The following is a 121,896-nucleotide window of genomic DNA, read 5'->3' as shown; positions in this document are numbered from 1 at the left end:
TAGACCGCTGTTACAGGAGGGGGTCGCAGTTCCGGAGCGACCCACTAGGTGTCATCCTCCGACAACCTTAGGCACCTCCTCACTCACAGTCTGTACTAATTATTATCCTATTGGAGTCACCTGTGTCTACCTGTTCACCTGTGTATGTATGCCCTCACTTCCATGTGTTCCCTTGCTCTGTTTTCTCTGCTAGTTTCTCGATGCCAAACAGTACTAATCAGTGTCTGATCGCGAGACGTATATGTTCTCCCTGTTTCATTGTTGTTTTCAGTCATAGTTAGTATTTCATATGTTTGCTGTCAGCCTTTTTTTGGAGACCAATTTGCTCCTCCTTTATTTTATCGTGACAAGTCCGTTATTTTGTTTCCTGGTTTTGGGACCACCAGTAAAGATCCTTGTTTCACCATCTCTGCCTACTGCCTACTGTCTATCCTGCACCGCACCTGGGTCACACCTCACACCAACCCTTACAGACCGCATGAGAGAGGAATGTACACAACACAACTAGGAGAGGGATAGAGACAGTTTGTGAAATTATACCTCTTCTACTTTGAATAACTAGTAAAATAATTTTGTCAGACAGCTCTGTAGCATATTTAGGCAGGTAAGCTAGCAACATTCTAAACAAAATCTAGGTTGTATGTAATGAATCATCATCTGTCTTTTTTCTCATCATCTGTCATTTTGTCTTTGATTGACATGCTTTGATTGACATGCTTCAGCTATATTTCAGGATTACATTTTAAAAGTTGCCCACAACTGAAATATTTTATTATTTCATAGTAATTTCCTATTTTTCTGTTGATGTCTACCCACTAACTGTAAGTCGCTCTGGATAAGAGTGTCTGCTAAATGACTAAAATGTAAATGTAAATGTACCCAATGTGGACCTGACAGAGACAATGGAATATTTTCAATGTTTTGGCAATTGAATGTTCACTATTTTTGGCTTTGGAACTTCCATTAAAAAGCTCTAAAGTCATTGTAACATCATTATTTCATAATGCATTTCATGTAAAAAAATCGAAAACCGTGATTATTTTTTGATAATCGAACCGAAACCGAACCAACCTCAAAAATCACTAATCTCTCAGCACTATTCCAGACAGATGCAGATGCTTATGAAGCGCTAACAGCCGCAGAGTGCTGTCTGAGTGCCCGTTTAGCTTGATTACAAGTCACCTCTGTGTTAAAAAGGGGCCAAATATGTCCATCAATTAGTCTGTGGCAGAGAGAGAATGAGGGGCTTACAGGATTGAGCACCACTACGTCTGTTCTCTCTCTGCAGCACACCTGGACTCACCACCGCTCCGACCGCATTGTATCACTCAAGTCTCTGCTCTCCAGTCAGACAGGCATACTTATAGACTGAAATCAAGGTTTATTGGTTGTGTACACAGATTTACAGGTGTTATAGCAGGTTTCACAAATACACAAATAATCAAAACAAGAAATCAGGAAATGACAGAACGAGTCCAATTAACAATCCAGAGTAGATATATTATAGTGTCAGAATCAAAAAATATAAATAAGTGCTGTGTATAGACAATATATCATTTGGAAGGAAAATGGTATGTACAGTTGTAGGTATATTATTCAGCATTTATAAACGCTCTACATGCCCTGGATGTTGGAGTACCATTTTAGCATGTTCAGCTATATGGTAATAATGTTAACAGAGAGTAGAAGTTACATGAAGTAAGTTCCACTGAACGTAGCGAGGTTTCTTCTAAAAGGTATTGCTGATGCTAAATGCTTTGTGAGAGAATCTGCCTCTAGTCTGTAATCCTGCTTAAATCAGCACCATTTTTTCTGTGTTAAGATAAGCAAACCGTTTATGGCCCTTATAGGCCCAGACTAATTAATATGCAGCAAATAAGTACTTGTCGGACAAAATTCATTTGACCTTCCGCTTTAAACTAAACTGCAGCAACACCAGTTCAGATGAAGTTGAGCCCGAGTCCTTCTATTGAGTTGTAGGGAGCTTCTGCCGGAACAAGCCGTTCTCTGTCTATTTCTCTGAGAGGTTTAATTTGTAAAGCCTCTACACTCAGATTGTCTGTTGACTTTCATTCTCTACATTTCTTAATTGTCTCTAATTGCTTCATTACAATTTCAAATGAACAATTCTCTAGGTCAAAGTGGGTTGTTAATGAAACAATCAATCACTGCTTCAGCCTCACAGTCCTGTCTGCCTGTGATTGACAGCGCATTAGGAGACTGTTATGCTGGCTCAGTTGACATTGTGGTCTGGATTGCACTTCACTGTATCATTGTACTTCCATTTTCCTTGACATTTTAGGGGGAATTACCACTTAGGGTCCAAAGTGATGTTTTGTTTGGAGACTGGGAGATGCTGTTGGAGATTCACTTTGGCTTCCCAGATTTAATCTTTTATATAATTCCAGAGCAAACTTCTGGAGCACGGACATTTAAGTGACCCAACGCTGTGCGACCATTTCATTTCGATTCTTAATTACATTGTTAACAGAAAAGAAAAAGTAGGCGAGCCAATCCAACTCCATTGTTGCAGGAGCTCTGCGCCAGCTCAAGTCGCACCATTACATACAGTACCCCATCATTCGAGCTGTGCTTTAACAAGGGGAAGGGTCGTTTTACGTGTGTGTAAATAATCCCACTGGGTGGTTCCCAACTACCTCCACCCTCCTCCCTTTAGCTTGGTGAGCGCTGCCGATTAGAGGGCCTTCTGCCTCTATTAGACCCTTGGAACTCCTTCAACTGCCTGATGGAGCTGCCTTAATGGCGGCTCCGTTTTGCTTTCTTTTTCTCTTTTTTTGTTGTTGTTTCTCCTTCTTCCGCTCGGGCTCCATCCATCAGGCTGCCAGAGCCTGCTGCCGGCCCACTCCCAGCCACAATATTTTACAGCTAGCCATCAGAGCAGCTGACAGCACCGCGCTCGCCAGGAAATTGCTTTGGCTGTGAGCAGAATTTCAAGCATCGCGTCGCCCTCTCCACCCTCCTCCTCCTCCTCTTCTCCCTCTTCTTCTCCATCCCTCCCCACCGCCTGACGACCCCCGGGAACTGAGGCGCGCTCTGGAATGGAATGTGGAGAGAGAGAGAGAGAGAGAGAGAGAGAGAGAGAGAGAGAGAGAGAGAGAGAGAGAGAGAGAGAGAGAGAGAGAGAGAGAGAGAGAGAGAGAGAGAGAGAGAGAGAGAGAGAGAGAGAGAGAGAGAGAGAGAGAGAGAGAGAGAGAGAGAGAGAGAGAGAGAGAGAGAGAGAGAGAGAGAGAGAGAGAGAGAGAGAGAGAGAGAGAGAGAGAGAGAGAGAGAGAGAGAGAGAGAGAGAGAGCTGTGCTGAAGAGTGAGGGGTCAAGGGGAGTGAGAGTGAGGGAGGGCCCATTACACCTGATTCACTGTGTCCAGGCCTAGAGAGAGCCTGAGCTTTATACACTGGCCACAGTAGCATGTGATTGGCCTTGAATCCTATTCTACAATTCTCAACTGGATAACGTATAACTGAACTGTGATTCCCAACTGTGTCACCCCTGCTATGCAGCCTTGTCAACTGAGAGATTTTCAGAAGACTGTCCCTAGAAGAATGTCTATCACCAAATTGCACTGCTATTATCTCTGTCTTTTAAAGCCAAACTTTTGAAGTAAAGCTTTAATAATACACAATACCCCATAATGACAAAGCGAAAACAGGTTTTTAGAAATGTTTGCAAATTTATTACAAATAAAAACAGAAATACCTTGTTTATATAAGGATTAAGACCCTTTGCTATGAGACTCGAAATTGAGCTCAGGTGCATCCTGTTTTCATTGATCATCCTTGAGATGTTTCTACAACTTGATTGGAGTCCACCTGTGGTAAATTCAATTGATTGGACATGATTTGGAAAGACACACACCTGTCTATATAAGGTCCCACAGTTGACAGTGCATGTCAGAGCAAAAACCAAGCCATGAGGTCGAAGGAATTGTCCATAGAGCTCCGAGACAGGATTGTGTCGAGGCACAGATCTGGGGAAGGGTACCAAAAAATGTCTGCAGCAAGAACACAGTGGCCTCCATCATTCTTAAAAGGAAGAAGTTTGGAACCACCAAGACTCTTCCTAGAGCTGGCCGCCCAGCCAAACTGAGCAATCGGGGGAGGGCCTTGGTCAGGGAGGTGACCAAGAACCCAATGGTCACTCTGACAGAGCTCCAGAGTTAATCTGTGGAGATGGGAGAACCTTCCAGAAGGACAACCATTTCTGCAGTACTCCACAAATCAGGCCTTTATGGTAGAGTGGCCAGACGGAAGCCACTCCTCAGTAAAAGGCACGACAGCCCACTTGGAGTTTGCCAAAAGGCACCTAAAGGACTCTCAGACCATGAGAAACAAGATTCTCTGGTCTGATGAAACCAAGATTGAACTCTTTGGCCTGAATGCCAAGCGTCATGTCTGGAGGAAACCTGGCACCATCCCTACGGTGAAGCATGGTTGTGGCAGCATCATGCTGTGCGGATGATTTTCAGCGGCAGGGACTGGGAGAATAGTCAGGATCGAGGGAAAGATGAATGGAGCAAAGTACAGAGAGATCCTTGATGAAAACCTACTCCAGAGCACTCAGGACCTCAGACTGGGGTGAAGGTTCACCTTCCAACAGGACAACAATCCTAAGCACACAGCCACGACAACGCAGGAGTGGCTTCAGGACAAGTCTCTGAATGTCCTTGAGTGGCCCAGCCAGAGCCCGGACTTGAACCCGATTGAACATCTCTAGAGAGACCTGAAAATTGCTGTGCAGCGACGCTCCCCATCCAACCTGACAAAGCTTGAGAGGATCTGCAGAGAATGGGAGAAACTCCCCAAATACAGGTGTGCCAAGCTTGTAGCAGCATACCCAAGAAGACCCGAGGCTGTAATCGCTGCCAAAGGTGCTTCAACAAAGTACTGAGTAAAGGGTCTGAATACTTATGTAAATAAGGTATTTCTGTTCTAGTTTTTTTCTAAATTTGCAAACATTTCTAAAAACCTGTTTTCGTTTTTGTCATTATGGGGTATTGTGTGTCGATTGATGAGGGGAAGAAATTATTTAATCCATTTTAGAATAAGGCTGTAACGTAACAAAATGTGGAAAACGTCAAGGAGTCTGAATACTTTCCGAATGCACTATATATATATATCTTTTAAAAATATATTTCCCTTTATTATTTTCCACTAACCCTACCACCCCTCCCCTAATTGGAGTAAACTAATGAACAACAACACTTAGGCTTCTACTTCCAGCTTATACAAACTATATACATTTTATGGACACAGTCTATTTTACAATAGTTATATTTTGTTTATTTTTAGTCCTGTCCTTCCTCTACCCTCATCCTCTCTCATCTATCTCTGATGTCCATCCAGTTTGATTTCTATTTGCTATATATTTTTAACTGTGCTGTTTCACAAACGTTCTGATCCTATATACATTTTACGGACACAGTATATTTGACATTCGTTATCATGTTGTTATTAGTCCCACCCTTCAGTTCCACTCAAACCCTCCCATCTATCTCTTAACACCATCCATATTGGATTTCTATTTGCCAATATTTTTCAACTGAGCTGTGATGTTTCACAAAAGTTCTGAACCTTTCTATTCTTGTAAGTAAACATTTTTTTTTGTTGCTAAAAGTATTATATTATTGATCGATTTACTCTGACTTTTCAAATCACCAAGTAGTGCTATCTGCAGAGTTAGTGCCAGGTAAATGTTGCAATTCTTCAGCCCTTCCTGGACCTGCGACCAAAAACAAGCTACATATGGACAGTACCAAAACAAATTATCTAATGATTCTGTCTCTTTGCAGCAACATCTGCAGAGCTGGGATGGTTGTATCCCCCATATATATAACAGTCTATTGGTTGCAAGAATGTTGCATAATAATTTAAATTGAAAAACTCTACATTTTGAATTCAGCGTCGTTTTGTGTATCATAAACCATGTGCCATGGAATCGGTACATTGAAAATCCTGTTTCAGCATGACAATGCCGCCATGCAGAAAGCGAGGTCCATACAGAAATGGTTTGTCGAGATTAGTGTGGAAGAACTTGACTGGCCTGCACAGAGCCCTGACCTCAACCCCATCGAACACCTTTGGGATGAATTGGAACGCCGACTGTGAGCCAAGCCTAATTGCCCAACATCAGTGCCCGACATCACTAATGCTCTTTTGGCTGAATGGAAGCAAGTTCCCACAGCAATGTTCCAACATCTAGTGGAAAGCCTTCCCAGAAGAGTGGAGGCTGTTATAGCAGCAAAGGGGGGACCAACTCCATATTAATATCCATGATTTTGGACGAGCAGGTGTCCACATACTTCTAGTCATGTAGTGTATGTGTGTGCGTGTGTGTCCTTGTGTGTGTGTGGCAGCTGGTTCTCATAGTGTTTTCCTCTCAGCTCCTCAGCCTGCTGTGTGTGAAGCAGTGGAGCTACAGTAACAGATAGTCTGAGTAAAGCCTGATTGTGTGTGGGCTGCTGTATTGTAGTCAGCTGTATCTGGAGGGCTCTCCCCAGCCAGTCTCAACATCTCATCTGTGTGGGGCCACCAAGCCAGTCTCATGGGCTCTCCGCTCCTCCCCTCAGCTCTGTCCCTGGGCTCTACAGGGGATAAAAATATGACTAGTATCATCATTCTCTCCCCCCTCCCCCCTCTCTCTTTATCCCTCCCTCTCCCCCGCTCGCTCTCTCTCTCTCTCTCTCTCTCTCTCTCACTCTCTGTCGCTGTGGGAGGTTTGCTAGCTCTTCTGTGATTCTCCTCTGGTGCTCTGCCACCTCTGAGAGTCGTCTTTCACCAGGAAGATGCCCTCCACAGCCAAACACAGCATTTGTGTGCACAGCTTGGTTGTTGTTGTTGTTCCCAATGTTTTTGTTCTCGGTAGAATACATGATGTGGGCATTTGAAAAAGATGTAGCCAAGGAGTCTCAAAATCTTTACATTTTGATGGAAATGGCAATGGCTATGAAATGTGGAAATGGTGTATATTCAGCAGGTTAGCACTCTATTTGTGACGCCCTGTGCCCCTGTCTGTCTGTCTGTGTGTGTGTGTCTGTCGCGTATTCAGAAGGTGGGGCTGGAGTTCTACATTGATGTTCATGCCCACTCCACCATGATGAATGGCTTCATGTACGGGAACGTGTTTGAGGAGGAGGAGAGAGTCCAGAGACAAGCCGTGTTCCCTCGCCTGCTCTGCCACAATGCCCCAGACTTCTCCTTCGTAAGTCCATCACATCAATCATACCAGGGACAGCTTTAGGGCCCAGAGTTTTCCCTGGTCAGGCCATATCAATCCTAACCCTTCTCATCTCACATATGTTCCACAGGAAATACACCCCACATATTAGCAGGTGCTAGTTGGCTATGCTACAGTAGTTACTGTATCACCCACAGGGTTGACTGAGATCTATCATACAGCTGGGTGTGGAAGCTATACTTAAAGTCTGTGTTCCCCTTCACCTCTCAGCCACAGTGACCTTTAGCGCTCAGCCAATGTGACATTTTGTAGCAGTGCCAGTTACATATAGCCAGAATAATAACCTTTTCTGTGCAGTGACACATTCACAGCGCTCATAGAACTTTCTTCACCAGTACACAAGGAAAGTCTTTCAACAGCCAAAATTATTTTAGCAACCCACCATACATAAAGAATGTCACAGTGTCCACCGGTTATTTATAATTCTGGCTCGATAAAGAGCTAACCTTTGGTGTGATTGTATACAGCAGTGTGTGTGCCTGCATGTGTAAAATAAAATAAAACGTTTTTTGTCACATGCTTCGTAAACAACAGGTGCAGACTAACAGTGAAATGCTTACTGACGGGCCGCGCAGAGAGAATAAAAGAGAAATAATAACACAACTAATAAATACACAATGAGTAACGATAACTTGGCTATATACACTGGGTACCAGTACCGAGTCGATGAGCAGGGGTACCAGGTAATTGAGGTAGATATGTACATATACTGTAGGTAGGGATAAAGTGACTAGGCAACAGGATAGATAATAGAGTTAGTGCAAAAGGGTCAATGCAGATAACCAATAGCTATCCGGACTAACTATTTAACTAACTATTTAGAAGTCTTATGGCTTAGGGGTAGAAGCTTTTCAGGGTCCTGTTGGTTCCAGACTTGGTGCATTGGTACCGCTTGCCATGCGGTAGCGGAGAGAACAGTCTATGACTTGGGTTGCTCGAGTCTTTGACCATTTTTAGGTCCTTCCTCTGACACCCCTGGTATAGAGGTCCTGGATGGCAGGGAGCTCGGCCCCAGTGAGGTACTGGGCTGTACGCACTACCCTCTGTAATGACTTGCGGTCATATGGCGAGGAATTGCCGTACCAAGCGGTGATGCAGCCAGTCAAGATGCTCTCAATGGTGCAACTGTAGAACATTTTGAGGATCTGAGGGCCCATGCCCTTTTCTGAGGGCCCTTTTCAGTCCCCTGAGGGGGAAGAGGCGTTGTTGTGCCCTCTCCACGACTGTGTTGGTGTGTGGACCATGATAATTCCTTTGTGATGTGGACACCGAGGAACTTGAAGCCCTCGACCCGCTCCACTACAGCCCCGTCCACGATCAGCTCCTTTGTCTTGCTGACGTTGAGGGAGAGGTTGTTGCAGATAAAATATACTTTTTGCAGATAAAAGGCTGTGCATGATGACGTAGTGCACATAAAATACCTTTTCATGTTAAGTTCCCGTGAACCGAATAAAAAGTTTAGTTAAATGGGTTTCCATTGCATTTTCAACTCTACTGATGTTTTTCTCACAAAAAATGTTGCGTTATATAGCAAGTGTCCTCTCTGGTATTGGCACGTGCGCTCTAGCCAACAACGCTATCTGCGCGCTATTGTTGGCTAGAGCGCACGTATAGCCCACATGATGAGATTATTATTATTATGGACAAAAGAGCAAGATTATTTTTATTTGTCAAACTGCAGCCAAGCATCGATTATCATGTCACCAGAATAAGTACCTCGATATTTATTGGAAAAGAGCATTAAGCTCATCACCTTGCACTTTCACCACCCTGTGAAGTTCACATTTTATTTCATCTGTAGCATAATAAACTGCATGCTTTCCCGACAAGTCATAGTGGGAGGACCACACAACATGTCAGCATGACTCCAAGTTTACTTCGATATGATGGTTATTATATCAATATTTGCCCATAAAAGCGTTTCCACCGACATTTCTCGCATTATACATTTTACCGACGCTAAAAGATCCCACCTTGTCTAGCGTATTTAGTTTTGTCGACATTTTGAAAGTTTACGAAAAATGTTCTGTTACCATCAGGCCTGTCATTATTTACTTTACTTGCATAAAAAGGTTGGATGGAAACCAGTTTATAGACTGACCAGGTGAATCCCGGTGAAAGGTATGATCCCTTATTGATGTCACCTGTTAAATCCGCTTCAATCAGTGTAGATGAAGGGGAGGAGAAAGGTTAGAGAATGGGTTTTTAAGCCTTGGGAAGCATTGGAGTCAACATGGGCCAGCATCCCTGTGGAACGCTTTCGACACCTTGTAGAGTCCATGCCCCGACGAATTGAGGCTGTTCTGAGGGGAAAGGGGGGGGTGCAACTCAATGTTAGGAAGGTGTTCCTAATGTTTTGTACACTCAGTGTATGTATATACTGTATCCTAGTCATGGCTCATCCTATATAACTACTGCTGTGCACACCTTTTCTATTCATACAGTGCCTTCGGAAAGTATTCAGACTCCTTGACTTTTTACAAATTGTGTTACGTTACAGCCTTATTCTAAAATCGATTAAATAGTTTTTTTCCCTCAATCTACACACAATACCCCATAATGACAAAGCAAAAACAGGTTTTTAGAAATGTTTGCTAATTTATAAAAAAAATGAAATAAAACATTTACATAAGTAATTCAGACCCTTTACTCAGTAATTTGTTGAAGCACCTTTGGCAGCAATTACAACATCGAGTCTTCTTGGGTATGATGCTACAAGCTTGGCACACCTGTATTTGGGGAGTTTCTCCCATTCTTCTCTGCAGATCCTCTCAAGCTCTGTCAGGTTGGATGGGGAGCGTTGCTGCACAGCTATTTTCTGGTCTCTCCAGAGATGTTCGATCGGGTTCAAGTCCGGGCTCTGGCTGGGCCACTCAAGGACATTCAGAGACTTGTCCCAAAGCCACTCCTGCATTATCTTGACTGTGTGCTTAGGGTCGTTGTCCTGTCGGAAGGTGAACCTTCACCCCAGTCTGAGGTCCTGGGCACTCTGGAGCAGGTTTTCATCGAGGATCTCTCTGTCCGTTTATCTTTCCCTCGATCCTGACTAGTCTCCCAGTCCCTGCCGCTGAAAAACATCCCCACAGCAGAAAAACATCCCCACAGCATGATGCTGCCACCATCATGCTTCACCGTAGGGATGGTGCCAGGTTTCCTCCAGCTTGGCATTCAGGCCAAAGAGTTCAATCCTGGTTTCATTAGACCAGAGAATCTTGTTTCTCATGGTCTGAGAGTCTTTAGGTGCCTTTTGACAAACTCCAAGGGGGCTGTCATGTGCCTTTTACTGAGGAATGGCTTCCGTCTGGCCACTCTATCATAAAGGCCTGATTGGTAGAGTTCTGTAGAGATGGTTGTCCTTCTGGAAGTTTCTCCCATCTCCACAGAGGAACTCTAGAGCTCTGTCAGAGTGACCATCGGGTTCTTGGGCACCTCCCTGACCAAGGGCCTTCTCCCCTGATTGCTCAGTTTGGCCGGGTGGCCAGCTCTAGGAAGAGTCTTGGTGGTTCCAAACTTCTTCCATTTAAGAATGATGGAGGCCACTGTGTTCTTGGGGACCTTCAATGCTGCAGACATTTTTTGGTACCCTTCCCCAGGTCTGTGCCTCGACACAATCCTGTCTCGGAGCTCTACGGACAATTCCTTCGACCTCATGGCTAGGTTTTTGCTCTGACATGCACTGTCAACTGTGGGACCTTATATAGACAGGTGTGTGCCTTTCCAAATCATGTCCAATCAATTGAATTTACCACAGGTGGACTCCAATCAAGTTGTAGAAACATCTCAAGGATGATCAATGGAAACAGGATGCACCTGAGCTCAATTTCAAGTCTCATAGCAAAGGTTCTGAATACTTTATTTTTAATACATTTGCAAAAATGTCTAAACCTGTTTTCGCTTTGTCATAATGGGGTATTGTGTGTAGATTGCTAAGGATTTTTATTCATTTAATCCATTTTAGGATAAGGCTGTAACGTAACAATGTGAAAAAAGTCAAGGGGTCTGAATACTTTCCGAAGGCACTGTATATGTCGTCTCCAATGTTTATTGAAAAGATAAATATACTGAACAAAAATATAAACGCAACTAATGAACAGTTACAGTTCATATATGGAAATCAGTCAATTGAAATAAATTCATTAGGCCCTAATCTATGGATTTCACATGACTGGGAATACAGATATGCATCTGTTGGTCACAGATACCTTGAAAAAACAAAATATGGGCGTGGATTAGAAAACCAGTCAGTATTTGGTATGACCACTGTTTGCCTCATGCAGCGCGACACTTCTTCTTCGCATAGAGTTGATCAGGCTGTTGATTTTGGCCTGTGAAATGTTGTCCCACTCCTCTTCAATGGCTGTGCAAAGTTGCTGGATATTGTGGGGAACTGGAACACGTTGTCGTACACGTCGATCCAGAGCATCCCAAACATGCTCAATGGGGACATGTCGGATGAGCATGCAGGCCATGGAAGAGCTGGGACATTTTCAGCTTCCAGGAATTGTGTACAGATCCTTGTGACATGGGGCCCTTGCATTGTCATGCTGAAACATTAGGTGATGGTGGGGGATGAATGACATGACAAGGGGCCTCAGGATCTCGTCACGGTATCGCTGTGCATTGAAATTGACATTGATAAAATGCAATTGTGTTCGTTGTCCGTAGCTTATGCCTGCCCATACCATAACCCCACCGCCACCATGTGGCACTCTGTTCACGACGTTGACATCAGTAAACCACTCGCCCACACGATGCCATGCACGTGGTCTGCGGTTGTGAGGCTGGTTGGATATACTGCCAAATTCTCTAAAACGACGTTGGAGGTGGCTTATGGTAGAGAAATTAACATTCAATTCTCTGGCAATAGCTCTGGTAGACATTCCTGTAGTCAGTATGCCAACTGCACACTCCCTCAACTTGAGACATCTGTGGCATAGAGTACCACAGTATGAGTCATAATACCCATAAAACCTTGTGGTCAAACAAGGAAAAGACTCCAATTGTTTTTCCATCGTTCATTTTTCCCATAGAGGATTTTAGAAATGCTTAAAATAAAAGCTGTGTTTCGTGTAGGCTTACCCTGGCATGGCATTTTGATAACCATGTCAATCTCTCTAGGACAAGTTGACTTTTATCAATATATTCATCTGTATTTACCCCCCCCAAAATGAAATGTTAATTAGCTGCTAATGTGGCTATCATAAAGAACTACAAATGCCATGATGATCTGGACGAGACTGCCGAATCAAGGCAAAGGTAAGAATCTCTGGATTAACTATCTAATGTCAGCTAAATGTAGTAATACATTGGTTAAATGTCTTTAAATTTACAATTCTGCGAACTGTCTTGTGCAAGTTTTAAATTGACACAATACCTGTTAGCAAAGGTGTCTGCTAGAGATGAAGTGCAGGAGCTTGCAGAGATTTGTAGTCTTGTATGATGTCTACTTTGATACTAATTAGCATTTTCGAATCTGTAAATAGAGACTAATATATTGATGAAAGTCACCTTGTCCGAGAGAGATTAACATGGTTATCATAACGCCACGCCAGGGTAAGCCTACACGAAACACAGCCCTTATTTTAAGTGTTTCTAAAATTCCATAGAATTTGAATGGTGGAAAAACGATTGGAACCATTTCCCTGTTTGACCGCTAGGTTTTATGGGTATTATGACACCGCCACTGTGGGGCTCTATTGTGTTGTCTGACAAAATTGCACATTTTAGATTGGCCTTTTATTGTCCCCAGCACAAGGTGCACCTGTGTAATGATCATGCTATTTAATCAGCTTCTTGATATGCCACACCTGTCAGTGGATGGATTATCTTGGCAAAGGAGAAATATTCACTAACAGAGATGTAAAAAAAAATTGTGCACAACATTTTAGAGAAATAAGCTTTTTGTACGTATGGAACATTTCTGGGATCTGTTATGTCAGCTCATGAAACATGGGACCAATGCTTTACATGTTGCATTTATATTTTTGTTCAGTGTACATTTGCACCAAGTCTGGAACCAACAGGAACCTGAACAGCTTCTACCCCCAAGCCATAAGACTGCTAAATAGTTAACCAAATACAGTGCCATGAAAAAGTATTTGCCCCCTTTCTGATTTTCTCTATTTTTACTAATTTTTTATACTGAATGTTATCAGATCTTCAACCAAAACCTAATATTAGATAAAGGGAACCTGAGGTTACAAATAACAAAACAAATGGAAACTTATTTTATTTATTTAATTAACAAAGTTATGCAACACCCAATTCCCATGTGTGAAAAAGTAATTGCCCCCTTTTATTTTATTTATTTATTTTACCTTTATTTAACCAGGAAGGGCTCATTGAGATTTAAAATCTCTTTTTCAAGAGCGTCCTGGCCAAGATAGGCAGCACCAAGTCATTACAAAAAATTACCTTACACTCAATAACTGGTTGTGCCACCTTGAGCTGCAATGACTGCAACCAAATGCTTCCTTTAGTTGTTGATCAGTCTCTCATATCGCTTTGGAGGAATTTTGGCCCACTCTTGAATGCAGAACTGCTTTAACCTCTACGGGATCGGTGTCCCTTATATGGGACAGTTGCTGCTCAATATGCGATATGTGACTGGAATGGTCTTATATGGGCAGAAAGCTTAAATTCTTGTTAATCTAACTGCAGTGTCCAATTTACAGTAGCTATTACAGCAACAACAAAAAAAGACAATGCTTTTGTTTGAGGATAGTGCACAACAACAAAACACTTTTATCACGGCAACTGGTTTGGTACATTCACCTCTGAAGGTAAGTAATGTACTTACATTCAGTAATCTTGCTCTGATTTGTCATCCTGAGGATCCCAGAGATAAAATGTAGTGTAGTTTTGTTTAAAAAATCTATTTTTATATTCAAATGTAGGAACTGGGTTCTACAGTTTGACGTCTGGCTCCACACCCACCCCGCCCGGCCATCTAGATGTGTGACGGTTAGTGTCTTTTCTGTAGGGAAGCTAATGATCCATGATGTATGACATTCCTGGGAGTGTGCAAACTAAAATTTTGTATTACCATAGCATTTTTATATGTTCTCTATAGTTATGTACTTGAAAACCAAATCGGCACATTTGGGAAAACTGCTGGCAGACTTGATACAAAATATTATGTAGTGATGTAATTCTTCCCTTGATCAGTCTGAAACTTTGCAAACACACTGCTGCCATCTAGTGGACAACATCTAAATTAAATCTAGAATCCTACGTCACTGTCTGTCCTTTCTCTTGCATTTCAAAGCTGATGAAAAATGTATGATCTTTTACCAGATCTAATGTGTTATATTCTCCTACATTAATTTGACATTTCCACAAACTTCAAAGTGTTTCCTTTCAAATGATATCAAGAATATGCATATGCTTGCTTCTGGTCCTGAGCTACAGGCAGTTAGATTTGGGTATGTCATTTTAGGCGGAAATTGAAAAAAAGGGTCCGATCCATAAGAGGGTATTAACTCAGCTTTAATATTAGGTTTTGGTTGAAATCTGATAACATTCAGTATAAAAAATATGAAAGGGGGCAAATTCTTTTTCAGAGCACTGTAGCTACCCGGACCATCTGCATTGACCCCCCTTTGCACTAACTGTTTTGACTCATCACATACGCTGCTGCTACTGCTTATTATCTATTATCTGTTGCGTAGTCACTTTACCCCTACCTATATGCACGTGGAGCCTTCTGAGTGGAAGACAGCTCATAATAATGGCTGGAATGGAGCAAATGGAATGGCATCAAATACTTGGAAACCATGTGTTTGATACCATTCCACTAATTCCACTCCAGCCATTACCACGAGCCCGTCTTCCTCAATGAAGGTGCCACCAACCTCCTTTACGAAGCTTGTGACAAATACAATTTGATTAGATTTTTGATTTGACAATGAGTAACGGTAGCTAACGCACTTTTGTACATCGCGCTGTTCCGTACATTTGACCTTATTTTAGCGCCCCCAAAACGTAATACTTCCAGGTCAACTGTAATATGAATACATTTACATTTTTGTCATTTAGCAGACGCTCTTATCCAGAGCGACTTACAGTTAGTGAGTGCATACATTTTCACACTGGCCCCCCGTGGGAAACGAACCCACAACCCTGGCGTTGCAAGCGCCATGCTCTTACAACCATTGTAAAGCACAATTTCTCCCCTTTCCAGCAAAGTCAATGACGAGACCTTCATGCTGCCCGTCTCTGCATGATTGAAGAAAGCAATGGAGCTCCGCCAGGTCTTTCTAAAAATGGCGGGTGGGGAAGCGAAAGCTACTGCATCATAGTGAAAGGGGGAGATATGTCGTGTGGGGAACCGGCTTTTTTCACCCAATTTGTCCAACTTATCACCTCTAAAATGTAAATAAAACACTATAAAGAGTTTATATAATGTCTCATTACATACCTATTTGAAGGTTTGTGTCGAATTTGAATAGGGTTTTTAGGGCGGCGCTACATTTATCTTCCCAATTAAACTGTGGGTGTCACGGTTTTTGAGAGTCATTATGGCTCGCATTGAAATGCGAAAAATTTACAATTGATTGAATTAACTATTGATTAACTCACAAGTAATTAACTTCACACTCACCATTGATCATTTCTTGTTTTTAATCTGCGAGAGAAGCGCTACACCTGGTGGAAATAGGCTGTACGGCACAGAATGAGTTGAATAATGACATGTCACACTTTAACGTACAGCGTCAGCAGGGTCAGTTTTTTCAACTTTTCTCCAATACTATTGGTCTATTACCATGTCAATCAACGCTGAATCGAAACTTAGTTCACACCCCTGATTTTGATGCCAACACAGTCGCTACAGTCCCAATAGTTTTCATTTCAGCCTCGTTTGAATGCAGCGGTTGCTCACATATGTACGGAATGGAGTTAGCTACCGTTACTTGTTGTCTCTCAAATACATCGTTACAGTTGTTGGTTAACTAGCTAGTGAATTTGAGCCATATTAGCATAGAAGTGACATCAGTAAAAACACCTCAAAACAAGACATGATATCAAGAACAAGATAAAACTAACTGAAATGAGCCACCTACAATTCTCCACATGGCAGCTTCGTGTCATTGTTGCGAGCATATCTGGCCATCCAGAATCACAACTGATTGGACTTCTGACCCTATTGAAGCAATGTGCGACTTTGTCAGCTAACCTGTCTATACAACAAACGAGCTCTGTTGACATGACGGTGCAGGTTTCTCGTAACTGTCAAAAGAACCGATGTGGATGTGGTGGAGGAGTCAGGCGCAGGACACAGAGGATTCGTCCAAAAAGACTTTACTAGTCCAAAGTGCAACAAAACAATACACGACCTCGAAAACAAACGGAGGCGAGGGAATTACGCAACATGCGTAAAACAATAAACAAAACTAACAGAGCGCAAACACGCAGCTCCGCACGACAGGCAAACAACAACACACAATCTAACTAATACAAAACAGGGAACTTATAGGACACGTAATCAGAACACAAACAGACACAGGTGTACAAGACAGACTAAAGCAATCACACCACGAAACATACAACGGTGGCAGCTAGTACTCCGGGGACGGCGAACGCCGAAGCCTGCCCGAACCAGGAGGAGGAGCAGTCTCGGCCGAAACCGTGACAGTACCCCCCCCCCCTTGACGCGCGGCTCCAGCCGTGCGCCGACCCCGGCCTCGGGGACGGCCAGGAGGACGCGGACCCGGGCGCGTGGGATGCCCACGGTGGAACTCAGTCAGGAGGGATGGATCGAGGATGTCCCTCCTAGGCACCCAGCACCGTTCCTCCGGACCGTACCCCTCCCACTCCACGAGATACTGGAGACCACTCATCCGGCGCCTCGAGTCCAAGATGGTCCGGACCCTGTACGCCGGGACCCCCTCGATGTCCAAAGGGGGCGGAGGGGTCTCTCCTATCTCATCTTCTTGGAGTGGGCCAGCTACCACCGGCCTGAGAAGAGACACATGGAACGAGGGGTTAATATTTTTGTATTCAATAGGCAGTTGTAACCTGTAACACACCTCGTTCAATCTTCTCAGGACTTTGAAGGGCCCCACAAACCGCCAACCCAGCTTCCGGCAGGGCAGGCGGAGGGGCAGGTTTCGAGTCGAGAGCCAGACTCGATCTCCCGGTGCGTACACCGGTCCCTCACTGCGGTGGCGATCGGCGCTCGCCTTTTGTTGACGGATGGCCCGCTGCAGATGGACATGGGCAGCGTCCCACGTCTCCTCCGAGCGCCGAATCCACTCGTCCACCGCAGGGGCCTCGATCTGGCTCTCGTGCCACGGTGCCAGGACCGGCTGATACCCTAAAACACACTGGAAAGGTGTTAAACCGGTGGAGGAGTGGCGGAGAGAGTTCTGGGCCATCTCGGCCCAGGGGATATACCTGGACCACTCCTCCGGCCGGTCCCGGCAATAGGACCTCAAAAACCTACCCACATCCTGGTTGACTCGTTCAACCTGCCCATTGCTCTCTGGGTGGTACCCCGAGGTAAGGCTCACCGAGACCCCCAATCGTTCCATGAACGCCCCCCAGACTCTGGAGGTAAACTGGGGACCTCGGTCAGACACAATATCCTCGGGGACCCCATAGTGCCGGAACACGTGGGTAAATAGGGCCTCGGCGGTCTGTAGGGCAGTAGGGAGACCCGGCATTGGGAGGAGACGACAGGCCTTGGAAAACCGATCCATAACGACCAAAATGGTGGTATTCCCCTGGGAAGGGGGTAGGTCGGTCACAAAATCCACCGAGAGGTGGGACCATGGTCGTTGTGGAACGGGCAGGGGATGTAACTTACCCCTGGGCAAATGTCTAGGCGCCTTACACTGGGCGCACACCGAGCAGGAGGAGACATAAACCCTCACATCCTTAGCTAACGTTGGCCACCAGTATTTCACGCTAAGGCAGTGCACTGTCCGGCCAATACCTGGATGTCCAGAGGAGGGTGATGTATGAGCCCAATAAATAAGACGATCACGAACCTCGAGCGGAACGTACTTCCGCCCCACAGGACACTCGGGGGGAGTAGGGTCGGCACGCAGTGCCCGCTCGATTTCCGTATCGACCTCCCATACCACCGGAGCCACCAGACAAGACTCCGGCAGTATGGAAGTGGGCTCAATGGACCTCTCCTCTGTGTCATACCGCCGGGACAGGGCGTCTGCCTTACCGTTCTGGGACCCTGGGATGTATGTGATCTTAAAAACAAACCGGGTCAGGAACATGTTCCACCTAGCCTGACGAGGGTTCAATCTCCTAGCTGCCCGGATGTACTCCAGGTTACGGTGATCGGTCAGAATGAGGAAAGGGTGTTGCCCCCTCAAGCCAATGCCTCCACACCTTTAGGGCCTGGACTACAGCTAACAGCTCCCTGTCCCCAACGTCATAATTGCGCTCCGCCGAGCTGAGTTTCTTAGAGTAGAACGCACAGGGGCGGAGCTTAGGTGGCGTGCCGGACCGTTGTGACAGGACTGCCCCAATACCGGTCTCGGACGCGTCTACCTCTACTTGGAATGGTAAAGAGGGATCCGGATGCGCCAGCACCGGGGCCGAGGTGAACAGGTTCTTCAGTTTGACAAATGCCCTGTCCGCCTCAGCTGACCACAGCAGACGAACCGGACCCCCCTTTAACAGGGACGTAATGGGCGCTGCAACCTGTCCAAAGCCCCGAATAAACCTCCGGTAGTAATTAGCAAAACCCAAGAACTGCTGCACCTCTTTTACAGTGGTTGGAGTTTGCCAATTACGCACGGCCAACACACGGTCTACCTCTATCTCCACACCAGACGCGGACAACCGATAACCCAAAAAGGAGACGGACTCCTGGAAGAACAGGCATTTCTCTGCCTTGACATACAAGTCATGCTCCAACAGTCTTCTCAACACTCGGCGCACCAGGGCTACATGCTCGGCTCGTGTAGAAGAGTACACTAGGATGTCGTCGATGTACACTACCACACCCTGCCCATGCATGTCCCGGAAAATCTCGTCAACAAAGGATTGGAAGACTGAAGGAGCATTCATTAGCCCGTATGGCATGACGAGATACTCGTAATGACCCGAGGTGGTGCTAAATGCCGTTTTCCATTCATCCCCCTCCCTAATGCGCACCAGATTGTACGCGCTCCTGAGATCCAACTTTGTGAAGAACTGCGCTCCGCGTAATGACTCCGTCATAGTCGCAATCAGTGGAAGAGGGTAACTGTACTTAACCGTGATCTGATTGAGACTACGGTAATCAATACACGGGCGCAAACCCCCGTCCTTCTTCTTCACAAAGAAGAAACTCGAGGAAACCGGGGAAGTGGAGGACCGTATGTATCCCTGTGCCAAGGACTCGGCTATGTAAGTCTCCATAGCCGCTGTCTCCTCTTGAGACAGGGGATACACACGGCTCCGCGGAAGAGCCGCTCCTGTTTGGAGATTTATCGCACAGTCCCCCTGTCTATGAGGTGGTAGCCGTGTTGCCCTCGTCTTGCTGAACACGAGTTCTAAGTCCTCATACTCAGGGGGAATGCGCATTGCGGGCACTTGGTTCGGACTCTCAACCGAGGTCGCCCCTAAGGAAACACCTAGACATCTGCCTACACACTGGGCAGACCACTCCATAAGAGCCCTCTGTTGCCACGCAATGGTAGGATCATGGGTGCTTAACCAGGGAAGCCCCAACACCACGGGGTACGCAGGAGAGTCAATCAGATAAAACTGAATGATCTCCTCATGACCCCCCTGCGTCGTCATAGTAAGTGGTGCTGTGACTTCTCTGATCAGCCCCGACCCCAACGGCCGGCTGTCTAAGGCGTGGACAGGAAATGGGGCTTCTACCGGCCGAAGGGGAATTCCAAACCTATAACAAAATGCCCGATCAATAAAATTCCCAGCTGCGCCTGAATCTACTAGCGCCTTATGCTGGGAATGAGGTGCCACCTGTGGAAATCTCACAGGAATACTCATGTGACCAACAGAAAGCTCTGGGTAAGTGGGGCGCCTACTCACCTGAAATGACTCCCCAGTGCGTGACCTGTTGTCCCCTCTCCCAGGAGACCCTCCCCAGCACCTGGCCGCGGTGTGTCCTCCACGGCCACAGTTGGTGCAGGGGGTGGCCTCCCTCGGGTTCTCTCTCCTCCTCTCTCTAGCGCCAGCACCCCCGAGCTCCATGGGAATCGGCTCGGAGGTGCTGGAGGGTGGAATGGTCGGCCCCCACTCGGGACGTCCGCGGGTAGCCAGCAGGGTGTCGAGACGTATGGAGATGTCCACCAACTGGTCGAATGATAGGTTGGTGTCCCTGCAGGCCAGCTCACGACGAACGTCCTCTCGTAGGCTGCACCGGTAATGGTCGATGAGGACCCTCTCATTCCACCCCGCATCCGCCGCTAGCGTCCGGAACTCCAGTGCGAACTCCTGTGCGCTCCTCTTCCCCTGTCGGAGGTGGAACAGACGCTCCCCCGCCGCTTTCCCTTCAGGTGGGTGATCGAAGACAGCCCTGAAGCGGCGGGAGAACTCCGCGTAGGTGATGGTAGCGGCGTCTATTCCCCTCCATTCGGCGTTGGCCCACTCCAACGCCTTGCCGGATAGACAGGAGATGAGGGCGGAGAAGCTCTCGTATCCCGAGGGCGCTGGGTGTATGGTAGCCAGGTAGAGTTCCACCTGCAGGAGGAACCCCTGACACCCGGCTGCAGAACCGTCATATGCCCTCGGGAGCGAGAGCCGAATGCCACTGGGTTCCGGTGCTGAGAGAGGAGGACTGGCCGTTGGAGATGGGATGGAGTAAGAAGGCGTAGGCACCTCTCCAGTCACCAACCGGCGCAGAGTGTTGGACACCTCGTCCATGGCGGCCCCAAGTTGCCGGATCATGGTGTCTTGATAGCTGATCCGCTCCTCCAGCGACTTGGGTGCCGCCGCTGCTCCTGCTGACTCCATAGTTTGGTGTGTTGTTCTGTCAAAAGAACCGATGTGGATGTGGTGGAGGAGTCAGGCGCAGGACACAGAGGATTCGTCCAAAAAGACTTTACTAGTCCAAAGTGCAACAAAACAATACACGACCTCGAAAACAAACGGAGGCGAGGGAATTACGCAACATGCGTAAAACAATAAACAAAACTAACAGAGCGCAAACACGCAGCTCCGCACGACAGGCAAACAACAACACACAATCTAACTAATACAAAACAGGGAACTTATAGGACACGTAATCAGAACACAAACAGACACAGGTGTACAAGACAGACTAAAGCAATCACACCACGAAACATACAACGGTGGCAGCTAGTACTCCGGGGACGGCGAACGCCGAAGCCTGCCCGAACCAGGAGGAGGAGCAGTCTCGGCCAAAACCGTGACAGTAACAACTTTTGATAATTTAACATTTTGTGGTCGTCGTCTTCAAAGTTGTTTCTGCGGGTTGCAAAACGCTAAATTAACATGATGTAAAAGGCTTTGAAAATATAAAGCTTGGTATACACTCAGTGCTCCGTTGACATTTCAGAGATACGCTTATTTTTGTGAGAAATCTTCGAAAAAGAACAGGAATTTCGAATTAATATGAAAGCGTATACTAAAATATGAAAATACTACATGTCATGTCTCAAAATCGATATCCATCTTACCTCTATATTGTTTTACTTCCTGCGGAGTCGAGAAGAAAGATAACGAGTTCAATGGGAAAGTGGACCTGTCAGGTAGCCAGTAGGCTTAATTCTTTTGACCACTTTTGTTCTCTGGCCTCCATTGATTTAGTCACCCTAATTCTGTCAATCCAAAAGTTTAAGAACTCCAATAACTTTTGAACGGATTATGGTAGAGACATGATGTTTGGACCATTGGTTTTCTTAGAAGTATACTACAAAAATGTCGTCCGTTGGTCAAAAATGCTTTTTTGATTGGACACCCTATCATATGCATTAAAACAAGACCACAATGAGTTGTGTGGGCATTATTAGAATGAAGCATTGAAATTCACCAACATACTTCTATACACCAAAAAGAAAGGAGGACCAAGGCACTCTTCATATAATTAATTAAAATGCCTTTATTTGTATGGCATGTTCAATGGAAACAAAGTTTAAAAACTCGTTTAGGCTTCTATACACATATGCTTTGTCACTTGTCTGACTAATGATTGATTAATGATATTAATGTTGGTATAGTAGAATATACTCTGTATTAACAGTGTGTTTCACTTCACAGTCCAACACGTCGTTTAACCGTGACGTGGTGAAGGCTGGCACCGGGAGGCGCTTCCTGGGTGGCCTGCTGGACGACACGTCCTACTGCTACACCCTGGAGGTGTCCTTCTACAGCTACATGGCAGCGGGGAGCACGTCGCCTGTTCCCTACACCGAGGACACCTGTATCCTTCTCTCTCATTGTCATTAGGGCTCCCTGGGAGCCTGGCCGGGCCCCTTCCTCCCATGCCTTCCCAGCCTCCCCCGCTGGCTGATGGAGGAGAAAGGAGAGGAGGCATCAGGGAGAGAGACAGAGATGGGGCTCACGACACGTGTACACGTGTATGTCTCCTCCCTCTCGCTCTTCCTCCCTCCACTAACTTCCCCAAACTTCAGAGCTTCACATCCAATAGAAAGCATGCTGTATTGGTGTCAGAGTTGATTGATAGTTACATCAATACACCCTGTCCATCCATGTAGGAGAAGAGATGCAACAGGAACAGAGGGGATTGTGTGTTGTGTTGCCTGGGACTAGGGTTGCAAAGGGAGGGTATATTACTGGTGCCTGGGACTTGTGGGATGCAGGCTGCAACACAGATTGGTTTAAAGGGAAATTGAGTGTGAGGTTCTGTTCCAGGAAGGTGTGTGGCAGAGTTCTGTGTAGATTGTTTGCTTGTTGCCTCGTGTATTGAAAGGCTCATGTCATTGAGCCAGCAAACCAGTGTACAAACACTAACAGTGTTTTGTGTTTTTGTGGACACCAAAACGTGTCGAAAACAGAATCCGTTTTCTCCCTGAGAGCCCAGCCTGTGCGCAGCGATTGGGCACTGTGGGCAGATTGAATTTGTGTCCTCTTGAGGGAGATAATCCGGACTACAAAAGGTCTGATTCTCCAAATCAATGCTGCTCCTGAGTAGACAAAAGCCAGCCCTGTGCAGCTGTCTTGGCCAGTGAAATGATCTGGGCAGTGTCTGTACACCAGGCAACAGAACAGCCGTCTGTAGAGCCTAGTAATGAGGGCTGACGGTGATAATGTCAGTCTATTGTACTGGTGCTCCATCCCCCAGCGTTTATCCACACGCTGCCTGCCCCTATAGTAACAACCTCATTTAGGGCCAGACGAGAGCCTATTGATTTCCTAGTCATTATTGGAGGCCTGGCTCGATTGACAGGCAGCACAGGGCTGAGATGTGGACGAGTCAGGTCAGCCCTTATCCACCTGAGCGCTGCCTTGCTCTTTTGTTCAACCAGATACGTAGTGACAGTGGGAAGGCAGCACCTGCCCCATTGATTTTGTTTACAAAAGAGGAAGAGAGCATGTGTGTTCTGCTTTTGTTGTGATGAAGAATAGAATACAGCAGGCCTGTTAATTGAACAGTCTTTTGTACGCTCCAAAGGGATTCAGGATTAAATAGACATTCTCTATAGATGAAAATGTTCCTTCAGATTAACTTGTTTTTAACCATTTTAACAAACTTTGTTGGAAAAGTGGAGACACATCTGAGATCCATGGGATAGAGAAGAGGCAGAAAACCAGAGTGGTGTGGAGTCAGCCTAAAGGCAGAAAAGTATACTGTACAATGCCCATATTCCCTGTTTTGAGATGAGAGGAGATGTTATGTGTAGCGTAAGTGCCCTCTAGTGCCAGGAGGGTGAGGTGTCTGTGTGTGGCTCAGCTCTGTGTGGCTCTGGCCCTGCCTGCCTTGTATCACTCTGTCACACTGTAGACAACCCACTGCCAGCTACCCTTATATACAGGGCATCCATTCACTTCTTTGTTTAATTATTTATTTATCTTGTGTTTATATCAAAAGGGCTATAAAGCCTTCTCATTTCACTCAGTGTTTTCCCCCTACCCAGTGCTCCGCTGAACTGTCAAGTCCAAGGCCTATAGTTGGCTGGCTCGGTATAATAAGAAACCCATCCATGTAGAATGACTCTGCCGCCAGGAGATTATTTTCCCTTCGTGTCGGAGAGGGGATGGAAACAAACAAAGAATGTTTTACTGTGTGTGGAAAGAGTAATAATTTACCCATGATGCCCCTCTCCTTGAAAATGTTCCTTTCTTTGTTTCCCACATAAAAAGCTGTGCTGTACAGAGGAGACAGTCAGACAGCAGAGAGGCTGCTGTAATATGTATGCACATAGCATAACCACGGTGATAGCCACACACTGCAAGTGCATAACAAGTCCCTTGATTATTTGTCGCTGTGCAGTGGGCTTAAAGAAAGAGATAAGAAAACAGAACAGAGCGGCTGTGGTCCGTCACACCCCCTTTATGTTTCTGGAACAGCAGTGTTTACTGGCAATCTTTGTTGGTCTCTCTGTGCTAAAGTATGCTGGCTGAAAACAAGGTGGATGAGGTGAGGTATTCATCTAAATGGCAGAACATTATATAGTAATTCCATGGCGGGCGAGTGTGGTGGGCGATGGGGATGTGGCGGGGGGACTGAGTCATGGTAGTGGGTGGGGGCCATGCTGAAGGTCAGGCAGGAACAGGCCTGGGGGATGCGTGTAGCTGGGCTTGGGGAGGGGGGAGTGTCAGCACTACGCGGGGAGAGGGCAGCGGGGACTTCGTGTAGAGCAAAGATTGGGGTCAGACAGGTTGAAGGAACCAGCCATGTCGCTTTTTACGCCCCGGTGATCTGGTCTATGGAGTGTGCAAATCATCAACAAAGACCTTTATGCTTTGCAACCCCCCTCCCGCTCTAAAAACGAATAAATAATTACCTGGACGCCCAAATGAATCCCACCTTCTCCTGTCTTCTGCTGAGACTGTTGTAGGGTCGTTCCACGAAATGAGTCCTTTTGCATCCCTTTGATATTTTAAGTAGAAATTGTGCACCAGTATTACTTTTTAAAAGCATGTTATATTAAATGAAGTGCCCTTTAATATGGACTGCGTAGAAAATTCCATATCAGATTTTTTATATAAATACACTTGCTAAAGTGCCAAAATACAGCATTTTGACTAGTCCCTCTGTGCACTCTCTGTGACTTCTATTTAGATTTAACACACATAACCCCAAAAAACATTTCTCCAAGTTTTCGCCATCATTGTAAAGCCCTAGTTATTTGGTTGCTTTGACAATGTCACTATTATTTATTTCATATGATTAGCGATTAATTTTAAGGTAAAGAAAAAAAAACTGTCCTTCTTACGTTGGCCAACATATTACGTGAACTGAATTCTCGTTTTAATATGAACATCTAATAGTCAAATCATAGTGTAAAAGCAGATGAGCTAGTTCTACTATTTCTGGCCATTTTCAGGTGTTTTGTGGTGGGTCAAACATAACACGTCAACTCTGTTACCCAGTTTTAACAATTATAATTTTTTTGTGTGAAGCCTGCATTCATTTGCCCCTCCCTGTTGCACACAACAGCTTCCATTCCCCCTGTCACAAGGGGATTTATGGCTGATTTAAGATGAAATCATCAACCCTGTTACTGTCAACCCTGTAACGGTCAATCCTTTTGCTTTATTTATTTGGCACTTAGTACAGTGGCTTGTGAAAGTATTCACCCCCCCCCCCTTGGCATTTTTCCTATTTTGTTGCCTTACAACCTGGAATTAAAATTGATTTTTAGGGGGTTTGTATCATTTGATTTACACAACATGCCTACCACTTTGAAGATGCAAAATATGTTTTGTTTGTTATACTAACAAAAAATAATACAAAAAAACAGAACTTGAGCATGCATAACTATTCACACCCCCAAAGTCAATACTTTGTAGAGCCACCTTTTGCAGCAAGTACAGCTGCAAGTCTCTTGGGGTATGTCTCTATAAGCTTGGCACATCTAGCCACTGGGATTTTTGCCCATTCTTCAAGGCAAAACTGCTCCAGCTCCTTCAAGTTGGATGGGTTCAGCTGGTGTACAGCAATCTTTAAGTCTTGCCACAGATTGTCAATTGGATTGAGGTCTGGGCTTTGACTAGACCATTCCAAGACATTTAAATGTTTCCCCTTAAACCACTCAAGTGTTGCTTTAGCAGTATGCTTAGGGCCATTGTCCTGCTGGAAGGTGAACCTCCGTCCCAGTCTCAAATCTCTGGAAGAATGAAACAGGTTTCCCTCAAGAATTTCCCTGTATTTAGCGCCATCCATCATTCCTTCAATTCTGACCAGTTTCCCAGTCCCTGCCAATGAAAAACATCCTCACAGCATGATGCTGCCACCACCATGCTTCACTGTGGGGATGGTGTTCTCGGGGTGATGAGAGGTTTTGGGTTTGCGCCAGACATAGCATTTTCCTTGATGGCCAAAAAGCTCAATTTTAGTCTCATCTGACCAGAGTACCTTCTTCCATATGTTTGGGGAGTCTCCCACATGGCTTTTGGCGAACACCAAACGTGTTTGCTTATTTTTTTCTTTAAGCAATGGCTTTTTTCTGGCCACTCTTCCGTAAAGCCCAGCTCTGTAGAGTGTACGGCTTAAAGTGGTCCTATGGACAGATACTCCAATCTCCGCTGTGGAGCTTTGCAGCTCCTTCAGGGTTATCTTTGGTCTCTTTGTTGCCTCTCTGATTAATGCCCTCCTTGCCTGGTCTGTGAGTTTTGGTGGGCAGCCCTCTCTTGGCAGGTTTGTTGTGGTGACATATTCTTTCCAATTTTTAATAATGGATTTAATGGTGCTCTGTGGGATGTTCAAAGTCTCTGATATTTTTTTATAACCCAACCCTGATCTGTACTTCTCCGCAACTTTGTCCCTGACCTGTTTGTAGAGCTCCATGGTCTTCATGGTGCTGATTGCTTGCTGGTGCCCCTTGCTTAGTGGTGTTGCAGACTCTGGGGCCTTTTATAACAGGTGTATATATACTGAGATCATGTGACACTTAAATTACGCACAGGTGGACTTTATTTAACTAATTATGTGACTTCTGAATTTAGGAGCTTCATAGCAAAGGGGGTGAATAAATATGCACACATCACTTTTCCGTTATTTATTTTTTTAGAATTTTTTGAAAAAAGTTATATTTTTCATTTCACTTCACCAATTTGGACTATTTTGTGTATGTCCATTACATGAAATTCAAATAAAAATCAGTTTAAATTACAGGTTGTAATGCAACAAAATAGGAAAAATGGCAAGGGGGATGAATACTTTTGCAAGGCACTGTAGGAACTTACTATAGTCCTTTTTTATTTATTTAACCTGAACATGTGCTCTTCATGACAGAATGTAAAAATTTGGTGAAATCAAAAAAGAAAATTCACCAAGTTACACTACCCAAAAGGGACTAATTTAGTGGAAGGATCCTGTAGTCACCAGAATTGAAATCTTAAAGGTTAATTCCACCACTTTTCAACCTCATATTCATTATCTCCAGCACAATACCAGTGTCTGGTTAAAAAGATAAGAAGAAAGGTCCTAAAAAATGCTTCTCTGTGACATCACAGGGTAGGATCAAAAGTAAGGAAAACTGTGATTTTCAAAACCTGCAACAAGTTTCTAGCCAGAGAGAGGGTATTTTCTTGCTCCCCACGTCAATGCGAATTTAATATTTTTCAATCTCACAGATTTGTCCTCGCTTTCCTTCCACCATCTGTGGTCACCCAGGTCTAAAAGGCTCATTATATTGGATGAGCAAGCTGTGAATGTTCCCCGCCAGAGCAGTTGGAATATTCTCTGTCGTTTAATGATTTAGCACCACCTGTAATCTCGCACGAAATGGAGAGAAACAATGTTTCATGCTGAGAATTCACTGAGGCATTTGCTTTGTTCTTAGACTGGTGTCCTGTTGGGAAGATTCCACTGTGGCTTCATAGGACTGGTGTCCCTCTGAGTCTAGAGTCTCTGTGTGCTGGTCTGTTATGGCTCTCTATAAATGAGGATGGGCAACATTGTGAAGAGATGCGCACTCAAACAGAGGAAGGTACAATACCAACCTCTTGCTCAAAGACTTTGTGGTGGAGCTGTTTTCTTAAAATAACTTTTAAAAAGTTATTTCTTAAAATGTTATGTGTTACTTCAAGTATGTCATTTGTAATATCTCTGAAGCAGGACAGAGCAGACACATTTGGTCTACCTTTCTGTCGAGGTTATTCTATTTTCTCCATCAAACTTTATCTTTTTGATGTGGTATCACACTGTAATGTCAGAGCATCATTAACAGAGATACCAGCCAGTGTGAAGGTTGAGAGAATCTGGGACCTTATTCAAAACCCAGCTTGACGCTTTGACTGGGAGAGCAAGTAATCTGTGACTTTCAAATCGTCCCACTTTTTTTTATTTGTATAAAACTTTACGCAATGCCTTCCATCTATTTAAAGTAAGATGATGAGGGTTGATTGGACGATGGACTCTAGCGCTAGCTGTGTCATGTGACCAGACAGACCAGTGGTGAGAGGCAGCTACGCGTTGCCCTTTTTACTCTTGAGTTAACAAGTCCAGTGCTGGGCTGTGATCCACTGAACAGAGACAGATCCATGTTCCGGCGGTGTGCCATTTCCCCCTGTCCTTTAGGTTCCAGTCCAGATGGCTAACTGAAATACCTATTATCCCCGGGTCTCACCATAAAAGTCTCACTCAATCAAGCACGTCCATTTTGTCAACCCCTTAGTTTGGTATCACTGCCTCACTTAAGTGTTGTGCTGTCCTGAAGACGTTCCATACACATAAATTGATATAGCACGAGGAGCACAATGTGGAACCGGACAGCTCGGTGGTTCCTCGTGTCTTCAACATCAATCACCAGCCCACTGAAGACGGCATGGCCTGACAGCTAGCTGCAGTCTGGGAGATCACTCTGACATCAGCATTAAATTGGCACACGCAAGTATGGGAGCGTGACTCACACAGGAACATTTGAATACCATACCTGCCAATTGAACATTTCAGGCTTCGCTAATCATGGCACTTAATTGATGGACAGTGACAAGTATGCAAATGATAGCTATCAGGCAAATATTCTCCCCCAGTTGCAAATAATATGCTCCTCAGATCATGGTTAGACGTGGGAGGATTCCTTCTATTGTTATCTTCTTTTCATTATTATTTACTCCCGTTAAATCACAGTGTAGGCTGACTTTTATCCTCAAACAAATATAATTATGAATTTCGTTCCATTCCAAACCCCATTAGTTGACTTGCGTGACAGTATACATGGAGACTTGAGACTTGTGACGCAGTTTCATTAAATGAAGTTTCCTTCACCATCCCTACTGGCTTTTAGACAGACAGATTAGATAGAGGTCATCTGATGCTACTCAGCCAGTGGCTCTGAGAGCTTTATGGCATGAGATGTACATCATTGTGTACGTACTTACCAATCTACCCACTGGACATATCTTCTGCCTGCCCTCTGTACCTCTTAAGTGACGGACACTGGACAGACCCCAGACCTGCAGCACTCAGGGCTACTCCTTATCACTGCTGTCAGTCCCCATTAGTAGTCTGCTGAAGATGGGGCCCTATCTGATGTGTGTGTGTGTGTGTGTGTGTGTGTGTGTGTGTGTGTGTGTGTGTGTGTGTGTGTGTGTGTGTGTGTGTGTGTGTGTGTGTGTGTGTGTGTGTGTGTGTGTGTGTGTGTGTGTGTGTGTGTGTGTGTGTGTGTGTGTGTGTGTGTGTGTGTGTGTGTGTGTGTGTGTGTGCAGCGTGCGTGTGCTTCCGTGTGTGCATGTCTTTGTTACTGCATGGATGCCTGTATTTTGTGTCTGGATGTCTTTAAAGGGGAGAACAGGTGTTGGATGTCTAATGAATGAAGCATTACACATTAGCTACAAAGTTTCCTATAGGAAAAGGACACAAGGTCTTTGAACATAGTTTAGCTGCGGGGGGAAAACATGCTCCCTTTGTGCACCGCTGTTTACTGTTTTAATTAGCATTGTTAATTGGCTCTTTGTATCACCCTGGTGACAGGCCTGTCACTTGATGGTATTGATGGCGCTGATGTCCCTAATTTGTCTTCTTGTTAGGGATGGTCTACTGTGGACGCTGGTGTTTTGTTCCTTGTCATTGGGGCATCATTGTCCGTCTGTCTGTTTAGACTGGGCACATGACACTGAAAGCAGATAAACAGCTTGGTAAACAAATCATCTGTCGTATCTGCTGTGGAGTGTCCATTTTCCCGTTGTATTGTCACCTCATCAGCCCCATGGTGGCTTGTCCTTGAGTCACAACAAAGGCCTTTATCGATCCTACAAGAGGGTAGAGGAGATATTAAAGCCCCTCATGCTCCAATGACAGAGAGACGCTCCTTCCTTCCAACGCTGCAGCAGCATCCTCTCTGCCCCATTGTAGATCTGTCTGGCCAGAGCACCCAGCACAACTCTACTCTTCTCATTGACCTGACATTCCAATGTCCCAAAAGTTGAGTTTCCATCACCTTATCCAACAAGCAGCACAAAGAGGTCCTCTCTGAGCTTTACTGTAGTCTACCTCCCCTGTCCTGTTCTCCAGCTGATAACACAATGAAGCACACCCTAATTTACCACCCAATTTCTTGCCATGTTTCCTGAGGACATCCTGTATTCCCTGGCCTGTCCTCTCTGTGAGTTACAGTAGAATGGACTGCTATTGAGTTCAGAGCCAGCTGTCTAGTGTCCAGTCATTTAGCCTGATGTCCTGCATTTGTCTCCAGGCAGGGAGATTTAGTATAGAAATTAGCCTGAGAGGAAGATATTGTCCATCTTGGCAGGGAAGGTCCTTCAGGGAAGGGTAATTCTCTGCCTGACTGTGCCGATGGGCCTACTTATATTGGGCAGCCTTGTTTTCTATGGAGACAAGGAATTGGAAGGAACTTTGATAGTAATAGAGAAATTCTGATGTGCGCCTTCATTCTGAAAGGGAAAATGTACTGTCTAGGTGTTCTAAGTGGAATGTGACATTTTGTGTCAGTAAAATACTTACTTATTGCCAACTGCATACATTTTTTGCTTTATGCACCGTTGCAGGAAGGGATGCTAAACTTCAACCCCCCTTGATTATGCAACACCTTTTCCTCCTGCCTGGTGTATTGAGTTGATGTTTTGGAACTTTCCGCCCTCCTTCGCGGGTTGCGCTCAGGCTGTGCTTTGGCAGAGTCCTCACTTCCTGCCGCTAGCAGCTCATCCCGACCGCTCTGGTTTCCCTTGGCAACGGGTCAGCAGCCAATCAGGGTGTTGGAGTGTCCCGCCCGCAGCTGTGATGCAGATGAAGTCTTTTCCTTCCGAAGCGGCCGTCCATCACCAACTTCCTGTAATAGATGTGAGATGTGACATCACAAGCTGAGAGGCCATCTGCACTCCACGGGTTCCTGGGCTATTTCTGTCATTGCTCAGAGCATGCGTTCGCGCTGGCGCCAGTTCTGTTGATCAAGGGGTAACACAAAACTTTCCCAAGGTCAAAATGAAGATGTCAGGGATACATGAGGGATGGTGATCTCTCAGTGGCTGGAGTGGCTGGTGTAGGATAACCTCCTGGAGAGCACTCTGGGTTAAAACAGATCTCTATTGGATTGTAACAGTCATTGTGTATGGAGGACAAGTATGTTGTACTGCATCATGTCTTCAGAAGAATCCTCAAAATTATAGCGCTCACTTCAGAGGATGGTCAACATGACATAAGGCTAGAATTAAGATACTGCATGTTACCTTTCTAACATAACTAGAGAAGAAGGTTATTTTAACTATAGATGCATAGCAGGTTATGAGCCTAAAATAGTTAATGGCATGATGCAGAGGTTGTAGCCCCAGACAGATGGGGTGTAAATACAAGAGCTGGAGCCGTGCGGAGAGTGCCCATCAACCTGCTGAGTGACAAATGGAGGCCCACAGAGACACCACCTTTTCAGGCTAAGGTGACAGAGTAGCAACAGTGGGGTATGGAAGGGGGATGAGGAAGGTGCTAGCACTCAAAGCCAAAATGGGGCAAATGGGAGGCACCCTACATGCCTTCTCTGTTAATCTAGGGCATGTTAGCTTCCATACAGTGTGTGTGGTGTGTGTGTGTTCATGCGTGTGTTCACTGAAAAGACACAAAGGCATGGACCTCTACCCAGACACTCCATTCAGCCCAAGGATGGATTGTTTATGAGTTAACAGCTTTGGATAATAGGATTTCACCTATAGGGCCTAGGATTTATGTTTCCTAGGTAATTTCTGAGCGTTGAAAGGAATTGGAAAAATACAAATAAAAAACCACTGAATCACTTTCTTTATATATTTTTTCACGGGCACTTGTTTCAATCACAGAGGTGTGACAGATAGACAGGTCATACCTGAACATCAACAAGGAAATGACAAGAGGTGAACGATTATGTCTCTGTGTCATTTAATCATTTTGGTCTGTCTGGTAAAGAATACGTTCATAACAGCAAAGCAATATGGATTATTGGTTGTTGTCACTCATTCTTTTCTTGTTCTGGCCCTATGAATTATAATCATACATGAGGGAATTTTTTTCTCTCATTGCTTTCCCTATTGGCTTAACAGTATTTATGTGTACTGATTCATCCAGATTGACCACAATTTTGCTGTTGATGTTGTCTACATTTTGCCCTAATCTAAATCCTCTTGTTATTATCTGTGTTTGCGATCTAATGTAGCTCGGCGTCATGGCAACAGCATGCAGAGTGGCCACACAGTTTTATGATCAAGTGTCTCAAGTTATTGATGCCCTCCATAATATGGTGGGGGCTGGGGGCTAGACTTACGAATGTTTAAAAAGCCTAGGCAGTAAGTAATTGCCACTGGGATGCCTTCCACCTTCGCGTTTTTGGCTGATGCAGTTGATTTACCCTCACTTAGTGCGGAACACAGTGTTTTGTACCCTGGTAATTTATACGCCACATTTCTCTACTGGTTATTGCTTAGTTATTTACTGCAAATGGTTCTATTTGTTCTGTGAGGGAAAAACTAGGGCTTTATTTATTTATTTTTTCAATTAATAGTAGAGTGTCGGAGGCAGGATTTAGAGGCTTTGTGAGATGAAACAGTGTAACTCCAGTAAAGACCTCCCAGCCAGGGAGAAATGGCCTTGTTGTTGACTATACTAAAGGCTAACAGCGCCATATGTTCATGTTATAGGAAAGAGCATTAACACAGTCCCCTCAGACATGAAGCTGGGAAGAAATGTTGCCCGCACCTTCCTCGACTACTACAGGCACAACAACTTCATTGATGACAAACCACAAATCCCAAATCACATCAACAGGTAGTGTTTCTAATGACACATTTCTATAACTTGTCCAGTTTACATCCTATTTGTTTAACTTGATAATATTCACTCATGTTTGTGTTTTTGTGTCCTCAGTATGGAGGTATTGTCCCAGGGTCGACAGGGGAATGGAAATTGGAACGGGAGGACCTCGGGGGGTGAGAGAGGAGCAGAGAGGAAGAACCAGAGTATCATAGGAGAGTACTAGTCACCTGGCAATAACATACTGGAGAGACCAGTCCAGTCTGACCACTGTATAGGGATCCTGACTCACAGGCCTACACTATCTCCACACAGCCCTCATGAAAATTAGATGCACCAGCCCAAGATAAAGGATGCAATTTCACAAACGGATTACTTTTGGATAGCATGTTAATTGGAGGGTATTTACCCATGTGACTTCATTAGAGCAAGTTGCTCTGACTTTATATGAAATGTATGGGATGGATCAAGCTGACACATGTATATCTCATGTTCCATTTGAGGCCTTCATACGTCATTCATATATTTTACCACAACGTGCTTTTTCCATTTTAGGTATTGTTTTTTATTAAGATATATTCATTCATGCATGTCATTGAAAATAAGTGCATGTGTTTTCAGTTATACATAACTTATTTTGTGTTTATCTTGCCTCTCTCTATTCTACATTACTTGGAGGGGTTTAATGGGAGGGGTAACCCATTTTTGTTTAGTCATGACATCAGTATCTAAGTATTCTGTTGTTAAAACCTATGAAATTTAACACACATTTGTACGTTTTTCAAATTGATGTTCAGTCATTGTCAGTGCATTAGTTTACACCGGTGTTTGCGATTAAAGGAAACAGACTTAGGGTCAATTTGATTTCAACTGAAGTGATTTCATGGATTATAATATAGATTTGAAATCCCTATAGAAAATTATGGGTATCTCTCAAGTATGAACTTGCCCTGAATTGACTGATATCCATTAATTTCCCTATCTTACTGCAATGTAAACATCTATTCAACTTATCTGTTTAGAGCACTGAGTGCTTTTTCACTGCATTATGTAAAACACGATCCATGGGATTTGCTCAACACAAAGGCATAAGTAGGAGAGTGAGAGAGAATGGTACATTAGTCAAGTGTGGCGTGAAGAACAACATGTATTTTTCAGACCAGTCATTTGGAATAAGTGAGGCAATCTGTCAGCATAACAGCATACACAAATGACTTTTACATGGTTGACGAGAAGATGGAGAGGCTGAATGAGAATGACGAAAGACATTTGTCTTTTGATGCTTTCACTGAATATGTGTCAGACCTGGACCTGTCCAACACTAAAGTGTATGTTAGCGCAACTCTCTCTCTCTCTCTCTCTCTCTCTCTCTCGCTCTCTCTCTCTCTCTCTCTCTCTCTCTCTCTCTCTCTCTCTCTCTCTCTCTCTCTCTCTCTCTCTCACTCTCTCACTCTCTCACTCTCTCACTCTCTCACTCACTCACTCACTCTCATAAACACACACAATCTGCACACACACACACAAGAAAATGCTTCCTTCTATTCAAAGTGCATGGTCCCCACTGTGCCGCTATCATTTTAAGCTTTATCTAGAGCCATTATTCTCTATTGCGTTCTCCATGAGACTGGGCACATTACTTTCTAATTAATTGTACACGGCTATGCATGTGAGAAAGCGAGAATTGTTAATACATTTTCTCTTCAATAGTCAAGGAAATTATATTTCATATTAGCCTCCCTTACATTTGTTATGCATTATTTAGCCCCTTACCAACTCCCAGTGGCTCTTGTTTATCTAAGAGGATGGTTAATTGCAGCTGCAGGTAGCCTAGCGGTTAAGAGCAGTGGGTCAGTATCCGAAAGGTCGCTGGTTCGAATCCCCTAGCCAACTAGGTGAATATCTGTTGATGTGCCCTTGAGGAAGGCACTTAACCCTAGTTGCTCTGGATAAGAGCATCTGCCAAATTACTAAAATGTAAAAGCACAGTAAACAAGTCTGTTTAGAGCCCTGCTGTGGTCAGTGTCACCCTGTATATCACAAAGCCAGTAGAGGTTGGTGTGTATATAACTACTCATCAAAGATTGATCATTCATGTGGGGTCCAAGACTGGAAGTTTGTTTTTCCAAATACTTCTATCCAAGCATTACTAAAATAAATGCGTGGCATGGTCTAAATTCCACTTATTTGATCGCTCTGCGGCGCTCATCATTTATCAGGACATCATAACTATTGATTCTCAATCTGCCCAATAAATGGTTTTGTTGGATCCACTGAACACAGTCTACAAAATGAGGATTTGCCTGAATTCCAGTTTTATTTTCCCCCAAGAGTCACATGACCACCAATATCTCTGCTTTGCTAGAGTCAGCGTAGTGCAGAAGGTGTCGTATGCTGAGAATTGAGGAGGATGTGTCAAGGGTGAGGGATCCTGTGAGTAGTAGATCTGTGCCAGCACAGAGGGATAGGCTAACGAGTGATATATGCTTCAGTATGGTTGGCTTCTTAGCGTTCATAGCAATGGTTATCAACTGTGCCACAGAAATGGAACGTAAATCACAGAAAATAGATGTTGTGGTGGCAGCTTCAGAGAAGTATTTGGGTATACGAGACGAGATTTGACTTTAGAATAGTTACAGGGTGGTTTGAGTGGTGGTGTCTCGTCCTACCAGGCTGTTGGCATGGTGCAGGAGCAGATAAGGTGAACGTAGTGGAATGGGGTAGTGGGCTTTTAATGAGTGTTGGAAGGGTGTTTTTTTGTATATGTATATATTTTTGTTTTACTTTTCCCTTTTCCCATTTTGTATCACAAAGTATAATGGATGTATATTATAATCCAGTTGGGGGCAGTAATGCAACATATTGGATGCCAACCGCCTTTAACTGCCAAAGAAGAAGAAGAAGCAGCCCATTATCTTCTCTCCCTGTTGGTGTTTGGCAGCTATGACAACGAAGTTTGAAAATGGGTGGGTTGACACCTCAAAAAAAGAAGCTTTCCTCCTCCAAAATGTCTAAGAAAGCTCTGAAATGCACCGTGCAAATGGAAATCAAAGCTGTAAGTACAACCTGATATGTTATTTTCCCTCACTAAGTTTTTACTTGATCCATAACGCCAATAATATATTAGCAAATGAGCTAATCTTTGCTAGCAAACGTTAGCTTGCTATTCATGTTCCAATCATCAATATACACACACTAGTGTCTAGAACTACTGCAGCCAACTGCTCCCACTGTGAGTAAAAGTAAACTCCCAAGCAAAATAGCTAGATCAATAACGTTAGGCTTGCCAGCCCATTGGGTTTGTCTTTTAACGTTAGCTAATAATAGCTACTAGTTAGCAACTTGTTGCACAAAGCAAACAATTGCTATCTAGCCCAGTAGCTAGCTACAATTGATTTGTTTGATTACAGATTACTTGTCCAGGGGTTGTGTTACCCAATCAGGAAGACATATACCTGAGTGTCTGCGTCATGGGACAGTTCAAGAAGACTCTCTGCCTGCCGCCTGTATTCCCTCTTCTATTCCATGAGAAGATGGTCTTTGTGAAGGTAAGAAGGATAGAAAACACACACTATACCCCGACCCACAACATTGCTTACAGCAACACAAAACAACCGTATTGTATGTTCTTTATTTCCATCTGAAGACGTTCACAGGAGCTGCTGACCCAGGTCACATTGTGGACATCCTAGAAGGTAGTCATTTCTCATTTTGAGCCTTTCTGAGATCTCATTTCATAACATAAAAATCTTATGTCTCTGTTATCTTCCTATAGCTGACACAACATCCTTTGAACTGATTCAGCTTGTGCCTCCAGGTATGACTTTCCAGAAATGTTTTTAAAAGGTCTAACAGTTCATGTTTTTTAAGCATGATAGGGACATGGATTTCATAATTTCTAAAAGTAATCTGTTTACAAATCATCTCTTGAGTTGTTTTTTTCACACTACCTACACTGAGTATACAAAACATTAAGAACACCTGCGGAATGCTTTCGAAACCTTGTAGAGTCCATGCCCTAACGAATTGAGTCAGTTCTGAGGGCTAAAGGGGTGCAACTCAATATTAGGAAAGTGTTCCTAATGTTTGATATACTCAGTGTATATTATCTGTTGTTAATGAGCATGGCTATACAGTAGATAGAACAATGAACTCATGAAACAAATACCAAAAACTACACTGAACGAAATTATAAATGCAACATGTAAAGTGCTGGTCCCATGTTTCATGAGCTGAAATAAAAGATCCCAGAAATGTTCCATATGCACAAAGAGCTTATTTCTCTCATTTTGTGCACACATTTGTTTACATCCCTGTTAGTGAGCATTTGATCCTTTGTCAAGATAATCCAACCATCTGACAGGTGTGGCATATCAAGAAGCTGATTAAACAGCATGATCATTACACAAGTGCACCTTGTGTTGGGGACAATAAAAGGCCACTCTAAAATGTGCAATTTGGTCACACAACACAATGCCACAGATGTGTCAAGTTTTGAGCGAGTGTGCAATTGGCATACTGACTGCAGGAATGTCCACCAGAGCTGTTTCCAGAGAATTGAATGTTCATTTCTCTACCATAAGCTGCCTCCAACGTCGTTTTGTAGAATTTGGCAGTATATCCAATCGGCCTCACAACCGCAGACCACGTGTAACCACGCCAGCCCTCCACATCCGGCTTCTTCACCTGCGGGATCGTCTGAGATTGGGTGTGTGCTCATTCTGATTGGCTGGGCCTGGTTCCCCAGTGGGTGGGCCTATGCCCACCCATGGCTGTGCCCCTGCCTGGTCATGTGAAATCCATAGATTAGGGGCTAATTTATTTATTTCAATTGACTGATTTCCTTATATGAACTGTAACTCTTTTGAAATTGTTGCGTTTATATGCTTGTTCAGTATATCTTTTGGTATTTGTTTCATTAGTCCATTGTTGATATAGTCCCAAAATGCTTTGCATGTCAGCAATCACATTTTCAAGATATATAACTTTCAAAATACAGAAATACAGCTGGTATGATGCATCATACCTTCTGTATTTTGAAAGTAATATCTTGAAAACTTGATTGCTGACATGCAAAACATTTTGGGACTATATCAACAATGGACTAATGAAACAAATACCAAAAGATAGTTTTTGGGTGGAGTTTTACTTTAAGCTATATATTGCTCTGTGGTTTTAGAGGGGGATATTTTGGCCACTATTGAAGAGAACACCAGAGAATTCCTCTATCCAGGCCCCAAGCTGACGCCTAGAGCCGGTGGTCCCGAGAGAGAGATGCTGATGAGGAGATCTATCTGTTTCCCTGTGGGTGCACCACCTCCTCCACAGGCTTTGTCATATGTTAAACATCTCCAAAGCCAATTTCCTTCCATTTTGTTTTCTTGAGAATACAATGATTGTAGATTTTGTGTTTGCAAATTGATCTTGCAAGCGGTGTGTTATCTGAAGTCACTCTGGTTGGCTTTCCATCTCCTTGTTAAAGGCTTTTGTTTTCTACTGTCCCCTCAGGGAATCTCTCCTAAAGTGGAGTTTGCAACCATGTCTGTCATTGAGGAATGTGATGGGAAAGATAGCCAGCCTCAGCCTGCCTCCCCTGTAAGTGTGTGTCCTCTCCTCACCGCCCTCATCACACCAATGTTCCCGTGTTCATAATGAATTGTTCAGCTGTGAGAGATTTGAATGATACCCAGACAGCCATAGTTAAAAGGAAGGAGAAGAGGGTTTCTCATTGCCACACAAGACAGTGATCTAAATGGTTATTTGATTGTAAAGCATGTCTTATAGCACATTTCCCTTTTATCTTTGCTCTTGTGTACTTTTGAATTGATTCTCCCACTTCACTATAGGCTTACTTAACGGTGGGAGTACTACCTAACATTTTGTGTAGTCAGTTTAGGTTTGCAGCCTGTATTGGATTTTATTGTACGGTAGGCTCCACATATAGTGAGCTGAACATGTATAATCTTAGGCTGTATCAATTATCCTTACACTTGTCAAGACTCTTGTCTTAGAGACAGTCAAGATATATGTAAATTGCTTTACATGTTATCATTCAGATTTTTATGTCCTTGATAAAACACGTTGTTGAAAAATACAAAATCAGGCTGATATAATGCTACTATATCAACATTGGTACCTTCAACAGTTAACATTTATTTAATTTATTTCCTTCCTGTTCAAAATGAGGCAGAGGTTGATCGTGCCACATCTAAGAGCTCAGTAATCCCCCTAGTTTGACATTGACTAATTATTTCTGGACTTCTACAGAATGGCATTGTCTATCATTCTAGTCATTTTCCACCATATACCTATTTTGTTGCCATGGCTACTGACATCCCTGTAGTTTAGCAGCACATTTAAGGGTATCCTCTCCTTGTGAATGTAATTATAGAGAAGCAGATCAGTGGAATTGATATCCAGGCCCAGTTCCTGGTGTCTTTATGTGCTTTGTTTAGAGGAAGAGCCAGTCAATCAGTGTTCATATCCCCTGTTCTCACCTGGCTTCTCCTCACTGTGTCCTTTGGATTTAAAGGGCAACTTGTGCTCAGTTGCATAACATTTCCATTTACTTTTCCAAACGGAAGATTTGCAGCTCCTTTCAGGATTTGTTTCATAACGGGTGCTATCAATTTTGATAGTGTAATCCGCTCTGAAGGCTATGCTTTAAAGGGTTATTTGGCAGACAGACAGCAGGAGAGCGAGAGCAAGGTAGTCATCCATTCTCCCTGAACTTAAAAGCCCCTGCAGTCAGACCAAAAAAACAAACCTTAGGCCTTTGAGTGTTGTGAAATGTAGGACCATTCTCCAGGTGCTGTTACCAGAGCCATTTATTTTAATAAGCATTATTGACAAAATGGCAGGATTTGGATGGGTGTAGGTATTCTGTCGTGACCCCCAAGGAGATGGGAATCAGAGTGAAGTGATAGGGAGAAGCATCATTGATGCTGCCTTTAGCCTTTCTTCATATGATACTAATGGATACTCAGGATTCTCATTACCCTGGCAGGTTGAGCAATGCACTGAGGCTCCTCTTTTCCACTTTTATAATAGGAACCCTTTAAAATGTCCTGCCCTGTAATGGAGAATTCAGTCATTATTTTCTCCCTCTGTCTCTTGTATCTAGTCTCTAAGACAGCTGTCTTGTCTATTTCCACTGTTGTCACTCCTTTTTTGTCTGTGTTTGTGTGCATGTCACTCTTTGTGAAGTCTCATGGTGTGGACTTGACATGGCATTCTTTTTAAATGGGTTTTCTTCGACATGATTTGCATCCATTTGAATGGGTCTCGTTTCTTGTTTTATAAGCTACTTGTGGCTCAGGCTTTGTTGTTTCAAGGACACCCTGCTTTATCACCCGTTACCAATACCACCCCACTATTCACATCAGACAAGCACCACTCATGTTGGAAAATTGCCCTTCTGTGTTTACACCAAAAAAAGAGAAAATAATAGAGAAAAAACAACTTAGTTTAATTTCATTAAATCGGTCCACTCCAAATGGCAATCTCAATCAGGATTTATTTATTCAATTTCCTAAAAATGAGTTAATATGCCAGGATGTCCCAATTAGCATTTAAATTATCTTTATTTTACAACCATGTAATGCTATTATTAGTCTGAAGTTGGCCATCAAATGCAATTAACATTTTTTAAACGTATTTATCTGGGCATCGCCCGCAGGAACTAAGATATTGCTTCTCAGAATTATGTTAGTGACCATTAGAATTATTGAAGTCATTTTGCAACCAAGGTGATATCCCAGCACAGCGGTGTTATTTACGTTGCATAGTTTTAATGGGGGGGGGGGGGGGGGGGGGGGGGGGGGGGGCAGGCAGGCAGGCAGACTGAGCATCTACCGAGCAATAGGGCAGACTGAACATCTACCACCCCACTATCAGATTAGGGGTGGGGACAATTTATGCTTTTTGTCCCCCCACTTTTTATCTGAAATCACCATCACCCACTGATTAACTTGACATTTTTGCAGATAAAAAATGTTTTGAGCTAGTACTTTGTCAAGATTTATCTTTAGAAAGTAGCATGGCATTCAATATAATGCAGCTTTTTTTTTTTTCCTGTCTCAAAAGTGAATGGTTTGAAATGTTAAGGAGAGCTTCTCCCACTCTGACCAATGAATGCGACCATGCGTAGCAAAAATTGCTTTCCTTTATGAAATTACCCTGTTCATGTAAAAATGACCAAATACACTGACTGTTTAAAGCAAAACAACCAAAACTATTTCTTATGGTGAACCTGACAAATCTAAATAAAATCTGAATGATTGCAACCCCCAATCAGCAGTTGGATGTTAGTTGCGTCCACTCCGGTAGGCTAAAACACAATTTTCTACAGAGCATTTGGTAACAATGACCCAGCAAATTACATTGGTTGTCACTCAACTACTAAAGCCTATGATTTGACATTGCGAAAGCCATTTTAAAAGCATCTGAATGTGCCGTGCAGATGTACAAATAGCCAATTAGAACAGGGATAGGCCTACCTCTCGTTGGCGCGAGCAGCTGTCTCCAACACTGTGGTCCTCTGTAGCTCAATTGGTAGAGCATGGCGCTTGTAACGCCAGGGTAGTGGGTTCGATCCCCGGGACCACCCATACGTAAAAATGTATGCGCACATGACTGTAAGTCACTTTGGATAAAAGCGTCTGCTAAATGGCATTATTATTATTATTATTATTATTATTACTGTGCGCACAGTTGTTAACCAGTTAAATGTAATCTACGTAATCCCCAAAAGTAATTATTTATCATTAGAGGGCCATAAACAATCATTAGTAATGCTGCATACTCAAATGTTAAAATCTCACCTTTCAGGTAAAGATAAGTTATAAATTGGTGGTGTAGTCAGTTTTGAGGACACAGCCTCAAGTACACAGTACAAATATGATAAAAATATGAAATATTTTATGTATTTCCTATTCAACAAAACTGTATGAATAAGGCTTGAAATGACTTGTATGCTTTCTACCTATAGCATAATCAAATTATAAAATGACTAACTATAATATTTAACCTTCCTTATAACTGTAAAATACATATTTCTAAAGGTCTCTCTTGATCAAAACGTCTGCCCCCATCGTTGTGAATGTCTCACAGAGCGCTAGCTTGGCTTCCTGAACTCGTTAGGAACTCGCCTTTCATCTCATATTAATCTATGACAAACAAAGTGTTTTTTGTTTAAAATCTATGAATTATTTTAGATGAATGGCTATAAATTGTGTCCCTATACCGGGATAGTTGCTGCTCAATATGCGATATGTGACAAGAAGGGCGTTGTAAACAACAGCCAACTTTCCGGGACATAGACATGTCATATATGGGCAGAAAGCCTAAATTCTTGTTAATCTAACTGCAGTGTCCCGGTATAACTGCAGTGTCCTGCTATTACAGCAAGAAAATACCATGCTATTGTTTGAGGATAGTGCACAACAACAAAACACTTTTCACAGCAACTGGTTTGGTACATTCACCTCTGAAGGTAAATAATGTACTTACATTCAGTAATCTTGCTCTGATTTGTCATCCTGAGGGTCCCAGAGATAAAATGTAGTGTAGTTTTGTTTGAAAAATCTATTTTATATTCAAATGTAGGAAATGGGTTGTACAGTTTGACCCCACTGCTGTCTCTGGCTCCACACCCGCCCGGCCATCTAGAGGTGTGAAGGTTAGTGTCTTTTTTGTAGGGAAGCTAATGATCCATCATGTATGACATTCCTGGGAGTGTGTAAACTTAAATGTTTTATTACCATAGCATTTTTGTATGTTCTCTATAGTTATGTACATGAAAATGTAAACATTTACCAATTCGGCACATTTGGGAAAACTCCTGGCAGACTTGATACAAAATATTGTGTAGTGATGGGGCGGCAGGTAGCTTAGTGGTTAAGAGCGTTGTGCCAGTAACCGAAAGGTCGCTGGTTCTAATCCCCGAGCCGACTAGCCCTTGAGCAAGGCACTTAACCATAATTGCTCCTGTAAGTCGCTCTGGATAAGAGCGTCTGCTAAATGACAAAAATGTAAATGTAATGTAAAATGATGTAATTCTTCACTGGATCAGTCTGAAACGTTGCACACTCACTGCTGCCATCTTGTGGACAACATCTAAATTACACCTAGAATCCTACATCACTGTCTGGCCTTTCTCTTGCATTTCAAAGATGATTCTAAAAATAAAACGCTTCTTTTTTTTGTATTATCTTCTACCAGATCTGTGTTATATTCTCCTACATTTAATTTCACATTTCGACCAACTTCAAAGTGTTTCCTTTCAAATTATATCAAGAATATGCATATCCTTGCTTCAGGTCCTGAGCGACAGGCAGTTAGATTTGGGTATGTCATTTTAGGCTTTTTTTTTGTTTTGTTTTAAAGGGTCCGATCCGTAATTAACGTCCCATCCGAAAGACTGAATCCTACACAGGGCAATGTCCCCAATCACTGCCCTAGCTTCAGAGGTAAACCAGCAGTGGGATTCAGGGTGGTATGCTGCTGGCCACTCTCTCCTGTTGTGCTACGAAGTAACGATTGCAGGCATGTGTTTTGTCCGTGGCTGTGATGTAGGGTTCGGAAGAGCGATTGAAATGGTAGGAGGTAAATCCCAACTTCAAGTGGTTTCAGATATCACATCCTACGTGTCCGTGGGAACCAGGGCTAAAACCTCAACGCAAGCCATTTCGATCTACGGTATCCATAGATAGATTTTATAAGCGAAAAATGTAGGTCGGTACCAGAACCACGCAGGTCCCCTAAAGAGGTTTAACTGACAGTCATATGCAGTTACATGCATAAAGTTTGATAGGCTACTGAACTGAAGGAAAGCACGCATCAATTCAGTCACAACAGATAAGAGGTATTTTCGGAATATAACAATATGAGTAAAAAACATTTGTGAACCGGCTATTCGTAACGTTTGAATCGGTTTTCTGACCGATGCATGCTTCATTTGGATCAGTTTGGGCTCCCGCAGACTGATGTACTCCTTTCTTAAACATTTGAACCGATGTATATCGGTGAATCATTACATCCCTAATATCTGGTTAGATATAGTATGCTTGGCCTATGCTCTTAAATCCACATAACTCCTATGTTTTAACAAACAAACAATCACAATATTTGAAAAATCAAAAAGTAGCGTATTTGTGCAATTGCAGTATACAGCCAAGTTGCAGTTGTGGTCACATGATTCTTGTGGACTCCAACCTGTTGCCCCTCCCTTTGCAGCCTTGTTGTAGTCCATCCCCAGCCAGACCGTCCCCAGCGAGGCGTAGACCAGTCAGCAGGGCTGTCGGGAGCCCTAGACAGACGCTGAAAGGGAAGGATCTGAGTCTGACTGGTCCATCCAGTGGATATGAGCAGCCCACTGTGGCCTCCCAGGCCCGTGCTCCCTCTCCCTACACCCACCGCAGGATGTGCCAACTGTCTGAGGAGGCCCGGCAGAGACTCAGCTACCTTCAACTTGGGCCCTACAGGTTCAAGAAGGAAACAGAGCCCCAGATCCCCTTTGTGGTTGGTGTTGTTTACCTGTCTTGCTGTCTGATAAACAGTTGGTCTGACTGTTTGTCTATATGTGTGTAGAGATACAGTGGATTTAAAAAGTCTACACACCCCTGTTAAAATGCCAGGTTTTTGTGATGTAAAAGAATGAGACAAAGAAATCATGTCAGAACTTTTTCCACCTTTTAATGTGACCTATAACGTGATCAATTAAATTGAAAAAAAACAAATCTTTGAGGGGGAAAAATAAAGAATAAAAAACTCACAATAACCTGGTTGCACACCCTTAAACTAATACATTGTTGAAGCACCTTTTGATTTTATTACAGCACTGTCTTTTTGGGTAGGAGTCTATTATCATGGCACATCTTGACGTGGCAATATTTGCCCACTCTTCTTTGCAAAAGCGCTCCAACTCTGTCAGATTGCGAGGACATCTCCTGTGCACAGCCCTCTTCAGATCACCCCAGAGATGTTCAATTGGATTCAGGTCTGGGCTCTGGCTGGGCCATTCCAAAACGTTAATCTTCTTCTGGTGAAGCCATGCTTTTGTGGATTTGGATGTGTGCTTTGGGTCGTTGTCGTTCTGAAAGGTGAACTTCCTCTTCATCTTCAGCTTTCTAATGGACGCCTGAAGGTTTTGTGCCAAAATTGCCTGGTATTTGGAACTGTTCATAATTCCCTCCACCCTGACTAAGGCCCCGGTTCCAGCTGAAGAAAAATAGCCCCAAAGCATGATGCTGCCACCACCATGCTTCACTGTGGGTATGGTGTTCTTTGGGTGATGTGCAGTGTTTTTGCGGCAAACATACCTTTTGGAATTATGGCCAAAAAGTTCAACCTTGGTTTCATCAGACCATAACACATTTTCCCACGTGCTTTTGGGGGACTTTATGTTTGTTTTTGCAAACTTCAGCCGGGCTTGGATGTTTTTCTTTGTAAGAAAAGGCTTCCGTCTTGCCACCCTACCCCATTTATATGAAGAATACGGGAGATTGTTGTCACATGTAGCACACAGCCAGTACTTGCCAGAAATTCCTGCAGTTCCTTTAATGTTGCTGTAGGCCTCTTGGAAGCCTCCCTGACCAGTTTTCTTCTCGTCTTTTCATACATTTTGGAGGGACGTCCAGTTCTTGGTAATGTCTCTGTTGTGCCATATTTTCTCCACTTGATGATGACTGTGTTCCATGGTATATGTAATGCTTTGGAAATTATTTTGTACCCTTCTCCTGACTGATATCTTTCAACAATGAGATCCCTCTGATGCTTTGGAAGCGCTCTGCGGACCATGGCTTTTGCTCTGAAATGCAACTAAGAAAATGTCAGGAAAATCCTACTAGAACAGCTGAACTTTATTTGTGATTAATCAGAGTCACTTTAAATGATGGCAGGTGTGTAATGACTTCTATTTAACATGAGTTTGAATGTGATTGGTTAATTCTGAACACAGCCACATCCCCAGGTATAAGAGGGTGTGCACACTTATGCAACCAGGTTATTGGAAGGTTTTTATTTTTCATTTTTTCCCCCTCAAAGATTTCCGTTTGTTTTTCAATTGAATTGTTCACATTATAGGTCACATTAACAGTGGAAAAAGTTCTGACATGATTTCTCTTTGTCTCATTCTTTTACATCACAAAAACCTGGCATTTTAACAGGGGTGTGTAGACTTTTTATATCCACTGTGTGTGTATATATATATATATATATAATCAGCCCAGTTTTCAATGTCCTATTATCTTACTTCTCAGTTAGGCTAGGCTATTCCATCAGCACTTCTTTCACTCGCTTTCTTTTAAGGATCTCTGCATGCATTGTAAGTATAAATAGTTCACCCTTGTTTGCTGCAAACATTTTAAATGTACCAGGATTGAAGGATTTGCATATATTTTATAGGGAGGGTATTGCTATGATCAAGCCCAATAGATCCCAAGCCCCTGGGCATGGATTGAGAATAACTGGAAGGCCTTTCACTGGCTCCTCGTGTTTCTGTTTGATTGTTAATTTAAATAACATCCAGTCCTGAGGTGTAAATATCAAAGCTGTCATTAAAGTAAAGATTGGGATTTAGCTGTGATATCAGTGTGGCATTTTCCAGCAATACAGCCTTTAAAAAGGGAGCGTTTTACAAGAGGAAATCCCGGGGCTACAATTAACCTAGTTAATTAAGAGTCAAACCATGATTAACAAATAGTTACCTATTGAAGTAGCTGAGCCCCGCACTGAATGCATTATCAATGTGTGTTTAAAGCCTGCACTGCGCACGTATGTGGAAGCAAATAGCTCATTTCTTCAGTGCGTGTAATAGTCATGTTTAATTGAAGAGTGTGGGGTTCAGTTGACACATCAGCTCCTAATAGAGGTTGAGTTAGTGGTGTCGGTCAGCCTAAAAAGTTTCTCTCTTTGGTTAAACCTTTTTATAGTCTTTATATAACTTTTGATTAACTCTGGAATTAAAGATAAATATAGCAGGAGAAATTAGCTCCCTGTGTGTCATTACATGCTGCTTAGTTAGCACCTCTATTATTATTATTATTATTATTATTATTATTATTATTATTATTATTACTATGTTAATTACTGACTTTAGCTGATTGTTTTGTATTTTATATGCTACAGGTCTCCAGTACTCTGAGTGCCTCCATGATCGAGACTCCATCTCGTCTCTCCTCTAAAAGAAGCCTTCCCCACAGCAGGTCCACCAGCTTTGCTGCAGACAACTCAGGAGGTGAGTAATTATGTGTAGCAATATCTGTGTTGGTGGATGTAAATACATTGTATTTTTTGATATACCTGACTAACTTACAGGTTACCACTTTTGCATTGTATGGTACAGTACTGTTATTCACATTTTTTCTCCTTAGATTTCTCTCTCCTTGGCAGCTACAGACCAACGCCTGTTAAAGTAAGTCAATATATAGAATACAGTGGGGGGAAAAAAGTATTTAGTCAGCCACCAATTGTGCAAGTTCTCCCACTTAAAATGATGAGAGAGGCCTGTAATTTTCATCATAGGTACACGTCAACTATGACAGACAAAATGAGAAAAGAAAATCACATTGTAGGATTTTTAATGAATTTATTTTCAAATTATGGTGGAAAATAAGTATTTGGTCAGTAACAAAAGTTTCTCAATACTTTGTTATATACCCTTTGTTGGCAATGACACAGGTCAAACGTTTTCTGTAAGTCTTCACAAGGTTTTCACACACTGTTGCTGGTATTTTGGCCCATTCCTCCATGCAGATCTCCTCTAGAGCAGTGATGTTTTGGGGCTGTCGCTGGTCAACACGGACTTTCAACTCCCTCCAAAGATTTTCTATGGGGTTGAGATCTGGAGACTGGCTAGGCCACTCCAGGACCTTGAAATGCTTCTTACGAAGCCACTCCTTCGTTGCCCGGGCGGTGTGTTTGGGATCATTGTCATGCTGAAAGACCCAGCCACGTTTCATCTTCAATGCCCTTGCTGATGGAAGGAGGTTTTCACTCAAAATCTCACGATACATGGCCCCATTCATTCTTTCCTTTACACGGATCAGTCGTCCTGGTCCCTTTGCAGAAAAACAGCCCCAAAGCATGATGTTTCCACCCCCATGCTTCACAGTAGGTATGGTGTTCTTTGGATGCAACTCAGCATTCTTTGTCCTCCAAACACGACAAGTTGAGTTTTTACCAAAAAGTTCTATTTTGGTTTCATCTGACCATATGACATTCTCCCAATCCTCTTCTGGATCATCCAAATGCACTCTAGCAAACTTCAGACGGGCCTGGACATGTACTGGCTTAAGCAGGGGGACACGTCTGGCACTGCAGGATTTGAGTCCCTGGCGGCGTAGTGTGTTACTGATGGTAGGCTTTGTTACTTTGGTCCCAGCTCTCTGCAGGTCATTCACTAGGTCCCCCCGTGTGGTTCTGGGATTTTTGCTCACCGTTCTTGTGATCATTTTGACCCCACGGGGTGAGATCTTGCGTGAAGCCCCAGATCGAGGGAGATTATCAGTGGTCTTGTATGTCTTCCATTTCCTAATAATTGCTCCCACAGTTGATTTCTTCAAACCAAGCTGCTTACCTATTGCAGATTCAGTCTTCCCAGCCTGGTGCAGGTCTACAATTTTGTTTCTGGTGTCCTTTGACAGCTCTTTGGTCTTGGCCATAGTGGAGTTTGGAGTGTGACTGTTTGAGGTTGTGGACAGGTGTCTTTTATACTGATAACAAGTTCAAACAGGTGCCATTAATACAGGTAACGAGTGGAGGACAGAGGAGACTCTTAAAGAAGAAGTTACAGGTCTGTGAGAGCCAGAAATCTTGCTTATTTGTAGGTGACCAAATACTTATTTTCCACCATAATTTGCAAATAAATTCATTAATAATCCTACAATGTGATTTTCTTTTCTCATTTTGTCTGTCATAGTTGACGTGTACCTATGATGAAAATTACAGGCCTCTCTCATCTTTTTAAGTGGGAGAACTTAAAACTGTGGTCCTCTGTAGCTCAGCTGGTAGAGCACGGCGCTTGTAACGCCAGGGTAGTGTGTTCGATCCCCGGGACCACCCATACGTAAAAATGTATGCACCCATGACTGTAAGTCGCTTTGGATAAAAGCGTCTGCTAAATGGCATATTATTATTATTATTATTATTATTATTATTATTATTATTGAACTTGCACAATTGGTGGCTGACTAAATACTTTTCCCCCACTGTGTATATATAACACATGAAATACTATATTATGTGAGTAATAAACATTATATGAATGATTTGGTGCTTGAAAAAAATGGAAATATATTGTATTTCAAATACTGCATGTCTTTATGTGATTAAAGGTCCAATGCAGCTGTTTTTATCTCAATATCAAATCATTTCTGGGTAACAATGAAGTACCTTACTGGGATTGTTTTAAATTAAAATGGTCAAAAAGAAACAAAAATAGCTTCTTAGCAAAGAGCAAATTCTCAAGCAAGAATTGGTGGTCTGAGTGGGGAGGGGAAAATAATTGAAAACTAGCTGTTATTGGCAGGGAGGTTTGGAACTCTCTTTCTTATTGGTCTATTAACTAATTTACCGCCTGGTGATGTCAACAGGCAGGCCAAAACTTTTCAAACAGCTCTTACACTAAAAGGGTATTATCATCATTTTCGCAATTTCCCAGTATTATATTCCAACCTCATATTATGGAAATGTATATAAAACACAGGAAAATCATGTTTTTGACTGCACTGGGCCTTTAGGAGAAATAATGCAGTGCGTTCAACTGTGCTGATCAAAGGTCTTCTTGTCTTTCTCCAGGTAGGCACTGGCTGTCTGAAGAATCAGAAATCCCCAGGGAAGTCTTCCAGACAGGACTGTTCCAGAACCACAGTCAGGATGGCTCGGTCAGCCCTGGCTGCCCAGTCCTCTACCCCAGTGTGTGGCCCGAGGAGTCCCTTGCTCAGCCGCACCTCGCTCAGAGAGCGGTAACAACACACCCGCTACTGGAACACAGTTTAACACTCATGCATTTTTCTGTCTTGGCCTCTTATGGGCTTTTTTAGTTTCCCACACAGCTGTCCTCCTGAGATAAAGTTAGATAATAAGGAGCATAATTAAAGTCCCTGCTAATGACTTGGTGTTTTGTCTCTGCCGTCCCCCGAGTAGTTTGTGCAGATCAACAATGGCAAGATCTGAAGCTGTGTCATTAGGTATCTTCTCTAGCTTGACATCGCTACGTTTTTCTCCCAGCTGAGTAAAAAGGGGAAGAAAAATAGTTTTTTGGTAGAATTTGACTTGACTTTGTCATGCTCGGAGCTAAGCTATTTGTGTTTGCTCAAAAGATGTTGAAAGGACTGCGGGAGAAACCAACTCTCCAATATTTCCAATTATATGGTATTGACAATGTGGACCTCATGAGAGCCTCGGACTTTGTACTTGTAATCTTTATTTTGATCACACTCTACAGCCAAGATGAATATCCCCCTCTCTCAAATGACAGGATCTGATGTCTTGTCATGTTTGTTCATTACTTAAAAGAAAAAAAAGGATCCATGAGAAAACAAAGGAAAATGGTATTGATTGTGTTTCAGCGAGACCGACTGCATTTGACCTGACGCACACTTTAATAAATTCTGAGAGACCCTGTTATTGATCTGAACAGCTGCGAGCTAAACCAACAAATGTTTGGTTGTTTGTTACGCCACCTCCCTTTTTTCAGTTCATAAGTAAACATTAAAATCAATAGGCAATTTTAAACTGGAAAGTAAATTGTAGGAAATGAATGATGCTTCTCTCAATTGAAAACGCGACAGAAGTCACAGAGCTGGAGATTAAGCTGGGCTTTGTAGATTCCGACGACGGGAGAAGGAGCACGTCTTGTGGAAGTCTTTGATGGAAAAGCAAATGATAGATCCTTACATCAACTTTGCCCTCCACCCTCAGTCTATTCATGTTCTGATGACCTGTCCTTTATGACTATCTGAAGCAGTGACTACATTTTAGCTGATTAAAGATAAAAAGCAGCACCAAATGGCAAGACAGCACGACTCCCTTACCAATCAATTGGCAAGACAGCACGACTCCCTTACCAATCAGATGGCAAGACAGCACGACTCCCTTACAAATCAGATGTGGATTGGAAGTAATACAGCGCTTAGAAGTATTTACTTTGTCTTTTGTAAGCCTCCTCTTATATGGCCCTTTTGCCAGTTAACGGACAGCACTTCTTTTTTATGTTGTACTAAAAAATAAGTCTGTGTCCCTAGACTAATAGACAGTATTCTCATTGTTGACGTTACACAGTTTAGGATCGGAACACAGAACCCAATCACACTTTTAGAAGAGTTCAATTCAAAGAAATGTGAAACATTCAAAGCATCAATAATCTAGAGTAGTTACCTACATGCTCCTTGGGATACAGCACAGACTAGTGGAGAAAAGGAGTACTGTTCAGAACACAGATTACTTTTCTTTTTTGAGTGTTGGGGACAATATTGCAGATACATTTTGATTTGGTTTCCTGCTTACCATAATGTTACATACTTTGTTGTGTGAAGGGGATGTGATGCGACTGTGATGTCATTATTCTAGGTTCCATAGTAGTGCGTCCAGTCCGTCTAAGGAGATCCACAGTCGAGTCCAGAAGATTCTCCACACCCATGCTACTGACAGGAAACTACACTTTGTGAGTAACCTATGACCTTTTAGGATAGACAAAGCATAGGCTCCTACTGATATTGACAGATCAATGCCTAAGAAGCATTTATAATATGGAGCTTGGAACACTTTTGTTGGTTATGAAGATTAATATGCATGTTATGGAACATTAGTTCTGCACTACATCTTTGTCTAGGCTTGATTTTACTTATTTGATGAGCTGAACTTCCTCTCACCTCTGTGTTGATTTTTGTTCCCCATTTCAATTTAAAGCCTTGAAATACCTGTTCGGCTCGGTTTACCTCAAATGGAAAAAGCTGTCGAGTTGGCAGGTGTTGCGTTAATAAGACGTATCACTTCCCACCCTTTGCTGTTTGACATGTCCTGATGGCGAAACCAAAGGGAAATCTGTTTAATTACTCTAAAGCTGTCTGAAATCCGCTCTGAAATAAAAGGGAGACGGGGTTCTGTGGGTGGGAGATCTTCAGGCAGTAAGCTTCTGTTAAGGGCTCATCTTCTCTAGCACAAACAGAGAGAAGGTACCAAGGAGCCTCAGCATGGTGCCAACCGCTACATGGCTGAAGCAGAGCTTCAAGAGGAAGAAATGCCTAATCCACACATAATTAAAAGGAAAGACTGAGGGGGATTTACTAAAAGAGAATGAAATCAAACAACTGAAAGAGCTTAACTTTAAATAGGATATTTTTGAATTATAGTAAACAGTGCTATATTTTTAGGGTTTGTGCAATGAATTGATTCGCTAATGTCACATATTTGTCACACACTTGGGAGTGTATAATCTGTTAATATTTTCAGTAATGCTCAATAATAGTAACAATAAACAAAATATTTGTATATTTTCAGGACAAAGATGGGTGTTCGGCTAAGCGGGGGCCTCAGCTCTCCTGTGAAGACTCTTTATGCGACAGCCAGGCCTTCCAGGACAGGTACACACACTCTAGGCCTATCATAATACCATGAAACACCTAATAACTGACATCTTCATGTCATCATAATAATAACCAGAAAGAGGCTTTCTACCGTTTTGACAATATATTTTTGTTTGGCAATTAATCCTGTCTGTTTTTATATGTTAGTTATCTTTGAACAATAATTAGAACGATGTGCACTAATGGTCTGTACTGTAGCATTAATGTTCTTCTTAACCTGATGCCTTTTCTGATGTCCTCCCGCTGCAGGGACACTCCTGGAGAGACATCTGTCCACCTGGACAATGGGACATTCTGGAGCAGCCAGGTTGCCCGCTACACAGGGAAACACCACAGGGCTGTGTTTGAGGACAGTCTGGGACTCATCTACAAGAACTTGTACAGGAGGGCCTCCAGCACCACCTGAGACCTACATAAATCATTGCTTCAGACACCTGGCTGGGCTCCAATTATGACTGTGGTGGTACTTGAGATGGCTAAGATGAAGGAACACTGAGCTATACTATAACCAAAACTTTGTCATATGATGTGCCCAGGTGACCAACTGATTCATGAACTAATAGTTTTGCAAAAATAGTTTCACTTTAGCACGAGTATATGTAAACAGGTGGAGTAACATTCATGAAAATGATTTATAGGGTTACATTCGTGCACTAACAATGGTTTTATTTATACTTTTTTATAAAGACAGGCATTTTGACGCTAAGAATGTTTTACTCTAAACTGATTTAATAACTGTACTTTGAAGGAGACAGATTAAATATTCATTTTGAATTGTCTTTGTCTAATTTGTGGAACTAATTCTTATTAACAACTTGGGATGTAAAATCCAACAAGATCTGCTACTCAAAGTAATTTGAAGTTGACCCTTCTGCTCCTAATGGCAGAAACATGGTTCCTGACTGTTCTGTAGGGTAGTCTGCTGGAGATGAGCTCCAGAGAGTCCACCATCTGTGGTTTAGCCAGAGAACGGGCCACCAGGACAGAAGGCTTGACAGTGCAGCGCAAGTGTCTTCTTTTCACCCTTTCCACGTGATGTGTGCAATAGAGCTCTGAAGCTGCTGGCCGCAAACAACCAACAGGAGGCCGGCAAGATTTTTCTGGGTAGAAACTGGTTGAGCAGATAATTCATTTGATCTCTTTGTATGTGGATTTGTACCCACAGAGACAAAAAAAAAAAATCCAGCAAAAATACACATAATGGGAAGGATTACAGAGAATAGCTTTTGTAAAACAGTCCCTTTGGGCACAATGCAGCCCGTTCAACTCAATTGGCTTTTCTGGATGGAGCAAAAGACAACGTACAGTAGACCAATGGCGTAAGCTGGTTTTGATTTATTGAACATTGGAAAGTTGAGTTAGACATTTGCTCAAAAAAAATGAGTGCTTGAACTAAGTATGTCCTGTTTGTCATCCTGTAGTATTTTTTTAATTTAACCTAAAAAAAATATTTGATATGTCAGGGAAAGGTATGTGAATAGTTCCCCAGTGTTTCTTGGCAGTTCAGAGCCGCTCTTCAGCTTTACTTAAGTATACTAATGGGGAAACTCCTAACCAATATAGCATAGGCTAATGGTGGCTATGCATAATACATTTGAAATCTTGATTCCATTGTTTATAGCCCCTAATGTAAACAAAGGCCCAGTGCAGTCAAATGTGATTTTCCTGCATTTTTATATACACTGAACAAAAATGCAACATGTAAAGCGTTGGTCCCATGTTTCATGAGCTGAAATAAAAGTTCCCAGAAATGTTCCATACGCACAAAAAGCTTCTCAAATGTTGTACACAAATGTTTACATCCCTGTTAGTGAGCATTTCTCCTTTGCCAAGATAATCCATCCACCTGACAGGTGTGGTATATCAAGAAGAGAATTTGGCAGAAAGTCCAACTGGCCTCACAACCTCAGACCACGTGTATCATTGTGAAAAGAGTGCCCCATAGTGGTGTTATGGTATGGGCAGGCATAAGCTACAGACACACTTGCATTTTATCGATGGCAATTTGAATGCACAAAAATACCCCATAGATTAGGGCCTAATGAATTTATTTAAATTGACTGATTTCCTCATGAACTTTAACTCAGTAAAAATCAATGAAATTGTTACAGGTTGCATTTATATATTTTGTTGTATATATCCACACTAAGCCTTTGGAATGATACTGAGAAATTGTGGTAATGTCCTTGTTTGAAAAGACTGCCAGAAATGTCAGCCGTTTTGGTGGGATGGAGTTTTGGCCTGCCTGTTGACATCACCAGGCGGTAAATTAGTTGATAGACCAATAAGAAAGTTCCAATCCTCTCTGCCAATAACAGCTAGTTTTCAATTTCCCCGCCCCCACTCCGACTAATCCCAGACAGTCCTGACAAAATTCTTGCTTGAGAAATTGCTCTTTGCTATGAAGCGATTTGTTTTCAATAAAAATGATAAAAAATTAAACAAATCACAGTAAGGTACTTAATTGTTACACAGAAATGTGACAGAGATAAAAAAACGCTGCATTGGACATTTAAAAAGTCAAAATCTGTTGATCCATAGTTCGTTCATGTTTATAAAACATTTAAAAACAGATGCATCTCCACTCAGCCACTGTAAATGGTACTGTATGTGTTTAATTAACAGGCTTTCATTCAGGCATTAACATAATGGTCTCAATACAGCCATATGACTGCATTGTATACTACAGTACTCGGTCATTCTTACTTTCTGAACTTATTGTTCTTCCTATTCTTCTTGCCAGCACCAATGGCTGCTTTTTCTGTCATGATCTGTTGGTATTTCTTCTTGTTGTTGCTGTTGAGGTTAAAGGGAAAGTATAAGCACCTTTCAAGTAGTTCATATCAAATATTTAATGCCAATTCAATTGCTAAGCATTTCCATTAACTGTATGCCAGAACAATAGTTTCAGGCCCAGACAAGATATGAACTGTAATACTGTACATGACAAAGGTAAACTGAAACTTACTGTCTGAACTCTGCATCAGCAAGCAACTCCTCCACCATGGTTCTCTTCCGGTCTTTCTTTGGGACACGGGAATGATAGAAGTCCACAGGGCTATCTACTACTGTAGCAACCTGTAGCAAAGGCATTCAAGCACAAAAAGCTTAAAATAGTTCCAAAAGAAGCGTACATTGTACATCCTTAATTCTAGCTAAGAGTAGTGAGGAATAGTGGGTCAAGGTTTTTTTTTTCTCCACATAGCGTTGAACACACAACATATGGACCACTGGGACAACCAACCACAGTTGACGGTTACGGACCTGGAAATACTTGGGGAATCCATCTCTATCGTTCTTCTTGTAAAACCGCTTGGGGTCCATTGCTCCACGCATTTTCAATGCTTTGAGGTCGCCCTTTAATTGCTCTGTCATTTCAGGAGCCCGCATGTTAAACCAGCTGTCTCCAGCTGTCTCCTCCCTCTCCACCTGAACATGGCAAGACAAGGAGGAAACATGCCCGTCAGGATTGTCAATGAGTGAACAAACTGAACAAAAAAAGCTAAATGTAGTAGAAATATACCTACCAACTACTAATATAAGTTCTCCTTGTATCACACTACTTCTCTTCTAAATGAATAAACAAGGGTATATGGACTGGTATATGGTACTCACTTTGCGCTTCAGTTTCGCAGCCTGTTTGGACTCCCTGTATGGCGGCACAGCATCTTTCTTCTCAAACTCTGGGCCAATAACACTCTTCTTCATCAACTGCCAACAGAGAAAACAAATCACAATGTAGGAGATACAGAAAATCTGAAAACCCCAGAGATCCGTGGCAGTCAACGGGTTGAAATTCATGAAAACCTTCCTCTCATTATTGAATTACCCAGCCTTGCATAACTGCACAATTCATTACCAATTCTGCACCATATATCACCTTCAAACAAAATTAATTAAAGTTATTTACCTCATCTTGGCTCTTCTGTTCCTTCAGTTTTTTCAGGGAGTTAGAGACAATCTTTGATTTGCTGCCATCAAAATTGATGTATAATCCCCCAAGCTCCTTCAATCTCAGGCCCGGGTCAATGCGGCTGGACAACTCTTTCCTATAACAGATTGTCTCAAATAATTACCCGGGAGAGGCAGCATTGTCTAGTCTCCAACTGGTTCACTCTTGATATGTTAATGAAAATGAATGTGAACAGTCTTTATACGTGCTTGGCATTGCAATTCAATATGAGTAAATAGCTCCATTGCTTGAGATTAAAAAACTAAATCCTGCTATACATTCAGAATAAAATGGCACAGTGTAGCTGGAGCCATGTCAACTTAAAAGAGCCATTTTTAAAGCACAGATTACATTGGCATGAACAAAACAGATACTTACAACTGTGGATTTCTGCTTGTGAAGAGGACTTGCGCATCTTCATCTCCCTCCTGATCAACACATTCTTCCTCATCTTGCTCTTCTTCAATGGCCTCCGTGTCTCCCTCAGTATCCACCTCCTTCTCATCCACGTAGTACTGTTCATCTGACTGAAGGCCAGGCCGGGTATCTACGACAAACAGGCCAACAGGAGCCGAGGACTGAGCAGCAGCAGCAGCTTGAGGTCTGGATGGGTCTGCATCCTCTACACAGACAGCTTCCTCTTCACCATCAGGACCCTGTCTTTCACTCTCATCCCCTTCCTCTTCAGAATGCTGGCTATTGTCATCCTCTTCTTCCTCACTGCTCTCCAGTAAACTGATCACGCCAGATTTCTGTATGATGACAGAGTCTCTGGGCTCATCTAGCTTGTCAGCATCAGACACACTGAACTTCAGGTTCTGGCTAGAGGTCACCTCAATGGGCTCTGTGGTGTGAGGGGCTTGGTCTTGATCAGCCATTTCATTCTCAGTTACTAGGGTGCTACTCACATCCATAGCCTCCTCACTAGGCACGGCCTTACATTCCTGGCACTCTACCTCCAACGGAGAACCTCTGTGGAGGGTTACATCTACATCCATTACCTTTTCCTCATCAGACACCATTATAACAGGGGACATTACATTTTCACACGCTGTTACTTTTACTGTATGATCAAGAGAGACTTGTGCATCAGCTGGTGTTATCGACTCCTGTTCTATTTTCACTGGGGCATCAGCATCTTCTGCATCCTTAGTGGACAGCTCCCTCTGCTGGTCTTCTGCTTTCACTGCATGCTCACAGACCGCCTCAGCCATCTCTGCATCAGCACTCTCACAGACTGTCACTCTGACATCAGACTCTGCTGGCATCACTTTCTCATCCTGTAGGATGTTTTCCTGCGCAGGGACATTCGCCTCAGAGGTATTCTTCTCTGGCTCTTCACGGACAGTTGTCTCTCCTGACACCTGTTGTACACTAGTGACCTCTGGCATCTCTGCATCCTGAGAGACTGTCACACTCCCGGTTTGCTCCAGAGCAGATTTTGGAACTTGGATGGGATCTGGCTCAGCAATCACTACATCCTGATCCTCAAGGATTATGGTCTTATCATCTTCACCCACTTCTTCTATCACGGAGCAGTATGGATCAGCGTTGACTATGTCCTCTAATTGATGGTTCTCTGACACACTATCCTCTGAAAACTCAGATACACTCACCTTATCTGACTGGCATAGGGATTTCTCAACTAGTATATCCAGGGCCTTGGCTGTTAGCCGGGTAAGTGGAGCTGCCCTGGAACTGCTGTTGGATCCAGTGTGACTACTACAGGGGGTGCCCCTGCCTCTCACTGAGCTAGGGCTACCCAGAGGGGTATACACATCAGTCAGGTCAGACTCAGAGTCCGTTACAGTGGTGCCTGTCAGTTTAGGCTCAGTCCGCCTGCGAGTGGACCTCCTGGGAGTCATACTTGGCCCAGACTCAAAGCCCTCAGAGTCACAAGTCTGGGGGTCACAGGGAACTGCTTTACCCACACCTCTGCTTCTCCTGCGGAGTAGAGGGGAGTTGGAGCCATCAGTAGTTTCCTCCAAATTAATGGGGATAGTGTCAACAAACCGACCCGTCCTGCGCACTGTGGAGGTCTGAGCATCAGAGACACAGGACTCAGGATCTGAAAGGTCGGTGTCCTCAGTATGAGACAATGAAGCAGTCCTTGTGCTCCTGGTCACTCTGGTCTGGGAGTCAGGCACCTGGGACACATACACCACAGAGCTGCAAGACTCTGCCTCAGAATTATTATGGTCCTGTTTGGCAGAGTCTTTGAGAACGGTCTTCCTTAGAGTCCTGGTGGCTCTGCGAATGTTTGGTCCTCTGGAGGCAGACACTGAGGAGGAACAAGAGTCTACCTCAGACACATCCTCTTCCTTTATTGCGTCAGGCAGCTCCCCGCCTGCGGCTCTCCTTCGGCCCCTGCGAACTGGCTGTGTGTCGGGGATAACCTCCATATCTGAAACAGCAGAACAGCAGAACTCGGACTCAGACACGTCAGCTTCATGAGTGGAGTCTACCTGGTTAGCAGAGCCAGTTTGACGTTTGGACGCCCTGGTCTTCCTCTTCACGGTGGACCTCTGGGCCTCGGAGGGAACATCGTGCTGGGAGTCACTGGTCACCTCAGACTGGGTTGCAGTCTCCCCTTTATCAGCTGTCCTCCTGGTTCTCAGAGTGGACGCTGGAGTGGCCTGTGGAGAAATATGTAAATCCTGGTACTTCTGAACTATGAGACAAATCACTTAATTTATGAAAGCAAATCAATCTCTGGCATGATGAATCTATTGAAAACAGTAGGGTGTAGTTATGTTTTTGACAGTGGAGAAGTGTTAAAACGAATCAACTTATCAAGACATTGATTAGCTAGCTGGCTATTTGATTCAGGTGTGTCAGTAACCACATTTCCATCCACAGTTTTTAAAGTCCTACCATATAAAAAAGATCAAGACAGCTGTGATGGAAACAGGAAGTTTCGGTACAATTTGATACATTCCGACAATTTGCTTGTTTGAAATGGTGGGATCTTTTTGTGTTTTTGAGTCACTGACCACCTTCCGGAGACACTTGAAACCCTCTCTCTTTAAGGAATACCTGGAATAGTATAAAAGTAATCCTTCTACCCCCCTCCCCCCTCCCCCTCATAAAAAAAAAAGAGGAAAAAATATTGGGTGGTTGTCCCACTAGCGATCATAAGTTGAACGCACCAATTTATAAGTCGCTCTGGATAAGAGTGTCTGCTAAATGACTTAAATTTAAAAGTGTTGGTGAAATTAATTATGCGAGAAATGGCAGTGGAAACGCCTTTATGCTCAAATATTGATATAATAACCATTATATCGAAGTAAACTTGGGAGTCACGCAATGATAGGTTGTGTGGTCCTCCCACTACCACTCGGGAAACCATGCAGTTTATGAGGCTACAGAGTAAATACATTATGAACTTCACAGGTGGTGAAAGTGCCCGGTGATCGGGTTGATGCTGGTTTCCAATAAATATCGAGGGTCTTATTCTGGTGACATGATGATCGACGCTTGACTGCCGTTTGACAAATAAAAACACTCTTGTTCTTATCCATAATCTCAACATGTAGACTAGCCTACATGCACAATTTACCTGCACTGTATCTGCAAGCTGTTGGCTAGAAACCAGAGTAGGCATATTTGCTATTTAATGCAACAGTTTGTGAGAAAAATATCAGTCTGGGTTTCCATGTTAGCAGTTTTCCCGCCAAATTGGGACACTTTGAAAACAATGTTGCAGGTGAAAATGTATTGGTCGGTGGCAGGTTTTTGGGCTACTTTTAAATTGCACCGTGGCCACCTTGGCATTTCTCATTTAAAAAATATATATATATCGTACCATTCAAAAGTTTGGACACACCTACTCATTCAAGGGTTCTTCTTTATTTTTGACTATTTTCTACATTGTACAATAATAGTGAAGACATCAAAACTATGAAATAACACATGGAATCATGTAGTAACCAAAAAAGTTTTAAACAAATCAAAATATATTTTAGATTCTTCAAAGTAGCCACCCTTTGCCTTGATGACAGCTTTGCACATTCTTTATTTACAATTATAAACTGGGTAGTTTGAGCCCTGAATACTGATTGTTTGAAAGCCATGGTATATCAGACCATGTACAACGTGAATGACAAACAAAAAAAACGTGTTACTGTTACTAATTACATTGGTAACCAGTTTATAATAGCAATAAGGCACCTCAGGGGTTTGTGGTATATGGACAATATACCACGGCTAAGGGCTATGTCCAGCACTTAGCTGTGGTATATTGGCCATATACACCATACCTCCTCGACCTTATTGCTTAAACATAGCATGCAAAACAAGTTAAATCGACATCCATTAATGGAAAATGATCTGGAAAGTTGAATATGGTCAATTTATCGTTTAAGTTTAAGAATATGTCGCAAGAATTATAATTTTTATGGAAAACCGACCTTCAGAGTAAATTGGGCTAGACATTTTTTCTGGACCTGGCAACCCTGCTATCCGTAGTTGAAAATTCGACTGGAAACACATTGAACTTTTGATTTTTATCCTGTACATGAAAACTTGAGCGAAAAATTACACTTTGTGTGCCCAATGTCATCACGTACTGATTTTTATCCGAAAAAAGTCAGTTTGATGGAAACACGAAAAGGCTCATATTTTCTTCATGACGATTTTAGAAGGAAGCTCTGAAAGTTAACGTTACTTAGCTAGCGGCAATTACACCGAGATTCAGATATTTCACGTTAAAAAGTAGACCAAACAAAAACCATGAATTTCTAAGTTTAACAAACCAACATAATTTCATACACAGGACTACTTTTAAAAATGTCCACTGACATTTTTACAAAAACCCATTTACAGGAAGAACTGTAACTTACAGATAAAACAGTAAACTACGGGATATTTTTTTTTACCGTAATTCTACAGTTTTTCCAGTAAATGTTTTGTTTACTGTGTATTTTGCTCAAAGTAGTGATTGTGCATAGAGTTGTATGGTTTGTTAAACATTGAACAATCAATATTTTTTGTGTGGCATACATTTTAAGTTAAAAAAAAAAAAGTATCAGCGTAATTCCCTTACCATGGAATTGCCCCTAGCTAAAAGCAAACTGTCCAGGCAGGACCAATTTGTGACTACTTCGGTGGAAATAGCAATCTTGTACTTATGTTTACACAACTGTTTGCCTTGTAAAAAAACAAGTGCTTATATACTAGCACCTCGTGTTCTTTCTAACATTAACCGCAAAGCAAACCAGAGGGACTGCTTGCTCTGCTAGCTTGCTGTCACGTGAGCATGAACGGTTAACTATTGCACACTGAAAACGATCACGAAACCCGCTGAAATGTATCTAAATCATAGACAAATCTACCGATATGCACGCAATTAAGACCTACTGTAACTCCAGAGGACTCATCGGAGTTTGTCTTCGTTGGGGAGCACACGCATACTCCTCTTCTGGTGGCCACCATCTTGCTCCCGATTTTCTGTCTCACTTCCGCCACGTGTTCCCAACGTCAGCCAGACACGACCAATCGAATCGCGATGCTTGCTGAGGAACGTAAACCGATCGATTTGTTGATGAAAGTACTCTAGTGAGACTAGTCAAGTTTATAATTAATTCATTGAGGATGTATGTCAAATATACTTATGTTTTTATGTGATCTGAAAGAAATGGATAATGATTCTGGAGTGATCATGTTCACCCACCTCTTTCAATGAACACATTCTGGGCCTGATTAATGCAGGCCAGGGGCTGAAGGCAGAGAAAAATGGAAATGTATATTTTTTACTACAACCCTAAACCACAGGAGACTGCTCTCTTGCCGCTCTGCTAATCATCAGATGGGAGGAGAGGAGGTAGGGGGCCCCACGTGGGTAACTGGGGGACCCTGCCTTGGTTGGGTAATTGAATCATGGCCAGCCCTAGTCTTTTGGGGCCCTAAGCGAGATTTGGTTGCGTGGCCCCCACACCTGGCAGGCAAAACACTAGTCCCCCCACAGAGAGAAAGTAAATGTTTCCATGCCTGGTCGGTACGCGGCCATGATTACTACACGTTTAGATAGATTGGTAAATTAGTCTAGCCAGCTAAAAATTGTTAGCTGACATTGCTAATTGCATGACTGACTGTGACTCACAAGACAGAAACTGCTGAAGCTCAATGCCTGAACACTGAACACATTTGGGTCATTTAGCAGACACTTATCCAGAGACTTAAAGTTAATGCATTAATTTTAAGATTACAAAACTGGCTGAAATGTAACACTTAAAGTATGTTTAATCATTTCATAAACCCAATTCCAGAACATGATATACAGAAAATGGCAACATTAAATATTAATTACAGTACAAGAGAGAAATCAAACTTTTTGGACCCGGTCTGGAAGAAATGCCATGATGAATAAGGCATCATCCATCCAGACACTTCAGAGCTTGTAATTCATTTTTCCATGCCAATCTGGAATTTTTCAGTGCTATTATGTACACAAGAAAAGGTGTCAAGCCTACAAATTTTAACCCTAGGTGGCGCACCCCACAGTTTGGGAACCACTCCCCTAGTACACCCTCAGACAGTAAGTACAGGGCTTAAAAAATTATATTAAAATGTTTGACATGACAATACTAACATCAATAAAGTATCACTCGATTTTTAGTTTTTAAAAATAAAATGTGTACACTCAATCAAAAGGAGTTTCTGAACTATCCATAAATGTTCTCACTCACCAGAAATCGATTGGAATTAGGCCTTATTCCCCCCCATTACAAATACAGGGTGCTAGTATTATACAGTAGAAACAGTAGGAGCTGCTCATACACATCAGAGAGCACTAGGACTTTACATATGACTCTGTGGCTTTAACAGATCCAAATGACTCATTTCAAATTAATTTTCGGATCAATTTACAATGTGAAAATAGTGGATTAGAGGCTGTGTTTCCACTTTAAACTGCTTTTTTTAGTACAACTGCATTGTACTAAAATAAAAATTCTGTGGTACCAATTCATACTTTTTTCATAATACCCCATAATCCTTGACGCTCATTGATACAGCAGAAATAAAGTAGATGCGGGGAGAAAAGAAACTGAGAAAAAGAGGCACTTCACATTCGGAAATCGGTTTTGGAACCATGTTTTCTAAATGTTTAGCTACCTATGTCTGTCTTTAAAACACAGCCTCCACTGCAATACAGAAGGGTAAGTGGTTTCACTACTATGAATGCATTGGTCATGAATAACATCTGAACTGGTTTTTGGAGGACATGCTACAGGCTGCTTCTCTTTGCGTGAACAAGGTAGCCCTTTGCTTTGATGATCCCCCTGCTTTTGACTATGATGGAGTAGCGCAAAACCCACTCCAATCTCCAGTCTGCTACCTTCAGGTCCTGAGTGCTCTCCTGCACTGCCTCCTGGAAGCTGGCAGCAGTAATCAGTTCTATAGGAAAAGAGACAATGTGTTAATTCACTGCCCCTCAGAGCACACGCACATCCGGTCTGTACCTTACTCATGTAAAATAATGAATAAAAATAGTGAAAAGATCACAAATTCAAATGCAAGAGCACAATCTTCACCTTTGGGGTCATTATGAGTCAGTAGCTGAATGTCAAACTCCTTCGCAAAAGCAGTCAAGTCAGGGGGCATCACACAGCAGGAGGCCAGATTCACCTGGTTACTACTGGGTTTCACCTAGACCAGGATCAAATAAAACTATTCAAAACCCAAAATACACCAAAGTTGTTCTAGAACAATCTGACGGGTCTCGTCAACATCACCACTCACATGGGCCCAGTTGTAGAGCTGCTCCAGGAGCTCCTTGTCCAGGTCGGAGGTGCCGATGGCAGCGATCTTGTGGCTCTGCACCAGGCCCTCCAGCTCCCTCCAGGCAGGCTGCAGGTTGTCCAGGGTCTGGCTCTCTCCCTCAGGCAGAGCAGGGGGCGCAATGATCACAGAGTCCAGCTGGGACACAGCCAGGGCCTGGCAAGCTGTCGGAAACAGTCCATCTTATGAGCATGAAACTTAAAGCACAAAATCGGTTGAGGTAATGCAAACATTAATTGGGTGTGGTCCAGGAACAGACAGCAGTTCACTGATACTAACGTCTACTTCGGTCTGTTGAATTTTGATATGACAGCATGGTCAGGTTTATAGACGATCGCCTATGTCAAATGACTTTTGGCAGTCACAGAGTCAATGTGGTCCTTTGCTTATATGTAACAAATGTAATACTCACCCTTATCTACTGCATCTTTGATTGAAGAGATGTCTGCCTCACAAAGAAATAGTTTGACTGTAAAGCAAGAATATGGACATGTTCATGACAAAAGCAACCCCTCGTCAAGGTTTGCAACGCCAGGGTTGTGGGTTCGATTCCCACGGGGGGGGGGGCAGTATGAAAAATAAAATAATAATGTATGCACTCACTAACTGTAAATCGCTCTGGTTAAGAGCGTCTGCTAAATGACTAAAATGTAAATGTACCAGGAAAGGTATGTCATCAAATTCACATACTGAGCTCAGAATTCCTCATGTCAATGCCACACTATGGTCTCATTTCATCACTATGTCCATTGTCATAAAAGCCATAAGTACCAGTAAAACTTACCTGAAACCTTCAGCTCCTCCCTCTCCTCAGGTGTGATTGCTTCTGTAGCTTGAGGGATGGAGCAGTCAATTGTGTCTGGTAAGTCCTAAATAAAAACAGGTGTCAATCAGTACTAGAAAATGTACTCAAATCACAACAAAAGTGTTAGTCAAAGGAAAAAAATAGAAGCTTAAAAATACATAAAGAACCAGAGAAGAAACATCAATATTGCCTCCACTTTGTCCTAATACAAACCCAGAATTTCTGTTTCACAATCTCGTTGTGGGATTTCATTGTAGGGATGCACCAATAAGCTTTGGCTTTGTGTAACGCACAGTTCAGACGCTGAACTTATGGCAAGTAGAACTGAATGGAAATTAAGAGCGGGCTGGCACGGTTAAGATCTTTGCTTGACGTACTGATTGGTCTCATATAACCGCTCAACACTGCAGCAGACTTCCTTGTTGGTTTTGGGTCTAAGGTTTTCAGGCATAACAGTGACCTCTCACAGAAGTCCTCCACCTGTGAATCCGAGACCATGAATGTGCTTCCGTTGTGTGTGTGTGTGACAGCGAAGCAATCTTTATTTGCATGCAATTAACATTAATATGCATTAACATTTCTCCCGACAGTGGAAGAACTACTCGCTCTGGCATGCTGCATGAAACAGTGGTATGCTTAATTTGCACTGTGCGGAATATGCAGCAGAGGCTGCGAAAATTGTCAAAAGTCAGACGAGGCGCACTTAATGGTTTCAGACGGCACTCTATCCCCGCTCTTCCAAAGAGAAAGTGACGTATTCTCAGTTCGGTGCAGTGATAGAGCTGTTTGAACTAGGGCTTAGACCCCCCGTACTCACTGAGCGTGCTGAAGCAGATTAGCGGACGCCAGCAGAAACACCACAAGGCAAAGCCACTCCAACCGCACAGCAGAAGCACATGTAGAACCTTTCGCAGCCAACTTTGCATGAACGATCACTATGACAGGTCCCTTTCATTAGTCTGAGGAATTCTTTGCGGTCAGTCAGACAGCTATTTTGCTTTCAAAGCAGTTGAATGCTATCGCGTAGTAGTAACCAATGGTTACACAGGTCTTGTTCATTATAGATCCATCCCTACTTTTCCATTATTTATGCTTGATGATGTAAAATGTTAGCTGATAAAGAGATACTGTAGACACTTGGTCACCATGGGAACTTGGTAAAGAGTGATTATGGACACTTTATATAATTGGTGTTGTTTAGAAGTTGGGTGAATAGCTGTTATGTAGCTATGTGTGTAATAAAACATGCATGGGAAATACAACTAGGCTATGTGGTAGAGACACAGGAGAGGAGTGCTTCTTTGGTTATAGTTGTATACCATAAGGTGCTCTTTGATCATGGGATGAAATACAATAGAACAAAAATTAGTTGATGCTGGATAGTAAACAATGCCGAAAATACATTTGTGCAATGACATTTTCAGAAGTAATCAAGGCACTTTCATGTAGTGGATAAATTAAAGTATTTATTGTTTAAAGCTTATGCAAAGTAGGAATTTTAAGAAACGCACCGACACTTTGCGGCTACAATAGCCTTTATCAGTGTGACGAACAACAGTGCATTCGGAAAGTATTCAGACCCCTTGACTTTTTCCACTTTGTTACTTTACAGCCCTATTCTAAAATGGATTCAATCGTTTTTTTCCCCTCATCAATCTACAAATAATACCCCATAATGACAAAGCCAAAATAGGCGTAGAAATTGCTAATTTATAAAAAAAATAAAAACAGAAATATAACATTTACATAAGTATTCAGACCTTTTACTCAGTACTTTGTTGAAACACCTTTGGCAGCGATTACAGCCTTGAGTCTTCTTGGGTATGACGCTACAAGCTTGGCACATTTGTATTTGGGGAGTTTCTCCCATTCTTCTCTGCAGATCCTCAAGCGTTGTCAGGTTGGATGGGGAGCGAAAAACATTCCCACAGCATGACGCTGCCACCACACTTCACTGTAGGGATGGCTCCAGGTTTCCTCCAGATGTGACGCTTGACATTCAGGCCAAAGAGTTCAATCTTGGTTTCATCAGACCAGATGGTCTGAGAGTCCTTTAGGTGCCTTTTGGCAAACTCCAAGCGGGCTGTCATGTGCCTTTTACTGAGGAGTGGCTTCAGACTGGCCACTCTACCATAAAGGCCTGATTGGCAGAGTGCTGCAGAGATGGTTGTCCTTCTGGAAGGTTCTCCCATTTCCACAGAGAAACTCTGGAGCTCTGTCAGAGTGACCATTGGGTTCTTGGTCACCTCCCTGACCAAGGCCCTTCTCCCCTGATTGCTCAGTTTGGCCGGGCAGCCAGCTCTAGGGCGAGTCTTGCTGGTTCCAAACTTCTTCCATTTACGAATGGAGGCCCCTGTGTTCTTGGGGACCTTCAATGCTGCAGAAATGTTTTGGTACGCTTCCCCAGATCTGTGCCTCGACACAATCCTGTCTCGGAGCTCTACGGACAATTCCGTCGACCTCATGGCTTGGTTTTTGCTCCAACATGCACTGTCAACTGTGGGACCTTATATAGACAGGTGTGTGCCTTTCCAAGTGGTTTCTATGAGAATAGGCAGGGGCATGTTACCCTGGGTGACCAAGTTACCCTAACAGGTAGGCCTACATTATGTTCACTGTGTTTATGCACGTTTTTAAAATTCATCAATAGGATGCTAACTAGTTAAAAGACCACATTTGGGATCTAGCTAATGATTAGTCCAACAGGTTAAATGCAGATAGGCAACCCGTGCTTCAGCCCATTCATTTAAAGCCACTATAGATAAATAAATAGAGGAAACACTGTCTCACCTTTGGTAAAGTTGGTGGTGGTATCGTGGCAAACCACTCACTAAGTGTGGCTCGAACACAGTCTTGAATCTGTAATGGGGGAAAATGTAGAAAGAGTGGACTGTAAATGAATAGAAGTGTTAACAGGGTTGCTATAAACAACACCCGTGGTAACTAGGTAGGGCTTTCAATGATACCTACAGATAACTCAATTATGCTATGAAAGATTGCCAGAGATGGAAAGTATAGGATTATTTTGTACACTGCTGGCAATCGTTTTATGATTGTCCTCCATGCCGAATTAAGGCTGGCCTTCTTTAATTTACACATGACAAGTCAAGACAAGTCCTGGCTTTCTTAATTTAAAATGTCCTCATGCATCTTTGAATCTCATTCTCAGGTGAATCCTGACTCTGACAGGGCTTGCAATGTAGCCATAAATGTCAGACTACATAGCGCTAGCGTGATGTTTTCTAATGACGTAATGGGGATGGATATAGGAAAGACAACGCATGGTTGTTGAGCTAGCTAACTCGCCGAGGCCATAGTTTTTCAAGCTAACGTTACAACATTATCTAGCCAGTTAGCTGACCAGCCATGATGCACTCTTTTCAAACGTCTTACATTAGCTAGCCAGTTATGACAGAGTCCAATGGTCAGTCTTACCTCTTCACTAGGTGAAGACGGACATTTTTTCTTGAGACGGCTACGGTTTACTAGATTTCCCGTGTGCAGATTCAATATCGTAGCATGGTTGAGAAGCACCTTAGCACTGGTGGTGTGAGTTTCCATGTGGTGTCCTTTGTAGTCAGTAAATGTATCGTAGTAGAACGCCCTTTTAAGCTATCCAGCAACGTATCCAGTTATTTAATTCCGCAGCTAGCGACAGGACTCACCGCGTTTCCAAACAGTGCCTCTGTGAATAAAACTGACTTGCATATGTACTGGTAGTTTATTTAGCTGGTGGAAACTAGAGCTATGAGCACGCCCACATTGTAACCGTGCGTGGTGTACAAAATCTGGCATGGATTTCTTCTTCTTCAGTGGGGTTTATCAGCGGTTGGCATCCAACGTTATGGTTCATTACCGCCATCTACTGTACTGGAGTGTGGGCCAGAGACAGAAGAAACTAAATCCTACCTGCCAACCCCGTTTCGTTTAAAAAAAGATAACAAAATATTTGAGACTATATCTAATAACGTTCTACTCAATATACTCTTTAAACTAATTTCCTGTATCCCCTTCTCCCTCATACTAGATCTCATTCTCTCTCTTTCCCTCTGATACTGCCCACGCTGTAGCAATACATGCTCCACGGTCTGTTTCCTGACAATAATCACACTTTCCTGATGGATCCTTCCCTATCACATTTAATGTATTGTAATGACCCAGCTGGGTCATAAAGTAAAAGAGAGACGGGCACCAGGTGTACAGGCAGAACACAGGTTTATTCCTGAATGGGCTATTGTTCAGGCCACAGCCCACGCCGCTAAACCTCGAACGTACACAAATTTAACATGTCAAGTTAAGGGTCCCGAACAGAAGAGAGAGAGATGAGACCGTAACCCCTATTTAAGCATTCCAAAACCCCGCGGGATTACCCATCATAAACCCCCCCCCCCCAACCTTTCCATCTGTCCTGGCATATTTAACCCCTGCTAGCACCCATGAGAACGATAACACACCCACGAACACAGAACACAATACCGTGTCGTTACAGTATTATTCAACTGGCTGTGTCCCACCCTTAATGTTGTAAAATAGCCTCCTCTGCCTTGCTCATTGAAACTTCAACATCCCCACTACTAAGTGCTTGTTTAGCCTGTTCATCTACTGCCTCGTTCCCCTCCACCCCCACATGGGCTGGGACCCAAGTAAATCTTATCTGAATACCCATCTGTTTAATCATGCCATGGGTTTGTAGCACCTCATAAAGCAGGTATTGTCTGCTACATGAGCTAAAGGACTAGAAACACATTAACACTGCACATGAATCAGAGCAAATAACTACTCTGTCTTGTTTGACTTCCTCCACCCACTGTAAAGCCAACAGCATGCCATCAGCTCCGCCGTATATACAGCCAGATTATCTGTAATACGTTTCCTGACTTCCGCCCCACATTCTTGCACTACAAATGCTGACTCAGCACGTCCTGTCCTTGGATCTTTTGAACCATCTAACATGGCCACAAAATCCCGATACACAGTTTCCAGACGTCTCTTAAAGAAATCAGCTGGATCAACACCCTCCCTATCTTTCTGTAGTCTCTCCAACACTTCTAGATCAACTACTGGAGGTGGGAGTAACGGCATACATTTCTATGGGATTTAGCGCCCCTATGTTGTTACAGCTCAGTACTGTACTGACAATTGTAATGTACATCAATCATGACTCAGCTTGTTTCAAATGACAATATATATTTTTTAATTCAACATGAATATCACCACCGGAAACCAGGTTTCCATCCAACCTTTTTATGCTTAGTAAAGTACATGTCGGGTAAAAAATGTGACAGGCCTGATGGAAACATAATATTTTTCGGTAAACTTTCCAAATGTCGACAACAGCAAAAAAAAATACGCTAAACAAGGTGGGATCTTTTTGTTTCGGTAAAATGAATTATGCAAAATGTGTCGGTGGAAACGTTTTATTTGCAAATATTTATATAATCTCCATCATATCGAAGTAAACTTGGAGTCACGCGATGACATGGTGTGTGGTCCTCCCACTACGACTCACCGGGAAAGCATGCCGTTTATTAGGTTACAGATTAAATCAATTATGATGAACTTCACAGGTTGATGAAAGTGCAAGGTGATTAACCTTTCCAATAAATATCGAGGGTCTTATTCTGGTGACATGATAATCGATGCTTGGCTGCCGTTTGACATAACAATAATCTCATAATGTAGGCTATACTCTGAGTATAGCATGATATGTGAAACCTATGCTGTCATTTAGTCACTAGGTTAAGAAAATTACAATGTTTGGAACCTTAAACAACTAAAAACAACCCGACAACCGAAAAACACTTCCGGGTCCGTTTATTTACTTACATCGCTCAAAACCACTTTTTGTTGATAACTCGGCGAAACGTGGTCGGACTGGGCAGTTTTTTATTGTTGCATGGAGCTCGTCCTCCACATTAGGAACGTGCCAACCGCACTACGTCATTCTAGCTTCTAAGTTATCTGAGAAAATGGCCGTGTTACTTTCTCTCCTACAAAACATTAAGGACACCTGCTCTTTCCATGACATAGACAGACCAGGTGAAAGCTATGATCCCTTATTGATGTCACTTGATAAATCCACTTCAATCTTTGTAGATGAAGGGGAGGAGACTGTAAGAATGTACCTTTTACTCCATATATTTTCCCTGACACTGTTGGAGAAAATTGTCCTTATACTTATTAAAAAACCAAAGTACTTACAGAGTTTTTGCAGAATCAAGATATACTTTATTACACAAGCAATAGAGCCGAGCTGGGCTGCAGAGCAACTAACACTCAGCTCTCAGTTTATATACAGTTCCATTCTTGCTCATTTTACATACTTCTTAGCTTAATCCCTCCCTGTTTAGTTCCTCCACCATTGTTTCCAGTTTTCACTTCTTGAGGGCTCCGCCTACTTCCTTATTTTATAATAGTGGCGAAATCTGACTTCTCTTCCTTCTATGTATTGCGTTTCTGAAAACAATAGTGGCGGGACCAAGCCCTGTCATGTAAAAATAACAGAGCCATTTCCTGGCTCTGTTCTGACCCTTTAATTGATTCTTAAACATATCAATTGATACTTAAACATGGCTTAAACGTGACAGGTCCATTTTCTGAGCCAAAATCAATTCTCAAACATATACATTTCCCACACACATAGCAGGCAGTTCTCACACATAGCAGGCCCATTCCCAGGTCCATTTCTTGGCTCTGTTCCAGGCCGCTTCCTTCTGTACCACTTAGTTTTAACGCTTGTCAAGTTGTGAATAACTATGTTTAATTTATAGTCTGAAAAGATTGAACTATGTTTAACATAGTTTAACTTATAGTCTACTGAAAAATCCCCAATAACACCCAAAAGTACTCGTTACATTTTGACAGGAAAATGGTCAAATTCACACACTTATCAAGAGAACATCCCTGGTCATCCCTACTGCCTCTGATCTGGCAGTCTCATTAAACACAAATGCTTAATTTGTAAACTATGTCTGAGTGTTGGAGTGTGCCCCTGGCTATCCGTCAATAAAAATAAAAATAAAATTGTGCCATCTGGTTTGTTTAATATAAGGAATTTGAAATGATGTATACTTTTACTTTTGATACTTATGTATATTTAAAACCAAATACTACTGGGTGACTTTCACTTTTACTTGAGTCATTTTCTATTAAGGTATCTTTACTTTAAGGATGACGATTGAGTACTTTTTCCACCACTGGTAGTAGGTGCTATGCGCCCCGGTTTGTGTCACACCTCCTTCACATAGAGTTGATCAGGCTGTTGATTGTGACCTGTGGAATGTCCCACTCCTCTTCAATGGCTGTGCGAAGTTGCTGGATATTGGCGGGAGCTGGAACACGCTGTCGTACTCGTCGATCCAGAGCATCCCAAACATGCTCAATGGGTGACATGTCTGGTGAGTATGCAGGCCATGGAAGAACTGAGACATTTTCAGCTTCCAGGAATTGTGTACAGATCCTTGCGACATAGGGCCGTGCATTATCATGATGAAACATGAGGTGATGGTGGCAGATGAATGGCACGACAATGGGCCTCAGGATCTCGTCACGGTATCTCTGTGCATTCAAATTACCATCGCTAAAATACAATTGTGTTCGTTGTCCGTAGCTTATGCCTGCCCATACCATAACCCCACCACCACCATGGGGCACTCTGTTCACAACGTTGAGATCAGCAAACAGCTCACTCACACAATGCCGTATACGTGGTCTGCGGTTGTGAGGCCAGTTGGACGTACTGCCAAATTCTCAAAAACGACATTGGTAGAGAAATTAACATTCAATTCTCTGGCAACAGCTCCGGTGGACATTCCTGGAGTCAGCATGCCAATTGCACGCTCCCTCAAAACTTGAGACATCTGTGGCATTGTGTTGTGTGACAAAATTGCACATTTTAGAGTGGCCTTTTATTGTCCTCAGCACAAGATGCACCTGTGTAAGGTTTAATCCGTTTCTTGATATCCCACACCTGTCAGGTGGATAGATTATCTTGGCAAAGGAGAAATGCTCACTAACAGGGATGTAAACAAATTTTAGCACCAAATTTGAGAGATTTTGGTGCATATGGAGAATTTTGGGGATCTTTTATTTCAGCTCATGAAACATGGGACCAACATTTGCATGTTCAGTTTATATTTTTGTTCAGTGTACTTAAGTAAAAATACTTTAAAGTATTACTTAAGTTGTATTTTGGGGTATCTTCTTTACTATTTATATGTTTTACAACTTTTACTTCACTACATCCCTAAAGAAAATAATGTATTATCGCTGACACCCAAAGGTAGTCTTTACATTTTGAATTCTGTCAAATTCTTGCACTTTTCAAGAGATAATCCCTGGTCATCTCTACGGCCTCTGATCTGGTGGACTCACTAAACACACATGCTTCGTTTGTAAATTATGTCTGAGTGTTGGAGTGTGCCCCTGGCTATCCCTAAATTAAAAATACAAGAAACTGGTGCCTTCTAGTTTGCTTAATATAAGGAATTTGAAATGATCTATACTGTTACTTTTGATACTTAAGTATATTCTAGCAATTCCATTTACTTTTGATACTTAAGTATATTTAAAACCAAACACTTTTAGACTTTTACTCAAGTAGTATTTTACTGGGTGACTTTCACCTTTACTTGAGTCATTTTCTATTAAGGTATCTTTATTTTTACTCAAGTACATTTACATTTTAGTCATTTAGCAGACGCTCTTATCCAGAGCGATTTACAGTTGGTGAGTGCATACATTTTTTTGTTGTTCATACCAGTCACTATGTATGACAATTGTGTACTTTTTTCACCACTGGAAGCATTGGAGTCAACATGGGCAAGCATCCCTGTCGCACCTTGTAGACGAATTGAGGCTGTTCTGAGGGAAAAAGGGGGGCTGCAACTCAATATTATGGTGTCTCTCTGTGCGCTCTAGCCAATAGCGAGCAGATAGCGCTGTTGGCATGAGCGCATGTGCCAATACCAGTGTGCACACTCGCTATATAATGCAATTTATTTTGTGAGAAAACCAACAGTAGAGTTGAAAATTCGATGGAAAACCATTTAACTTGTATTTTTTATACAGTGCATGGGGAATTTAACCGCAAAAGGTATTTTATGTCCAATATGTCATCACGCACAGCCTTTTATCTGCAACAAGTCAATTTGATGGAAACGCATCTCTGGTGGGAAAATGCGCGTATTGTTTTTATGCGGATTTTAGAATATTCGCATGAAAATCTGTCGCCAATTGGATGTAAACCTAGCTACTGACCCTGATCAAAGAGTACACATGGGTCATTCTACAGATTCGGTGACATTTCAGTATTGTCAGTGTCCCAAGATGTACTAGTGTTATAACTTGTCAGAACATTTATCAAACTACACTTAAATTACAACATTTCAAAGTTTTACATGTTTTTAATATGGAGTAGAGAATATGATTTTAAACAGAGATGAATTTCAATACTTATATGTTTGCTTTTCTTAGGAGTATTAAGAATTTCGCCTGTCCCTATTGACCATCATGCAAATGGCGTGACTCATTTTGAGTACACAGTGTTAAATAATAATGCTTTTTTTTTGTTAAATTAATTGTATATGCCCCCTTATTATGCATAATCCATTTTCTCAGCATAAGACATTTTATTTTCTGAGAAATTCAGGCTTTTACCCCTGTCCTTGTATTTCTTTCAACCCCGTAACGCAACAATACCCCCACTCACAATTAAATAATGGTTTGATCCTGTGGACATCATTTATGAGGAAGTGACATCATACAAGTCTTCAGAGAAGCCTGGTGTGACAAGTGGTAAGCTGCTCTCTCACTTTTTATAAATATTTCATGTTTTTTAAGCACATATGGGCTTTGTCAATCTCAGGTATTCAACTCTGTTGGGGGGGGGGGGGGAATTCATAGTTAAGATTTTACCAAGAATTGTTTTTATAGCTATGAAGTATAACAATGTATTTTGTTGAATAAGGCCATGTGGCACACTGCTAGCTGCTAGCATCCCGAATTAGCAACAGATTAGCACAAAATCTTCAACCCCATCACATTTTTCAATGTTACGGGGTTGAATGGCTGTTACAGGGTTGAATAGCTGTTAAATCTTAGCAATATTTAATGTATATTGCTTAATACCAATCATATTTTCTTGTTGAATGTTTGTTGTTTACGGTTTTACAGTATCAACTAAAAGTACGAGGAATTTTTGAAAATAATAACTTTAAAAAAGTGACAATTAATTTGTTCTCTCTCCTATATACATTGACATATTTAGGAGTATTATCTGCAAGTTCATGTTCATTTTACTACATAGTGATTAAAAGGATACAATATTTAGTCTTGAAGAGTAAGCAGGTCATTGACTTGACCTTGACCTACAATTTCAGATTCAACAATGGAAAAAACAGCAGCAGAAAGGAAACACACATAGAGAGGAAGGTGAGGGACATCCGCGCGCCGGTGGTCAGGTAATTCTCCTGGAAATGTAAGATCTTTAAGACACGAGGTGGTGGTGGTCATGGACACACAATCAACAGAAAATAAAGTTTTGTTGCTTTAAAGCATAATTTGGTAATGCATAAAAAGACTAGAGAATGTAAATGAAGACTAGTCTAAAAAGACATACAGTATACTGCCTTGGCAACTGGTGCGTGAGGGGTTCATGTTCACTAGCCGACTGGTTTGTACTGACATATTTAGGAGTATTATCTGCAAGTTCACGTTCATTTTACTACATAGTGATTAAAAGGATACAGTAATTAGTTTTGGAGAGTAAACTGGTCATTGACTTGACCTTGACCTACAATTTCAGATTCAACAATGGCAAAAACAGCAGCAGAAAGGCAAAGATTTGCCAGTAGTTCCATCCACAATGCGGATCCACCAAGTTGTTTGTGTGGCTGCAAGGCAAATTGCCTACCGTGATGTAAGCTGTATGTGCACAGTCCACAACAAGAAACTGGAATGCCAGTGTTTCAATACACAACATTTCACATTTACCCCTAAAGTTACATCAGTCGTGTCACAGAGGGAGGTTGATTGGGCAAATCCAGACATATGCGGGAAATGGTGCGTGGCCAAATATGATGACGATTTCTATCCCGGAATAATTCTAGCCACAGATGAATCCCATGTGCAGGTCAAATGCATGTGCTGTGCTGGACCAAATAGGTACTTCTGGCCACTTCTTGATGATATCCTGTGGTATCCATTTGAGGACATCTTGGAACACATTGATCCCCCTAAACCGGTGACTTCTAGGCACATGGAAATACAGAAGGAAGTGTGGGCTAGGCTCTCTCAGTAAAAATGGTGAACAAACTGTAGGCTTACCTATAGGTTATTAATGTTAAGATGTTTGCTTAATGTTCAAACATTCAAACAACACAGACATTCCTGCCATTACTCTGGATATTTCTATGAAATCAATGAAATGTTGTAACTGTTGTTAGTTTATTAATGTGTTTTAATCTGTCTAGATTTCATCTTGATTGTTTAAACTTTAAAAGCTATGTTGACAGTAGTTTAAAATGTTAAAAAATGGCAACATGTGACCTATATAGGTTATCAATGTTAAGATGTTTGCTCAATGTTCAAACAGACTCCTGCCATTATCAGATGGATATTTTTATGAAATCAATGAAATGTTGTTACTGTTATTAGTTCATTAATGTGTTTTACTCTGTCTAGCTTTCATCTAGATTCTTTAGATTTTAAAAGCTATGTTGACAGTAGGTTTAAAAATGTTTAAAAAATGGCAACATGTTAGTGATCTCAAAAGATAAAACATATGACACGTGATGCTTTTCACTCAACCCTGTTACATGATTTTCAACCCTGTTGCAGTGCATTCATCCCTGTTACGAGATTATTTTTTTTACATTTTTGTATTAAATACACAAAATATAACATCAATAGTGTTTTTATTGTGTGTATTAAATCAGGGTAAATAAGGCTATTTCAATTTTGTCAGGAATTACGCAGCATTCTTGCACATTTCTTGCGAAAATGTGGAGTTAGATTAGACATTTCTTCATCGTAAACTGGAAAGGATGGTGCTGGTCAGTTTTTCTTGATTTTCTCTTTAATTACAATATGCCATTATTTACAAGGGACATCTAAACTGTGAGATTATGCCAGAAGCTGATCTCAAGCTTATTGGAAAAATGAATAGTTGAATAACAAAATGACTGTGACGGGGTTGAATTAAATTGGGACTTGTTTGAGAAAATAATACAGAATAATAACTTAATACTCTACATTGAGATGGGAAAAGGTATTTTCTATCAAGTACACACATTACTTTGTCACATCAAATAAAAAAAAGCTTAAGATTTTAATGTTCATTGTTTCATCCTCCTCAATCACAAAAGGCACCGAATCTGTAGAATGACCCACATACAGAAGACAGTTTTGGCAATAAAAAGTCTAAATCACAACAACAAAAAACAACATTACCATTATTGTTTGACATTCTAATTGCAAACCAATTAGCATTTTGTGTGTGATTAATAATTAAATAAACAATATGTGATTCAATAATATCTATAATCAAAAGGAGAGTTATATTAATTCAGGCAAAGTAGCCCCACAGAAATATGTTGATAGTGAGTAGAATGAGGGCGTTGGCATTGCAGACATTCCGCCAGATTGGTTCTTCCTCAATGCTGGTCAGTTTTAACTCCAATGCATGTTTCTCCTCCAGGGTTAACTCTTTCTTCTCAGGCCCAGACATCCCACACAGCCACATTCCCGTGCGCTTCCAGCACGGCCTGTCCTCCACAGCAGCCTCCTCCCCAACGCTGGGGTCAGGTGTTGTGGGTGGTGTCCTGGGCTTTGTGGTCCATGGGTCATCGAAGTCAATGCGCGGCTCCTTGCTGTGTCTTGTCCACCATGTCAGGCGATGGAGCTGCAGGGGGATTGAAGAGGGGAAGAATGAATAGGTTATAAAATGTCATAAAACCTGTACATGTTATTTTCTTTTAACTTAAATGAATCCCATAAGTGACACCATATATTTTGCAAGTCAGTTTAATGTTTATGATGAGTAAATGTGGAACTCTTACATGGTGCTCTGGAATGGCCGGAGTGCAGAGGCTGACAGCAGTGATGACCAGGCCAGTGAGAGCCAGGAGGATGAGAGCAAAGTACAGGTAGTGGACATCCCTGATGAAGGCTGGCCGTATGTCCATCTCTCCACAGGATGGGGTTCCATACACAAACACCAGCACCATCTGCACCAAGCCAACAGCAAGGCCCACGATCAGACCCCAGAAGGCTCCCTGTATTAACAGTCACCCACATTGAACGCACACACACAAAGGGACAGTGTTTTATATCGAATCTTAACAATGTGCTTTATGACAAACACACAACAATGTGATGAAACCCTTGATCTGACCTGCTCATTGACACGCCTCCAGAAGATCGCCATGATGAAGACAGCAGTGATGGGAGGAGCCAGGTAGCTGGTGATGGCCTGGATGTAGTCAAACAGCTGTCCACTGTTGGCTGACTGGATGATGGGGATCCACAGGATGCTGAGCACCACCATCACTAAGATGAACACCCTGCAGGTGATGAGCACAGACAGGAGGTGAGGGTTCTTACGGTTTAAAGTATTGTATAATGAATCCTACATAGGTTACTTTTGTTAGGAATCGTTGCCTTACTAAAAGTGTTTTAATTTAGAAAACCCCATGTCATGTTTTCTAGTATGTAAATGTAACAGTATTGAGTATATACAGCATTGGACTTTGGACCAGAGGTCATGGGTTTGGATTATGGGGCAGGGAAACTTAATTTACCTCCATAAAATAGACATCTTAATGGGATATATACCTTAAGTCTAGCATTCAAAACAAGACAATGTTTGAAACAGGGAATTCCCGCAAGACAAATAATGCTTGCTCCATTCAACTTTTATTATTGTTTGAGAAAAAAATGATATCACTTGTTATTTGGGTAAAAAATGTTTTGTCCGGACATACTTTGGTTTTTATGTGGGTGAAAATGAAAATTCTTGACACTTTTATTGAGCTGTATAGATTTTGTATAATGTCCTCTGAGGTTTAGTTATGTGATTTTATACTAAGCTTATTATTCACAGGGGACTCAAAGGAATTGTAGCACAAAATAGAACAGTGCCTGGAGCAAACTAAAGCAGAACCTGAAAAAGTTGGTCATGTTTAGACACAGCTATTGTCAAGCAACTGGCTTTGACTCATGTTTAGAAGACATTGCTGTACATTTCTTTAACAGGTAGAGTGGCATTACCTACCTGCCCACTACCATGAGTTCTGGCTCGGAGGCCTGTGGCCGGACCCTCTGCCAGATGTCCATGGTGAACAGGGTGCTGCTACTGTTGAAGATGGAGGTCAGAGAGGACATGAGGGCAGCCATCATTACTGCAATCATCAACCCCCGCATGCCTTGAGGGGACAGAGTGAGATTGGGCGAGTCAGATTTAAAATACAAACATCCTCATAGAATTACATAGACACACATACAGTGATATCACATTTTAACCTTTGCAAAAATAGGATCAATAGTAAGTGTGTTTTCAGTTTGTTGACGCGTGTGTGCGGATGTCTTACCAACAGGCATAAGTTCTACCACTAGTTTAGGGTAGGCAATATTGGAGCAGCCCACAGTGGCTCCACAGATTCTTTGGCACTCAATGGGGTCAACACAGCCTACCTCATCTGCAGACATAAAGAGACAATATAGTAATACACAGTACATTAACATACTATAAAACTTCTAAACAAGGGCAATACCATTGTTGTATATTGGATTTAGTATAGACAAAGTGAGAACTCACTTGGGTAAAGTGCTCTACTGATCATGCCAGGCATCACGATAAAGAACATAGGCAGGACCTTTAGGTAACCTCCCAGCACAGAGCCTCCTTTGGCATGGGACAGGTTCTTGGCTGAGAGAGACCTCTGCACTATCACCTGGAGCAGGTTAGGACAAGGTCAATTACGTGAGGAAATTTCCTGCCTCACCAAAAATGTGAGATTCTTTGTAATGGTCTACTGTAAAATCTAAATAATAGGTCAAAATAACACATTAGACTTGACTATAATACAAAAGGCAAGTCAACTACAAAAGTGCCATTTCATACCTGGTCAGCGCACCACACCCAGGTGGCCAGCACCGTGAGGCCAAACAGCAGGCCAGGCCAGGGCAGGTCCCCCGTCACTGGGTCTCTGAAGATGTGGAAGGCATCGGACCGGGGGAGGTGACATGTAGTGTTGGGCACAGTCAATATGGGGATGGCCTCCTTGTATTGCTCCTGCAGACCCTCATACCATCCCACTTTGTCAAACGCTAAAGAAGATAAAGTTCAAGGGTCAGTTTGAAAATGAATACAATGAATCATCCAATCATTAATTAATAAAGTAATTATATACTATGATACTAAAGTAGTTTTAGACAAAATCATATTTAGGGGTGTATACTGTATACCGATGAACTTATACTATAGAAAACATAAAAACAGTACCTATGAACATGAGTGCGAATGCGCCTATCACCATGATGACCGTCTGGACAGCATCTGTATAGATAACTGCTGTCAGCCCCCCTGGAATCAGTAACAGCCAATGGTAATCAATAACAAATAATCCCATGTAATGAATGAATAAATGACTGTGGTAGATTATGATGAAAAGTTACCAGCTATAGTGTAGAGGGCAGTTACTAGAAGAAGCACCACTGTGGAGAGATAGAGGTCCCAGCCCAGGGACACTTGAATGAACAGAGCGCCAGAGAAGATGTCTGTCTGTCAGCAGAGGTAACAAGAATATTCAACAAACACCCTGAATTCCTTTACTTAAAATATTAGATTTAAAAAAAAAGAGAGAATCGTACTGATATCTTGGTGAAAATATAGAGGAGGAGGGAGAGAACACTCATATAGATTCTGATGCGCTGGCCCCCAAACCGCTTCTTCAGGTACTCTGGCATGGTTACCACACCAGCGGAGATGTAGACAGGCACAAAGATCCAACCAAGAGCAATGAGAACCCAAGCTGCCTGTGAAACATGAAACTCATAAATGGGGTATTTTATTCTAAACTGAAATACTCTAGATAGGTCTTCAAAATAAAGGGCGTCCACCTCCTGATGGAAATATTGACAAACTGTAATAACTCGATTTCCTCTCCATTGTTTATCTTCTTGGTGTTTTTTCACAATGCACTTAACATATTACTTACATTCCATTCAAACCCTCCAACAGCGATGCCTCCTGCTGCTCCAGTGCCAGCTAATCCAATTAACAAACCACTGCCAACATTACTGGACATCAGAGAGGCCCCAATCTGAGACAGCAGAACAAAATTTACATAATTGTGTCCATTTATATCTTTGGATATAGATCAACTCAGCAAAAAAAGAAATGTCCCTTTTTCAGGACCCTGTCTTTCAAAGATAATTTGTAAAAATCCAAATAACATCACAGATCTTCATTGTAAAGGGTTTAAACACTGTTTCCCATGCTTGTTCAATGAACCATAAACAATTAATGAACATGCACCTGTGGAACGGTCGTTAAGACACACAGTTATGAAAACTTAGGACACTAAAGAGGCCTTTCTACTGACTCTGAAAAACATCAAAAGAAAGATGCCCAGGGTCCCTTCTCATCTGCGTGAACGTGCCTTAGGCTTGCTGCAAGGAGGCATGAAGACTGCAGACGTGGCCAGGGCAATAAATTGCAATGTCCGTACTGTGAGACGCCTAAGACAGCGCTACAGGGAGACAGGACGGATAGCTGATCGTCCTCGCAGTGGCAGACCAGGCGTAACAACACCTGCACGGGATCGGTACATCCGAACATCACACCTTCGGGACAGGTACAGGATGGCAACAACAACTGCCCGAGTTACACCAGGAACGCACAGTCCCTCCATCAGTGCTCAGAATGTCCGCAATAGGCTGAGAGAGGCTGGACTGAGGGCTTGTAGGCTTGTTGTGAGGCAGGTCCTCACCAAACATCACCGGCAACAACATCGCCTATGGGCACAAACCCACCGTTGCTGGACCAGACAGGACTGGCAAAAAGTGCTCTTCACTGACGAGTCGCGGTTTTGTCTCACCAGGGGTGATGGTTGGATTCGCGTTTATCGTCGAAGGAATGAGCGTTACACCGAGGACCGTACTCTGGAGCGGGAGGTGGAGGGTCCGTCATGGTCTGGGGCGGTGTGTCACAGCATCATCGGACTGAGCTTGTTGTCATTGCAGGCAATCTCAACGCTGTGCGTTACAGGGAAGACATCCTCCTCCCTCATGTGGTACACTTCCTGCAGGCTCATCCTGACATGACCCTCCAGCATGACAGTGCCACCAGCCATACTGCTCGTTCTGTGCGTGATTTCCTGCAAGACAGGAATGTCAGTGTTCTGCCATGGCCAGCGAAGAGCCCGGATCTCAATCCCATTGAGCACGTCTGGGACCTGTTGGATCGGAAGGTGAGGGCTAGGGCCATTCCCCCCAGAAATGTCCGGGAACTTGCAGGTGCCTTGGTGGAAGAGTGGGGTAACATCTCACAGCAAGAACTGGCAAATCTGGTGCAGTCCATGAGGAGGAGATGCACTGCAGTACTTAATGCAGCTGGTGGCCACACCAGATACTGACTGTTACTTTTGATTTTGACCCCCCCTTTGTTCAGGGACACGTTATTCCATTTCTGTTTTTCACGTCTGTGGAACTTGTTCAGTTTATGTCTCAGTTGTTGTATCTTGTTATGTTCTTACAAATATTTACACGTTAAGTTTCCTGAAAATAAATGCAGTTGACAGTGAGAGGACGTTTATTTTTTTGCTGAGTTGCTATTATCAGGATCAACTATTTTCAACCAATTGTTCACTGTCATTCAAAAATTGCTTTCCTAATTTCAAATAGATGATAATACTTAATAGTCTGGATCATGATTAACTTTTTCTGTAGTTGACGCATTACTCATTTCATCATTAATGTTCAGTTCAATGCATAGAGTTTATTTGAGTTCAATGCATTGAGTTCAATACCATCAACATCTCAGACTACTTACAGGCCACCATGTCATGGATCTTCCAGCCAAGAAGTATCCACCCACTGTCCCACGGTTTGCCCTGACAGAGGACTGCAATAAATAATTAATTTAAAACTATACGGTCCGTAGATATTAGTTACAGCAAAGCTTTCTCAATGACATTACTTTATACTTTATACTTATATTTAGTCAATATTGCATATATTTGAACAACATATTTTATGTGAGGAAGAATTCTGATGAATGAATCTCCACAGTACTACTTCAGTGTCAGATCATTGTACCAGTCTGCCCTCTTCATACAATGAAAACATCCACCAGGTAATAGGAGTATTTATTACTTACCCATATTCCCACAACAAGAACAAAGACGAAGTATACCACAACCACAACAATATCAAGAGCTTCCAAATGAAACTTTTCATGTAATTCAGGCACAGAAGTCGTTGTCGCAAGACTAGGTGTTGAAGTCATTTTGACAAAAACATAGAAAACCGTGTGAACTTTGAGGCTAGCATGAAGTAAGTCAATGATTAATCAGCTTATCAAGACAGTAAGGAACCCCATTCATTGGTCACATATAAACTGAAAACTCTTCAGAAATACAGTGGCTTGCGGAAGTATTCACCCCCCTTGGCATTTTTCCTATTTTGTTGCCTTACAACCTGGAATTAAAATGGATTTAATGGGGGTTTGTATCGTGTCGTACTCTGCGAATGTTGTAGAGCATGGATCGGGTCACTGCTTTGATGTTAGCGGAGAACGACAGGGTGTTGTCCAGGGTCACGCCAAGGTTCTTTGCACTCTGGGAGGAGGAAACAATGGAGTTGTCAACCGTGATGGCGAGATCATGGAGCGGGCAGTCCTTCCCCGGGAGGAAGAGCAGCTCCGTCTTGCCGAGGTCCAGCTTGAGGTGGTGATCCGACATCCACACTGATATGTCTGCCAGACATGCAGAGATGCGATTCGCCACCTGGTTATCAGAAGGGGTAAGGAGAAAATGAATTGTGTGTCGTCTGCGTAGCAATGATAGGAGAGACCATGTGCGGATATGACAGAGCCAAGTGACTTGGTGTATAGAGAGAATAGGAGAGGGCCTAGAACTGAGCCCTGGGGGACACCAGTGGTGAGAGCACGTGGTGCGGAGACAGATTCTCGCCACGCCACCTGGTAGGAGGGACCTGTCAGGTAGGACGCAATCCAAGAGTGAGCAGCGCCGGAGATGCCCAACTCGGAGAGTATTATAACAGCGCCGGACAAGATGGCTGCCGTTTTACAGCCCTCTAACCAATTGTACTATTATGTGTGTTTTTCCGCGTTATTTGTAATTTATTTTGTACATAATGTTTCTGCCATCGTCTCTTATAACCAAAAAGAGCTTCTGGATATCAGGACAGCGATTACTCACCTCGTATTGGACGAAGATTTTTTCTTCAACGAGGCGGCCGCAAAGGATATCATACAGACACCCGACAAGGCCCAAATCCCCGTCATTCGCGTGAGGAAGATACGGAGATATCGTGGACGTAGATCGGGGTGCCTTGTAAGGATCCGACGGCGAGCGAGTAAACTGCCTCTTCCATCAATCCTATTAGCCAATCTTCAATCATTGGATAACAAATTGGATGACCTAAGATTACGGTTATCCTACCAACGGGACATTAAAAACTGTAATATCTTATGTTTCACCGAGTCGTGGCTGAACGACGACATGGATAACACACAGCTAGCGGGCTATACGCTACATCGGCAGGATAGAACGGCTGACTCCGGTAAGACAAGGGGTGGCGGTCTGTGTATATTTGTAAACAACAGCTGGTGCACAAAATCAAATACTAAGGAAGTCTCAAGGTTTTGCTCGCCTGAGGTAGAGTATCTTATGATAAGCTGTAGACCACACTATTTACCAAGAGAGTTTTCATCTATATTTTTCATAGCTGTCTATTTACCACCACAAACCAATGCTGGCATTAAGATTGCACTGAATTAGTTGTACAAGGCCATAAATCAACAGGAAAAAGCTCATCCAGATGCAGCGCTCCTAGTGGCCGGGGACTTTAATGCAGGGAAACTTAAATCCGTTCTACCTAATTTCTGTTTCAAGCAGACCACCATAGTCCCCGTGCCCAAGGACTCTAAGATAACCTGCCTAAATGACTACCGACCCGTAGCACTGACGTCTGTAGCCATGAAGTGCTTTGAAAGGCTGGTCATGGCTCACATCAACAGCATTATCCCAGAAACCCTAGACCCACTCCAATTTGCATACCGCCCCAACAGATCCACAGATGATGCAATCTCTATTGCACTCCACACTGCCCTTTCCCACCTGGACAAGAGGAACACCTACGTGAGAATGCAATTCATTGACTACAGCTCAGCATTTAACACCATAGTGCCCTCTAAGCTCATCACTAAGCTAAGGATCCTGGGACTAAACACCTCCCTCTGCAACTGGATCCAGGACTTCCTGACGGGCCGCCCCCAGGTGGTAAGGGTAGGTAACAACACATCTGCCACACTGATCCTCAACACGGGGGCCCCTCAGGGGTGCGTGCTCAGTCCCCTCCTGTACTCTCTGTTCACCCATGACTGCATGGCCAGGCACGACTCCAACACCATCATTAAGTTTGCCGACGACACAACAGTGGTAGGCCTGATCACCGACAACGATGAGACAGCCTATAGGGAGGAGGTCAGAGACCTGGCAGTGTGGTGCCAGGACAACAACCTCTCCCTCAACGTGACCAAGACAAAGGAGATGATTGTGGACTACAGGAAAAAGAGGACTGAGCACGCCCCCATTCTCACCGACGGGGCTGTAGTGGAACAGGTTGAGAGCTTCAAGTTCCTTGGTGTCCACATCACCAACGAACTATCATGGTCCAAACACACCAAGACAGTCGTGAAGAGGGCACGACAAAGCCTATTCCCCCTCAGGAGACTGAAAAGATTTGGCATGGGTCCTCAGATCCTCAAAAAATTCTGCAGCTGCACCATCGAGAGCATCCTGACTGGTTGCATCACCGCCTGGTATGGCAACTGCTTGGCCTCCGACTGCAAGGCACTACAGAGGGTAGTGCGTACGGCCCAGTACATCACTGGGGCCAAGCTTCCTGCCATCCAGGACCTCTATACCAGGCGGTGTCAGAGGAAGGCCCTCAAAATTGTCAAAGACTCCAGCCACCCTAGTCATAGACTGTTCTCTCTGCTACCGCACGGCAAGCGGTACCGGAGTGCCAAGTCTAGGTCCAAAAGACTTCTCAACAGCTTCTAGCCCCAAGCCATAAGACTCCTGAACAGCTAATCATGGCTACCCGGACTATTTGCACTGTCCCCCCACCCCATCCTTTTTACGCTGCTGCTCCTCTGTTAATTATTTATGCATAGTCACTTTAACTCTACCCACATGTACATATTACTTCAACTACCTCAACTAGCCGGTGCCCCCGCACATTGACTCTGCACCGGTACCCCCCTGTATATATATCCTCCCTACTGTTATTTTATTTTACTTCTGCTCTTTTTTTCTCAACACTTTTTTTGTTGTTGTTTTATTTTTACTTTTTTTGTTAAAAATAAATGCACTGTTGGTTAAGGGCTGTAAGTAAGCATTTCACTGTAATGTCTGCACCTGTTGTATTCGGCGCATGTGACCAATAAAATTTGATTTGATTTGATTTGGAGAGGAGGATCTGATGGTTCACAGTATCAAAGGCAGCGGATAGGTCTAGAAGGATAAGAGCAGAGGAGAGAGAGTTAGCTTTAGCAGTGCGGAGAGCCTCCATGACACAGAGAAGAGCAGTCTTAGTTGAATGACCAGTCTTGATGCTGCCACCACCATGCTTCACTGTGGGGATGGTGTTCTCGGGGTGATGAGAGGTGTTGGGTTTGCGCCAGACATAGTGTTTTCCTTGATGGCCAAAAAGCTCAATTTGAGTCTCATCTGACCAGAGTACCTTCTTCCATATGTTTGGGGAGTCTCCCACATGCCTTTTGGCAAACACCAAACGTTGTTGCTTATTTTTTTCTTTAAGCAATGGCTTTTTCTCTTCCGTAAAGCCCAGCTCTGTGGAGTGTATGGCTTAAAGTGGTCCTATGGACAGATACCCCAATCTCCGCTGTGGAGCTTTGCAGCTCCTTCAGGTTTATCCTTGGTCTCTTTGTTAACTCTTCGCCCTCCTTGCCTGGTCTGTGAGTTTTGGTGGGCGGCCCTCTCTTGGCAGGTTTGTTGTGGTGCCATATTCTTTCCGTTTTTTAAATAATGGATTTAGTGGTGCTCTGTGGGACGTTCAAATCTTCTGACATTTTTTTATAACCCAACCCTGATCTGTACTTCTCCACAACTTTGTCCCTGACCTTGTTTGGAGAGCTCCTTGGTCTTCATGGTGCAGCTTGCTTAGTGGTGTTGCAGACTGGTGCCTTTCAGAACAGGTGTATATATACTGAGATCATGTGACAGATCATGTGACACTTAGATTGCACACAGGTGGACTTTATTTAACTAATTATGTGACTTCTGAAGGTAATTGGTTGCACCAGATTTTATTTAGGGGTTTCATAGCAAAGGGGGTGAATACATATGCACGCACCACTTTTCGGTTATTTATTTTGTATAATTTTTTGAAACAAGTTATTTTTTTCATTTCACTTCACCAATTTGGACTATTTTGTGTGTATCCATTACATGAAATCCAAATATAAATCCATTTAAATTACAGGTTGTAATGCAACAAAATAGGAAAAACGCCAAGGGGGATGAATACTTTTGCAAGGCACTGTACCTGTCAGATTGTAAAGGATGCTTTCTGGAAAGATTTTGGTGGTGACATTTTCCTAAAATCCATAGGATGTATACAGTGAGGGAAAATAGTATTTGATCCCCTGCTGATTTTGTACGTTTGCCCACTGACAAATAAATGATCAGTCTATAATTTTAATGGTAGGTTTATTTGAACAGTGAGAGACAGAATAACAACAAAAAAATCCAGAAAAACGCATGTCAAAAATGTTATAAATTGATTTGCATTTTAATGAGGGAAATAAGTATTTGACCCCCTCTCAATCAGAAATATTTCTGGCTCCCAGGTGTCTTTTATACAGGTAACGAGCTGAGATTAGGAGCACACTCTTAAAGGGAGTGCTCCTAATCTCATCTTGTTACCTGTATAAAAGACACCTGTCCACAGAAGCAATCAATCAATCAGATTCCAAACTCTCCACCATGGCCAAGACCAAAGAGCTCTCCAAGGATGTCAGGGACATGATTGTAGACCTACACAAGGCTGGAATGGGCTACAAGACCATCGCCAAGCAGCTTGGTGAGAAGGTGACAACAGTTGGTGCGATTATTCGCAAATGGAAGAAACACAAAAGACCTGTCAATCTCCCTCGGCCTGGGGCTCCATGCAAGATCTCACCTCGTGGAGTTGCAATGATCATGAGAACGGTGAGGAATCAGCCCAGAACTACACGGGAGGATCTTGTCAATGATCTCAAGGCAGCTGGGACCATAGTCACCAAGAAAACAATTGGTAACACACTACTCCGTGAAGGACTGAAATCCTGCAGCGCCCACAAGGTCCCCCTGCTCAAGAAAGCACATATACAGGCCCGTCTGAAGTTTGCCAATGAACATCTGAATGATTCAGAGGAGAACTGGGTGAAAGTGTTGTGGTCAGTTGAGACCAAAATCGAGCTCTTTGGTATCAACTCAACTCGCCGTGTTTGGAGGAGGAGGAATGCTGCCTATGACTCCAAGAACACCATCCCCACCGTCAAACATGGAGGTGGAAACATTATGCTTTGGGGGTGTTTTTCTGCTAAGGGGATAGGACAACTTCACCGCATCAAAGGGACGATGGACGGGGCCATGTACTGTCAAATCTTGGGTGAGAACCTCCTTCCCTCAGCCAGGGTATTGAAAATGGGTCGTGGATGGGTATTCCAGCATGACAATGACCCAAAACACACGGCCAAGGCAAAAAAGGAGTGGCTCAAGAAGAACACATTAAGGTCCTGGAGTGGCCTAGCCAGTCTCCAGACCTTAATCCCATAGAAAATCTGTGGAGGGAGCTGAAGGTTCGAATTGCCAAACGTCAGCCTTGAAACCTTAATGACTTGGAGAAGATCTGCAAAGAGGAGTGGGACAAAATCCCTCCTGAGATGTGTGCAAACCTCGTGGCCAACTACAAGAAACGGCTGACCTCTGTGATTGCCAACAAGGATTTTGCCACCAAGTACTAAGTCATGTTTTGCAGAGGGGTCAAATACTTATTTCCCTCATTAAAATGCAAATCAATTTATAACATTTTTGACATGCGTTTTTCTGGATTTTGTTGTTGTTATTCTGTCTCTCACTGTTCAAATAAACCTACCATTAAAATTATAGACTGATCATTTCTTTGTCAGTGGGCAAACGTACAAAATCAGCAGGGGATCAAATACTTTTTTCCCTCACTGTATGTGTGTGCTGTATGCTCTGTTCAACAGCGATCAAACATACTGACTATTATGCATGTCCTTATATGGTCACAAAATTATTTCTGTAGTGAATAAAACTACAAGTTATCATTCAGATCAAATTTATTACCAATATGGGATAAAGATGATGTACATCTACAAATAATATGATATGCATTTTTTTGGTATATATACATTCATGGCAGAACAGTAAAGTTAAATAGCTACAACAACAGGCTCTATCACTTCTTCTTCCAAAACTTGATGTAATCATCAGCTTTGAAATCAACCTCGAATTCCACCGTCCTCTGCTTAATAGCTCCCTTCTTGGGATCCCGCTTCCGCATCATGATTTTCCTTTCTTCCTCTGAGAGTGTATTTATGTCCACAGGCATCTGAAGGGATACAATACAAAATCATCACAATCAGTCTCACAATCTGTCCGAATAGCATTCAAATGTAGTATTCCTGAATAGCCAAAAGCGGCAAAAATGTATCAATCCAAAAAGGCATTCTCTCAATTTGTCTCCATTTCAAGGATGCTTACCATGAGTATCCTCTTGGGCTCCTTGTACCTAATGTTAATTGTGGAACCATCGGGTTGTATGAGCAATACAGGATACAATCTTTCATACTTCTGTCGACTGCATCGTACAATTGATGTCTTGTTGGAGTTGTGCTGGGTGGTTGCTGTGTGTAAAGTTGATGCAGGAAGGAAATGCCTCTGGGCAACCACCTCTTGTAGACATCTAAAAAGACAAAGCATTTTCAATGTTCAAATGATTAAGATCTAGAAAGGATCTAGAAACTAATATAAAAGCGTAATGCAAATGTACTCAGAAACTAGCTAGCTAGTTCATCCCAAGCTGTCAGTTATACGTGTTAGCTAGCTAGCTCTGATCCAGGGCGTTACGTGCGGCTTTAGCCTTCAATGCCCAGCATCTTCCCATTCATTCCTCCGTAGAGGATGAATATATTTGTTTGATTTTCGTTAGGCTTCAATATACACTATGACCAAAAGTATGTGGATACCTGCTTGTCGAAAATCATGGGCATTAATATGGATTTGGTCCCCCCTTTGCTGCTATAACAGCCTCCACTCTTCTGGGAAGGCCTTCCACTAGATGTTGGAACATTGCTGTGGGGACTTGCTTCCATTCAGCCACAAGAGCATTAGTGAGGTCGAGCACTGATGTTGTGCGATTAGGCCTGGCTCGCAGTCGGCGTTCCAATTCATCCCAAAGGTGTTCGATGGGGTTCAGGTCAGGGCTCTTCCACATGCAGGCCAGTCAAGTTCTTCCACACCGATTGACAAAATATTTCTGTATGGACCTCGCTTTGTGCACGGGGACATTGTCATGCTGAAACAGGAAAGGGCCTTCCCCAAACTGTTGCCACAAAGTTGGAAGCACAGAATTGTCTAGAATGTCATTGTATGCTGCAGTGTTAAGATTTCCCTTCACTGGAACTAAGAGGCTTAGGCCGAACCATGAAAAACAGCCACAGACCATTATTCCTCCTCCACCAAACTTTACAGTTGGCACTATGCATTCGGGCAGGTAGCGTTCTCCTGGCATCCACCAAACCCAGATTCGTCCTGCCAGATGGTGAAGCGTGATTCATCACTCCTGAGAGCGTGTTTCCACTGCTCCAGAGTCCAATGGCGGTGGGCTTTACACCACTCCAGCCGACGCTTGGCATTGCGCATGGTGTTCTTAGGCTTGGTGCAGCTGCTCGGCCGTGGAAACCCATTTCATGAAGCTCCCGACGAACAGTTATTGTGCTGACGTTGCTTCCAGAGGCAGTTTGGAACTCGGTAGTGAGTGTTGCAACCGAGGACAGACGCTTCAGCACTCGGCGGTCCAGTTCTGTGAACTTGTGTGGCCTACCACTTCGCGGCTGAGCCGTTGTTGCTCCTAGATGTTTCCATTCACAATAACAGCACTTACAGTTGACCGGGGCAGCTCTAGCAGGTCAGAAATTTGACAAACTGACTTGTTGGAAAGGTGGCATCCTATGACGGTGCCACGTTGAAAGTCACTGAGCTCTTCAGTAAGGCCATTCTACTGCCAATGTTTGTCTATGGAGATTGCATGGCTGTGTGCTCGATTTTATAGACCTGTCAGCAACAGGTGTGGCTGAAATAGCTGAATCCACTAATTTGAAGGGGTGTCCACATACTTTTGTATATATAGTGTACTTTCGTTACTCAGTGCTGGCAAACTTTTCTCTCTATGCGCAAGTCGTTGTTTCTCCGAAATAAACCACTTTTAGTAGCAATGATATCCTTCGCCACTGTCTTTGATTAAAGCGGCAATCAGCATTTGAAACAATAACAAAGTGTCCTCCCCACCCATTTTGGTAAAAAGCTGAGGGATAGGGCTCTCAAATTCATAGACAGGGCTATGGATGGACAATCCATTATATAAAAATAATAGTTTTAAGCATATTTTGAGGCTATATATTGTTTGTTTACATTTGCTTTGTTTGCAAACATTGGAGTGAAACAAACTTATAGTTTGGGTTCTGATGGGGTACAACAGTTGAACTAAGCTCATGAGACATTTATAAGTTATATTCTTCAAGAATCAAATGGGTACATTTCATTAAATCAGTAGTCCAAAAATGGATGAAGCTACTGCAGACTAAAACAAATAAATCAGATGACATATTTAAGGAGAGCATATCAATATACAATCCCGAAATTGGTTCCTGCATGAACCGCCCCCCTTAAGCACCCCATTGGTTCCTGCATGAACGCCTACCTTCGAGCACGACATCTGCATGCTTGTGTGACACTTTTGAATGTGGGTCAAAAGGGAAATAAAAGTATTATCTGGTCACTGGTAGACAGTGTCCTTCGCTACCGCCTACCGAACACCTGCCCTCACGGTTGTTTAATATGGGAAAACAGTTCCCGACAGGCGGGAGGCTGGAGCGACACACCGTGTGCTACTGTCGTCCCCACCTGCTGTACCCGAGAACACCGTGCCCGACAGGCGTGGGCCAAGGACACTGTCTGTTAGTTGGCGACACCCTGTGCTAGTTTGCACACGCTGTCGCCCCGCCTGCTGTGTACCGGAATGGTGAAGTCGCTTCCGGATACGGTAGACTCCTCAACCTCACCACTATGGAAAGATGCAGAGCGTTGAAGAAGGCTCAAGCCGTACGTAACGCACTGGACCAGAGCTGCTAGCTAACGTGCGTTCAATTGCATTTCAAAACCAACGGGTAGTTTATTTACCTGTTTAAAACTCTCGTCGACGTCCATACTTTCAGTAGGGCCATGTCGGATTTTAGCGTTTTTATCAACGAAACATACAATTTGTTTGGTATGTTATTTATCTCGCTATAAAACGTTACGTTTTTAGAGAAGTCATGCGGAGTTGTCCGGTAAATAAACGACGTCAGGGAACAATTACCAAACAAATAGTTCCTACTTGTGATATCCTGTGTGTGAATACGGTCACTGGTTTGAATTAAATCAAATGTCAACCTTTCACAACAATTTAATATATTTGAGCTTATTAAAGAAGATGAATTATCAACTTCATGCATAAATGTATACATTATAACTATAATTTATTCCCAGTAATAGTAATATTCTCTGTATGTGTGTAGTTCAGTCCTCCTGGGATGTTTGTTGGCAGGGAACTACAGCTTGAGGAGCCGGCTGGTAATGCCAAAGACAATAAAGTATGAAGATAGGCAGAAACTAGCCTGAGTACCAGTTCGACTCCTTGCCACCCCTTGTCATTGCCAATGAGACTTTCGGCAATCTCAACGTTCAATATAGCACGCCAGTTTGTAGTCCTAAAACCCGGAAATAAATTACCTCTGGTTCGTTCAGCCATCCCATGGGATTTTATTTTTTCCCACCTTTATTTAATCAGGGAAGCCAGTTGAGAACAAGTTCTCATTTACAACTGCGACCTGGCAAAGATAAAGCAAAGCAGTGCGATAAAAACAACAACAACACAGTGATACATATGGGATAAACAAAACATACAGTCAAAAACACAATAGAAAAATAGAACATGTATATACAGTGTGTGCAAATGTAGTAAGTTATGGAGGTAAGGCAATACATAGGCCATAGTGCAAAATAATTACAATTTAGTATTAACACTGGAACGATAGATGTGCAGAAGATGATGTGCAAATAGAGATTGTGCGGTGCAAATGAGCAAAATAAATAGCAATATGAGGATGAGGTAGTTGGGTGGGCTAATTACAGATGGGCTGTGTACAGGTGCAGTGATCGGTAAGCTGCTCTGACAACTGATGCTTAAAGTTAGTGAGGGAGAGAAGAGTCTCCAGTTCAGAGATTTTTGCAGTTCGTTCCAGTCATTGGCAGCAGAGAACTGGAAGGAATGGCGGCCAAAGGAGGTGTTGGCTTTGGGGATGACCAGTAAGATATACCTGCTGGAGTGCATACTACGGGTGGGTGTTGCTATGGTGACCAATGATCTAAGATAAGGCAGGGATTTGCCTAGAAGTGATTTATAGATGACCTGGAGCCAGTGGGTTTGGCGACGAATATGTAGTGAGGGCCAGCCAACGAGAGCGTACAGGTCACAATGGTGGGTAGTATATGGGGCTTTGGGGACAAAATGGATGGCACTGTGATAGACTACATCCAATTTGCTGAGTAGAGTGTTGGAGGCTATTTTGTAAATGACATCGCCGAAGTCAAGGATCGGTAGGATAGTCAGTTTTACGAGGGCATGTTTGGCAGCATGAGTGAAGGAGGCTTTGTTGCGAAATAGGAAGCCGATTCTAGATTTAACTTTGGATTGGAGATGCTTAATATGAGTCTGGAAGGAGAGTTTACAGTCTAACCAGACACTTATGGTATTTGTAGTTGTCCACATATTCTAAGTCAGACCCGCCGAGAGTAGTGATTCTAGTCAGGCGGGAGGGTGCAAGCAGCGTTCGATTGAAGAGCATGCATTTAGTTTTACTAGCGTTTAAGAGCAGTTGGAGGCTACGGAAGGAGTGTTGTATGGCACTGAAGCTCGTTTGGAGGTTTGTTAACACAGTGTCCACTGAAGGGCCAGATGTATACAAAATGGTGTCGTCTGCGTAGAGGTGGATCTGAGAGTCACCAGCAGCAGGAGCGACATCATTGATATACACAGAGAATAGAGTCGGCCCGAGAATTGAACCCTGTGGCACCCCCATAGAGCCTGCCAGAGGTTCAGAAAACAGGCCCTCCGATTTGACACATTGAACTCTATCTGAGAAGTAGTTGGTGAACCAGGCGAGGCAGTCATTTGAGAAACCAAGGCTATTTAGTCTGCCAATAAGAATGCGGTGATTGACAGAGTCGAAAGCCTTGGCCAGGTCGATGAAGACCGCTGCACAGTACTGTCTTTTATCGATCACGATTATAATATCGTTTAGGACCTTGAGCATGGCTGAGGTGCACCCATGACCAGCTCGGAAACCAGATTGCATAGCGGAGAAGGTATGGTGGGATTCGAAATGGTCGGTGATCTGTTTGTTAACTTGGCTTTCAAAAACTTTCGAAAGGCAGGGCAGGATGGATATAGGTCTGTAACAGTTTGGATCTAGAGTGTCACACCCTTTGAAGAGGGGGATGACCGCGGCAGCTTTCCAATCTCTGGGGATCTCAGACGATACGAAAGAGAGGTTGAACAGGCAAGTAATAGGGGTTGCGACAATTTCGGTGGCAAATTTTAGAAAGAAAGGGTCCAGATTGTCTAGCCCAGCTGATTTGTAGGGGTCCAGATTTTGCAGCTCTTTCAGAACATCAGCTGTCTGAATTTGGGTGAAGGAGAAGCGGGGGGGGGGGGGGTGGCATGGGCATGTTGCAGAGGGTGCAGAGCTGGTGGCCGGGGTAGGGGTAGCCAGGTGGAAAGCATGGCCAGCCATAGCAAAATGCTTGTTGAAATTCTCAATTATCGTAGATTTATCGGTGGTGACAGTGTTTCCTAGCCTCAGAGCAGTGGGCAGCTGGGAGGAGGTGCTCTTATTCTCCATGGACTTTAAAGTGTCCCAAAACTTTTTGGAATTAGTGCTACAGGATGCACATTTCTGTTTGAAAAAGCTAGCCTTTGCTTTCCTAACTGATTGTGTATATTGGTTCCTGACTTCCCTGAAAAGTTGCATATCGCGGGGGCTGTTCGATGCTAATGCAGTACGCCACAGGATGTTTTTGTGCTGGTCAAGGGCAGTCAAGTTTGGGGTGAACCAGGGGCTATATCTGTTCTTAGTTCAGCATTTTTTGAATGGGGCATGCTTATTTAAGATGGGGAGGAAAGCACTTTTAAAGAACAACCAGGCATCCTCTACTGACGGAATGAGGTCAATATCCATCCAGGATACCCGGGCCAGGTCAATTAAAAAGGCCTGCTCACTAAAGTTTTTTAGGGAGCGTTTGACAGTGATGAGGGGTGGTCGTTTGACCGTGGACCAGTGGCGGCTCCTGAAAAAATTCTCAGGGGGGGCAATTTTTCTGATGATTTAGGTGACCTACACACATTTTTAAAAAGATATGTCCAGCAACAACATGAAGACAGGGGCAGCATATAAGTCAATACCAGAAGCATTTATTGACTGATCTCAAAAGTGTTGGCTTACAAAATCAAAATAAGTTATCACAGTAAAAATAATCAAGGGTGTTCTTTCACATTCCTCAACACTGCATAAACAATATGCATTTCCATAAACAAATGAAATATCAGCTGAACATACAGCATCTTGGTATTTGTTCAGATTGCAGGATCAACAAGAGCTTTTAACACATTTTTTGCCTCATGGTTGAATTGGAAATATGTGCCCCTGAGCATAATTCACAACAAGCAAGCAGGAGCTTTTGATAGAGGCTACTGAAAACATTGATGCAAGTTATTGGTAATAAGACATTTTTATAGACTTCCATATTCTGCCCTCTTGTATAGATTTGTGAAAATGAACAGTGATAGACATTTTGCCTGAAAACAGAATTTGAAAGTAATTTCTAGAAAAGGTAAACACAGCTATCTGTATGGCTTTGTAAAAATGAACAACCATATTCTGGCCAATTGTATAGATTTGTAAATATGAGCAACCATATTCTGGCCAATTGTATAGATTTGTAAAAATGAACATGAACAGATTATTTTTTTTTATTACTTTTTTTAAAATGAAAAATAACTATTTTAAACAACATCAACTGTGAACTGATTTGGGCGTGTGTGTGTTAAAGAGACAGACAGGGAGGGACAAAGAGAGAGAGAGGCTACATTACTTGTACTGAAACTGTTCTCTTCTCTGTTTCAATACAGCAAAGCGGTCAATGACTTTCTCATTGAAATCAGGCATGCTGAGGACTAGTTCCCTCTCCATGGAAAGCATGGCCAGTGCATTCAGACGTTCCTGGCCCATTGAATTTCGCAGGAATGTCTTAACTCGTGTCAAAGTTGAGAAACATCTCTCAGCTTCAGCTGTTGTCATGGGAGTAGTTATGAGGATGTTCAACAGAGTCACAGTCTCAGAGAACGTCTCCTGGAGGTTGTAGCTCATGAGAACCTGGTACAGTGCCAGTTCTCTCATAGATCAGAGATAGTTCTGTCTTGAGCTTTGCCTTGCTCAGCATGGGGTATGCATTCACAGTGGCATTCAGAGCCTCATCAGGAAATGAATGGCAGTACCTTTCAAACATGTCTGCTTGCAGTAAGGTAGCACTCACAAGGTGGCCAGATAAAGAGAACCTTTCTTTGGTGTGATCCAGGATGGTGTTGCAGACCTCTTCAGACAGCCTCTGCTTCTCCTCTTCTCTCAAAGCTGTTCTGGGTCTTTTGGCTCCTGTTGCTTCTTGCAGCTGCTGTTGAGAGGAGTCCCTGAAGGCAAACAGACCAATGTGTTTGTTGGCTTTGTACAGTATTGTTGTCTATGTGATGCACAGGTATATGCAATGTATCCATGTATAGTACAAATACTTCAGTTCCACTTAAAATGGGCAGGGATGCATAAAGTCTTTAGTGTTTAAGTTAGCCTTTGTGTCTCACATAGCCTGGATGTTCAGCACAGTATACAGTGGTGCTCATAAGCTTATGATCCCATGCTAAAGTTGACTAAAAAGAGGAATAAAAAAGAAAAGAAAATTGGTGTCCTTAAAGGTTGGATTTTCCAACTTTTTTAATTAAGTCATTAAGATCAATTTCCAAAAGATGATTTTTTTATTTTTTTATTCCTCTTTTTAGTCAACTTTAGAATGTGTTCATACACTTATGAGCACCACTGTACAGTACACATAGTATATAAAATAAGCTAGATTACACCACTGGCCATATATAATGAGAATAATGTAATTTCAAACACAAATGCAGTCTCCTTTCATGCATACATTTTCAAATAAAGCTCTGCTTTGAGAAAGATCGAATGATATTGTTTAATCTTACCTTATGGCCTGCACACTGCTTGTGAAGCTGTTGAGGGCACGTTTGATAAAGACAGCATCGATGTCCTTCTTCTGTAGCTTCTGGTACAGAATGTCGACGTGGGGCATGATTTTGTGAAAAAGCCGCAGGAAAAAAATAAAATCTTCATCATGTAGCATCCTCACGTAGCCAGATGCCTCTCTCACGGTGGGCTGGTCAAATGAACCCAATGAACCCGTCCGAATGGCTTCAAAACATTCTATGAGGTCGTCTCGATTCTCGTAGACAGTGTTCACGACTCTGCTTAGTAGAAACCTGTTGAATTATTAAATTTGGTCTGGGAGGTCCTAATTGTTTCGTTGCCAATTTATCTTGATTTGTTCGCCGACAAAAAGGAACTTCTTTCAAAGAGACAATCGAGTTGCACTGAAGGCTAGCCATTTTGACAGTAGTAGTGAATTGATTGATGAGGCTACCCGCTCTTTTCTTAGTTACGTTCATGGTTATGTTACGTATGACGAAAGCGCGTAAGTGCAAGCCCTCAGAAACCCATAGAGATTGTATTGAAAGCTCTGATATTTGAAAAAAATTGATTTTACATTAGAGGCTATGAGAGACTTCTGGGCGATTTTCAACCTGACTGAAATCGCCCCAAAACGGGCGGGGACATTTGAAGCACGACTTTAGCCTGATTGGACATTTAGTGGCAGATCAGACGTCTAGATTAGAACACTGATAACTACTGTTGCCGTGATATAATTGATTAGAAAAAAAATCCCTTCCTTTTCCCGTTTGGCAGTGCGTCGCCCATATCGCCCTAATGAACACACCGCCCCTGCCGTGGACCCATTACGGACGCAAGCAATGAGGCAGTGATTGCTGAGATCCTGGTTGAAGACAGCGGGGGTGTATTTAGAGGGTAAATTAGTCAGGATGATATCTATGAGGGTGCCCATGTTTACGGATTTAGGGTTGTACCTGGTAGGTTTCTTGATAATTTGTGTGAGATTGAGGGCATCTAGTTTAGATTGTAGGACGGCCGGGGTGTTAAGCATATCCCAGTTTAGGTCACCAAGCAGTATGAACTCTGAGAATATGGGGGGCAATCAATTCACATATGGTGTCCAGGGCACAGCTGAGGGCTGAGGGGGGTCTGTAGCAAGCGGCAACAGTGATCGACTTATTTCTGGAAAGGTGGATTTTTAGAAGTAGAAGCTTAAACTGTTTGGGCACAGACCTGGATAGTATGATAAAGCTCTGCAGGCTATCTCTACACTAGATTGCAACTCCGCCCCCTTTGGCAGTTCTATCTAGACGGAAAATGTTGTAGTTGGGGATGGACATTTCTGAATTTTTGGTGGCCTTCCTAAGCCAGGATTCAGACACTGCTAGAACATCAGGGTTGGCGGAGTGTGCTAACGCAGTGAATAACTCAAACTTAGGGAGGAGGCTTCTAATGTTAACATGCAAGAAACCAAGGCTTTTACGGTTACAGAAGTCAACAAATGATAGTGCCTGGGGAGTAGGAGTGATACTGGGGGCTACAGGGCCTGGGTAAACCTCTACATCACCAGAGGAATAAGGATACGGCTAAAGACTTTAAGAACTGGTCTTCTAGTGCGTTGGGTACAGAGAATAAAAGGGGCAGATTTGAATGGAAAGAATAGGGTTTTGGAATAAACTCAAAAAATAAGGTCTGAGGTTAACACAGGCTTAGGAGAATTTAAATGTGTTGTTCTATGAAATAATAGAAGTCAGTTAACATGACCTTTATGAATTATGCGACCTTTATGTGATTTATGTGTTTTTTATTATTCCATACATTCTAAAAAATTCACAAAAAGCGATGTTAGCTGATTAAGATTATCGCATAGAACAAAACGTATAAGATCTCCTAAGCCTGTGTTTACCACAGACCTTATTTTCGGCGTTTATCCAAAAACCCTCCAAACACGCCATTCATTTTCCTCATAGGCTTTGTCCAACTGACCATGGCGGAGTTAGTGCCTACAAAAAGACGCCATTACAATTTTCTCAATATGCAGCCGGATTTACGGCGCAGTTGCTGATTGGTAGTTGGAAATTTACATTTTTTCCCACGACAACGTTATGGAACATGGGGTGCGCGCAAATTTGGCGATATATCCACTTCATTTTCAAACGTTGCTATGGGCTCAGCCAAACAACGGAATTTATGGATTTGACTTCCGCTTTACTTCCCTAATGCAGTGCAGCAGTGGCAAACATGCCAGAGTAAATTATTTGAAGTAGTCCATTTATATAGTATACAAGTCAAGTAAATAAGTATAAGTGTAAGTGTAATTTTATATTTATTTCATTAAAGTTTGCTAATGTTAACTAGACCTACTAGTAAGCTAGTTCTGTTGTGATAAATAACATTAGTTGTGTTGTGTCAGAGTTAAGGGCCATCCACCAAGCCAATAATTATAAAGATAACTATAATTATATAACTATAGGCTACATAACTATACAACTTTGGTGAGCATCCACACTAGAGGAAAGTTCATCATTTATTGTTCTACAGTCCTACACCTGTCAACTGATCAACGCATCCTACTGCACGCTGCCTATTAATAAAGGTGGTATAAACATCAGACCATTCATGAGGTCTCTAACGCACAGATACTGGTTCAGACCATTTAGTGCTTTCAGGGTGTGTTCATCGTCATAGTGACAACTGCAAATAATACTTGAAAAATAATATATTAACTCGTATTTAAATGTAGCAATTCAACAACAAACGCCATTTAGCCTGCACATTTATTACAGCATGTAATTGCCTCATTGCTCAAGTGATTTCCATTTTTCTTGTCACGACTTCCGCCGAGGCTGCCTCCCCTCCTTGTTCGGGCAGGTTTCGGCGTTCGGCGTCACCGGCTTACTAGCTACTGCCGATCCATTTATCATCACTCCATTTGTCTTGTCTTCAATCACACACACATGGTCCTTATTCCCTCATTAGTCATTGTATACGTGTTCCCTCTGCTTCCTTGTCTGTGTGGGTGATTGTTTGTTGTGGAGGTCGGTGGAGCGCGTGTATTTTGTATTCAACGGGAGTTTTCCCGTGTGCCTAGTATTTTCCAGTGCGCCTGTTTAGTGCCCTGGAGTGTGTTTTACGGATTTCTGCATAAACCTGTATTTTGCGGATTAAAGCCTGTTATTCTGTGATTTACCCTCCTGCGCCTGACTTCTTCATCACCACCTCATCACATTTCTAATGGTTGTCAATTCCTATGGGTCTTCATTTTCACTGTGCTCATCTCTCTGTCTGTCCTGTGCAACTATTTTCAATGCATCAGTGCAACAACGTTATCATAACCGGACAAAAGTGATCACACCAATGCACTTTCTCTCCTCAACATTCCTCGAAATGCATTTTCAATGCTGTAGGCCTGTTTTACATTCAGCAATTAGCAAGACCAAGCCTGCTTCTTTCCCCAAATAGGCTATTAGGCCTAGTATAAAAAATTATTAAATGTCCTAAAGCTTTTACTATAGCTTTTCCTGGGATTTCCTGGCTTGTATAGCCCAGGGGTAGGCAACCCTGTTCCTGGAGTGTCGCAGGTACTGCAGGATTTTGTTCCAACTAGGCATCACACCTGACCAACTGAGCCAATTGATCCGTTCAGTGATTGCCTAAGTAGTGCATTCCTCCAGGCTGAGCTCTATGGTCCCCTGGCACGCTAAACTCCACTATTGATTAAGGTTAGGCCTTGTTTTTAGACAATACAATTATTATACCTGGGCTACAACAACAAAGTGCAATGAAGAATGTATTATTGTTATCAAGTGAGTACACAATTATTGTCCATAGGCTGTGAACTGCAGTAATGTTGGCTAATTTGAATAACTGCTCAAAAGTCCTGTTTTGTTTCATGCCAAAATAACTGCATAGGCCTACAGCCTAGGCCTGATTATGCAACCATTTGGATCAGTTTGGGTCTATTCTCAACTGTTTAGAAGGTCCAGAAAGGGACATTAGCAGGCCACTCATATGATGTATTTTGTCAGGATGTAACCCAGTGTTAAGATTGGCCTATAGCAGTAGCGGTGCGTGGGTAAAATCACTGGGGAAGCCACCCAAAAAAAGCCATATTACAACCTATGTGTTGTAATTGCCACAACTGCACCACCAGTCTGTGTTGATCCTGGGGATGGGTTGGGGCTGTGGTCCAGCTACTGCTGAGGCTTCGGTGGCTAGAGGGCCGTGGACATCTCAAGCTCAATTTACCAAAATTATTCGTCAGAATACTCAGGCTCCAATAAATAAGGTTTGACGACACCATCGGCGCCCAACTAGTAGTTCTCTTCATCACTGCGAGTATTTCGTCGTCAGACATACACTACCAGTCAAAAGTTTGGACACACCTACTCATTCAAGGGCTTTTCTTTATTTTTACTATTTATTACATTGTAGAATAATAGTGAAGATATCAAAACTATGTAATAACACATATGGAATCATGTAGTAACCAAAAAAGTGTTAAACAAATAAACATTTATTTTAATTTTGAGATTCTTCAAATAGCCACCCATTGCCTTGATGACGGCTTTGCATACTCTTGGCATTCTCTCAACCAGCTTCATGAGGTAGTCACCTAGAATGCATTTCAATTAACAGGTGTGCCTTCTTAAAAGATAATTTGTGGAATTTCTTTCCTTCTTAATGCGTTTGAGCCAGTCAGTGTATGTTGTGACAAGGTATAGGGGGTATTCCGAAGATATTCCTATTTGGTAAAAGACCAAGTCCATATTGTGGCAAGAACAGCTCAAATAAGCAAAGAGAAACAACAGTCCATCATTACTTTAAGACATGAAGGTCAGTCAATACGGAACATTTCAAGAACTTTGAACGTTTCATCAAGTGCAGTTGCAAAAACCATCAAGCGCTATGATGAAACTGGCTCTCATGAGGACCGCCACAGGAAATGAAGACCCAGAATTACCTCTGCTGCAGAGGATAAGTTAATTAGAGTTAACGGCACCTCAGATTGCAGCCCAAATAAATGCTTCACAGAGTTCAAGTAACAGACACATCTCAACATCAACTGTTCAGAGGAGACTGCGTGAATCAGGCCTTCATGGTCGAATTGCTGCAAAGAAACCACTACTAAAGGACACCAATAAGAAGAAGAGACTTGCTTGGGCCAAGAAACACGAGCAATGGACATTAGACCGGTGGAAATTTGTCCTTTGGTATGGAGTCCAAATTGGAGATTTTTGGTTCCAACCGCTGTGTCTTTGTGAAATGAGGTGTGGGTGAATGTATGATCTCTGCATGTGTATTTCCCATCGTAAAGCATGGAGGAGGAGGTGTTATGGTGTGGGGGTGCTTTGCTGGTGACATTGTCTGTGATTTATTTACGCCATCCCATCTGGTTTGGGCTTACAATAATGGGACTATCATTTGTTTTTCAACAGGACAATGACCCAACACACCTCCAGGCTGTGTAAGGGCTATTTTACCAAGAATGAGAGTGATGGAGTGCTGCATCAGATGACCTGGCCTCCACAATCCCCTGACCTCAACCCAATTGAGATGGTTTGGGATGAGTCGGACCGCAGAGTGAAGGAAAAGCAGCCAACAAGTGCTCAGCATATGTGGGAACTCCTTCAAGACTGTTGGAAAAGCATTCCAGGTGAAGCTGGTTGAGAGAATGCCAAGATATGTGTTATTCCATAGTCTATTATTCTACAATGTAGAAAATAGTAAAAATAAAGAAAAACCCTGGAATGAGTAGGTGTGTCCAAACTTTTGACTGGTACTGTATTTGTAGGTTGTTTACTTTGTATAGCTAATGTGTAACGCTGTTTTCACTTGCATCTGTGAATAAGGGCATAGCGTGCAGTTTCTACATAATAGGGATTCCCCTGAGAGCGCACATGCGCAGTTGTTACCCATCTTCGCTGCTGTGGCAGTCAGCTACATAAAATAATGATATAAAATAATCGCAAATGTTTTAGGTGGAAAAGTACACATTTCCTGACTCAAAACCGATAGTACTTTTGACAGAAATAGCTCATTCGGCCGTATGCCTTCAATAAAACAACGAATTTGTCCATACTTCGCGGTTTTCTGAATCATGAATTCACTGGCAACACATCAGAGCGAGGCCTGCATCCAGCAACGTCACGAGTCACATGACCGGTTTTTGCAGCTGTTACAGTAGAGCACTAGAGGGAGAGAGAGGGGAAGAGGGCAAACTCCACTGAACTAGTTTCAATGTATGGAATCACTTGGGAGTTTCTGGATTTCGGGTAAACTCCTCCTTTAACTAAATTCAACACTCTCTCATTGACCACCATAAAAAAAACTCCACCTGCTGGAGAAGACAGATTTTGGGCCTAGTTATCCCTTTGGCTTCGCCGCTTCCTCTCTGGTGGTAATGCTGTAGCCAGAAAACAAGGCTCCCTAAACTGTGCTCCTCAGGCTTGTGTTTGTTAATACATTATGGATAGTTGAAATGTTTTCCTTCAATCATCAATCCTCTCAGTCCATACTCCCTGTTCACTCACGACTGCGTGGCTTTGCACGACACCAACTCCATCATCAAGTTTGCTGACGACATCACGGTTGTAGGCCTGATAACCAACAATGACGAGTCAGCCTATAGGGAGGAGGTAAGTGAACTGGCATTTTGCTGTCATGACAACAACCTCTCCCTCAATGTCAGCAAAACAAAGGAGTTGATTGTTGATTTCAGGAAGCAGAGGAGGGAACATGCCCCAATCCACATCAATGGGACTAAGGTAGAGAGAGTCACAAGTTTTAAGTTCCTCGGCATCCACATCACTGAGGACTTGTCATGGACCAACAACATCACCACTCTTGTCAAGAGGGCGCAAAGCGTCTCTACTTCCTAAGGCGGCTGAAGAAATTCGGCATGCCTCCCCGGGTCCTCTCCAAATACTACCGCTGCACCATTGAGAGCGTCCTGACCAGTTGCATCAGAGCCTGATACGGGAATTGCTCTGTCCACAACCACAAGGCCCTCCAGCGGGTGGTGAAGACAGCCCAGTACATCACTGGGACCGTGCTCCCACCCATCCAGGACATCTACTCGAAACGGTGCCTGAGGAAGGCACGCAGCATCATCAAGGACCCCACACACCATCATCAAGGACCACACACACCCCAGCCACGCAATGTGGTCTCAGAGCATTTCGTATTTTTCTGTATGTAAATCCAAGATACTCAATTTAGTAGGATATGTTACGTATCGTATGGTATGTATTAATTTGTGGATGTCCATCATCCATTTCGTATGATATGTTATGAATTTCAATTCGTACAATACACTGAGTGCACAAAACATTAAGAACACCTTCCTTATATTGAGTTTCACCCCAACCTTTTGCCCTCAGAACAGCCTCAATCTGTCGGGGCATGGGCTATACAAGGTGTTGAAAGCGTTCCACAGGGATGCTGGCCCATGTTAACTTCAATGCTTCTCACAGTTGTGTCAAGTTGGCTGGATGTCCTTTGGGTGGTGGACCATTCTGCAGCGTTGCAGTTCTTGACACACTCAAAACGGTACGCCTGGCACCTACTACCATACCCCGTTCAAAGGCACTTAAATATTTTGTCTTTCCCATTCACCCTCTGAATGGTACACATACACAATCCATGTCTCAATTGTCTCAGCTTAAAAATCCTTCTTTAACCTGTCTCCTCCCCTTCATCTACACTGCTTGAAGTGGATTTAACAAGTGACATCAATAAGGGATCCTAGCTTTCACCTGGTCAGTCTATGACATGGAAAGAACAGGTGTTCGTAATGTTTTGTACACTCAGTGTATGTTACAAACTGCAATTCTTACAATATGTAACAAATTAGCAAAACGTAATATATTTTACAAATTTGCTAAACGCATTATATGAAATTGGAATTTGTAACATATCATGTGTTTTGCAAATTCGTTTATATTGTAAATTTTGTTGATTTGTAACATGTTGTACGAATTGCAATTCCTAACATATTGTAAGAAATGCAATTTGTAACATACAGTATCATACGAATTGTAAATCGTAACATATCATACGAAATGGATGATGGACATCCACAAATTAATAAATACCATACGAAATGTAACATATCATACTAAATAGGGTGTCTGGGATTTATGTACAGGATAATACGAAATGCTCTGAGACTACGTTGCAACAGCATGAGGTCTGATACCAACAGGCTCAGTGTCATGGTTTCGGCCGAGGCTGCCTCTCTTCCTTGTTCGGGCAGGCTTCGGCGTTCGTTGTCTCCGGAATTCTAGCTGCCATCGTTGCATGTTTCTATGTTCGTTTGCTTTTGTCTGTTTGTTGTGACACCTGTTATCGTTTAGGTTAATTAGCGTCCTATAAGTTACTCGTTGTGTTTGTCCAGTGTTGTGTGTGATTGCTTTATTGTCTGTCGTGCGTTACTGGACGTGTTTATATTATTCGCTCGGTTGAGCTATCTCTCCACTGTGTTGGAGCGTTTTACGCACCGGTGTAGTGCGCCCGTTTGTTTTGTCCGCCTACGTGCGGAGTTTCGCCTTCGGGCCAGTTTGTTCATTTTCCCTTGTGGAATTTCACTAAAGTCTTTTGGACTATACTTCGGTGTCCTGCGCTTGATTCCACCACTACACCCACCTACAGCATCACTGACAAAATCACACACCTTCAAGAATGGAATCAGCCCAGGCGACGCTGGAGGACAGGGTCCGAGAACAGAGTGACCAGATCCTGCAGATGGGGTCCGCACTGCAGGAGGTGATCACCACCATCCGAGGCTGGGGGACTCCTCCACCGCCATCCTCTCTGCCAGCACCATCGGCAAGTCAGCCCATTCCCGCTCCGGAAGCCAGAGGAGTTCGACTCTCGCTCCCGAGGGCCTACGATGGGACCGCGGCCGGGTGTCAGGGATTCCTTCTCCAGGTGGAGCTTTACCTGGCCACCGTGCACCCGGCGCCTTCGGGACATGAGAGCGTGTCCGCCCTGATCTCCTGCCTTTCCGGGAAGGCGTTGGAATGGGCCAACGCAGAGTGGAGGAGGATCGACGCGGACACCATCACCTACGACGAGTTCTCCCGCCGCTTCAGGGCGGTGTTCGACCATCCCCCGGAGGGGAGAGCGGCGGGGGAGCGTCTGGTCTTCCTCCGGCAGGGGAAGAGGAGTGCCCAGGAGTTCGCCTTAGAATTCCGTACTCTAGCGGCGGATGCAGGGTGGAATGAGCGGGCTCTCAGCTATCACTACAGATGTAGTCTACGCGAGGACGTCCGTAGGGAGCTGGCCTGTAGGGACACCAGCCTCTCGTTCGACCAGTTGGTCGACATGTCCATCAGGCTGGATAACCTGCTAGCTACCCGCGGACGTTCCGAGGGGGGTCCGTCCATTTCACCCTCCAGCGCCTCCGAGCCGTGCCCCATGGAGCTCGGGGGCGCTGGCGCTAGAGAGAGGAGGGGTCGGCTTACGAGGGGGTCCATCTCCTGCACCAACTGTGGTCGGGGAGGACACACCGCGGCTAGGTGCTGGGGATGGCCTCCTAGGGGAGAGGACGACAGGTCCCGCACTGGGGAGTCCTTCCAGGTGAGTAGGCGCCCCACTCACCCAGAGCTCTCTGTTGCACATTTCTGTATACCTGTGCGTTTCCCACAGGTAGCACCTCATTCCCAGCATAAGGCGCTGGTAGATTCAGGCGCGGCTGGGAATTTTGTTGATAAGAAGTTTTGTTTAGCCTTAGGGATCCCCCGTCTCCCTGTTGATGTCCCTTTCCCCGTTCATGCCCTAGATAGCCGTCCGTTGGGTGCGGGCTTGATCAGGGAGGTCACTGCGCCACTTAGGATGTGTGCGCAGGGGGGTCATCAGGAGATGATTCAGCTATTTCTGATCGACTCGCCTGCGTATCCGGTGGTGCTGGGAATACCCTGGTTGAGTACCCATAACCCATCTATTTCATGGCAGGAGAGGGCTCTGATGGAGTGGTCTGCCCAGTGTGTGGGTCGATGTTTGGGCGTTTCCGTAGGGGCTACCTCAGTGGAGAGTCCAAACCAGGTGCCCGCATTGCACGTTCCCCCTGAGTATGGGGATTTGGCTATTGCGTTTAGTAAGTCGAGGGCGACGCAGTTGCCGCCCCATAGGCAGGGAGATTGTGCGATAGACCTCCAGGCAGGAGCTGCGCTCCCACGGAGCCATGTGTATCCTCTGTCTCAGGAGGAGAAGAAAGCTATGGAGACTTACATAGACGAATCTCTGAGACAAGGATACATACGGCCTTCCACTTCCCCTGCGTCCTCGAGTTTCTTTTTTGTGAAGAAAAAGGATGGTGGGTTACGCCCGTGCATCGATTACCGTGGTCTCAATCAGATCACGGTGAAGTACAGTTATCCACTCCCGCTGATTGCGAACATGACGGAGTCATTGCATGGGGCGCGTTTCTTCACTAAATTAGATCTCAGGAGCGCGTACAACTTGGTGCGCATCAGGGAGGGCGATGAATGGAAGACAGCCTTTAGTACCACCTCGGGCCATTACGAGTATCTTGTCATGCCATACGGGTTGATGAACGCTCCGTCAGTTTTCCAATCATTCGTGGATGAGATCTTCAGGGACATGCAGGGGCAGGGGGTGGTTGTGTACATAGATGACATTCTCGTGTACTCGCCTACCCGAGTCGAGCATGTGGCCCTGGTGCGCAGAGTGTTGCGGAGGCTGGTGGAGCACGACCGGTATGTTAAGGCAGAGAAGTGTCTGTTTTTCCAGGAGTCGGTCTCCTTTTTGGGGTATCAGTTGTCTGCGTCAGGGGTGAAGATGGAGGTAGACCGGGTGTCAGCCGTGCGTAATTGGCAAACACCAACCACTGTGAAGGAGGTGCAGCAGTTTTTGGGGTTTGTGAATTACTACCGGAGGTTTATCCGGGGTTTTGGACAGGTGGCAGCTCCCATCACGTCTCTTTTGAAGGGGGGTCCGGTGCGTCTGCAGTGGTCGGCCGAGGCGGACAGGGCGTTTGGGAGGCTGAAGGACCTGTTTACCTCGGCCCCGGTGCTGGCGCATCCGGATCCCTCTTTGCCATTTCAGGTAGAGGTGGACGCGTCTGAGGCCGGTATAGGAGCCGTGCTTTCACAACGGTCAGGCGCGCCACCTAAACTCCGCCCCTGTGCTTTTTATTCTAAGAAGCTCAGTCCGGCGGAGCGAAACTATGACGTAGGGGACAGGGAGCTGTTAGCCGTGGTACAGGCCCTAAAGGTGTGGAGGCACTGGCTTGAGGGGGCTCAACACCCTTTCCTCATTTTGACGGACCACCGTAACCTGGAGTACATCCGGGCAGCGAGGAGGCTGAACCCTCGCCAGGCAAGATGGAATATGTTTTTGACCCGGTTTACATTTAAGATCACGTACATCCCTGGGTCACAGAACGGTAAGGCAGATGCGCTGTCTCGGCGGTATGACACGGAGGAGAGGTCCGTGGAGCCCACTCCCATACTGCCGGAGTCGTGTCTGGTGGCACCGGTAGTGTGGGAGGTCGATGCTGAGCTCGAGCGGGCGTTACGCACCGACCCTAGTCCACCGCAATGCCCGGAGGGTCGGAAGTACGTTCCGCTCGAGGTTCGGGATCGATTGATCTATTGGGCTCACACGTCACCCTCCTCTGGACACCCTGGTATCGGCCGGACAGTGCACTGTCTTAGTGCCAAGTACTGGTGGCCCACGTTGGCAAGGGATGTGAGGGTTTATGTTTCCTCCTGCTCGGTGTGCGCCCAGTGTAAGGCGCCTAGACATCTGCCTAGGGGTAAGTTACTACCCCTGCCCGTTCCACAACGACCATGGTCTCACCTCTCGGTGGATTTCCTTACTGACCTTCCTCCTTCACAGGGAAATACCACTATACTGGTCGTTGTGGACCGGTTTTCTAAGGCCTGTCGTCTGCTCCCCATGCCGGGCCTTCCTACTGCCCTGCAAACTGCCGAAGCACTATTCACCCATGTGTTCCGGCACTACGGGGTACCCGAGGATATTGTGTCTGATCGAGGTCCCCAATTTACCTCCAGGGTTTGGAGAGCCTTTATGGAGCGGTTGGGGGTCTCGGTGAGCCTCACCTCGGGTTACCACCCGGAGAGTAATGGGCAGGTGGAACGCGTGAACCAGGATGTGGGGAGGTTTCTTAGAACATACTGCCAGGACCGGCCGGAGGAGTGGGCAAGGTACGTTCCCTGGGCTGAGATGGCCCAGAATTCCCTACGCCACTCCTCCACTAACCTAACCCCTTTTCAATGTGTGTTAGGTTACCAGCCGGTTCTGGCACCTTGGCAGCAGAGCCAGATCGAGGCTCCTGCGGTGGATGAGTGGGCGCGGCGCTCGGAGGAGACATGGAACGCTGCACACGTCCACCTGCAGCGGGCCCTCCGTCGTCATAAGGCGAGCGCCGATCTCCACCGCAGTGAGGGACCGGTGTACGCACCTGGTGATCGAGTCTGGCTCTCTACCAGAAACCTGCCCCTCCGCCTGCCCTGTCGGAAACTGGGTCGGCGGTTTGTAGGGCCATTTAAAGTCCTGAGAAGGTTGAACGAGGTGTGTTACAAGTCACAACTACCTGTTGAATATAAAAGTATTAACCCCTCGTTCCATGTGTCTCTTCTCAGGCCGGTGGTAGCTGGCCCACTCCAAGAAAGTGAGATCAGGGAGACTCCTCCGCCCCCATTGGACATCGAGGGGGCACCGGCGTACTCCGTGACGTCCATCTTGGATTCGAGACGTCGGATGGGGGGTCTCCAATATCTAGTGGAGTGGGAGGGGTACGGTCCGGAGGAACGGTGCTGGGTGCCGAGGAGAGACATTTTGGACCCGTCTCTCCTGACGGAATTCCATCGTGGGCACCCGACGCACCCTGCTCCGCGTCCTCCTGGTCGTCCCCGAGGCCGGAGTCGGCGCACGTCTGGAGCCGCGCGTCAAGGGGGGGGTACTGTCACGGTTTCGGCCGAGGCTGCCTCTCTTCCTTGTTCGGGCAGGCTTCGGCGTTCGTTGTCTCCGGAATTCTAGCTGCCATCGTTGCATGTTTCTATGTTCGTTTGCTTTTGTCTGTTTGTTGTGACACCTGTTATCGTTTAGGTTAATTAGCGTCCTATAAGTTACTCGTTGTGTTTGTCCAGTGTTGTGTGTGATTGCTTTATTGTCTGTCGTGCGTTACTGGACGTGTTTACATTATTCGCTCGGTTGAGCTATCTCTCCACTGTGTTGGAGCGTTTTACGCACCGGTGTAGTGCGCCCGTTTGTTTTGTCCGCCTACGTGCGGAGTTTCGCCTTCGGGCCAGTTTGTTCATTTTCCCTTGTGGAATTTCACTAAAGTCTTTTGGACTATACTTCGGTGTCCTGCGCTTGATTCCACCACTACACCCACCTACAGCATCACTGACACTCAGAGACTATCTACAGTCGTGGTCAAAAGTTTTGAGAACGACACAAGTATTGGTCTTCACAAAGTTCGCTGCTTCAGTGTTATGAGATATTTTTGTCAGATGTTACTATGGTATACTGAAGTATAATTACAAGCATTCCATAAGTGTCAAAGGCTTTTATTGACAATTACATTACGTTTATGCAAAGAGTCAATATTTGCAGTGTTGACCCTTCTTTTTCAAGACCTCTGCAACCCGCCTGGCATGCTGTCAATTAACTTCTGGGCCACACCTGACTGATGGCAGTCCATTCTTGCATAATCAATGCTTGGAGTTTTTAAGAATTTGTGGGTTTTTGTTTGTCCACCCGCCTCTTGAGGATCGACTACAAGTTCTCAATGGGATTAAGGTCTGGGGAGTTTCCTGGCCATGGACCCAAAATGTTGATGTTTTGTTCCCCGAGCCACTTAGTTATCACTTTTGCCTTATGGCAAGGTGCTCCATCATGCTGGAAAAGGCATTGGTCGTCACCAAACTGTTCTTGGATGGTTGGGAGAAGTTGCTCTCGAAGGATGTGTTGGTACCATTCTTTATTCATGGCTGTGTTCTTAGGAAAAATTGTGAGTGAGCCCACTCCCTTGGCTGAGAAGCAACCCCACACATGAATGGTCTCAGGATGCTTTACTGTTGGCATGACACAGGACTGATGTAGCGCTCACCTTGTCTTCTCCGGACAAGGTGTTTTCCGGATGCCCCAAACAATCGAAAAGGGGATTCATCAGAGAAAATGACTTTACCCCAGTCCTCAGCAGTCCAATCCCTGTACCTTTTGCAGAATATCAGTCTGTCCCTGATTATTATCCTGGAGAGAAGTGGCTTCTTTGCTGACCTTCTTGACACTAGGTCATCCTCCAAAAGTCTTCGCCTCACTGTGTGTGCAGATGCACTCACACCTGCCTGCTGCCATTCCTGAGCAAGCTCTGCACTGGTGGTGCCCCGATCCCGCAGCTGAATCAACTTTAGGAGATGGTCCTGGCGCTTGCTGGACTTTCTTGGGCGCCCTGAAGCCTTCTTCACAACAATTGAACCTCTCTCCTTTAAGTTCTTGATGATCCGATAAATGGTTGATTTAGGTGCAATCTTACTAGCAGCAATATCCTTGCCTGTGAAGCCCTTTTTGTGCAAAGCAATGATGACGGCACGTGTTTCCTTGCAGGTAACCATAGTTAACAGAGGAAGAACAATGATTTCAAGCACCACCCTCCTTTTAAAGCTTCCAGTCTGTTATTCTAACTCAATCAGCATGACAGAGTGATCTCCAGCCTTGTCCTCGTCAACACTCTCACCTGTGTTAACGAGAGAATCACTGACATGATGGCAGCTGGTCCTTTTGTGGCAGGGCTGAAATGAGGTGGAAATGTTTTTTTGGGATTCAGTTCATTTTCATGGCAAAGAGGGACTTTGCAATTAATTGCAATTCATCTGATCACTCTTCATGACATTCTGGAGTATATGCAAATTGCCAACATCAAAACTGAGGCAGCAGACTTTGTGAAAATTAGTACAGTGAGGGAAAAAAGTATTTGATCCGCTGCTGATTTTGTATGTTTGCCCACTGACAAAGAAATTATCAGTCCATAATTTTAATGTTAGGTTTATTTGAACAGTGAGAGACAGAATAACAACAAAAAAATCCAGAAAAACCCATGTCAAAAATTTTATAAATTGATTTGCATTTTAATGAGGGAAATAAGTATTTGACCCCCTTTCAATCAGAAATATTTCTGGCTCCCAGGTGTCTTTTATACAGGTAACGAGCTGAGATTAGGAGCACACTCTTAAAGGGAGTGCTCCTAATCTCAGCTTGTTACCTGTATAAAAGACACCTGTCCACAGAAGCAATCAATCAATCAGATTCCAAATTCTCCACCATGGCCAAGACCAAAGAGCTCTCAAGGATGTCAGGGACAAGATTGTAGACCTACACAAGGCTGGAATGGGCTACAAGACCATCGCCAAGCAGCTTGGTGAGAAGGTGACAACAGTTGGTGCGATTATTCGCAAATGGAAGAAACACAAAATAACTGTCAATCTCCCTCGGCCTGGGGCTCCATGCAAGATCTCACCACGTGGAGTTGCAATAACCATGAGAATGGTGAGGAATCAGCCCAGAACTACACGGGAGGATCTTGTCAATGATCTCAAGGCAGCTGGGACCATAGTAACCAAACAATTGGTAACACACTACGCCGTGAAGGACTGAAATCCTGCAGCGCCCGCAAGGTCCCCCTGCTCAAGAAAGCACATATACAGGGCCGTCTGAAGTTTGCCAATGAACATCTGATTGATTCAGAGGAGAACTGGGTGAAAGTGTTGTGGTCAGATGAGACCAAAATCGAGCTCTCTGGCATCAACTCAACTCGCCGTGTTTGGAGGATGAGGAATGCTGGCTATGGCCCCAAGAACACCATCCCCACAGTCAAACATGGAGGTGGAAACATTATGCTTTGGGGGTGTTTTTCTGCTAAGGGGACAGGACAACTTCACCGCATCAAAGGGACGATGGACGGAGCCATGTACCGTCAAATCTTGGGTGAGAACCTCCTTCCCTCAGCCAGGGCATTGAAAATGGGTTGTAGATGGGTGTTCCAGCATGACAATGACCCAAAACACATGGCCAAGGCAACAAAGGAGTGGCTCAAGAAGAAGCACATTAAGGTCCTGGAGTGGCCTAGCCAGTCTCCAGACCTTAATCCCATAGAGGGAGCTGAAGGTTCGAGTTGCCAAATGTCAGCCTCGAAACCTTAATGACTTGGAGAAGATCTGCAAAGAGGAGTGGGACAAAATCCCTCCTGAGATGTGTGCAAACCTGGTGGCCAACTACAAGAAATGTCTGACCTCTGTGATTGCCAACAAGGGTTTTGCCACCAAGTACTAAGTCATGTTTTGCAGAGGGGTCAAATACTTATTTCCCTCATTAAAATGCAAATCAATTTATAACATTTTTGACATGCGTTTTTCTGGATTTTGTTGTTGTTATTCTGTCTCTCACTGTTCAAATAAACCTACCATTAAAATTATAGACTGATCATGTCTTTGTCAGTGGGCAAACGTACAAAATCAGCAGGGGATCAAATACTTTTTTCCCTCACTGTATTTGTGTCATTCTCAAAACTTTTGACTACGATACAGTGCATTCGGAAAGCATTCAGACCCCTTGCCTATTTCCACATTTTGTTACGTTACAGCCTTATTCTGAAATTGATTAAATTAAATGTTTTCCTCATCAATCTACACACAATACCCCACAATGACAAAGTGAAAACAGGTTTTTAGATTTTTTTGCAAATGTATAAAAAATATTCAGACCCTTTGCTATGAGATTCGAAATTGAGCTCAGGTGCATCCTGTTTCCATTGATCATCCTTGAGATGTTTCTACAACTTGATTGGAGTCCACCTGTGGTAAATTCAATTGATTGGACATGATTTGGAAAGGCACACACTTGTCTATATAAGGTCCCACAGTTGACAGTGCATGTCAGAGCAAAAACCAAGCCACAAGGTCGAAGGAATTGTCCGTAGAGCTCAGAGACAGGATTGTGTCGAGGCACAGATCTGGGGAAGGGTACCAGAAACATTTCTGCAGCATTGAAGGTCCCCAAGAACACAGTGGCCTCCATGATTCTTAAATGGAAGAAGTTTGGAACCACCAAGACTCTTCCTAGAGCTGGCCGCCCGGCCAAACTGAGCAATCGGGGGAGAAGGGCCTTGTTCAGGGAGGTGACCAAGAACCCGATGGTCACTCTGACAGAGCTCCAGAGTTTTTCTGTGGAGATGGGAGAACCTTCCAGAAAGACAATCAGGCCTTTATGGTAGAGTGGCCAGACGGAAGCCACTCCTCAGTAAAAGGCACATGACAGCCCGCTTGGAGTTTGTTGAAAGGCACCTAAAGACTCAGACCATGAGAAACAAGATTTTCTGGTCTGGAAACCAAGATTGAACTCTTTGGCCTGAATGCCAAGTGTCATGTATGGAGGAAACCTGGCACCATCCCTATGGTGAAGCATAGTGGTGGCAGCATCATACTGTGGGGGTGTTTTTCAGCGGCAGGGATGAACTGAGCAAAGTACAGAAAGATCATTGATGAAAACCTACTCTAGAGCACTCAGGACCTCAGACTGGGGCAAAGGTTCACCTTCCAACAGGACAACATCCCTAAGCACACAGGCAAGACAACGCAGGAGTGGCTTTGGGACAAGTCTGAATGTCCTTGAGTGGCCCAGCCAGAGCCCAGACTTGAACCCGATCGAACATCTCTAGAGAGACCTGAAAATAGCTTTGCAGCAACGCTCCCCATCCAACCTGACAGAGCTTGAGAGGATCTGCAGAGAAGAATGGGAAAAACTCCCCAAATACAGGTGTGCCAAGCTTGTAGCGTCATACCCAGGGAGAATCTAGGCTGTAATCGTTGCCAAAGGTGCTTCAACAAAGTACTGAGTAAAAGGTCTGAATACTTATGTAAATGTGACATAAAAGTTGTTTATTTTTAATAAATTTGAAAACAAATTTTAAAAAACATTTTTACTTTGTCATTATGGGGTATTGTGTGTTGAGTGATGAGAGGAAAAAACAATGTAATCAATTTTATAATAAGGCTGTAACGTAACAAAATGTGGAAAAGATCAAGGAGTCGAATACTTTCCGAATGCACTGTATCTACAAGCCATCAGGCCGCTGAACTGGACTGACCACCTGCTCTGATTCTCCGTACCTTAGCACACACACATCACAACTGCTGCTACCAGACTCTCTCTTATTATACTGCTCAATTTATACACTTGCCCCCCATTCCTCCCTTCCCCAATACACATTTAAATATTGTACTATTAACTGTGCCTTCCTGTATTAACCTATGTTAAAATGTTGATTCTATTCTACTGCCATTTACTTTATGTTCGTATTCATATTTTTTACTATTTCTTATAGTTGTTGCATTGTCGAGAAGGAACCTGCAAGTAAGCATTTCGTTGGACGATGTATACCATGCATGGACTATCCCGTACACAAGACTAATAAAGCTTGTAACTTGAAACTAGAGTTAACGTGTTAACATATATACAGTGGGGAAAAAAGTATTTAGTCAGCCACCAATTGTGCAAGTTCTCCCACTTAAAAAGATGAGAGAGGCCTGTAATTTTCATCATAGGTACACGTCAACTATGACAGACAAATTGAGAATTTATTTTCCAGAAAATCACATTGTAGGATTTTTGATGAATTTATTTGCAAATTATGGTGGAAAATAAGTATTTGGTCACCTACAAACAAGCAAGATTTCTGGCTCTCACAGACCTGTAACTTCTTCTTTAAGAGGCTCCTCTGTCCTCCACTCATTACCTGTATTAATGGCACCTGTTTGAACTTGTTATCAGTATAAAAGACACCTGTCCACAACCTCAAACAGTCACACTCCAAACTCAACTATGGCCAAGACCAAAGAGCTGTCAAAGGACACCAGAAACAAAATTGTAGACCTGCACCAGGTTGGGAAGACTGAATCTGCAATAGGTAAGCAGCTTGATTTGAAGAAATCAACTGTGGGAGCAATTATTAGGAAATGGAAGACATACAAGACCACTGATAATCTCCCTCGATCTGGGGCTCCACGCAAGATCTCACCCCGTGGGGTCAAAATTATCACAAGAACGGTGAGCAAAAATCCCAGAACCACACGGGGGGACCTAGTGAATGACCTACAGAGAGCTGGGACCAAAGTAACAAAGCCTACCATCAGTAACACACTACGCCGCCAGGGACTCAAATCCTGCAGTGCCAGACGTGTCCCCCTGCTTAAGCCAGTACATGTCCAGGCCCGTCTGAAGTTTGCTAGAGTGCATTTGGATGATCCAGAAGAGGATTGGGAGAATGTCATATGGTCAGATGAAACCAAAATATAACTTTTTGGTAAAAACTCAACTCGTCGTGTTTGGAGGACAAAGAATGCTGAGTTGCATCCAAAGAACACCATACCTACTGTGAAACATGGGGTGGAAACATCATGCTTTGGGGCTGTTTTTCTGCAAAGTGACCAGGACGACTGATCCGTGTAAAGGAAAGAATGAATGGGGCCATGTATCGTGAGATTTTGAGTGAAAACCTCCTTCCATCAGCAAGGGCATTGAAGATGAAACGTGGCTGGGTCTTTCAGCATGACAATGATCCCAAACACACCGCCCGGGCAACGAAGGAGTGGCTTCGTAAGAAGCATTTCAAGGTCCTGGAGTGGCCTAGCCAGTCTCCAGATCTCAACCCCATAGAAAATCTTTGGAGGGAGTTGAAAATCTGTGTTGCCCAGCGACAGCCCCAAAACATCACTGCTCTAGAGGAGATCTGCATGGAGGAATGGGCCAAAATACCAGCAACAGTGTGTGAAAACCTTGTGAAGACTTACAGAAAACGTTTGACCTGTGTCATTGCCAACAAAGGGTATATAACAAAGTATTGAGAAACTTTTGTTATTGACCAAATACTTATTTTCCACCATAATTTGCAAATAAATTAATTAAAAATCCTACAATGTGATTGTCTGGATTTTTTTTTCTCATTTTGTCTGTCATAGTTGACGTGTACCTATGATGAAAATTACAGGCCTCTCTCATCTTTTTAAGTGGGAGAACTTGCACAATTGGTGGCTGACTAAATACTTTTTTTCCCCACTGTATGCCTTTAAGTCACTTGTGTCCTTCTCTGTCATGGTTTCTATTAGCCTTCTGTCAGCTTGGCCACTTCAATAGGCCACATGTGCAAAGCCATTCACATTCATTTAAGTTTAATTTTCTCTTTTCGCTGAGAAGAGGTAGTATTATAATATTATGTTATTGTATAAAACATCTGCAATGCACCTGCCCTGGTTCATCGATTCTATCCACAAAGAAAAATCGTGTAATGCAATATTATCATCAACCACTAGAGAGTGCACAACAATAAGATACTGTTGAGTTTTCTATGACCTCAATTTCGGTCGTCACTAGTTACCACAACCACAAAGTCACAATGTATCTTCTTAAAATCTGATTTTAAACCTAATCCTAACCTTAACCACACTGCTAACCTTATGCCTAACCCTAACCTTAAATGAAGACCAAAAAGCAAATGTTTGGTTTCATGATAGCCAATGTTGACTTTGTGGCTGTGGTAACTAGTGTAAACCCCTCAATTTGAGAGGTGTATAACTCTATCAGGGCTTATTGATTCAACTATTGTATTTTATTTTCTGATCAGACCTGTTTGTTGCTATATTTGAGTGTAAGGCCAGTCCATTGCTTTTAAAGTAATGAAACCATGAAAGACAATTTGTTTATGACACAACAAAAAACGTTAAACGCATGGCAGGGCATATTTTTGTTCCCAAGTAGATTCTGATACAACTTTTCTACTGCCAAGGGTATGAGCAGATGTTGGTTGTAATAAGTAACAAGCCCTCTACTTCCCTTCAAAAGCAACGGTTGAAAGTGAACTGTTAGAGATGTGGTGGGTGCATGTGTGTATGTCTCCTCTTTTCATCCCTGGAGGCCAGTTGAAAATAAACATTGATCGTCCAACTGTATTATGATACCTGTTCCTATTTACCTCTTCATATTCTGAACCAATTATTCACTTGAACAAAAGAGGATGAATTGTGTGGCAGGTATTAGTGAATGTTGATAATGATGGAGGCTAATTCTCAGGGGGGTGCAGTTTCCAACCACAGTGGATCACCATCGCTGTTGCTATTAATAGTTACCTTACCTGTGGCATTGGCACAAATGTCAGATTTGATATAGTGATATTATATAGCTTTAGTACCTGACTTTTATTTTTTATGATCATTGAAAACATTGTGAGATGGCTGAAATGTTTCATGTTTATGTCAAATAAATCTCTAATACATTTTTACATTTTAGTAGACGCTCTTATCCAGAGCCACTTACAGTTAGTGAGTGCATACCTTTTCATACTGGCCCCCCGTGGGAAACGAACCCACAACCCTGGCGTTGCAAGCGCCATGCTCTACCAACTGAGCTACAGGGGACTAAATAAATGTATTTATATTCACAGTCATCATGTTTGTATTTCATTCCTAACCCATAAATGCATGACAGTGAAATTAGATTCACCAATAGGAGAGGGCAACCTTCCCCTCTTTTATCAAGCACTCCAAAGAGAGGAGTTATTGTACCGAAATGTCAGTCTGCACCCAATCGCTGTGTATAGCACTGACCTCTCAACACATACAGTGCCTTTGGAAAGTATTCAGATCCCTTGACTTTTTCCACATTTTGTTAGGTTACAGCCTTATTCTAAAATTGATTAAATCGTTTTTTTCCTTCATCAATCTACACATAATGACAAAGCAAAAACAGGTTATTAGAAAGTTTTGCTAATTTATTAAAAATAAAACACTGAAATATCACATTTACATACTCAGTACTTTGTTGAAGCACCTTTGGCAGCGAATACAGCCTTGAGTCTTCTTGGGTATGACGCTACAAGCTTGGCACACCTGTATTTGGGGAGTTTCTCCCATTCTTCTCTGCAGATCCTCTCAAGCTCTGTCAGGTTGGATGGGGAGCGTTGCTGCACAGCTAATTTCAGGTCTCTCCAGAGATGTTTCGATCGGGTTCAAGTCCAGGCTCTGGCTGGGCCACTCAAGGACATTCAGAGACTTGTCCCGAAGCCACTCCTGCGTTGTCTTAGCAGTGTGCTTAGGGTCGTTGTCCTGTTGGAAGGTGAACCTTTGCCCCAGTCTGAGGTCCTGAGCGCTCTGGAGCAGGTTTTCATCAAGGATCTCTAAGTACTTTGCTCCGTTCATCTTTGCCTCGATCCTGACTAGTCTCCCAGTCCCTGCCGCATAAAATCATCCCCACAGCATGATGCTGCCACCATCATGCTTCACCGTAGGGATGGTGCCAGGTTTCCTCCAGACGTGACGCTTGGCATTCAGGCCAAAGAGTTCAATCTTGGTTTCATCAGACCAGAGAATCTTTAGGTGCCTTTTGGCAAACTCCAAGCGGGCTGTCATGTGCCTTTTACTGAGGAGTGGCTTCCGTCTGGCCACTCTACCATAAAGGCCTGATTGGTGGAGTGCTGCAGAGATGGTTGTCCTTCTGGAAGGTTCTCCCATCTCCACAGAGGAACTCTGGAGCTCTGTTAGTGACCATCGGGTTCTTGGTCACCTCCCTGACCAAGGTTCTTCTCCCCCGATTGCTCAGTTTGGCCGGGGGGGCAGCTCTAGGAAGAGTCTTGGTGGTTCCAAACTTCTTCCATTTAAGAATGATGGAGGCCACTGGGTCTTGGGGACCTTCAATGCTGCAGATTTTTTTTGGTACCCTTCCCTGATCTGTGCCTCGACACAATCCTTTCTCGGAGCTCTACGGACAATTCCTTCGACCTCATGGCTTGGTTTTTGCTCTGACATGCACTGTCAACTGTGGGACCTTATATAGACAGATGGACTCCAATCACGTTGTAGAAACATCTCAAGGATGATCAATGGAAACAGGATGCACCTGAGCTCAATTTCGAGTCTCATAGCAAATGTTCTGAATACGTATGTAAATAAGGTATTTTGTTGTTTTATTTTTAATACATTTGCAAAAATTTCGAAAAACCTGTTTTCACTTTGTCATTATGGGGTATTGTGTGAAGATTGCTGAGGAAAAACATTTATTTAATCAATTTTAGAATAAGGCTGTAACATAACAAAATGTGGCAAAAGTCAAGGGGTCTGAATACCTTCCGAAGGCACTTTACATACAGTCAGGTCACTGCAGAGGTGAGCCATTCACTTTCCTTACCATGAGAACTTGCCTTTTGTTCCGTTAGCCCAGATGAATCAGTGACCTTACTGTGGCATTAATTTATCATCAATCTAATTTATCATCTTTCCGCATTATTGTGCACACCGTCTCAGCTTAC

The 121,896-nt window shown here is 43.4% G+C and overlaps 6 protein-coding genes across 7 annotated transcripts; 2 read left to right on the top strand and 4 right to left on the bottom strand.

Moving 5' to 3' along the window:
- Positions 1-7,067: 7,067 nt before the first annotated feature.
- Positions 7,068-34,403, top strand: LOC311130490 (cytosolic carboxypeptidase 6-like). The gene is made up of 4 exons (XM_084163242.1): positions 7,068-7,214; positions 22,446-22,608; positions 33,462-33,561; positions 33,661-34,403. Exons 1-4 carry the CDS (start codon positions 7,107-7,109, stop codon positions 33,770-33,772), a joined length of 483 nt encoding a protein of 160 aa, XP_084019368.1. The 5' UTR covers positions 7,068-7,106; the 3' UTR covers positions 33,773-34,403.
- Positions 34,404-36,482: 2,079 nt separating this feature from the next.
- On the top strand, positions 36,483-53,907 carry LOC311131582 (spermatogenesis-associated protein 6-like). Of its 2 annotated transcripts, XM_084164644.1 has the most exons (14): positions 36,490-36,598; positions 36,954-37,091; positions 37,190-37,238; positions 37,319-37,360; positions 38,150-38,251; positions 38,723-38,847; positions 39,052-39,138; positions 44,779-45,063; positions 47,671-47,779; positions 47,916-47,956; positions 50,341-50,507; positions 52,114-52,207; positions 53,044-53,126; positions 53,379-53,907. In XM_084164644.1, exons 1-14 carry the CDS (start codon positions 36,506-36,508, stop codon positions 53,533-53,535), a joined length of 1,572 nt encoding a protein of 523 aa, XP_084020770.1. In that variant the 5' UTR covers positions 36,490-36,505; the 3' UTR covers positions 53,536-53,907. The 2 variants fall into 2 exon arrangements, with proteins under 2 accessions (XP_084020771.1, XP_084020770.1); XM_084164645.1 differs by lacking the exon at positions 38,150-38,251 and having other exon boundaries at positions 36,483-36,598.
- A 537-nt stretch (positions 53,908-54,444) lies between these two features.
- Positions 54,445-62,530, bottom strand: LOC311131581 (uncharacterized protein). Its single transcript, XM_084164643.1, has 7 exons — positions 62,440-62,530; positions 57,460-59,717; positions 57,040-57,178; positions 56,745-56,840; positions 56,394-56,558; positions 56,098-56,207; positions 54,445-55,925 (listed from the first exon to the last, which is right to left on the bottom strand). Exons 1-7 carry the CDS (start codon positions 62,512-62,514, stop codon positions 55,832-55,834), a joined length of 2,937 nt encoding a protein of 978 aa, XP_084020769.1. The 5' UTR covers positions 62,515-62,530; the 3' UTR covers positions 54,445-55,831.
- A 766-nt stretch (positions 62,531-63,296) lies between these two features.
- On the bottom strand, positions 63,297-69,460 carry LOC311130774 (glutamate--cysteine ligase regulatory subunit-like). The gene is made up of 7 exons (XM_084163572.1): positions 69,101-69,460; positions 68,456-68,524; positions 65,645-65,729; positions 65,273-65,329; positions 64,822-65,024; positions 64,614-64,728; positions 63,297-64,476 (listed from the first exon to the last, which is right to left on the bottom strand). The coding sequence occupies exons 1-7, from the start codon at positions 69,224-69,226 to the stop codon at positions 64,307-64,309; spliced, it is 825 nt and encodes a 274-aa protein (XP_084019698.1). The 5' UTR covers positions 69,227-69,460; the 3' UTR covers positions 63,297-64,306.
- Positions 69,461-78,201: 8,741 nt separating this feature from the next.
- Positions 78,202-84,219, bottom strand: slc5a9 (solute carrier family 5 member 9). The gene is made up of 13 exons (XM_084163157.1): positions 84,045-84,219; positions 83,718-83,789; positions 81,883-81,987; positions 81,536-81,700; positions 81,341-81,446; positions 81,168-81,248; positions 80,787-80,992; positions 80,481-80,616; positions 80,254-80,361; positions 79,938-80,088; positions 79,059-79,227; positions 78,724-78,939; positions 78,202-78,566 (listed from the first exon to the last, which is right to left on the bottom strand). The coding sequence occupies exons 1-13, from the start codon at positions 84,171-84,173 to the stop codon at positions 78,231-78,233; spliced, it is 1,980 nt and encodes a 659-aa protein (XP_084019283.1). The 5' UTR covers positions 84,174-84,219; the 3' UTR covers positions 78,202-78,230.
- Positions 84,220-90,198: 5,979 nt separating this feature from the next.
- Positions 90,199-93,547, bottom strand: LOC311130895 (large ribosomal subunit protein mL55-like). The gene is made up of 3 exons (XM_084163707.1): positions 93,406-93,547; positions 90,709-90,910; positions 90,199-90,556 (listed from the first exon to the last, which is right to left on the bottom strand). Exons 1-3 carry the CDS (start codon positions 93,447-93,449, stop codon positions 90,404-90,406), a joined length of 399 nt encoding a protein of 132 aa, XP_084019833.1. The 5' UTR covers positions 93,450-93,547; the 3' UTR covers positions 90,199-90,403.
- Between the last annotated feature and the right edge of the window lie 28,349 nt (positions 93,548-121,896).

Source organism: Coregonus lavaretus (assembly GCF_964263955.1).
Source record: "Coregonus lavaretus genome assembly, chromosome: 6".
Taxonomy (NCBI): domain Eukaryota; kingdom Metazoa; phylum Chordata; class Actinopteri; order Salmoniformes; family Salmonidae; genus Coregonus; species Coregonus lavaretus.
Note: the sequence above shows the minus strand (reverse complement) of the source record. Positions and strands in the feature narration are given on the sequence as shown.

Bases quoted from the DNA above. Each gene is read 5' to 3' on its own strand.
- LOC311131581 (XM_084164643.1), bottom strand. From the start codon at position 62,514: ATGGTGGCCACCAGAAGAGGAGTATGCGTGTGCTCCCCAACGAAGACA. The intron at 59,718-62,439 runs GTAGGTCTTAAT...ATTTCTCCACAG, and splicing joins ATGAGTCCTCTGGAGTTACA to GCCACTCCAGCGTCCACTCT. The intron at 55,926-56,097 runs GTAAGTTTCAGT...TAACCTCAACAG, and splicing joins GCTGATGCAGAGTTCAGACA to CAACAACAAGAAGAAATACC.
- LOC311130490 (XM_084163242.1), top strand. From the start codon at position 7,107: ATGATGAATGGCTTCATGTACGGGAACGTGTTTGAGGAGGAGGAGAGA. The intron at 7,215-22,445 runs GTAAGTCCATCA...TTCACTTCACAG, and splicing joins ATGCCCCAGACTTCTCCTTC to TCCAACACGTCGTTTAACCG. The intron at 22,609-33,461 runs GTATCCTTCTCT...CAGTCCCCTCAG, and splicing joins TCCCTACACCGAGGACACCT to ACATGAAGCTGGGAAGAAAT.
- LOC311131582 (XM_084164644.1), top strand. From the start codon at position 36,506: ATGGGTGGGTTGACACCTCAAAAAAAGAAGCTTTCCTCCTCCAAAATG. The intron at 36,599-36,953 runs GTAAGTACAACC...GTTTGATTACAG, and splicing joins TGCAAATGGAAATCAAAGCT to ATTACTTGTCCAGGGGTTGT. The intron at 52,208-53,043 runs GTGAGTAACCTA...GTATATTTTCAG, and splicing joins CTGACAGGAAACTACACTTT to GACAAAGATGGGTGTTCGGC.
- slc5a9 (XM_084163157.1), bottom strand. From the start codon at position 84,173: ATGACTTCAACACCTAGTCTTGCGACAACGACTTCTGTGCCTGAATTA. The intron at 81,447-81,535 runs GTACGATTCTCT...CTCTGCTGACAG, and splicing joins ATATTTTCACCAAGATATCA to ACAGACATCTTCTCTGGCGC. The intron at 81,249-81,340 runs GTAACTTTTCAT...TACTGATTCCAG, and splicing joins TGCCCTCTACACTATAGCTG to GGGGGCTGACAGCAGTTATC.
- LOC311130774 (XM_084163572.1), bottom strand. From the start codon at position 69,226: ATGGAAACTCACACCACCAGTGCTAAGGTGCTTCTCAACCATGCTACG. The intron at 65,330-65,644 runs GTAAGTTTTACT...CTTGCTTTACAG, and splicing joins GGAGGAGCTGAAGGTTTCAG to TCAAACTATTTCTTTGTGAG. The intron at 65,025-65,272 runs GTGAGTATTACA...TGTTTCCGACAG, and splicing joins CAAAGATGCAGTAGATAAGG to CTTGCCAGGCCCTGGCTGTG.
- LOC311130895 (XM_084163707.1), bottom strand. From the start codon at position 93,449: ATGGCCCTACTGAAAGTATGGACGTCGACGAGAGTTTTAAACAG. The intron at 90,911-93,405 runs GTAAATAAACTA...TTGTCTTTTTAG, and splicing joins TCGACGAGAGTTTTAAACAG to ATGTCTACAAGAGGTGGTTG. The intron at 90,557-90,708 runs GTAAGCATCCTT...GTATCCCTTCAG, and splicing joins AGCCCAAGAGGATACTCATG to ATGCCTGTGGACATAAATAC.